General features: G+C 38.3%; 6 protein-coding genes across 8 annotated transcripts; 4 read left to right on the forward strand and 2 right to left on the reverse strand.

Moving 5' to 3' along the window:
* Nucleotides 1-11,778: 11,778 nt before the first annotated feature.
* LOC111569286 (ceramide synthase 2-like) lies at nucleotides 11,779-48,313 on the forward strand. Of its 3 annotated transcripts, none has more exons than XM_035948669.2 (11): nucleotides 11,779-11,862; nucleotides 13,694-13,870; nucleotides 18,555-18,672; nucleotides 24,897-25,015; nucleotides 26,294-26,351; nucleotides 26,564-26,614; nucleotides 31,772-31,864; nucleotides 33,300-33,428; nucleotides 41,446-41,552; nucleotides 45,317-45,473; nucleotides 45,553-48,313. In XM_035948669.2, exons 2-11 carry the CDS (start codon nucleotides 13,695-13,697, stop codon nucleotides 45,757-45,759), a joined length of 1,215 nt encoding a protein of 404 aa, XP_035804562.2. In that variant the 5' UTR covers nucleotides 11,779-11,862; nucleotide 13,694; the 3' UTR covers nucleotides 45,760-48,313. The 3 variants fall into 3 exon arrangements, with proteins under 3 accessions (XP_035804562.2, XP_023127084.2, XP_054873515.1); XM_023271316.3 differs by lacking the exon at nucleotides 11,779-11,862 and adding an exon at nucleotides 11,869-12,046; XM_055017540.1 differs by lacking the exon at nucleotides 11,779-11,862 and adding an exon at nucleotides 11,869-12,016.
* A 1,319-nt stretch (nucleotides 48,314-49,632) lies between these two features.
* Nucleotides 49,633-55,158, reverse strand: LOC111569285 (kelch-like protein 23). Its single transcript, XM_023271315.3, has 3 exons — nucleotides 54,144-55,158; nucleotides 51,657-52,068; nucleotides 49,633-50,441 (listed from the first exon to the last, which is right to left on the reverse strand). Exons 1-3 carry the CDS (start codon nucleotides 55,111-55,113, stop codon nucleotides 50,138-50,140), a joined length of 1,686 nt encoding a protein of 561 aa, XP_023127083.1. The 5' UTR covers nucleotides 55,114-55,158; the 3' UTR covers nucleotides 49,633-50,137.
* A 239-nt stretch (nucleotides 55,159-55,397) lies between these two features.
* lsm7 (LSM7 homolog, U6 small nuclear RNA and mRNA degradation associated) lies at nucleotides 55,398-59,217 on the forward strand. Its single transcript, XM_023271319.3, has 4 exons — nucleotides 55,398-55,448; nucleotides 55,711-55,801; nucleotides 57,737-57,808; nucleotides 58,775-59,217. The coding sequence occupies exons 1-4, from the start codon at nucleotides 55,443-55,445 to the stop codon at nucleotides 58,915-58,917; spliced, it is 312 nt and encodes a 103-aa protein (XP_023127087.1). The 5' UTR covers nucleotides 55,398-55,442; the 3' UTR covers nucleotides 58,918-59,217.
* A 4,979-nt stretch (nucleotides 59,218-64,196) lies between these two features.
* On the forward strand, nucleotides 64,197-90,759 carry tmprss9 (transmembrane serine protease 9). Its single transcript, XM_055017528.1, has 16 exons — nucleotides 64,197-64,539; nucleotides 66,468-66,662; nucleotides 66,742-66,869; nucleotides 69,471-69,538; nucleotides 69,628-69,788; nucleotides 70,444-70,488; nucleotides 70,732-70,845; nucleotides 70,925-71,090; nucleotides 73,815-74,089; nucleotides 75,707-75,849; nucleotides 77,166-77,451; nucleotides 78,509-78,622; nucleotides 80,288-80,456; nucleotides 84,655-84,920; nucleotides 85,778-85,914; nucleotides 86,817-90,759. The coding sequence occupies exons 2-16, from the start codon at nucleotides 66,524-66,526 to the stop codon at nucleotides 86,976-86,978; spliced, it is 2,373 nt and encodes a 790-aa protein (XP_054873503.1). The 5' UTR covers nucleotides 64,197-64,539; nucleotides 66,468-66,523; the 3' UTR covers nucleotides 86,979-90,759.
* Nucleotides 87,395-90,544, reverse strand: timm13 (translocase of inner mitochondrial membrane 13 homolog (yeast)). Its single transcript, XM_023261730.3, has 3 exons — nucleotides 90,408-90,544; nucleotides 89,152-89,220; nucleotides 87,395-88,537 (listed from the first exon to the last, which is right to left on the reverse strand). Exons 1-3 carry the CDS (start codon nucleotides 90,525-90,527, stop codon nucleotides 88,439-88,441), a joined length of 288 nt encoding a protein of 95 aa, XP_023117498.1. The 5' UTR covers nucleotides 90,528-90,544; the 3' UTR covers nucleotides 87,395-88,438.
* Nucleotides 90,760-101,661: 10,902 nt separating the features above from the next.
* enc3 (ectodermal-neural cortex 3) lies at nucleotides 101,662-121,043 on the forward strand. Its single transcript, XM_035944197.2, has 4 exons — nucleotides 101,662-101,912; nucleotides 105,191-106,225; nucleotides 107,193-107,957; nucleotides 119,782-121,043. The coding sequence occupies exons 2-3, from the start codon at nucleotides 105,203-105,205 to the stop codon at nucleotides 107,937-107,939; spliced, it is 1,770 nt and encodes a 589-aa protein (XP_035800090.2). The 5' UTR covers nucleotides 101,662-101,912; nucleotides 105,191-105,202; the 3' UTR covers nucleotides 107,940-107,957; nucleotides 119,782-121,043.
* The last annotated feature ends 7,820 nt before the right edge of the window (nucleotides 121,044-128,863 follow it).

Below are 128,863 nucleotides of genomic sequence, written 5' to 3' on the forward strand. Positions count from 1 at the left end.
TGCAAAAACTAAATGCTAAATCCTACCAAGTCTGTTTGCCTTATTTTTAGTCAGAATGTTTCATCCCACTTGATTTAAGATAAATTCACTTAACAAGAGACATTTCAGCAGATGGAGGGACTTGTTTTAAGACAATGCATCTTAAATACCTTGTTAAGTCAAACAATCTTGAAATTATCTTGCTTTGAGTTGAATTTTACAAGAAAACTCAAAATAAGTTTAACCCTCGTGTCGTCCTGCAGGTCAAAATTAACCTGTTTTAAAGTTTGAAAACATGGAAAAAAAATCTATTTTCACAGTGAAACTTCTGATGTCTACATTTTCAACATTTTTGGGAAATCTTTGAACATTTTTTGGTGGAAAGAAAGAAATGTTAAAAATGTTTAAGAACGTTCACAAAAAAATCAATCAAATTTTTGACTGTTTTTTATGTGAATGTTCTTAAAAAAATATCAGAAGTTTTTCTGATATATATGTAATCATTTTAGATATTTTTAGATTTTTTTTTGAAGATTTTTAGTCATTTTTTTGGAAATATTTACAAGAATTTTCTTGCCAAATTTGGGGGATTTTTTTTTTTTTTTTACTAAAACTTTTCAGGGAAATTTTTACGGAATTATTGGAATTTTTTCCTGAAGGTTTCGCAAATTTTCAGAAATTTGGGGAATTTTTTGCTGAATTTTTGGATCTTTTTCAGACAAGGAAACAGTATTTTTTGGTGCCCGTAAATGAGGACAGCAGGAGGGTTAACATGAAAATTAGGAGGTTACATGAAAGCAGAAATCTATTTCTGAGTGAAAAACTACTATTTTTTAGCATGTCTGGCTTATTTTAAGACACCTAAGCTTGACAGTCCTGGTAAAATAGAGCTTAAAATAAGTTTTCCTAGCTAATTTTAAGATCTCAGTATTCAAAATATCATCATATTTCAAGAAATCTCACCAAGCCATTTTTCACTTGTTCTATTGGCAGATTTTTTCCACTTATTTCAGGGTAAAAGTTGCTTGAAATAAGTTTTTTTTTCTTGTTTTGAGAGGGGCATTTTTTTCCAGTGTGTCACCCTGACATCACCATAAACCAGGAAGTGCTGACCTCCTCCTCCTAAACACTAATCCTACAGGTGAGTCAGAACGAAGAAAGGTAAGTATGAACAAAGGAAGAAACAATTAAACCACATTTGACCTGTAACCTAATACAGGATAACTGCAGCTAATCTTATATTTATTAGCTTTAATCCCCCATAATGACGGATGGAATATAATATCCACACAAACAAGCTCAGGACAGCGTAAGACAGCAATGGTCCAAACTGGGACTCCAATGGATTAGATCATTATGCTGTGACAAAAACGGTGCTTGGACATTTTTAAAATCTATAATGTGTGAAAAGTGAATGTTGTGGACATGAGAACTACACTGCTCAAAAAAATTAAAGGAGCGCTTGGAAACACATCGTATTTCAATGCGGGGAAAAAACAAACTGGATATTTACATTGATATGGACTGGATAATGTGTTAGGAATGAAAAGCTGCCACATTATTTGATGGAAATGAAAATTATCAACCCACAGGAGACCTAAATTCAAGATACCCCAGAAGTCAAAGTGAAGAACTGATGGTGCAGGCTGGTCCATCTTGCTGAAATTCCATGGCAGCAACTCAGAATGGTGCTCAGTAGTTTGTATGGCCTCCATGTGCTTGTATGCAGCCTGACGATGTCAAGACAAGCTCCGAATGAGACGATGGATGGTGTCCTGAGGAATCTCCTCCCAGAACTGGACCAGGGCATCACTGAGCTCCTGGACAGTCTGAGGAGCAACCTGGAGGTGTCGGATGGACCAAAACATAATGTTCCAAAGGTGTTCTATTGGATTCAGGTTACACTGGAAAAAATGCCCCTCTCAAAACAAGAAAAAAAACTTATTTCAAAGAACTTTTACCTTGAAATAAGTGGAAAAAAAACTGCCAATAGAATAAGTGAAAAATGGCTTGGTAAGATTTCTTGACATAAGATATGATATTTAGAATATTGAGGTCTGCAGGTCAAATTGTCCCGTTTTAAAGTTTGAAAATGAGGAAAAAAAATATATTCACAGTGAAACTTCTGATGTCCACATTTTCAACATTTTTGGGAAATTTTTGAACGTTTTTTGGTGGAAAAAAAAGTTACAAATGTTTCTTAAGAACATTCACATAAAAATCAACCAAAATCCAGCAAATTTCCCTGGATTGTGGTTGATTTTTATATGAATGTTCTTAAAGAAAATATTAGAAGTTTTACTGATATATATGGAATCACTTTAGATATTTTTAGGATTTTTTTTGGAAGATTTTTACTCATTTTTTGAAAAATATTTACAAGAATTTTCTTGCCAAATTTGGGGGATTTTTTAAAAAAAATAAAACTTTGAAGGAATTTTTGGAATTTTCTTCCTGAAGGTTTTGCAAATTTTCAGAAATTTGGGGAAATTTTTTTTTTTTTTGCTGAATTTTTGAAATTTTTTCAGACAAAGAAGCAATATTTTTTGGTGCCCATAAATGAGGACAGCAGGAGGGTTAAACTATATTTTTACCAGGATTGTCAAGCTTAGGTGTCCTAAAATAAGCCAGACATGCTTAAAAAAAAACTGCAGTTTTTCACTCAAAAATAGATTTTTGCTTTCATGTAACCTCCTAAACTGAGATGTATTAAACTTGTTTTGAGTTTTCTTGTAAAATTCAACCAAAACAAGATAATTTCAAGATTGTTTGACTTAATAAGATATTTAAGATGCATCGTCTTAAAACAAGTCCCTCCATCTGCTGAAATGTCTCTTGTTAAGTGAATTTATCTTAAATCAAGTGGGATGAGACATTTTGACTAAAAATAAGACAAATAGACTTGGTAAGATTTTGAATTTTTGCAGTGTAAGTTCAGCTAAGTTACCTTTTTCTGCATTAGTGCTCTTTAAAAGTGTTGCAGACATCTTTGCTATATTTAATTAGTGTCTTGTTGTCTCTGTAGGGTGTCTGTTTCAACCAGATTAAATAAATGTAGTGCAAAAAATAAATTTTTTTTTTTTTTTTAAACTGTGAAAATCTGGCAGGACAGTACACACACAAAAAAATTAAACTGTAAAATGATATTTTTAGCAGATTTAAATGCAGTGGGAAAAGTAAATGAATTAATTAAAATAAATTAGAGAAATACAGAAATAAATTAGTCACACATTGCAAAAGGGTGAATGATTATTTCTAAAAAATACAAATTTTTACACCTTTGGTCTGTTTTTTTTTTGTTTTCTATGGTAAACATCATGGCAACTATCTGTAAATAATACTTTTTTCTGATTTGAAGAATGTAGAAAATATTGTAATATTACTACCAAAAATTCTAAAAGAACTGAATACTATTGCCTAGTATTGGTAAAAACATGTACATTATTTACAGGATTGATTTTCTTATAACTAACATGTAAATCAATTATTTTTTTCTGTGATTTACACATCATTATCTGTAATTTACCAAAACAGCAAAAATCTTTGAAATAAACATTTTTGAAAATAATTTTGCATTTTTTTAATCCTTTCATAATTAATTAATTTTCCTTTTTCACTTCCTTTTTTGTAATTTTTCCTTCAAATTATGTCAAATATCTATAAAATGACAGTATTTTTTTCTGATTTAATACAATAATGATAATGTAATTTCACGGTCTAATGCTGTAAAACAAAACTAATTAACATTTACAAAAAAATACAGATTTCTGATGCGGACATTATTTACAGTTTTGGCCTGTTTTCCAACATGCTAACGTTTGAATTATTACTTTATAATAATTGTTTTACTGTTTATTATCTGCAGCCTATTTAATGAAAATTGCAAAAAAAAAAATCTGTAAAATAGGTCTAAGGGTTTGCAGGTCGACAGGTCTACAGGTCTACAGCTTTACAGGTTTACAGGTCTACAGGTCTACAGGTTTACAGGTCTACAGGTGTACAGGTCTACAGGTTTACAGGTTTACAGGTCTACAGGTCTACAGCTTTACAGGTCTACAGGTCTACAGGTTTACAGGTCTACAGGTGTACAGGTCTATAGGTGTACAGGTTTACAGGTCTATAGGTGTACAGGTCTGCAGGTTTACAGGTCTACAGGTGTACAGGTCTACAGGTCTACAGGTTTACAGGTCTATAGGTGTACAGGTTTACAGGTCTATAGGTGTACAGGTCTGCAGGTTTACAGGTCTACAGGTGTACAGGTCTACAGGTTTACAGGTCTACAGGTCTACAGGTCTACAGGTGTACAGGTGTACAGGTTTACAGGTCTATAGGTGTACAGGTCTACAGGTTTACAGATGTACAGATCTACTGGTCTACAGGCCTACAGGTCTACAGGTCTACAGGTTTACAAGTGTACAGGTCTACAGGTCTACAGGTTTACAGGTCTACAGGTTTACAGGTTTACAGGTCTATGGGTTTACGGGTCTACAGGTTTACAGGTCTACAGGTCTACAGGTTTACAGGTTTACAGGTCTACAGGTCTACAGGTCTACAGGTCTACAGGTCTATAGGTCTACAGGTTTACAGGTCTACAGGTCTACAGGTCTACAGGTCTGCAGGTTTACAGGTCTACAGGTGTACAGGTCTACAGGTTTACAGGTTTACAGGTTTACAGGTCTACAGGTGTACAGGTTTACAGGTCTACAGGTTTACAGGTCTACAGATTTACAGGTCTATAGGTCTACAGATTTACAGGTTTACAGGTCTACAGGTTTACAGGTCTACAGGTGTACAGGTCTACAGGTCTACAGGTGTACAGGTCTACAGGTTTACAGGTTTACAGGTCTACAGGTTTACAGGTCTACAGGTCTACAGGTCTATAGGTCTACAGATTTACAGGTGTGCTTGTGTGACCCTGAAAAAATGTCCTTTTCCAGGTATGAAGACATGAAAAGCCATTTTTTCAGGCATGTGAACGAGTCAACAGCTGGTCAACACAACAAGCATGCAGCGATAACAGAACACACCCAGGTGAGAGGAGATGGTATCGCCATGGCAACACATTTACACCTGTCATTGGAAGACCTTATCATTTTACCTGTGGTGCAACTCTAACAGTCAACGCTCAGACTAGTCACAATCCAGGAAGTTTTATTATTTTCTGTGAAGTTACTCTCCAAGGCCGAGGAGCTGAGTCGATCAGTGTGTGAATAAAGTTCATATTTACTACTTCCTGTAACTGGATAGCAGGTAATGGAGCTCACAGGAACCGTGACACATATCTGAGGAATTCCAGACAGAAAAATCTTTTCATCTCTCGCCCGTAACGGCCTCATCAGTCACGTGTTCTGTCGGCATCATGCTTACTTTGACGTGAACAAGTCCGGCAAAAACAACAACTAGAGAACTCACACAGGCATTCTGAGACGTGATTTATTAGAGCAGATGGAACCCTGTCCTCCGGAAACCTGCTCTCATATTTGCATTTACTGTGTGGAATCCTGAAAGCGAGCAGCTCTCATGACTCTGATAGCACCGACAGATCTAAGGTTACCGTGAATATCCTTTTAATTCCCTCCAGGCTTCGCCCTCTCGGCTCCGAGGCAGAAACGCCATCGTTGTCTGAGCAGAGGAGAGCAGGACTTTAGCCTCCAGAGCCTGAAATGACACCTTCCAGTTCACGCCTTTATTACTTAACCCTCCTGTTGTCTTCATTTACAGGCACAAAAAATATTGCTTCCTTGTCTGAAAAAAAATCCTAAAATTCAGCAAAAAATTCGTCAAATTTCTGAAAATTTGCAAAACCTTCAGGAAGAAAATTCCAATAATTCCGTAAAAGTTTCTCTTAAAAGTTCTATCTTTTAAAAAATCCTCCAAATTTGGCAAGAAAATTCTTGCAAATAATTTAAAAAATGAGTAAAAATCTTCAAAAAAAATCCTAAAAATATCTACAGTGATTCCATATATATCAGTAAAACTTCTAATATTTTCTTTAAGAACATTCACATAAAAATCAACCAAAATCCAAGGAAATTCGTTGGATTTTGGTTGATTTTTTGTGAATGTACTTGAGAAGCATTTTTAACATTTCTTTTTTTTCACCAAAAAACGTTCAAAGATTTCCCCAAAATGTTGAAAATGTGGACATCAGAAGTTTCACTGTGAAAATATATTTTTTTCCACACATTTTCAAACTTTAAAATGGGTCAATATTTTTTGATGCCTAAATGAGGACAACAGGAGAGTTAAAAGAGGAATTTTCACATATTTTCTATAAACAACTGCTACAGTGGATATAAAACAGACCCTGTGGGGGAAGGTGGTAAGATGGAACCCCTTTCAAACAGCTAGATTTTGCATGAAAACATATTTGAAGTCTTCCAAAAGTATGTGGAAAAATGTGATGTGGTCTAATGAAACCAAAGTTAAATTTTCTATCCATAATAATGGAAGTTATGTTTGGGGCAAAAATAACACACCACAGTGAAGCACGGTGGTGGCAGCATCATGCTTCGGGGCTGTTTTTCTTCAGCAGGAACTGGGGCTTTGTGGTACTTGTCCACAGGGGCATTTTTTCTGACATGGAAACAAGTCACATCTGAATATTGCTCACTTGTTGGGCATGCATTAGCGAGCCACTAGATGGTCACATGACCTTCAGACACACCTTTAGAAGCGTTGGACCAACATGGCGGCTCAGTCGCAAACTTTCTCTTTTATTACAGAAACATGCAGCAGCACGTCTGATTTTCAACCAGCCAGAAACAGCTCATGTCACTCTGTTCAGATCACTTCACTGGCTTCCAGTCGCTGTCCACATAAAATATACTAATACTAGAATGAAAACAGCTCCTCCTAGTTGAACTCTCTCATTCAGGTCTACACTCCCTCCAGCTAACTACGCTCGGCCAACAAAAGACTCCTGATCCAACCTCCACAACAACAGGGCCGGTCCATAGCTGGACTCTTCTCCTCGGTGGTTCCTGGTGGTGGAACGAGTTACCAAACTCTGTTCCACCTGAAGACTCTCTGTCAGTCTTTAAGAAAAGACTGAAAACCAGTTCTTCTTGAATGCCTTTGCACTTGACAGACTGCAAAAACAAACTCCTATTCCGTCTGCACGGCCGGTAGGCACCACGGTCCTATTATCACACTTCAACTTGTTTTATGACTTTTATCCAGGTTGTTTTCTACTGACTGGATCCTTGCTTGTGTTGCATCTACTCTCAGATGTACGTCGCTTTGGATAAATGAAATTGTAGTATTGTGGAAAACAGTTCGGTGAAAAGTATTTCTGAAAGCATTTTAGTCAAGAAATAAGCTGCTGAATCTGCCCTCATATTAGTTCAATGACTGCTAGTTTAGACGTTTTACAAAAGTTTTGCGAGTTATTGGACCTCCGCTCCCCACACATCATTTGCATAAAGTAGAAATTAAGTCTACTTTATGCAAAAATGAGCTCAGGGGCGATGCAACACAATGCAACCAGCATGCAATGTGGTACATTTCACATAGACAATGCATGAGATGTGAGAAATTGATGTATCCTGTGGACACGAACCATCAGTCAAGGTGAAAGGAATTCAGAACTTTTCAAAATACCATCACTGTTGGCATGAAACCTCCAGGCTTCTGCTAGAAAGCTGAAAATGAAGAGGACCTTCATCTTTCAGCATGACAACGATCCACAGCATACATCCAAATCAACAAAAGAATGGCTTCACCAGAAGAAGATTAAAGGTTTGGAAGACCTGAATCTGATTGAACATGTGTGGGTTGGTCTGAAGAGGGCTGAGCACATTAGACAGCCTTGCGATCTGACGGATTTGGAGCGTTTTTCCAAAGAAGATTGGGCAAATATTGTAAAGTCAAGATGCACTATGCTGATAGACTCCTAATAAAATCAAAAGATGCTTCAACAGAGTATTAGTTTAAGGGTGTGCATGTTTCAGTTTGTTTTTCAGTCTAGTTGTACAGGTTATAAGTCACATTAAAGCTCTTAAATGATTCATCTTGGTCTCATTTTTTTAAATCACAAAAACCCGACATTGTAGCTTCAGTCTTCCCCTGCAGCCTATCTGTCCTCAGTAAGTATTTCTGGAGTATGACTGGTATGAGAGGCAGCGTCATGTGAGCATGCCTGTAAACCTTATCAGCTTCTTACCATGATGGCTGATTGATAAATATCAGTGACAGGATGTCCCCGCATACTGCATTTCTGTTTCTTGAACTTAAGATGTCTTGTTTCCCTTCACATGACAAACAAAAGCAAACTTTAACATCACTTGTGCAAATATATCCTCAGGATATGAGGACTAATAAATCAGCTGGCGATGACAAATGAGTATGTTAACAGCTCAAATTACTCAGGTAGTCACATAAAGGTCTATTGTGGATGTGTAATGACCTACATGCAGCTAAAAATTATAATATTTTAAGCACAATTACACTCGTCTGGATACGTATGCAACCCTGCTGGTGCTTTACAAAGAAATCCATAATGAAAGCTCTGCCTCCTTTTTATTCCTGCACTCTAATGTGTTCATATCCCGTCGCTCACCTTGAGGATTAAACAACAGTAAAGTGGGACGTAATTCAGGCTCCTGTGATTTTCTCCAGAAATTTTCGAGGCATCGCTCATCACCAGCAGCCAAGAATGTGTAAAATGAAATCCTTTTTAAAAAGAAACATACGTACGTACGTGTGTGATTATCTCCAGACATTTTAACAATTTAGGCCTCAAATACTGAGAGAAATATTGACCTCAAAGGGGATGGAGAAGATAAAACCAAATAATCTGCAAACCAGTGGGGTCAAAAGTATACATACAGCAATGTTTTTAATCCATTTTCACCTCAATTAGGCTCTTTTGATTTCCATCCACAAGCTTCTGGTTTATCTTTGACCCTCCTCTTGACAGAATTGGTTCAGTTCAACTAAATTTGTCATCTTTCTGACTCAAACTTGTTTCTTAATCAGTTCACAGGTTCTTGATGGGTCTAAGTCAGGACTTTGAGGAGACCAGTTCAAAACCTTCATTCTAGCCTGATGGAACCATTTCTTTACCACGTCTGATGTGTGTTTGGACTCATTGTCTGGTTGAAACATCCAACTGTGTCCAAGGTCAACCTTCTGCTGATGTTTTTTGATTTTCCCGAAGACCGTGGAGGTAATCCTCTTCCTTCATTTCTTCATTGTTCCATTTACTTTGTGTGAAGCTCCAGTTCCACAGAGCATGATACTGCCACCACCATGCTTGACGGTAGGTTTGGTGTTTTTTGAGTTGAAAATGGTTGAAGACCCACCTAAGACAGTGTGAAACCAGTCCTCAAAAAGTCTAAAACCAGGACCAAAATCAAACCTAAACCAGTCCAAAAAATGTTCAGAACCAATTAGAATACTGTCTGAAGCCAGTCCTAAAAAAGTCAACAACCAGTGCAAAATTGGGACCTAAAACCTACACTACTAAAAAAGTCCAAGACCCACCAAAATAATCTAAAACCAGTCCTAAGCCAGGACCAGAACCACTGTGAAATAAATCCTAAAACAATTTTGGATCACATTCAAAACCAGGAGAACCAAACATAAACCAGTCCCAAGAAAGTCCAAAATCAGTCCAACATTCAGTCTAAACCAGTCCAGAAGCTCTTCTAGACAGCCCCAGAGCATGATACTGCCGCCACCATGCTTGATTGTAGGTCTGGTGTTTTTAGGGTTAAAGGCCTCACCTTCAGTTTTTGTTCCATCTGACCACAAAGCTCTCCTCCAGAAGGCCTTTTCTTTGTCCATGTGATGAGTGGAGCTTTAAGGTTCTGCTTCTAGAGGAAGAACTTCCTTCTTCATGGATCCTCTAGAACCCTGTGGACACTGACAGCTGTGTTCCAGCAGCTTCTCATTCATCCAGACCTGATTCTTGGTTGACTCTTGACCATCCTGACCAATCGTCTCTCAGCAGCAGGTGGTAGTTTGTGCTTTCCTCCTGATGATGGCAGTAACACAACTGGACCATGAACTTTATACTGACAAACAGATGATTTATGGATCTGAAGCTGCTTTGAAATGGCTCAAAGTGGCTTTCTGACTTGCTAAATGCAATGATTTGCTTTTACAGATCTGTAGTGTTTGTGGCTAATGAGTGGATCAAATGGGTTCCATTTAAATTGATGCAGAGGAGTCAGCAACTGTAGTCAACAAGACATTAAGAGGCCAAGAAACTAAGACAATTTGATTAACACAACTGTCTACATCACTAAAACTGATTAAAGTTACTGCATGTATGTTTTTGAACCAGTAGCTTTTTGTTTTGATTTGTCATATTCACAGAAGACTTTTGCATGATTGTTTTTTTGTGACTAAGACACGTGTTTCAATGATTCCTCATAGATAATTCAGAGTTATAGGAGTCATTAAAATTCAACTGTTGTTATAATATACATGGTGTTTATATGTTTATGCAACTGTACATATACATATGTATATGTATATATGTTTGGTACCCAAATCACTGAAAAAAGGGCTTGAAGTCAAGTCAAAGTTCTTTATTTGGCTTGGATTACGAATGGGTACTGCTGCACAAACAATAAAAACATTCAGAGCATAAAATCATAAAAACAATAAGACAAGCACAGAATAAAAATATACAGACAATAAAAACCAACCAAGACAGTAAAAACAAAGTAAACCACAGTCAGTAGTCAATGTGCCAAGAGAAATATTAACTTATAACACAAACTTTGCTCTACTGCGCAGAAATCTTGCATATCTATTTCTATATTTATATATATTTCAACTGAACTGAGATCAAGGACAGACTGTAAATGATTAAATGATTAAGACATGACATATGACACATCATTACTGTCCTGTTATTGTTATTGGTTTGTCTTTGCTGCACGTTTTAAGGGATTTAAAGATGATTATCAGCTCATGGAACCTGTTCTGGCTGAAAGAAATGAAGACCTGCTACAGGGTGTCAGTGATGATGATGATAGTGATGGTAGTGGTGATGATGATGATGATGAAGATGATGGTGATGATGACGATGATGATGATGGTGATGAAGATGATGATGATGATGGTGGTGATGAAGATGATGATGATGGTGATGATGATGATAATGATGGTGGTGGTGGTGGGTGGTGATGATGATGATGATAGTGATGGTGGTGGTGATGATGAAGATGATGGTGATGGTGGTGATGATGATGATGGTGATGATGATGATGGTGGTGATGATGGTGGTGGTGATGATGATGGAGGTGGTGATGATGATGATGGTGGTGGTGGTGGTGGTGATGATGATGATGATGATGATGATGATGATGATGATGGAGGTGGTGATGATGATGATGATGGTGGTGGTGGTGGTGATGATGATGATGGTGGTGGTGGTGGTGGTGATGATGATGATGATGATGATGATGATGATGATGATGATGGAGGTGGTGATGATGATGATGATGGTGGTGGTGGTGGTGATGATGATGATGGTGGTGGTGGTGATGATGATGGTGGTGGTGGTGGTGATGATGATGATGGCGGTGATGATGATGATGAAGGTGATGGTGGTGGTGGTGATGATGATGGTGGTGGTGGTGATGATGATGGTGGTGGTGGTGATGATGATGATGGCGGTGATGATGATGATGAAGGTGATGGTGGTGGTGATGATGATGATGATGATGATGATGATGATGATGGCGGTGAAGATGATGATGATGATGGTGGTGATGAAGATGATGGTGGTGGTGGTGGTGGTGGTGGTAACAGCGCCTCCTTGTCTCCGCCCTCAGCCGGAGCTGGGTGCGTCACACTTGGCTCCTCCTCTCTCCGTCGGCCTCTGCCTGAAGCCACTTCCCATCCCCATCACAGGAGCGCGGACAGGTAAGCAGAATCTCGGCTCTCTGTCCGGTGTGTTGTGGACCGGAGGCGGCTCGGTTCTGTGGATGTTCTGCTGTAGGGAATAAGCCGAGGTGTTGGCAGGGAGGCTGGGTGTTGGAGGCGCTGCTCGGTTCGAGGCTGCAGCGGGATGTGAGAGGTGCGCAGCGAGGATCGACACTGAAAACAGGTCCTAGTCTACATTAAAACTGTGTTTGGTTCTGATGGAACGTGTCTGCAGACAGAACCTCCATGTTGTTGTTGTTGGTCGCTGTGTTGTTGTTGTTTTTCAGTCCTGCAGGCTGATCAATGAGCTGAATAGGAAGCAGCGCTTAAACAGACTGCGGCTGTATGAGAAGACAGGAGATGACAAAATGAAGGAAATACATGTGTGTTGTATGTTTGTGTGTGTGTTTGTGTGTTTGGAGAATACATGTTTTCAGGCTTTGTAGCTCTAGTTGGGTTTGGACTCATGCAAGGCCCACAAGCATGTTTTTTTTATCATGTTTTTTTGCAAGTTAACTGCTATTTATTGCTGTAGTATAGTCATATAAACCCCTAGATGCAGATATAATTGTCATAGCAGGTCTTTTTTTGAATCATAGTGACCTTACAAGCATTTAAATAGCATTAAAATCATTTCTCTCTTCTGAGAAAATGAGATTGAATTTAAAAAATGCCTTTTTGTTTATTAGAATATATAGTGAATACGAATACACACAAACACAAGCCTGTCGTTGTTGTTTACCTGACAGTCATATGGAGGTTTATCCATCAGTTTGAATGAAAAAATAACTACTGTAATATGCAAAACTGTAACATTAGGACTTTGGAGGGATCATAGAAGCTAGCCAGCAATAAAAAATAAGTGTATTATTATTTATCTAAATGGCTAATTAGCAGATTTTATGTTAAATTAATAATGCTATATAATGTTAGGTTGCTGTAGCATGAGCTAGTGAGCTTGATATGTTTGTCGGTGGAGCCTGAGAATCCTTGATGATTGGCGATTTTGACATTATTTTGAATATCAATGTTCATAAAGTTATTGTAGTGGTGGGTGTAATTGCTTGTTCCGACCAATAGCGGGCACTGACATACGCTAAACTACAGACATGCAGCGCATAGAAGAAGATGATCAACCAAAACATGCAGAATAAGAATTTTTGTGTTACAAGTCAATCAGTCCTAAATATTTGGCAATATTTTTTTTTTTTTAACAGTTAAAGTCAAACAACAAAATTTGTAAATAAAGTTAATCTTCTGCATAAGTTTGAATTGATTAAAATGATTTGTTAGCTTCTTCCCAGGGCTGTGGAATAAAACTTGATATTTGATTTTACATTGAGAAACCTGATGTGTTGGCCACAATAATCCCAATCAGAAAGCAATGGACTCCGCAGCTGTGTGCAGAAATGTGGTCTGGTGCAGTGGAAGTAGACAAAAAGAGCATTAAAGATCTTAAAGATACTTCTGTAAGAGAGATCTGTTCTGATTCTCACCTGATGGTTTAAACTAACTGGCTGCTAGTTGTTAGCATAGCCTTAGCCGCTATGAGAGAAGCTAACTTGCTGGTTTCTGATTGAGATTTTGCTGCTTGAGAGACATTTCTGAGACCGCAGAGTGACGACAGACATCGAAATAAAGCCTTCAATTTAATAAAAATACAGATAATTGGAAAAAAATGCCAAATATCAGCCACGATAATCAGCCAAGTCGATAATTGAGCCATCCCTGTGAGAACTTGTGAGATGTTTTGTCTTTTCACGTCAAATCTTGAGGCTCTCGGGTGACGTTTGGTGTAAGTTTGAGACTGATAAGACTGTTTTCTGCTCAGGATGGAGGCCTTGCTGAACGAGTGGCTGTGGCAGGAGGAGTTCTGGCTTCCTCCTGGGATCCGCTGGCGGGACATCGAGATGAAGGAGGACGAGGGTCGGTTCCCTCTTCCCAGAGACCTCATCTACACCTTACCACTGGCCTTCGCCTTCATCGCCCTCAGATACGTCTTCGAGAGGTGAGGCAGGTTCAACATCTGGCGGCAACATTTATGCAGCTGCTTGCATCTTAACCCTCCTGTTGTCCTCATTTACGGGCACCAAAAAATATAGTTTCCTTGTCTGAAAAAAGTCCCAAAATTCAGCAAAAAAATTCCCCAAATTTCTGAAAATCTGCAAAACCTTCAGGAAGAAAATTCCAATAATTCCTTGAAAACTTCCCTTAAGAGTTTTATTTTCTTAAAAAATCACCCAAATTTGGCAAGAAAATTCTTGTAAATATTTTCAAAAATGAGTAAAAATCTTCCCAAAAAATCCTAAAAATATCTAAAGTGATCACATATATATCAGTAAAACTTCTAATATTTTCTATAAGAACATTCACAAAAAAATCAACCAAAATCCAGTGAAATTCGCTGGATTTTGGTAGATTTTTTTGTGAATGTTCTCAAGAAACATTTTTAACATTTCTTTTTTTCCTTCAAAAAATGTTCAAAGATTTCCCCAAAATTTTGAAAATGTGGACATCAGAAGTTTCACTGTGAAATTATTATTTTTTTCCACATCTTCAAACTTTAAACCGGGTTAATTTTGACCCGCAGGACGACACGAGGATTAATTGTGTCGATTGTGTTGAATTAGCAGCGAGGAAACAGTTTTCCCAGCTCTCTTCCTGGCTGCTTTTCAGCCCGTTCAGCTGCTCGGTATAACAGCTCCTCTACAGTTCATCAGTGCTCCTGTATATGCCGGATGCAGATCAGACGTGTGGTGAGAAACAGGCGTCGTGAGTCGACAGTTTCTGCTGCTGACTGTGTGAAAGTCGTCTCCCACGGGATCCGTCCAACCTTTTAAAAATGTGATCTCTGTGTGCTGGAGGAGAAGCTGTGATTGCAGTGATGGAGGCGTTTCCTCTGCAGCTGAACCTGCACATTTCAAACGATTCGCTTCACTAATTACCGAAGAGCTGCAGCGACTGACGAGGAGACGAAAAGAGGCCTAAATGCAAAATTCCCAGCTGGGCTCATTATGAGGATCCGGCCGATGCGTCTGGAGGTTTCTCAGAAAAGGTCACGATGTTCTGGTGACGACAGAAGGGAATTAAATCTGATCTTTGGTGTGAGATTAGAACACTGAGCAAGCCTGACAGCTGTTTGGTTTGTGAATATTTCAGCAGCAGCAGGTGGATTTTACTGCAGTTTAAAAGCACTCAGAGGCTGTTTAACATTTTACATTAAAGTCCAATTAACCCTGGTGTCGTCCTGCGGGTCAAAATTGACCCGTTTTAAAGTTTGAAAATGTGGAAAAAATATATATATTTTCACAGTGAAACTTCAGATGTCCACATTTTCAACATTTTTGGGAAATTTTTTGAACATTTTTTGGTGGGAAAAAAAGAAATATTAAAAATGTTTCTTAAGAACATTCACAAAAAATTAACCAAAATAAAAAAGATTTTGGTTGATGATTTCTTTTTTACACCAAAAAATGTTCAAAGATTTCCCCAAAATGTTGAAAATGTGGACATCAGAAGTTTCACTGTGAAAATATATTTTTTTCCACATTTTCAAACTTTAAAACGGGTCAATTTTGACCCGCAGGACGACACGAGGGTTAAAGTGGAGGACTGTGTTGTGTTTTTTAGTCGTCTGATGTGAGTCTTCATCAGCAGAATCGATTCTTTAAAACGCTGCACTTGAAGCCCTCCAGGACTCTGTTCTCTGTAGATCGTAAATGGAGGCAGGAGAGTAAATGAGTGTTTTCCAGGAGGCGGTTAATATCGCTGAGAGACTCGTTGCTGTAAGTCGATGCTGGAAAACAAAGCGGCTGACAGACAGAGTGACGGAGACGAGATGTCGGCACACGTGATGCTCGAACAGATATGATACCTGGTTTTACACGCTTCCCTCATCAGCTGCTGCTTTATCTGAGCACAGACTGTAAAACTACACCAGCATGTTGGCAGGAGCTGTGGAGGATTAGTAGAATGTCACATGTTCTGCTTTAATGCAGCACAAAGTAGAGGATAGAGATAAACACACTGTAAAAAAAAAAAAAAAAAATACTAAAATGGTAATATTCCAGCAGCTGCAGCACCAAAAACTACAATAATACCCTTTGTCATTAAAAAAACAACAAAAAATCATATTTTACATATTTATGTAGCACTGCTTTTACATAAAGTGTATTTTTTTTTGCCTTTTTAATCTTTAATGAAGGGTATTTATAAGTGTAAAAGTAATGAAATTACCCATAAATGATGTGAATAATGTTATAATAGAAATAATCAGGCTAAAAACTGCAAAAAGTGCAGTGATTCCGTGGATTTATTGTATAATTTTTAGTGTTCAGTTTCAAATTGCATCTACAGTAAATTTTAGATATTTCAAGTGTAGTTTGAGTTTTTACATGTGACATTGCGCCAAAAAGTCTCATATATATTATTAAAAGTATGTCCACTTATAAATTAATGGATTTAAGATGAAAAATGCAAAACTAGCGTTAACAAACACTTTCAATTGATTTATTTATGAATTATCATCATATCAAGTAAATGACAAGTTCCTACTCATCAATTTATGAAAGAATATTGTATAAAATCTTATATGGATCCTGTTTTCTTCGTTATATTTTACATTAAAATGCAAATTTATGTTCAGTTTTTGTAATTTTCTGATATTTAATTATTTAAAAAATGCAGAAAAAATCTGTTAAATAAAAGAGTGCAGTGTTGCCAAAAAAGGACGCCTGTGTTTTTATTAAAAATGGAATTAAACAAATACTTATGATTAGAGTTACTGTTAATTTTAAGACTTATCAATTATATTATGATATATTTAAACCGTAAACTATTGTAAAAATCTTGTCTATACTGTCATATATATCTTGTTTTTTTTTTTTTAATTAATTCTCCATTAGAAATGTAAATTCACTATCTGTTTTTGTAAATTTTTTGATATTTGCATATATTTTTCAAAAACAGAAAAAATCTGTAAAATAAAAAGGGAAACAAATGTAAAATTATACATTTTTTACAGTGCATTATAACAAATAGAAAATGCTTTTTGTTTAAAATGTAATTATAATTATTTTTCACATATAAATTTACACAAAACAGTTAATTCAAATTTATGATTTATTTTTGTAATTTTATTAATATTTTTATGTATTTTAAAATTGCAGAAAAAATGTAGAATTTTTATAATTAAAAATATATTTTTAAATTATTTAATCTTTTGCAGTGAAGCGTAGCCATGTTTTTTGTTAATAATGTAATTAAACAAATACTTAGCTAACAAGTGCAATAATACACTGTTAATTTTAGTTCATATCAAGTTTACTGCATCATCTGTGCTTCATAAATTGTGCTTTTATCTGGTTTTTATTAGCAGATTAGCAGCGTTAGATTGTATTAGTGGTAGTCAGAGATGATGACGTGTTGCAGCTGCTTTTCTCTGATCGTATCTGTCGGCTGTCGGTTGTTGTGGTAAACAAACTGTTGTCTGAGGAGTCGACCAGCTGGAGGGTGTAAAAGTAGTTTCTATTGGATGGTCGGCTGCAGCTGTTTCAGGTGGAGGTGTGTTTTAGATGGAGGTGTGTTTCAGGTGGAGGTGTGTTTCAGGTGGAGGTGTGTTTTAGATGGAGGTGTGTTTCAGGTGGAGGTGTGTTTAGATGGAGGTGTGTTTTAGATAGAGGTGTGTTTCTGTGTTTCAGGTGTTTCTGTGTTTCAGGTGTTTCTGTGTTTCAGGTGTTTCTGTGTTTTAGATGGAGGTGTGTTTTAGATGGAGGTGTGTTTCTGTGTTTCAGGTGTTTCTGTGTTTTAGATGGAGGTGTGTTTTAGATGGAGGTGTGTTTTAGATGGAGGTGTGTTCCTGTGTTTCAGGTGTTCCTGTGTTTTAGATAGAGGTGTGTTTCTGTGTTTCAGGTGTTTCTGTGTTTCAGGTGTTTCTGTGTTTTAGATGGAGGTGTGTTTTAGATGGAGGTGTGTTTTAGATGGAGGTGTGTTTTAGATGGAGGTGTGTTTTAGATAGAGGTGTGTTTCTGTGTTTCAGGTGTTTCTGTGTTTTAGATGGAGGTGTGTTTCAGGTGTTCCTGTGTTTCAGGTGGAGGTGTGTTTCAGGTGGAGGTGTGTTTTAGATGGAGGTGTGTTTTAGATGGAGGTGTGTTTTAGATAGAGGTGTGTTTCTGTGTTTCAGGTGTTTCTGTGTTTTAGATGGAGGTGTGTTTCAGGTGTTCCTGTGTTTCAGGTGGAGGTGTGTTTCAGGTGGAGGTGTGTTTTAGATGGAGGTGTGTTTCTGTGTTTCAGGTGTTTCTGTGTTTCAGGTGTTTCTTTGTCTCTGTAACCAGAAACCAGGAGCGTCTCTGTAAAGCTGCCTTGACCTCCTCGTTCCCTCTAATGTCTCCTCCGTGCCATCGACAGGATTATTCTCCTACAGATCCGGTTACGTGCAGCACATTTATCAGACGGCGCTCCTCGGTCGCCTCCTTCGGTCTCACATGTGCAGATCGAGTGTCTCTTGATGCCGTATCGGCCAAACGTCACAATGAGCTCCTGTCAGCAGAATAATGAGCGATCTGGTTCCATCACGCTGACCAGCTGCTCGTCACCTCTAACCTTCATCTTCTAGAATTATTCATGAAATAATCTGCTGCTATACAACGTAAACTCCTCCTCCTTCTTCTTCTTCTTGTCTTCTTTCCTGTCAGGCTGGTCGCTCTCCCGTTAAGCAGAATTTTAGGTGTGAAGGATCGGATTCGGGTTCGAGCTCCGTCCATCCCGAAGCTGGAGGCGTTCTACAAACAGAACAGTCGGCAGCCGTCGCAGGTTTGTATTTCTGCTCCTCCAGCTCATATCATCAACTCAGAGGGTTGTGTTTAGTCATCTGACACAAGCACAGAAGAATATAGGATTCAAAGCACTAAATTAGCAGCATTATTGCAAGACAGCAATGCAACAACATTTTACATCAAATGTGTGCAAAAACAAAAAGTCCTTGCAAAAACTCCCCCCAAAAAATGTTGCAGAAAGTCAATAAGACGTTTTCCAACAGTTTTTATAAAGACATTGTCAAAAAGTGAACAATAGGGCAGTTCAAGCTTAATAAATACGTGCAAATCTATGCTGAAGTTTACAATTATTGATATAGTTTTATAGTTTTTTATGGATTCCTGATAAATTAAAATTTTTATTTGTAATCTTGCGATGTCCCGCCCACAGCATTATCTGATTGGCTGCACAACACTGAAGGATAAATAAGTAATACTAATAATAAATCAGGATAAGACATTCTTTTTTTTTTTTTATTAAATAAATGTATATATATAAGTGATTTTAGCAAAATTTTGAGTTGAAGTTTAAATTTGGACAGCAAATTATTATTTTTCTGCAAATTCATCGATTTTTGGTCTCCTTGGTAACTAAAAATTGATGTTGACCCTTGGAAAAAACAAAATTTTCCACATTTTTGACTTGTTTTACAAATTAATCACTTACAAAAACTAAATTTTCAGTTGGAGTTTGTGTTATTCTGAATTTATGCAGCAAAATTCAGATTATTTTTTCTGAAAATTCATCGACTTTTGGTCTCCTCGATTACTCTCAAAAAGGACTAATTTTATGTGTAATTTTTAACCCTCGTGTCGTCCTGCGGGTCAAAACTCATCCGTTTTAAAGTTTGAAAATGTGGAGAAAAAAATATATTTTCGCAGTGAAACTTCTGATGTCCACATTTTCAACATTTTTTCAAAATCTTTGAACATTTTTGGTGGAAAAAAGAAATGTTAAAAAAACTGTTTCTTTATAACATTCACAAAAAAATAATTTTTTGATTTTTTTGTGAATGTTCTTAAAGAAAATAGAAGTTTTACTGATATATATGTAATCACTAGATATTTTTAGGATTTCTTTTGGAAGATTTTTACTCATGTTTAAAAAATATTTACAAGAATTTTCTTGCCAAATTTGGGAGATTTTTTAAAAATAAAACTTTTAAGGGAAACTTTGGAAGGAATTATTGGAATTTTCTTCCTGAAGGTTTTGCAAATTTTCAGAAATTTGGGGATTTTTTTCCTGAATTGTTGGATTTTTTTCAGACAAGGAAACAATATTTTTTGGTGCTCGTAAATGAGGACAACAGGAGATCTAATAAATACATCCATAACCTGATAAAGTGCAAATCGTAGCATGCAGAGCAGAGAAAACATCTGAAATTTTTGTTTTCAAACAATCCTTATAGGACTCAAAATCCCAGTTTTAGTGCATTAATATCAAAGCAGGTAAACAGCTTTTCTATAAACATAATGAGCAGCTTCATCGTGAGGTTTTTGTGTGATATAAACGCAGTTTTTCTTGATTTCTCAAGGTAATTTTTTTCCCACGTATCTAGTCTGTCTGTCCGACCAGTCCGTCATATCTCCAGGCGAGATGTAAATGTCCGTGGAAGTTCTCAGCGTGAGCCTCCAGGTGCAGCGAGTTTGTAACAATCAGGATCACTGAAGGCTGAAAATACACAAATCCACCCATGCAAGAATGAGAACGTTTGCATATATTTGCAAATACAACTGCAGAAAGACTGGAGCTTAGTGCTATAAAGGTGTGATCCAGGTGTGGTTTATCATCACTATGTTGTCCTTTTAATCATTTTCTTTGGTGAATCTGCTCAAAAACAATCTAACTACTGTACAATCAGTCAGCTGCTGCTTTATCTGAACATGGGCTGAAAAATGACACCAGCATGTTGGCAGAGGAAGATTAGTAGAAAGTCACATTTTATCCTTTAATGTGCCACAAAGTAGAGGCTAAAGATAACCACACTGTAAAAACAAAGTGCAAAAAATGTATTATTCTGGCAGCTGGGACACCAAAACCTGCAATAAATACCTCTCTCATTTTGAAAAAACAAATAATTTTTCAGATTTTATTTATTTATATTCCATTAATTTTACATAATGGGTATTTTGTCCTTCTAATCTTTAGCAAAGGATATTTATAAGTGTAAAAACAACAAAATTACCCATAAATAATGTTGTATAACGCAAATAATTAGGCTTAAAACTGCAGAAATGTACCGTTATTAGTTATATCATTTTTTCACATTTCAAATTGCAACATTCATACAGTTATTTTTTGAATATATTACTTATAGTAAGAGTTTTTATATGTAACTTTACATTAAAAACTTGTTACAAAAGCATGTCCACCTCTAAAATGAATGGATTTACCTTGTTCAAAACTGCAAAACTGGCCTTAACAAACACATTTGATTGTAATTTTACTAATGAACTGTTCATTTTAGCTCCTATCAAGTAAATTTGTAAAAGAGAAAAAAAAGTGCAAAAAATGTAATATTCTGGCAGCTTGGACACCAATAACTACAACAAAGACTCCTCTCATTAAAAGAAAACAAATCAATTTTCATGTTTTATACATTTTTATTCCATTAATTTTAGTAGTAGTGTAAAAAAAACAAAAATTACCCATAAACAATGTTGTATAATACAATCAGGCTTAAAACTGCAGAAATGTGCCGTTATTAGTTGCATAATTTTTCACGTTTCAAATTGCAACATTCATACGGTTAATTTTAGACTATATTAAGTGTGGTAGGAGTTTTTATTTGTAACTTTACACTAAAAACTTATATATTTGTAATGTTAAAACAGGATGTTGACCTCTGAAATGAATGGATTTACCTTTTAAAAACTGCAAAACTGGCCTCAAGAAACACATTTGATTGTAATTTTAGTAACAAACTGTTCATTTTCAAGCAAATTACAAGTTTCTACTCATAAATTGATGTGAAAAATGAAAGTGTAGATGTGAAAATGCAAGTTCAGGTGTGTTCTGAGTGGATGAGCTGCCTCTGAACAAGGAAGTGTTTTCACCGAACAGGAAGTAGCCAGAAGCTTAGTGTTGCAATGCTGTGATAGTTAGTCAGCAGGGCAGGTGTGGTTTATCTTCAGTCTGTTGGAACCTTTTAACCCTAAGATGCGTCAGTGGGTCAAAGATGACCCGGTGGGGTCGTTTTCTTTCCAACTATTCCTCAAAAAACATGTTTTTGATATCATTCCGTTTAATTTCTTAAGTTACCTTTTATACTTTAAAAAAAATGTAGTATCTGTATCACTACCCCAACCTCTTTATCACTGATAATATCATACAAGAGGTGATGCAAACTTGGAGGAAAAGAGTGGAAAAATGTCAACAGAATGGACGTTGACATTCTTCTGTTGCTGTTCTCTGTAATATTCTTCTGTTTCAATTGTCAAAATGTTTACAATCTGTTATAAAGTTAAAAAAAAAACAAACAGATTTCAAACATGAAATCATTCTTGTTTGGACAAAAATATAATACAAATAATAATACAACTTATTATTCTTAACCAAAATGACAAAAATGGCATAAAAACATTGATTCAGAAAACTTTGTCTGCAGGGGGCAATTAAAAAAAAGGAAGAGTGTAGGGTCCAATTACTGGAGCATCTAAGGGTTAACATTATTACTGCGCCAAGGAATGGCAGAGTTATGTGATGATTGGCGTTGGTTTGTACATCTGTCTGTCTGTCTGTCTGTCTGTCCGTCTGTCTGTCCGTCCGTCCGTCTGTCTGCAACATTACTCAAAAACAGACCAACGGACTTGGATGAAATTTTCCTTGAAGGTCAGAAATGACACAAGGACCAAGTGATTAGATTTTGGCAGTGATGCAGCTTATAGTCTGGATCCAGGGATTTGTTAAAGATTTCTGTATCATTGCCAGATAGCGGCACAGCGTCACTGTAACCATGACGACAAGTGAACACTACGTCAGCTGCCTGCTAATGATCACGATTGTGATCCTACTACAAATCCACAGCTGAGGACCACCAATGTTTATAAAGCTGTACCTGTGAATAATTCCTACTTTTTAAAGAAAATGAAGACATTTTAAAGTCATTTTGGACCCATTTTTAGTCTTTCTTTTTTTTTTTTTTTTTTTTACCCCTTCTCAACTATCTTAGACCATTAACTCATTTTGGACAGGGTTTGAACAGTTTAGGAGGATTATTTGAGCAAATTCTGGACTAATTTGAGTAATTTCTAGCTTGTGAATCTGCTCAAAAATAGCACAAAAACAATGTAACTGCTGTACAATTAGTCTGCTGTTTAACTTTTATTCTTTACTCATAATAATTTAAGAATAACAAGTGCAGACAAGCAGCAGAGGAGCTCAGGTTCTCATGGAAACTCTCCACCCACCTCCTGGTTTCGTTTGGCGTCGCAGCCCAGATGTACCTGTGCAGACAAGCTGGTTGTTCACCTGTCGGAACAAGACATGACTAATTTATCAAGCGCTGCATGTGTACAGGTGAACGTATGTGTTCATGTTGATTTTCTAGACTTATTTGCAAACTGTCCCGTTTCCCTGTGACAGCTGATGTGTGTGTTTGTTCTGACATGTACATCTGAAGCCGCAAACACACAATGAAATACACAAACTAGATTCATTTTCAAGATCCAAGACAGTCTGGGGAAAATGTTACACCCTCGGTATGGAGTCATATTTTATCCTTTATTACAACACCGATAGGAGCTACAAAGAGCTGCACTGTAAAAAACTAGGGGAAATGAAAAAATCTAATTTTTCCAGCTGCTGTGCACCAAAAACTGCAAGGATACCATTTTCCAGACTCAAAATACAGTTTGTAGCCTACATACTTCTACATAATGTGTGTTGTTTTAGCGTTTAATGTCTAATAAAGGATATTTGCACACGTACAAACAATGAAATTACCAATAAATATGGTTGAATACCAGTATAATAAAAGAATAATAATCAGGCTTAATACTGTAGAAAATTCCTATTATTAGTTGGGTTTTCTTGTGTAATTTTATGTAAAATGTCAGTTTGAAATTGCAAAGATCTGAATACTGTTCCTTTATTTAGTATATCAAGTGTAGTATGAATTTTGAGATGTAATTTTACGCAAGAATTTTGTAAATTTGACAGATCTTTATTATGAAATTAATATGTTAAAATATTAAATTAAATAAAGGTTTATAATTATAATATTTAACTGGTAATTTTGGATCATGTCCAAGTAGGTTATGAATTTTTATATGTAGTTTTACATAAAACTCCTGTATATTTAAAAGAAATCTTTATTGATTTAAAAAAATTATGATTTTTCAAACAAATGTAAAACTACCATTATTAATCTACCAATATTAAACAATAGCAAGCTGTTCATTTTAAATTCTATAAAGTACATTGTGAATTTTTACAGGTAAATCAATGTAAAAATTGTGTTTATACTTTTGGATAGAGCTCAGTTTTTATTTTATTTTACACGAGAAATGTAAATTCTTAATATATGTTTAGAATTTTATTGACATTTTGTGTATTTCAAAAATGAAGAAAAATCTGCAAAATAAAAAGAAAAAAAATCTGTCAAATTACAGATTTTACTGACTATACAGTGAAATATTTTACAGAAAGATCTATAAAATTCAGGATTTTTTGCAGAGTAGTGTAGCGTAAGTTCATGCTCAGTTTTTGTAGTTTTGTTGATATTTTTGTGCCTTTTAAAAATGGAGAAAAATCTGCAAATAAGAAGAAAAAAACAATCCCTAAAATTGCAGATTTTACTGACTTTACAGTGAAATATTTTACAGAAACATCTTTAAAATTTGACTTTTTTTTCGTGTTCAGATTTTTTTGCATTGCAGTGTTGCTAAATAAAACAATGCATGTGTTGTTGCTGTGTTGGTCTAACTTTCTTTAACACGACAAGTCGAACTACCCTTGTAATTAATCCTCAGCCTTCACTGAGATCTCCTCAGCAGCCGTATAAAGTATCAGGGTTCAGCAGGGATCATCAGAACATCAGCGCTTCTGTTCCAGACTCATCAGCTCTGAACAAACTGTTGGATTAAACACATTAATGGTGACAGTTTCCACCTTAAACTGAAGCAGTAGAGCTCCTTTAGGGTGAATTACTGCAGCTCAGAGAGAGAAAAAGCAGCGAGTTGCATGAAGAATAAAACCTTTTATCTGTCATCTGTGTCCAGAGTGAGGTGGTGAGTTTGGGGAAGCAGTGTGGACTCTCCCAGAGGAAGATCCACACCTGGTTCAGACACAGGAGGAACCAGGACCGACCGAGCAACACCAAAAAGTTCTGCGAGGCCTCGTGAGTTTTTTTCTTCTTTAGTTTTTTTCTTTCAACTAAACATCAGAGAGATTTGTGCAAACTTTCTACCTGGTTTGCTGCTGCCTCTGTTAAGACTTGAACTCTTCTTGCTGCTTATTTTAACCCTCGTGTCGTCCTGCGGGTAAAAACTGACCTATTTTAAAGGTTGAAAATGTGGAAAAAAATACATTTTCACAGTGAAACTTCTGATGTCCACATTTTCAACATTTTGGGGAAATCTTTGAACATTTTTTGGTGGAAAAAAAGAAATGTTAAAAATGTTTCTTAAGAACATTCACAAAAAAATCAACCAAAATTCAGCAAAATTCGCTGGATTTTGGTTGATTTTTATGTGAATGTTCTTAAGAAAATATTAGAAGTTTTGCTGATATATATGGAATCACTTCAGATATTTTTAGGATTTTTTTTGAAGATTTTTCCAAATTTTTCTTGCCAAATTTGGAGAGTTTTTTTTAAAGTAAAACTTTTAAGGGGAACTTCAAAGGAATTATTGGAATTTTCTTCCTGAAGGTTTTGCAAATTTTCAGAAACTTGGGAATTTTTTTGCTGAATTTTTTTGATTTTTTGTCAGACAAGGAAACAGTATTTTTTGGTGCCTGTAAATGAAGACAACAGGAGGATTAAACCTTTTAACACATTCATACTTGTGCATTTTAAATATTTTGTACATACAACATCAATTTCTCTAGAAATGCAAGAATATATACAAAAATCTATCTGCAATGTCAGTATTTTTCAGTATATAAACATGTGCAATATCTTTGTTTTCCACATTCAGATGAATGTGTCATATCTAAATGGCTGCATATGAAAGTCTGCACAATATCAACAGTACTTACGTATATTTTTCATATATTTTTATTTTCTACTAACATTCCCTGTATTTGATCCCATTTGCTGCTGTAAAGCTGCAAAGTTTCCTGCTATGGAACTAATTAACAACATTTTTTTGTTATGTGTGCTTTATTATGTATTCTTACAAACCAATCACTGCATCAAAAAAGCGCTCTGAGACCTGGAGAATGTATGAAATGTAATGTAATGTGTAACTCCCCAGATTTTATATGCAATAAGAATGATGGACCTGTCTTATCTGGTTTCAAATCTACCACCAATCAAAAATGAATATGCAATCATAGCGCCGGCGCTACACTGGGCTCTGTAGGGTTAAAACTCATCTTATTTTTTAACCCTAATTTTGCCACCAAAATGATGCAATTTTGTACAGATTTAAAGTGTTTCCTTGTGTTCGTGCAGATGGCGGTTTGTGTTCTACGTTGTAGCTTTCACAGCAGGACTCGGCTCTTTAATTAACGTAAGTACGTTAGTCTCTTTTTTAAGATCTTTATAATCTTACGCCTCTATCTTTACACTGTGTAGGAATATAATTCTGCTTTGCTTACTGCTGGTTGTAAGTTTATGTGTCATAGTCCAAAGTGTCTGCGTTATGAATGAGTTTCTGTTTGTTTATGAAGTTTAAATCCAGGTCAGAGTTTATTTCATGAGGATTTCTGCTTGTTCTTCCAGACTCCCTGGTTCTGGGATCATAGAGAGTGTTGGAGGGGTTACCCCAAACAGGTGAGCAGCACAGGAAGGATTTTAGTATTTAATGTCATTTATCTACACCAAGTTATACAAACTGTTTGTTGGATTGAGCCACAGCATTAAAGTAAATATAAAGTACAGTAAAACGGTGATTATCTCACTACAAACCAATGTTCTGCTGAGAATCTTTGGTTTCTGGCATTAACCCTCCTGTTGTCCTCATTTACGGGCACCAAAAAATATTGTTTTCTTGTCTGAAAAAAAACTCAAAATCTGCAAGAAAAATTCCCCAAAGTTCTGAAAATTTGCAAAACTTTCAGGAAGAAAATTCCAATAATTCCTTGAAAGTTTCCCTTAAAAGTTTGAGGAAAAAAATCCCCCTAATTTGGTAACAAAATTCTTGTAAACCTTTTCAAAAAATGAGTAAAAATCTTCAAAAAAAATTCCTAAAAATATCTAAAGTGATTACATATATATCAGTAAAACTTCTAATATTTTCTTTAAGAACATTCATTAAAAAAATCAACCAAAATCCAGCAAATTTCACTGGATTTTGTTTGATTTTTTTATGAATGTTCTTAAAGAAACTTTTTTTTTAAACATTTCTTTTTTTCCACCAAAAAATGTTCAAAGATTTCCCAAAAATGTTAAAAATGTGGACATCAGAAGTTCACAGTGAAAATATATATATATTTTTTCCATATTTTCAACCTTTAAAACGGGTCAGTTTGACCTGCAGGACGACACGAGGGTTATTGTGTTACCTTGACATGTAGCATCCACCTAAACACAGCTGCAGCACTCCTACCCAACACCAGCAGACTCACAACATCACAAAAAACTGCTGAGGAACAAGGTGAGGTGTTGATCCGGCCTCCAAACTTCCAAGATCCCAATCTGATGGAGCATCTTCGAGGTGCACCAGAATCCAAACCCAAAGGACTTAAAGATGCCAGCGACACCTTCAGAGGTTCTGGGTTCTGATTGGTCAGAGAAGCTTTGGCGAACACACAATATTAGAAATTTGGTTCGAATATTGTGGCTGATCAGTGTGTAAAATTACACAAAAATGACCAGTAGATTAATTGAATAGTCAATCAACTCAAAATTAAAGAGGAATTTTGATAATCAGTAAGTTAATCACATCTTTTATCAAGCAAAAGCAGGAAAAAAAAATCATATATTCAAAAACAGTACGGACACGTTGGATTTACTAAAAACAGCTTAAAAAAATAAGAAAAATTAAAGCATTTCAGAGATCAAATGTGCAATAATTTTAATAAAATAATTAATAATTAGAATTTGTAATTATTAAAATGAATTTTAAAACATATATATTACAAAATTTAAAAATTTGGAAAAGCAAAATTTGATTAAAATTAAATGAATAAAGGTGCAGATAAGTTTACTAAAAACTATTTTAATAAATGCCAAAGTTTTGCTGGTTTTAGCTTCTTAAAAAGGAGGATTTCTTGCTTTTTTATGTTTTATATTTATATAAATTACCTGCTCTTGACTTCTAACTCTGAGTGACAACTTAATTTTAAATCTTAATTTAAAATATTTTTTTTTAAATAATATTTGAACCTGACTAATTACTGGCTGAATAAATGATCAGTATGTTAACAACTAAATGTCAAATGCATTAATAAATCATTGTAATCTGCAGGTCAAAAAAGAGACTGAAAATGACAAAAAAATGAGACAAAAAACAACAAAAAGAATAGAAATCATTTCAAAAAATGATACAAAAAACAAAGTGATTGAAAATGAGCTAAAAAAAACAACAGGGAGAGATTGAAAATGACCAAAAAAGAAAAAAACAACAAGAAGAGATTGAAAATGATATGAATGATAAATCATTGTTATCTGCAGGTCTGATGCAAAATCAGCTGCTCCCTTTTACAAAGCAGCATTTGGAAACAATCACCGGAATGAATCCAACTAAACAGAGTCCTCCACCAGCCGCTAGCTTTCATCTCCGCTGCTTCACTTTCTCTGCACTAAACCTGCCTCCTGTATGCTTTGAGTCTTTTCTGCCCTGAGTTTGAAAGCTAATATCTGCTGATGATGTTCGGGTTTGCCTGCAGGTCGGCATTCCTCCCAGGAAACCACTGCAGCCCTGCTCTGTCGGGGTCACGGCCTCCAACAGAAAACAGTAAAAAAACTGAAAAGTGAAACAGCAGCTCTCCTATCTGCAGTCTGACTGATTACGCTGCTGCTGATGGCCTGGTTTCCTTCTCTGAGGCCTCCGGCAGCGAGCAGGAATGTGTTTTCACAGGTTAAATGCCTTCCTGCTATTGTGCCGCAGTAAACTGTGGATGTGGAGTGTTTTCACTGGAGATCAGCTTCCTCTGAATGAAACGCTTCCCCTTTTTCAGAGCACGTTTGTTTCTGCACCACCTAAAAGTTTTCCCACACAGACCGAGCAGACAGGTGAAGCTGTAAAAGCTCAGGACAAAGGGCTCATTGGAGGGTCCCGTTACACCTGAACAACCTGGGAGGAGCCACGGTCAGGCTGCAGGATCAGTTCATCTGCAGAATAATAATCATAATAATAATAATAATAACTTTATTTATACAACACCCTTAAGAACAGCATTCACAAAGTGCTTTGAAGTTAAAACATGCAACACAATCAAACAAGACATAGGAGACAAGTCAGAGCAGTCAATTCAAATAAATAGTAAAAATGGCAATAAATTAAAGGAATAATTAGCTAGATTCATATCACACACGGTAACGAGGCAGTTTAAAAATTAAAGAATAAGATTGAGGGTTAAAAGTTAGAGATTAAAAATCCAAAAAACTAGAAAAGCACTCAGAGAGCGGAGTCCTCCTCCAAGGCTGCTCAGTTGATCTATTATTTCCGATGGATGAAATCTTTAATAAACAATTACCTTGCGCTGAGCACAGGCATATGTTATGCATGTGCATGTTATGTATGGATACTGCGTGTAAATTACTCTTATAAAGGTCTGTTGATCAGTTCATCACTTTTGGCAAGCCCTTGTTTTACTAGTGTTAAAATAACCGTTCCCCTCCATGCTTTTATTTTGAAGGCGCATTTTTTTTAATGTTATGGACTTTTATTTTGTCACCATTTCAGTGGCACAGGAAGTGTTTATTTAAGAAGCGGTTTCTTGACATGACGAAGACGCTGCCAAAAAGTCTGAAAATTCACGTAAAGATGAAAGAAAACGGTTCCATGCTGTTGCTGTCTAGCAAAGGATGTGTCTGAACTTAGAAGCAGCTGGAATGGAGACAAGCTCTGACGGTGTTTCCTGAAGAAAGGAGTGAAGGACAGAAAGGTGAATTTGTGTTCAAAATAAGGCTGACGGCTGAACGTAAATAAAGGCTTTGTGAAACATCAGGAGCTTCACCATTGTCTGGCTGGGATTTGCTACATGCGTGACCTAAATATGTAGCGGGACTCAGAAACAGCCCACAGTTTAATCAGTTGTTCAATCATGTGATCGTCAGCAGGTAACTGGCACAGTGTTCACTTGTTGTCATGGTTACAGTAACGCCATGCCAGCAGCTATATCTGGCAACGGGACATCCTTAACAAATCCATGGATCCAGACTATAAGCCGCATCACTGTGGAAATTTAATGAGGTGGTCCTTGTGTCATTTCTGACCTTCCCTGAAAATTTCATCCAAATCCATTGGTCTGTTTTTGAGTAACGTTTCTGACAGACAGACAGACAAACCAATGCCAGTCGTCACATAACTCCACCATGTTCCGTGGCGGAGTAAATATTCACTGTAAATCATCCGTTCAATCCGTTAGTCTGTTTTTGAGTAATGTTTCACACAGACAGACAGACAGATTCACAGACAAACCAGTCATCACATAACTCCACCATTCCTTGACGGAGTGATTAGAGAATTAAAGAATTAGAGAGTCGACATCACACCAAAGAACCAGGCAGCTAAAAGCATAAAACGATGAACATCTAAAACAAACAGGACAGAATACAGAATAAAACACTAAAACTAAATAAAATGAAAAGAAAACTTCACATAAAAGCAGGTCTATAAAAGTGGGTTTCAGAAGTGATTTAAAAGAACTCTGCAGGCCTGATCTCCCCAGGTAAAGGGGGTCCTGATGGAGAACGCTCAGTCACCCTAAGATTTAAGCCTCGACTTTGGAACGACCTGAAGGGATCCACCTGAGTTTTATATGGGGTCAGCAGATCACAAATATAGCTTGAGGCAAAACCCTGGTGAGCTTTAAAAGTGATCAGTAAAATCTTAAAATCGATACTGAAACAAACAGGGACCACGAGAAGGGAAGCCAAAATAGGAAGGATGTGATGTCGTCCGTTAAAACCGGTAAGAAGCTGAGCTGCTGGAGGAGTTGAAGGCGACAGGGGAGCTTTACGGGAATGCCAGAAAGGAGGGAGTTACAGTAATAGAGATGCGAGAAGATGAGTACAAATTTTTCCAGGTCTGGATATCAGAGCATTGGCTTAATCTTGAAGATTGTTGTGATTTGGAGGAAGCACGACTGGATATTTTTTTTGATGTGGGGAGCGAAACGGAGGTCAGAGTCAAATAAAACGTCATAGTTTCTGGCAATGAGCTTTAGGTTGGTGGATAATGGACTGAGGTTACTGGCGGTGAGACTGCTGTGTAGGTTTGGAGGGTTAAAAGGTAATACTTCATGTTTTGATTTGTTTAGTTCAAGAAGGTTTTTAGCCATCCAAAGGCTATTGTCATTGAGACTCTCAGCGGAAGGTATATCTGTGTGTCATCTGCATAAAAATAAAAGGATATATTGTGGCATTGGATTAAAAGACCAAAGGGGAGTAAATAAATAGAAAAGAAAATTGGGCCTAAAATTGAACCTTGCGGTACACCACAGGTAATGGGGGCTGAAGAGGAGGAATGTTACCATGGTGACCAAGTAGGTTCTGTCTTAGAGATAGGAGTAAAACCAATCAAGTGCAGTATCCCTGATGCCAACCCAAGTTCTAAGACGTTCGTCTGCTCTACAGTGTCGAAACCAAAGAATAAAGTCAAACAATGCATAGTTTTTTTTGTTTTGTTTGCTAGAGTTTATGGAATGTGCTGAGATACGTCTGCCTCCTCGTACAGTGAACGTACTACGATGTGTTTGCTCAGATAAGTTTGAGATATAAATGTTGACCCACGCTTTCTCTCTGTTTTCTGTCATTCTGCAGCCCGTCTCCGAGGCTCACTACTGGTATTATGTCCTGGAAATGAGCTTTTATTTGTCGCTGCTTCTGTGTGTTTCTGTGGACGTCAAGAGGAAAGTGAGTACGAGCTGCCAACGCCCAAAACTCCTGATAGTTTGTGCATCTGCATCTGTTCACTATGACTCAAATGGTCAAAACCAAATGTCCACCACGTTTGTTTTCCTTGCACAGTGTGTAATCCAAATGTTGTTTTTCTCACGCACGATTACTCTTAATACGGATTTTGCTCTGGATTATCTGCTGTTACATCATAACTTGTTGGACTTTGCATTTGCTCTCGTTTTCAAACTGCAGGATTTAAGATCTTCAGGCTGTGAAATTCACTGAAATAAAACAGCAGCAGAGGAGCAAAAACAAACTTCCAAATGTGCTCTAAAGTTATCAGTACTTAGCTGTAATTTAGTGCATAAAATGACAATAACTGGAAAAGCACTCAGAGAGTGCAGTCCTCCTCCAAGGCTGCTCAGTCGTTCTGTCATTTCCGACGGCTGAAATCTTGGAAGATATTGTGGCAGAAATCATGGCACTATAGGATGTGGCCATGTGCACAGGCATATGTATGTACGGATACCGAATCACGTGACCTAAATATGTAGCGGGCGGCAGGAATTAATGGGACTCAGAAACACCCCCACAATTTAATCAGTTGTTCCTTGGATCATTTCTGACAGATAAGTCCTGATAAGTCCTCAGCAGTGGATTTGTAGTAGGATCACAGTCATGTGATCGTCTGCAGGCAGCTGACGTAGCGTTCACTTGTCATGGTTGCAGTGATGCCGTGCCGCAGAAATTTAGCAAAAATAGGCTCTTTACAGAGCCATTTTCAAGATAGTTCTTTGTAAACCCACCTTTTTCTTTTTGATAACGGCACTTAATAAGTAATTTCTGCACGAAAAAAGTCAAATTTGCAGAGTTTCTGGGTTCTTTATCTTAGAATAGATCTAATATTTATGGCTCTGGATTGTTGGTCAGACAGACAACATGTGACAAGATGCCAACTTTGGATTTTTGAAACTTTAATGAGCATTTCTCACTGTTTTCTGCTGTTTTAAAGACCAAATGATTGATTAACAATGAAAATAACTGCAGCTCTAATTTCATGCTGTTATCTCCACCAAACCAAAGAACAAAAAATGACAGAAAAGCACTCAGAGCGCTGTACTCCACCAAGGCTGCTCAGTACTCCACCAAGGCTGCTCAGTACTCCGCCAAGGCTGCTCAGTCATTGTATCATTTCTGACGGATGAAATCTTTAAATAAACAAGTCGTTGTCCTCAGCGGTGGATTTGTAGTAAGATCACAATCATGTGATCATGTAGTGTTCACTTGTTGTCATGGTTACAGTGACGCTGTGCCGCTATCTGGCAATGATACAGAAATCTTTAACAAATCCGTGGATCCAGACTATAAGCTGCATCACTGCCAAAATCTAATCACTTGGTCCTTGTGTCTGTACTTCTTCCTCATGCTGTGTGGCCTGTGTGTGTTCCAGGATTTCAAGGAGCAGGTCATTCATCACATTGCAACCCTCTTCCTCATCGGTTTCTCCTACTGCGGCAACTACGTGAGGGTGGGAACGCTGGTGATGCTGGTGCATGACTCCTCCGACTTCCTCCTGGAGGTAAAATACTAAACCTGAGTGCAGACGCCGGTTCATTCATTCATCACACAGTTTCTTTCCTTCCTCGTTTCGTTGTTGTGAATATACGCTCACTGGCCACTTTATTAGGTACATTGATACACAAATAGCTAATCAGCCAATCACGTGGCAGCAACTCAATGCATTTATTCATGTAGACGTGGTCAAGACAAGAATTTTTCTGCTGAATTTTTGGATTTTTTTTCAGTCAAGGAAACTATTTTTTGGTGCCCATAAATGAAGACAACAGGAGGGTTAAGAGATTCTTGTTGAGTATTTCACAAACTGCTGATCTGCTGGGATTTTCACCAACAACCATCTCTAGGGTTTACAGAGAACGGTCCCAAAAAGAGAAATTATCCAGAGAGCTGTGTGGACCAAAATGCCTTGTTGATGTGAAGGTCAGAGGAGAACGGACAGACTGCTTGGAGATGACAGAAAGACAACAGGAACTCAAATAACCACTGGTTCCAAGGAAGGAATGCATAATGACCACAGTGGACCATCTTCTGATGCTACTTCCAGCAGGATAATGCTCCACGTCACAAAGCTCAGATCATGTCTAACTGGTTTCTAGAACCTGACAATGAGTTCTCTGTCCTCCAACGGCCTCCACAGTCACCAGATCTCCATCCAGTAGAACCTTTAGATGTGGAGGAACTGGGGACTGGATCATGGATGTTCAGCCGACAAATCTGCAGCAGCTGCGTGACGCTATCATGTCAATATGGACCAAAACCTCTGAGGAACGTTTCCAACACCTTGTTGAAAGTAAAGAATTAACCCTCTTGTTGTCTTCATTTACAGGAACCAAAAAATATTGTGTCCTTGTCTGAAAAAATCAAAACATTCAGCAAAAAAAATACACAGAAAAATCCAATAATTTCTGAAAAGTTTCCCTAAAATGTTTTATTTTTTAAAAATCCCCCAAATTTGGCAAGAAAATTCTTGGAAATATTTTCAAAAAATGAGTAAGAATCTTCCAAAAAAATCCTAAAAATATCTAAAGTGATTCCATATATATCAGTAAAACTTCTAATATTTTCTTTAAGAACATTCACAAAAAAATCAACCAAAATCCAGCAAAATTCACTGGATTTTCGTTGATTTTTTTGTGAATGTTCTTAAGCAGCATTTTTAAAATTTCTTTTTTTCCACCAAAAAATGTTCAAAGATTTCCCAAAAATGTTGAAAATGTGGACATCAGAAGTTTCACAGTGAAAATATATATATTTATTTTTTTTCACATTTTCAAACTTTAAAACGGGTCAATTTTGACCCACAGGACGACATGAGGGTTAAAGCAGTTCTCCAAGGAGTCCAACCTTTTACCAGCAAGGTGTTCCTAATAAAGTGGCCGGTGAGTGTTTATGTGCAGGAACAAAGAGGCAGCAGGTTTGGAGTAGAGACAAGAAGGAAACACAGAATGCATCTTTAAAATGCAGGAAAGTGGAGTAAATTTGGCTTAAAGGTCACAGAGAACTTGAATGCAGCCTTTGTTTAGATAGATTTTTGTGCAGAAGTTTCCTGATCCTCCACCTGAACACCTAACCTCATGTTCACTCCACAGTGGGCAAAGAACATTATGGCCTTGGGTGGAAATACAAATTCCCCTTGCAGCTGTAAAGGTTTTCTACCTGCCTGTTCCACGGCGAGACAATAGCTTCATTGTTTTTATGAGGCTGACTTTCCCCGAGTGTCACGTTTCGCTGATAAAATCTGAAAATCAAGATCTGGAAACACGCAGCGTTCGTCACCTGATGTCAGGCGTGACCGGGTGCCGTCTGATAGAGATCATCATGTCGGGCGTTTCTTCAGGTTAGACGGGAAGAAACAGATGAAATACACGTGAAGTTTGACGTGTTTCAGGTGAAAGTCCGAGTAAAGGTTAAATATGAACATTGTGGGAGCTGAGTGACCGTCTGGAAACGACTGATTTTTAATGGAATATCTCCAAACACTGGAAAAAATACCCCTCTCTAAACAAGAAAAAAAAACTTATTTCAAGGAACTTTTACCTTGAAATAAGTGAAAAATCTGCCAATAGAACAAGTGAAAAACAACTTGGTAAGATTTCTTGAAATAAGATATGATATTTAGAATATTGAGATCTTAAAATTAGCTGAGAAAATTTATTTTAAGCTCTATTTTACCAGGATTGTCAAGCTTAGGTGTCTTAAAATAAGTCAGATATGATAAAAAAAAAAAAAAAAAATAATAATAATAATAATAATAATAAGTTTTTCAGTCAAAAATAGATTTTCGGTTTCATGTAACGTCCTAGTTTGAGATGTATTAACCCTCCTGTTGTCTTCATTTACGGGCACCAAAAAATATTGTTTCCTTGAAAAACATCCAAAAATTCAGCAAAAAAATTCCCCAAATTTCAGAAAATTGTCAAAACCTTCAGGAAGAAAATTCCAATAATTCCTTAAAAGTTTCCCTTAAAGTTTTCTTTAAAAAAAAAAAAAAAAAAATCCCCCAATATTGGCAAGAAAATTCTTGTAAATATTTGCAAAAAATGAGTAAAAATCTTCCAAAAAATCCTAAAAATATCTAAAGTGATTCCATATATATCAGGAAAACTTCTAATATTTTAAGAACATTCACAAAATAATCAACCAAAATCCAGCGAAATTCACTGGATTTTGGTTGATTTTTTTGTGAATGTTCTTAAGAAACATTTTTAACATTTCTTTTTTTCCACCAAAAAATGCAATACAATACAATACAATAACTTTATTAATCCATGAAGGGAAATTCAATTGTCTGGTCTCATATGTTTACTTTTGAATTAAATAGTCTGATTGCTGATGGTAAGAAAGATTTTCTGAATCTTTCACTCCTGCAGTGCAGAGAAAGGAGCCGTCCACCGATGTTTTGTTGTTCACTGAGGCAGATGTGAAGTAGATGATCCAGGTTTGTCAGAATGGCCTCCATCTTTCTAAGAGCCTGTCTCTCCACCTCATCCTCCAATGTGTTCAATCTGATTCCAACCACAGAGCCAGCTTTTCTATCTGTTTGTTCAAACGCCTCGCATCCTTGTTTTTTTATACTGCCTCCCCAGCAGACTGCAGCATAAAACAGGACACTTGCCACCACAGACTGATAAAACATCTGCAGCATGTTCAAAGATTTCCCAAAAATGTTGAAAATGTGGACATCAGAAGTTTCACTGTGAAAATATATTTTTCCCACATTTTCAAACTTTAAAACGGGTTAATTTGACCCACAGGACGACACGAGGATTAAACTTATTTTGAGTTTTCTTGTAAAATTCAACTCAAAACAAGATCATTTCAAGATTGTTTGACTTAACAAGATATTTAAGATGCATCATCTAAAACAAGTCCCTCCATCTTGATGAAATGTTTCTTGTTCAGTGAATTTGTCTTAAATCAAGCAGGATGAGACATTTTGACTAAAAATAAGACAAACAGACTTGGTAAGATTTGCAGTTTTTGCAGTGTGAACATACCTCTGCATGCCTGCAGCTGGGTTGTCAGAACCTTCCTGATCTCATTCACCCAAGTGGTTTTTACTTCAGCTGTAGGTGCCTGAAATGCAATGACGAAACATATTCAAGAGCACTGTGTAAAATCTTAATTCTAACCGTTGCTCACATGCTCTTCTTTTATTTACCTGAACAATATAGACCTCTTCTCTGGAGTTACACCAGATTTCAGACTTCTTGTTGTCCCCCTTTGCATTCTCAGTGATCCCCACCGCACTCATCTGTTCAATAAACAGTGAAAGGAGGTATTAATCTGTCTCACTTCATGGATAAAGACATGACAGACGAGTGCAGCGCTGCAGCTGCAGAGGTGCTCACATTCAGAGACTGCTTGAAGCTGTAGGATGGAGCTTTCTCATGGCCCTCGCCGTTCTCCTCCCTCCTCTTGCAGAACAGCAGGGCCTTCTCGTGCAGGAACAGGTGCCTCTGCATGGGCTTGAAACAGACCAGATCCTTCACCTTGGCAGGACCCTTCTTGTGCTCCGTCCACACGCTGAAGGAGCCTTGCATCAGCAACTTACCCAGTTCACTCATATTACCCTGAGAACGGAAGGAGTTAAAGGAAAAGATACAGTCAGGAAGAGTCGATCCGCCACTTCATAGACACGTTCTGAACTAGTATAATTTCTCATTTCAACACCTCAGTCTTTGCTCTGTTTAATGCATCTGTGTCCTCTGAATAATGTGTCTATATATACTTAACCCTCGAGTTTTTACTCCGTCGAGGCTCTGCCTCCTTGGAGGAGGAATAACCTAAACAACAAAAATATCTCTTTTAATAACTTCATTATAAAATGTTTGTTTATAAAAAAATTACATAAATAAAAATTGATATTCCTAAAAAAAGAACCATCAAAATTCCACCATTTATCAGACCCAGAAAAGATGAAAACAGAATGAATCTCTGGATTTTCAACTTTCTGAAGCTCCTTGAACTACTTATGTTGATTTTATGTGCCATACAGTGGAAAAAACAACTAAATTCAGGCTTTAAGTCATCAAAATCACTTTTTTCTATATGTCCCATTTTCCTTTTTTAAAATAAATTTTAAATTATAAACACATATGTCTCTTCATTGATTCAACTGTCAACCACAATTTTATTTGAATTGAAAAACTTCACTTATTGTGTCAAATATTGCTATTTGACAAAACTGCAATTAATTGTGATTAATTAATTGCAAGGCCTGTAATTAATTAGATAATTTTTTAAAATCGTGTCCCACCACTAATTTGAAAACATCACATCTGTGAGATTCCTTTGTGGTCATTTTGTGTTTTTGTTTAGTTGTTTGGTGCCTCATTGTGTGCCTTATTTCAGTGAGAGTGATCACGTTGTGTCTCTGTGGAGCCAGTTTACATGTTTCTTGTTGTTGGCTTGTGACTTTTTATGGTCTTTTGTGTGTCTTTGTGGTTGTTTTGTGTCTGCTTTTAGTTATTTTGTCTCTGTTATTATTTTGGATCTACTTGTGATCGTTTTATGTCTATTTGTGATCATTTTGTGTCATTTTGTGGAATTACATTATTGCACATTCCAGTGGCATTGCATAGATTCTTTCATAAATGGAAATATAGACATGAACATTAAATTATTATCTGTATCACACAGATTTTATTCAAGTAGAAAATGTACCTATGTAGCATAAGATTTAAATACAATACAATATAAATTACAATTCTTGGAACATTTACAAGCGGCAGCACCTGAAAATGATTCAACTTCAGCTTATTTTTCTTCAAAAACATGAAAATCCTAAAATTAAAAATATCATCCACATGTGCAGAAATATGATTGATTTTTTTTTTATTTGATGTTTTTTTTGTTTATTTTTTGATAGCGGGGGAAAGGAAAGGAAAGAAAGAAAGGAAAGGAAAGGAAAGGAAAGGAAAGGAAAGAAAGTAAAAAAGGAAAGGAAAGGAAAGGAAAGAAAGGAAACAAGGAAGGCAAGGCAAGGAAAGTGGGAATAGAGGGTATGAGGGTGAAGAGGAAGGAGGCAGAAGGGGTGAGGAGGTGGAAGAGGTAGAAGGAGCTACACTGTGCTAGCATTAGCTTCCTCCATCTTGTTATCGCTCCTCCTGAACCAGCTCCAGAAGCTCTTTTTTTTCTTCTTCTTCTTCACTGCTGGTTCTTTTATCTCCTCCTCTTCATCAGTCTGTGTTTCTGTGCTCCTTGCATTTCTGAAGCGCTCAAAGAGACTCCTTTTCTTCCTTTTGAGACAGTACGTCACCAGCGCCTTATTATTAGCTCGCACCAGTTTGACAGTCTCCTGGAGGTCGTTGTTCAAGGCCTGCGTCTGTTTTTGTTGCTCCTGCAGCTCCGTAATATTAGCTTGCAGCTGCTGGACTTTCTGCTGCAGGTCGGCGTTCAAGGAGTCTGTCTCTTTTTGATGCTTCGGCACAGTTTGCCGCTCGGCCATCCAGCTTGGTTCTTGCTGCTGGATCTCACCGTTGGTCTGCAGCAGCTGATCCTTGACATCCAAGAGCTTTGCTGAGAGACTCTGGTTGCTGCGTTCAAGTTGACAAATGTCCTGGTCCCTGAAAGATATTTGTCTTTCCAGGAAGTCCAGGCTGTCGAGCGTCTGCTCGTTGATCAAGGATTCTTCTGCCAGCTTTTCCTCCAGACTCCTGATCTGGCTCAAGTTCTTCTCATTCTGGTCTGTCAGCTGCGTCTTCTCTGCCTGGAGCTTTGCCATCTCCTCCTCCATGTGACTGATGCGCTCTTGCAGAGGGTTGATGTTCTCCTCTTGCATCTGTCTCATGTTCTCCTCCAGCTCTCTGTTCTTTGCTGCCAGCTTGCTGTTTTCTAACAGCAGTGTGGCGTTTGAGTTTTGCAGGACTTGCACCTGCTCCTTCAGGGCCTCCTTATCTTCTCCGGCTCGCTCTTTCTCCAGGTTTGTGTAAAAGCGCAGCATGGCAAAGAGGCCTTCGTTCTCTGTTTCAAGTTTCTTCACCTCAGCCTCTCTGCGGCTCAGCTGCTCATGAACGTCACCTTCATCCTCCATGAAGTCGTCGTCCCAATTAATGTCCGGTGAGGAGGCCTCGCAGTCGAGTGTCACCTTGTGTTCAAATTCACTGTTCTCAGCCATTGTTGTGTAATCCGATGTGGTGGTTACAGAAATAGACAAGTGGTAAAAACCACCGGGCTGCTGTGGTTGTCGCTTGTCGTACGTTGCAGGTCGTTGGAAAAAAACCAGTGGCTTCTCTGACTGTTGCAAAGTAATGAAAAATGTTCCAACCTGTCCTAGATTTAAGAACTTTCTGAGATCAACTGTGACATCATAAGTGATCATGAGTGAAATCCTCAGTGACATCACCAGTGTGTGACACACACACACACACACACAAACAGACACACACACACACACACACACACACACACACTCACACACACACAGACACACACACAGACACACTCACACACACACAGTTTCAACCGTCGAGTCGTTTCTTAACAACATTCACAAAAAAAATCGACCAAAATCCAGTGAATTTTGGTTGATTTTTATGTGAATGTTCTTAAAGAAAATATTAGAAGTTATACTGATATATATGGAATCACTTTAGATATTTTTAGGATTTTTTTGGAAGATTTTTACTAATTTTTTGAAAATATTTACAAGAATTTTCTTGCCAAATTTGGGGGATTTTTTTAAATAAAGCTTTTAAGGGAAACTTTTAAGGAACTATTGGAATTTTCTTCCTAAAGGTTTTGCAAATTTTCAGAAATGTAAGGAATTTTTTGGATTTTTTTCAGACGAGGAAACAATATTTTTTGGTGCCCGTAAATGAAGACAACAGGAGGGTTAATACATCTCAAACTGGGAAGTTCATGAAAGCAAAAATCTATTTTTGAGTGAAAAACTGTTTTGTTTTTTTTGGTTTTTTTTAGCATATCTGTCTTATTTTAAGACGCCTCAGTTTGACAATCCTGGTAAATTAGAGCTTAAAACAAGTTTTCCAAGATAATTGTGAGATCTCAAGATTCTAGATATCAGATCTTATTTCAAGAAATCTTACCAGGCCATTTTTCACTTGTTCTATTGGCAGATTTTTTCACTTATTTCAAGGTAAAAGTTCCTTGAAACAAGTTTTTTTTTCTTGTTTTGAGAGGGGCATTTTTTCTGGTGTATAGGGGTACAGAGGAACATTTCCAGCAACCATCACTCCTGTGTTCTAATGCTACATTGTGTTAGCTAATGGTGTTGAAAGGCTCATTGATGATTAGAAAACCCTTGTGCAGTTATGTTAGCACATGGATAAAAGTGGGAGTTTTCATGGAAAACATGGAATTATCTGGGTGACCCCAGACTTTTGAACTTAGTGTATACTTATGGACCATCTTTTTCTGTCTCACTGTAGCAACATCACAAGGTAAAGGTTTTTTTTTTTTTTTTTTTAATTTTCCAGAAATATGATGCACAAATGGTCTATTTTCAGTGTCAGTAATAACTAAAAGTGACTTTTTCCTCCTTTTTCTCGCTAAAGTCTGCGAAGATGTTCCACTACGCCGTGTGGACGAGGACGTGCGACTCGCTGTTCATCGTCTTCGCTCTGGTCTTCCTGGTCACGAGGCTGGTGGTGTTTCCAGGCAGGTGAGACGCTGAGGTGGAAAATAAATCTTTGTGTTCCTGCTCAACTGGTAAATCAGCTGCTTTTGTCTTAATACAGATATATTAATGATAATAGTAAACTTTATTTCTACAGCGCATTTTAAAACCGACTCTACCAGGTGATTTTTAACCCTCCTGTTGTCCTCATTTACGGGCAATAAAAAATATTGTTTCCTTGTCTGGAAAAAATCCAAAAATTCAGAAGAAAAATCCCCAAATCTCTGAAAATTTGGAAAACCTTCAGGAAAAAAAATCCAATAATTCCTTAAAGTTTCCCTTAAAAGTTTTATTTTAAAAAATCCCCCAAATTTGGCAAGAAAATTCTTGTAAATATTTTCAAAAAATGAGTAAAAATCTTCCAAAAAATCCTAAAAATATCTAAAGTGATTCCATATATATCAGTAAAACTTTTAATATTTTCTTTAAGAACATTCACATAAAAATCAACCAAAATCCAGCAAAATTCACTGGATTTTGGTTGATTGTTTTGAAAAATTTTTTTGAAATATTATCTAATATTTTTTGAAAACATTTACTAGAATTTTCTTGCCACATTTGGGGGATTTTTTTTTTTAAATAAAACTTTTAAGGGAAACTTTTAAGGAATTATTGGAATTTTCTTCCTGAACGTTTTTTTTTGCTGAATTTTTGGATTTTTTTCAGACACAGAAACAATGTTTTTTGGTGCCCGGAAATGAAGACAACAGGATGGTTAAACAGCCCCTGATTCTCTGATCTGAAGAGTTGAGGTACAGAATATGATGTTAAAAATTTGGAGATATAGAGAACAGCCACAAAAAGGAGCAATTTAAAGGAAATCAACAGAATGTTAACCTGAATTCTGTACCAGAGAGGAAGTTGGTATCATTCAATCAGGACTGGAGCTCTGAGTTCGTTCTGCTGAGTTTTGAATCATCTGCAAACCAGGGGTTTGTTGCACGTTCAGGCAGGTGAAAAGTGAGTTACAATCACATGAACAGGTGAAAATACAGGTGTGCACAAGTTCAACAATGTTTCTGGGCAGCATCAATTACATTTTGGCAATAGTTCTCATTTTAAGATGGCGGGATTGAACCAGAGTTTAGGTTTTGGTCAGAAACAGTTTCCAGGTTTCTGTCTGTTTTGTTTGCTTGAAATAGGATGGGACATGTGATCCACTCATATCATGTGACCAACATGACACCGGTCATATCAGGCTGAGAGTATGAATCATGGGAGGTTTTGTGGTGTGAAATGACATACGAGAAGCAGAAGATGTGTGGCGATATCAGGCAACAAGACCTAAGAAACTGCTGTGTCATTTATACAGGGTGTCCACAAAGTCTCTTTACAGTTTTAGGGATTTATTGCAAAGGCAGTTGATAAGATATCTTAACCAAATTTGTTTTATTGTAATCAGTGGTTGTCAAAGTTTTTTCTGCCTCATTTAACCCTCGTGTCGTCCTGCGGGTCAAATTGACCTGTTTTAAAGTTTGAAAATGTAGAAAAAATATATTTTCACAGTGAAACTTCTGATGTCCACATTTTCAACATTTTTGGGAAATCTCTGAACATTTTTAGGTGGAAAAAAAGAAATGTTAAAAATGTTTCTCAGCAAAATTCACTGGATTTTGGTTGATTTTTTGTGAATGTTCTTTACGAAAATATTAGAAGTTTTACTGATATATATGGAATCACTTTAGATATTTTTAGGATTTTTTTGGAAGATTTTTATTATTTTTTTGAAAATATTTACTAGAGTTTTCTTGCCAAATTTGGAGGATTTTTTTGAAATAAAATTTTTAAGGGAAACTTTTAAGGAATTGTTGGAATTTTCTTCCTGAAGGTTTTGCACATTTTCAAAAATTTGGAGATTTTTTTGCTGAATTTTTGGATTTTTTTCAGGCAAGGAAACAATATTTTTTGGTGCCTGTGAATGAGGACAGCAGGAGGGTTAAAACATCTCTCTATGGGCACCATTAGTTGCATGAAGCTCATCAAGACAGTACTCGATTTCTTGCCGTGTTCGCTGTAGCGTCGCCTCATCAGTGGTGCCAACGGCATCAGAAATCGTTCGCTTTAAGTCAGTAATGTCCCGTATCTATGTTCGATACACAATATCTTTAACATAACCCCATAGAAAGAAGTCCAAGGGAGTGCTGTCTGGTGAACTTGGTGGCCAAGGAACTGGCCACAAACTGGCCCATCCCCTCCAATTCACCGATCTGAGAAGCAGCCGTCTTTTAGGGTTTCATTTAACAGCACCTCTTTCACCAACAGGATGCCTGAAACACACAATCTCAATGTGATTACAAATTTTAATAAACACTGATTACAGTAAAACAAATCTGGTTAAGATATCTTATCAACTGCATTTGTAATAAATTCTTAAAATTGTAAAGAGACTTTCTGGACACCGTGTACATCATTTATTGGGATCGTGTGTGTGTGTCGGCTAATGAGTGAAGAGAAATCTCAGTGCAGAAATGTCAAACTCGGTTTAACTTTATGAAGCATAAGTATAAAGTACCTGGACTTCTGTTTTGGGTTTTTGAAGATGTTCAACCTCTGAACCAAGAATTAGACTGAGAAACTTGTGACAAATTAAAGGAAAAACCTGAACTCTTGACCGCTAAGTGAGGAGATCTGGTGGTCTGGTTTGGTTCCACTGATCCTGTTAGAGAGTCAGTTCAAAGTAGATCTTGGGGATGGAACATTTCCATCCAGAACGTCTCTTCCAGAATGATAATTCCTCCATCTATAAGGCCTGATGGCTCACTGAATGCATATAAAATCATCCAGGAGCTTTAGTGAAAGTAACTGGACACCTCTTTTTGGTTTTTATCAAATTTCATAGAATTTCCATAACCTAGTTGACTGATGATCTGCACAGACATGGAAAAAATGAGAATATTTGGTCTTCAGAACACACAGGATAGACTGGGGGCACCGTGGTAGATATTCATCTCCACCACCATCATAAAAACAACAATCGAGGGAATATCTTTTAGAAAAATGGTGTTTCATCCCTCTAATAGAGTTCAGAAACTTGTAGAATCAATGTAGTATTGTGTTGAAGCTGTTCTGGCAGCACAAACACCTCCTGAGACACTTTATGTTAGCTTTTCCTTTAATTTGTCACCTGTTCCTCCTCTAGATGGCACTAACAAGGTCATTTTTTAAGTAGAATGTCAGTATATGAACAAAAACTAAATGTTTGGAGCATTGAACCAATAGTCTTGTGTTTTCCAGAGTCATCCACACGACTCTGGTGGTTTCTCTTGAGTTCTTCCAGCCCTTCCTCGGTTACTGCTTCTTCAACGCTCTGCTGTTAGTCCAGGGTTTGGGTTCTTTTACGTTTTGACAGACAGTCCTCGGCCTTTGGAGTCACCAGATCAGAACTTAACTGAACGCATAGGACAAGCTGGGGGCACCGTGGTAGGCATTAGTGTGCACCACCATCATAGAAACAACAACTAAGGGAGTGTCTTTTAGAAAAATGATGTTTGATCCTTTTAAAAGAGTTCATAGACTTCTAGAATCAATGCAGTAGAGCTCTGAAGCTTTTCTGGCAGCATAAACACCTCCTGAGACACTTTATGTTGGCTTTTCCTTTAATTTGTCACCTGTTCGTCCACTAACAAGGTCATTTTTTGATAGTAGAAGGACTTTTTATTGTCCTTACATACCCTTAAATTAAATATTTGTTTGCTTTAAAGCTGTTTTAAGAGTTTGGAGCATTGAACCAACAATCTTGTGTTTTCCAGAGTCGTCCACACGACCCTGGTGGTTTCTCTTGAGTTCTTCCAGCCGTTCCTCGGTTACTACTTCTTCAACGCTCTGCTGTTAGTGCTGCAGGCGCTGCACGTCTTCTGGGCATATCTCATCCTGCGTATGGTCTACAAGTTCGTCTTCCTGGGAAAGGTGAGCGGACCGGATTGTTCATCCAGCAGCAGGTTGAGGAGAAGATGCAGGATTGTTCGTTATGGGGTTGTTTTTGCAGGTTGAACGCGACGAACGAAGCGATGAAGAAAGCAACGTGGACGAGGAGGAGGAGGAGGAGGAGCCTGAGGACGAAGGTGACGAGTGCAGCTGGGAGCAGAGGAAAGGTGCCATCAACTCCAAGCTGGCGTCGCTGGCCAACAACTGCGTCCTGAACAACCTGACCAACCAGAGGAACATCAGCAGCCGACTGCCCAAAGCCAGATAGTGGAGCAGCTTCAACCTTCAGGAGATTAACTGATTTCTGCCACATCCAGCACGGTCCGTCGATGATTTCAGGTCTGCATCCTGCTTCTCTTCAAAATAAGGCAAAAAAAAGCACCGATGATTGTAGATCTTCACAACCAGGTTGAGATGAGGAGGAAACGCCATCACTAATGCTGAAAATAGACATTAATCTGGCAAAACAGGGAGATTTCTCACATCTAATCGTAGTTTGTTTTGCAGATTTTGTTATTTATGCTTTTTTCTTTTCGCTGTATCATAATAACTCGTGTGTAAATAACTCATTTTCACTCATTTTTTGGTGAAAAAAAAGAAAAACTGAAGTTTTTATTCAAAATAATCATGTAATATGTGCTATAATATATTTTAAAGAGAACAAAGTGATGATTTAATTCACCCCCACAGCTTTATACACATGGACGTGCTGTGTTTGATTGTATGTAGAAGATTAATACACTGATTGTAGTGAAATCTGTTGATACAAACCACTTTTTAGACTATTTTTATGAATCGTTTATTTAACATTTTAACGTCGGAATCTGTGGCAGGAAGGAAAAAATCCCATAAAGGCGACAAAGTTGTATTTTTCTGACAGGATTCAGTTATTTGAGAATATTAACGGCGCCCCCCGGTGCATGAAGAACACCATAAACTCCTCACGTCTGACAGAATGGTGGCTTTTACGAACGACGTATTGATCCTGAAAATACACACTTATTTGTGTGTTTTTGTTTCTTTTTTTTCTACTTTAACCCTTGTGTCGTCCTGCGGGTCAAATTGACCGTTTTAAAGTTTGAAAATGTGGGGGGAAAAAAAATTCACGGTGAAACTTCTGATGTCCACATTTTCAACATTTTTAGTGGAAAAAAAGAGGTGTCAAAAGTTAAAAATGTTTCTTAAGTACATTGACAAACACTTTTTTTATGTGTATGTTCTTAAAGAAAATATTAGAAATTTTACTGATATATATGGAATCACTTTAGATATTTTTAGGATTTTTTTGAAGGGTTTTACTCATTTTTTGAAAATATTTACAAGAATTTTCTTGCCAAATTTGGGGGATATTTTTTAAAATAAAACTTTTAAGGGAAACTTTTAAGGAATTATTGGAATTTTCTTCCTGAAGGTTTTGCACATTTTCAGAAATTTGGTGAATTTTTTTTGCTGAATTTTTGGATTTTTTTCAGACAAGGAAACAATATTTTTTGGTGTCTGTAAATGAGGACAACAGGAGGGTTAAGAGATCAAGGCAGCATAATTTCTCAGCGAGGTTTCCTTTGAGGTTTTTCTCCACCGGACTTTTGTTTTGTGCCTTGGCTGTAGTTTTTATACTCGATGTTAGATTTACTTTCACTGGACAAACACTTGGGAAAGGCCTTACTGTGACTTGTGTATATGTTTCTGAATGGATAAGCCATGAAAATGGGCATTAGGGAGAAATTTTAGGTAGATTAGATGGATTATTTACAAATGCTTTATGTCTCAGATGAAGAATAAAGTCTCAGAGAGCAGACGGTGGTGGAATATTTTGATAAAACTGTGCAGAGCTCCAGTGCTTTACTAGGAATACGAGGTAACAGTGAAATACATGCAGGTGTCTGAACTGCTGCTGGACTCCACATGTGTTCAACAATACAAATGTTGTTCAGAAAGCACCACAAAATACACACAATACATAATGACAGGTTAGTACTGGGTGGCTGCTGTGTTCGAAATATAATAATATGATATGTAAAGATGTGTGTGATGTGAGTAGAAACAGGATTTAAAGGCGCTGAGGTGTAAAACATTAACCCTCCTGTTGTCCTCATTTACGGGCACCAAAAAATATTGTTTCCTTGTCTGAAAAAAATCCAAAAATTCAGAAAAAAATTCCCCAAATGTCTGAAAATTTGCAAAACCTTCAGGAAGAAAATTCCAATAATTCCTTAAAAGTTTCCCTTAAAAGCTTTTTTTTTTTTTTTTTTAAATACCCCAAATTTGGCAAGAAAATTCTTGTAAATATTTTCAAAAATGAGTAAAAATCTTCAAAAAAATCCAAAAAATATCTAAAGTGATTCCATATATATCAGTAAAACTTCTAATATTTTCTTTAAGAACATTCACGTAAGAATTTTTTTATGTGAATGTTCTTAAGAAACATTTTTAACATTTCTTTTTTTCCACAAAAAATGTTCAAAGATTTCCCAAAAATATTGAAAATGTAGACATCAGAAGTTTCAGTGTGAAATTATATTTTTTCCCACATTTCCAAACTTTAAAACGGATCAGTTTTGACCCGCAGGACGACACGAGGGTTAAGTGGGATTGAAAGGCGCTGAAGTGTAAAACATTAAGTGGGATTTAAAGTGAAGTTAAAAGGGCTGATCCACTGAGTGACACTTCCAGACCCACTGGAATATAGTTTGTTTTTTAATTAATATAAAAGCAGAGAAATGTTCTGCTTCCACTAAAGTTACTCTTGACTGTTATATTCTGAGTGCACATGGATGCTTTGTTGAAAGGTTTTAATAAATTACTTCTATTGAATAAATTAACACCAATGTCTTGACTATGTGTTAATTCAATCCCCTTATAAAGAACTTTATTTTTTCATTCATTTCGCACAAATTAAGTTCTGTTTAAAGACCCCCATCTGGTGGAACATCAAGTTTTTACCTTGTGTTTTTATATGCAAGAACCTAATGAGTGAAAAACTGTTTTTAAAAAAAAAAAACTTTCAACGGTTTAAAATAGTTTATTTTTTTAACAATTTACTGTTATTTTACAGATTTTCCCTGTTTTGTTAAATAACAGATAATATCAAGGAAACTCAGAGAAAAAAAAATATGAATTTCCCTAAAAAAAAAAAAAAACGGGCAAAAACTATCAATAATGTGCCCATCAGAAATCTGTATTTTATTTTATTTTTTTTACAAACCATGACTTGGTTTTTGTTTTGTTTTTTTTCTCAACATTTGACTTCAAAATTACACTATTTTTAATGATTTTAAATCAGCAAAAACTACTGTAATTTTACTATTATTTGCTGTTTTAAAAAGAATATATTAAAGATTGAAAAATGGTAAATACGTTTTTTTTATTATTATTTTACACGCTTCTCATGTTTTGTTTGAATTACAAATCTTTAGTTTATTCATTTAATATGTTGTCTGGGGTAAAAAAGGGGCCAAAATTGTACATAATGTCCAAAACCGTAGATAATGCCACAACACAAATCTGTAATTTTACCAATAGTCACGCATTTTTTAGCTGTTATTTTTCAGATTTCCCCTGTTTTGTTCAATTCCAAATAATATCTAGTAAAATTACATAAAAAATAATTACATGATAACAGTAAAAGACAAACAAAAATAAAATAAACAAACAAAAAATGGCCAAAACTCTAAATAATGTCCACATCAAAAATCTGTATTTTTACAAATAATAATTAATTCTTTTACAATGTGTGACTATAAAATGACAGCATTTACTGTGTTTAAATCAGCAAAAAAACTACCATAATTTTACTGATATTTGCTGTTGAAAAAATGCATGAATATTAAGGATTCAAAATTGGTATTTTTTGCTTTTGGTGTTTCTGATTTTACAGATTTGTCATGTTTTGTTCAAATTACAGATAATGTGTAGTAAATGTTGTCTTTAAAAATACAGGCCAAAGTTGTAGATAATGTCTACATCACAAATCTGTCATTTTACCAATAGTAATTTGTTTATTAATTTGAAATATGGTAAATAATTTTTTCAGCTGTTATTTTACAAATTTTTCCTATTTTGTTCAATTACAAATAATAAAAAATATTTTAAAAAAAACCAAAAACAACAAACCAGAAAAAATGGTCAAAACTACAGCATGTCCACATCAAAAAAAATGTATTTTTACAAATAATAATTTACTCTTTTACAATGTGTGACCATAAAATGACCCCATTTGCTGTGTTTAAATCAGCAAAAAAAATACAATTATTTCACAGATATTTATGGTTAATTTCACAATTTTTACAGTTTTTTGAACGTAACAGTAATCCAGTGTTCGTAATTTTTATTATTTGTTCTGGCAGACTTAGTGCATTTTATTTCTCCAGATTTTTTTTTCTGTGTAGTTTTACAGTGTTTAAACAGAAACGGTGATGAGCTGCAACGAGCACAGACAGATTCAAAGATCTGGAGGAAGCAACGGTACAGAGTTACCATTTTAAGGCAGGAAGAGATTATTGTCATGAAAAGAAAACCTTCTGAACAGCTTTACTACACAGATGGAAGTTTTTAGGGGTGAAATCAACAACCAGAGAGGAAGTTAAAGGAAAGAAAAACACCTCGAATGCACAAAACTCCAATTATTATCCTCACATGACCCTCCATCATGTGACCATCCTGACGGTGACACAGCCTCTGAGGGGAACAGGACAGGGAATGTTATCGTCCACCTGGATGCAGGTGTCTATGTAGGAGTCCAGCAGCACCATGTTGGGAGAAGCTTTGTTGCTCTTCCTCTCACTGAGCAGGTAAATCTGCCCGGCGACGGTGGAGCAGCCGCAGAAGAACTTACTGTTCAGACAATCTTCATCCAGCTCCGTCCACTCGTCCGTCTCCACGTCCAACCGCAGCGCCTGACCTCCGAACAGGTAGAGGGCGCCGTTCAGCTCAGTGGCGACCAGGTCATATCTGAGGAAGAGTTTTAAAAAGATAATTAACCTTTCTGTTTATCTTTTTACTCCACCAAGGAACGACGGAGTTATGTGACAATCGGTGTACGTCTGTCTGTCAGCAACATTACTGAAAAACGGACCAATGGATTTGGATGAATTTCCAGTGAAGGTCAGACACAACACAAGGACCAAGTGATTAGATTTTAGCAGTGATGCGGCTTATAGTCTGGATCCACGGATTTGTTTAAGATTTCTGTACCATTGCCAGATAGCGGCACGGTGTCAGTGTACCTGTGGAAATGATACAAGGAACAATTGATTCCTGGGGTCCTCGACTTGCGTCAGATTTCTGTTGCTCCGTATCGACGCAAGCTGATTTTTGTCGTAAGTCGGAACTCCGGCAACAATGTCAACAAAGCCACTACGTGAATCATGATATCGATCAGTTCTTCATAAAAGTCATGAATACCACGACTTTCATGCATGAATCATTTTACAAGGTAACAGAATATGTTGCACTGTTTTAACAACTTGATCTAATAATGCCGATGTTCATCGGTGTTTCGCCCTGTTCCGAGTGTTCTACTATATCTAATTTCGCTTCCATGGAGACGGCTTTCCTTTTCGTCCAAGCATCAGAAGAGTCTGACTTACGCTTGGCAGCCATAATGAAGGATAAAAAGTTAGTGAATGTAGCACAATCCAAGGTGGTGTACAACTGGAGAATGTAAACAAAGCCATCTGATAGCGTCACGTGACGACGTATATATTCGCTCCGCTCGCCAACTAGTTCCACGTAACCACTTCCAACTTAACGACGAAACGCCGTAGGACAAGGACGTTGTAAACCAAAGACCTCTGTAATTTGTGGGGGTGTTTCTGAGTCCCATCAATTCCTGCCACCCGCTACATATTTAGGTCACGTGTTTCGGTATCCAGACATAATGTACACATGCAGAACACACGCCTGTGCTCAGGGCAAGGTCATTTTGTTTGTGGGTAAATCTATATTAAATGGACACATTCTGTGGTGCCGGGATTTCTGCCACAAATTTTTTCAAGATTTCACCCGTCAGAAATGACACAACGACTAAGCAGCCTTGCAGGAGGACTGAGCAGCCTTGCAGGAGGACTGAGCAGCCTTGGAGGAGGACTGAGCAGCCTTGGAGGAGTATTGCGCTCTCTGAGTGATTTTCTTGTGTTTCTTGAAAATTGTTGGAAGTTCACTCACCGTGGAAATGGGGAGTAGGACACCACGTCCCACTGGTCCTCCTTCACCACGTACCTCTGGATTCCTGCGTAAACTTCCCCGTTTTCATCCAGGCCACAGGCTACGTAGATGCAGGAGTCCAGAGCAGCAGAGGCAGCCCTCTCCACGGCCCGGACCAGGGGCCTCACCGCCTCCCAGCCCCCCTCGGACCCCAGCACCAGCCTCTCCACGTCGGCCACCAGGCCTTCGTCCATGCTGCCTCCCAGGACGTACAGCGTGGAGTCCAGCCCCACGGAGCAGTGACTGTGTCTGGACTTCTGCAGGGCCGGACCGTCCACCCAGCGCTGGTTCCCGACTTCATAGATCCGGACCCAGTCCACGCTGAACCACAGCACGTCCCGGAAGTAGCCGCCCGTCACAACCACACTGTCACCTGAATAATGAGGACATCAATAAAAGACAATATCACAACAAGTGTCTAATTCTGGGTATAATTTATTAAAAACATTAATTGCAGTAAATCTGTTGATAAACTACTTTTTATACTATTTTTAGGAATGATTTACTCAACAGGTGATCTTATGTTGTAATCTGTGGCAAAATGAACATGGAATGCCTAAAAGCAGTGTTTTTGGCAGAACCATTCCATAGCTATTGATGTAAGAACTTAAGTGATTTTGATTATTATGAAGAAAACCATGGTAAATGGCCAGATATCAGCTCTTAAATTAAACTCTTATGAGCTATTTTTGTTTTTATCATTATATTTGTCCAAATTAATGTACCTTTAGTGGTACCAGACATTAAAATGAACAAGAAATTGAAGAACACAAGGGTGGTCTAGGAATTTTTTCCATGACGGTATATTATAACATCAGGCAATTCTGATACTGTCAAACAATCAAATAAATACATTTATATGTTTTGAATTTGTGTTTTAGGACCCTTGAAAAAATGAATATGAGAGGCTACATCTCAGCAGGCAATCTTTTTCAATAAATCCAATTTAAATTGAATTGGATTTAGTCAGTTATGTTTTAGCCCGGGCTGCACAGTGGCGTAGTGGTTAGCACTTTCGCCTTGCAGCTAGAAGATCCCTGGTTCACGTCCCGGCTTTCCCGGGATCTTTCTGCATGGAGTTTGCATGTTCTCCCTGTGCATGCGTGGGTTTTCTCCGGGTACTCCGGCTTCCTCCCACAGTCCAAAAATATGCTGAGGTTAATTGATTATTCTAAATTGCCCGTAGGTGTGAATGTGAGAGTGATTGTTTGTCTCTGTATGTAGCCCTGTGACAGACTGGTGACCTGTCTAGGGTGTCCCCTGCCTTCACCTGAGTCAGCTGGGATAGACTCCAGCCCCCCATGACCCTAGTGAGGATTAAGCTGTGTATAGATAATGGATGGATGGATGGATGTTTTAGCCCACTCCTTAGAATAGAAACAGCGACACCCAGTGCACAAACAAGAGCATAACCTTATATAGATGAAACTTCCCACATCTGACAGAATGATGCCAATACAAACGATGCACTGATTCTACAGACATGGACTTGAACCATATTTATGTGTTTTTAACACATTAAAATAATATTTTTGCTCAATAATTTGGTAAAAAATATGACAGCTTCAATTCTGCATTTACACCTCATACATAGAAACAAATATGCCTTCATCTCCTCCCTGATTATCAGTTTAACCCTCGTATCGTCCTGCGGGTCAAAATTGACCCATTTTAAAGTTTGAAAATGTGGAGAAAAAAAAATATTTTCACAGTGAAACTTCTGATGTCCACATTTTCAACATTTTTGGGAAATTTTTGAACATTTTTGTTGGAAAAAAAATGTTAAAAATGTTTCTTAAGAACATTCACATAAGTATAAATTTTTTTGTGAATGTTTTATTGTTATTAGAAGTTTTACTGATATATATATGGAATCACTTCAGATATTTTTAGGATTTTTGGAAGATTTTTACTTATTTTTGAAAATATTTACAAGAATTGTCTTGCCAAATTTGGGGGATTTAAAAAAAATGTTTTAGGGAAACTTTAAGGAATTATTGGAATTTTCTTCCTGAACGTTTTGCAAATTTTCAGAAATTTGGTGAATTTTTTGCTGATTTTTTGGATTTTTTTTTAGACAAGAAAACAATATTTTTTGATGCCTGTAAATGTTTTAAAGTTTGAAAATGTGGGAAAAAAAATATTTTCACATTGAATCTTCTGATGTCCACATTTTCAACATGCTTGGGAAATCTTTGAACATTTTTGGTGGAAAAAAAATGTTAAAAATGTTTCTTAAGAACATTGACATAAAAATCAACCAAAATCCAGCGAATTTTGCTGGATTTTGGTTGATTTTTATGTGAAGGTTTGCAAATTTTCAGAAATTTGGGGATGTTTTTTCTGAATTTTTGGATTTTTTTCAGACAAGGAAACAATATTTTTTGGTGCCCGTAAATGAGGACAACAGGAGGGTTAATTCCTGTCCTCCTCCTGGTGCTACTTTACCTGCTGCAGCTACAGAGTACTGAGTGAGGTTCTTCCTCTGCAGAGGTGAACACTTCTGCCATCGTCCACTGAGCGGGTGAAAACGGTACAGCGGCTGTTGCTCCTGATCGTGAGGCCCGCCGAGGACGAACAGAGTCTCCCCGGCCCTGGTCCTCCTCACCGACCTGCCCATTGACCAGGACGCAGGGAAGTATTGGTTCAGCTTGCAGATGAGTTGGGCTCTGTGGTCGGAACTTTTCATCCTGGTCAGAAGTTCGGTGAGAAACGGTAAGGACAGAGACTCGGGCCTCACCAGCTCGATGAGCTCCAGGAAGTGTTCCTCTCGTTTGGGGTCAAACGCCACCCAGCGCAGGACGGCCTCCAGGGCCAGGTCGTCTTTCATGATGGTCAGGTCATCACTGGCGAGCAGATCTGCTATCGACTCCTTGGATAGAGACAGAAAATCCTCCTGGGTGTAGACGGCAGAGAAGTGAGTGAGCACCACCTGTCTGGCTGCAGTGTAGAGCTGAGAACATCCCAGCTGCCAGGCGAAGGCCATCATTCCCACACAGTTGCTGAGGTGCAGCTCACGCTCCAGGAACTTAGAGCAGAGCAGCCTGGCTCCCTCCAGCTGCAAATAATCTGCCGTCCGGAGGATCTCCAGAACATTATTTCTGTCTAAAGCGAGGTTACACGTTCTGCTGTGTTCCATCAAAATCCTGAAATGTTCCACGTTCACACCTTTGATCTCAATCCTCCTCCTGCTGCTCTCCACGCCACAGCCGAAGAACAGAGCTCTGAAGTAGGGGCTCTGGAGAGCCAGTCGTCCTCGGTTCACGTAAAAACTCTCTCCTTCCACCTTCAGAGTAACATCAGGGATCACGTCAGGCTCCACAGCCAGTTGTTCCTCCTCGGTTTGGTTTATTTGTTCAGACAGCAGAGGCGGTTCAAAGCTGGGAGGTTGCAGCTCAGTGTCGGCTCTGCAGGCCATGTCACAATAAACCAGCACCTCAGGGCCTCGCTCTGGTTTCCAACACTTCAGCTGCTGGTATTAATAGACTTTCCCCCTGACGGACTGACACAATACGGAAAAAAGGAGGTCAGCAGCTGAAAACACAATAATAAAATATGTTAATTATAACAACAGGATGCCAAATAGTTAGAATTTAATACATACTATCTTACTGTTAAACTAAATTTAATAGAATTAAACAAAAAAAACCGAAAAAAACTCTAGTGACGTCACGTCCAGGCGCTCGGCGATTTGATTGGCGGAGCATTTCTGAGGTCACAGTTTAACTTCCGTGTCACACAGCAAACATGGCGGTGAGTTCGTAGGATTTTCGCTTCCATTCAAGCAACTCTTCAGCTTTTTATCCATTACTATAGCCACATACATTGTTAGAAAATAACTGAGTTTACTCCGAACACGACCTGAGGTGCAGAGCAGCTATTTTCTCAGAATACGTTGTGTTTTTCTCACGTCTGCTAACTTGGCTAGCCGCGCTAAGCTAACCTCAGGCTAAGTGTCTGTTAGCGGTTAGCTCACATGTGACTTTTAAACACAACCTGCCGGTGTTTTCTGCAGGATAAAGAAAAGAAGAAGAAGGAGAGCATCTTCGACTTGTCCAAATACATCGACAAGCCGATTCGTGTGAAGTTTCAAGGTGGACGAGAAGGTAGGAGGGCTGCTAACAAGCTAAAGCTAACCAGGGGCCTGATTTATAAAACGAGTTTAATAAACCAGGTGTTTTTCTGTTAGTCTGACTTACTTTAAGGTTCAAATTCAGCATAATTCAAGCTCAGCTACTCTGGTAACTGTTGCTGGGAAACTGACTTGGTTCAAAGCAGGTTAGCTGTCAGGTTTAGCTGAATTATTGAAATCCTGCAGCACTGAGCAAAGGTTTTTCCACTGATTTCCTGCTCTGTTACCATATTATTTAACTTTATTAACCAGTTTCAGTCCATAATTTGAAGTTTAGAGGAAAATCTAGTTCAATACATAATAAATGAAATGCATTACTTAAAGATAACCGATAAGATGTTGACTGAGAATTGCTCATTTGTATAGTATGTGCTGGAAAATCTTCTGTTATAGTAAATAAGTCTCAGTATGAATTACCTTAACAGAATGATAATAGCTGCATAAAATAGTTAACAGCACAACTGGAAAAAATTAAACTATATTGACCAGAATTGTCTTATAAATCCACCTGCCTCTAGCCTCTATTTTCCAGTTAGGACGGCGTGTTTAAAAATGTGTTGATATATTTAAAAGAACGTTGAAAAAGTAAACATGGTATGTGTCAAGATATACCCTCAGCATTTTCAGCCTTGAGATTTAATGTAACCCATAAATAGCCTCTGCATTTTTGTATAAAATACTTTTAATAATCTGCAAGTTTTCTGTTTTTACTGTTTGCATAGAAGAACAGATACAGCATTTATCAAGCACCTGATTTATCTTTTATTTAATTGTAAGAATATAACTGTTGAAAAGTTGCTGCATATGTAGAGAATATGTTAAGAAAAAAGCGTTTTGTGATCTTGTACCATCACGCTTAGGTTGGTGAATCATTTTAATGTGCAAATCGTACATCAATGAAGCCTCATTTTATGTAGGATCCATGATAATAAAGATACAGAAATAGATGGCAAACGGCCTTTCTTTCTCTGTTTTTGTTTATGGTGGTTTCTGTGGTTTTTGTTTATACTGAATGTTTTTTTTTTTTTTTTTAAATCACTGAACATTTGAATTCTTCATACATTTCTAATAGTCGCTGTTTAGAGGCTGTAAATATTGCAGTTCTCTCACTGCTGTTTTCCATGTGAACCATTCCGATCCTTGTTAGCTTTCCTAAGAATAGTAAACACACACAATGATACCTAGAATTTACCTTTTAGGAACCGCTTCAGCCCCAACTCATTTGTTAGGTACATTCCAGTCAGGTGTTGGACTTAAATCTCCACTTTTCTTGGTGCACTTTAACCTTCCTGTTGTCCTCGTTTACAGACACCAAAAAATATTGTTTCCTTGTCTGAAAAAAATCCAAAAATTCAGCAAAAAAAATTCCCCAAATTTCTGAAATTTGCAAAACCTTCAGGAAGAAAATTCCCATAATTCCTTAAAAGTTTCCCTTAAAAGTTTTTTTTTTTTTTTTTTTCCTTAAATCCCCCAAATTTGGCAAGAAAATTCTGGTAAATATTTTCAAAAAAATGAGTAAAAATCCTAACAATATCTGAAGTGATCACATAAATATCAGTAAAATTTCTGATATTGATTCACATAAAAATCAACCAAAATCCAGTGAAATTCACTTGTTTTTGGTGGATTTTTTTGAATGTTCTTAAGAAACATTTTTAACATTTCTTTATTTCCACCAAAAAATGTTGAAAGATTTCCCAAAAATGTTGAAAATGTGGACATCAGAAGTTTCACTGTGAAAATATATTTTTTTCCCCCCACATTTTCAAACTTTAAAACGGGTCAATTTTGACCCACAGTACAACATGAGGATTAAGGAACAGTTGAGCCAGTGGAATCAGAACATGTTTGTTTTTTGTTGAATTGATCTTTAATCATGTAAGCTTCATGTTGTGTGTTTCCCTCTCAGCCAGCGGAGTCCTGAAAGGCTTTGATCCTCTACTGAACCTGGTGCTGGACGGCACCATCGAGTACATGCGTGGTAAGTGGACGCAAACTCTCACGATATTCAGAGGTCACATTACTGCAGATAATACTGGGTTGATTTAGCTTTAGGACTGGGTTGACTTGAGACGAAGTGGCATTTTTGTGAAAAGTTTTATTGTGAACATTTTAACACTGAAAAATAACGTTCATCTCTACACAAACCGCACCAACATGCCATGGGCTGCACATCCCTCTCCACTATCGCTGTTTTCAAAGTGCTCTTAACCCGCCTGCTGCCCTCATTTACAGGCACAATTTTGTCCATTTTGTGGTGATTTTGTCCATTTTGTGGTGATTTTGCATCTTTTTTGTAGCGATTTTTCTCTTTGGGGTAATTTTGCCCATATTTGTGTCTTTTTATGATAGTTTGGCATGTTTTTGTTGTTGTTTTGAGTCTTGTCTATTTACGTGGTGATTTTGTGTTTCTTTGGTGTATTTTTGTCCATTTTGTGGTGATTTTGGCCATTTTGTGTTGATTTTGCATCTTTTTTCCAGCAATTTTTACTCTGGGTTAAATTTTTTTGTATTTTTGTGTTGATTTTGTGGCTTCTTATGGTAATTTGGCTTCTTTTTGTGGTTATTTTTGCATTTTTGTGACAATTTTGAGTCTTTGGGAAAGCCTTTTCTATTTTCGTGGTGATTTTGTGTTTCTTTGGGATAATTTTGTCCATTTTATGGTGAGTTTGTATCTTTTTTTGCAGCGATATTTACTCTTTGGGGTAATTTTTCATCTTTGTGTTGATTTTGTGTCTTTATGATAATTTGGCATCTTTTTTTATGTTTTTTTTTTTTGCCAATTATTCGACATGTGTAGTATTTGTGCTAATGCAAAGTTTTGAGTTAAACTTTTGAATTAGGTGGCAAAAAAACTGTCTATGTCTCTGTATGTCAGTTGAAATGAAACACCAGGTGTAAATGATGACAGTGGAACGTTAAACTCTTGTTCCTTCTGCGCCTCCAGATCCAGACGACCAGCTGAAGCTGACAGAAGACACCCGGCAGCTGGGGCTGGTGGTCTGCAGAGGAACCTCCGTGGTGCTGATCTGCCCTCAGGACGGCATGGAGGCCATCCCCAACCCCTTCATCCAGCAGCAGGACGGCTGACGTCACACACAACCATTCACACACTTGAATATTGTATTTTTTGTCCTTTTTTTGTTTCATCCATACCATAAATAATTCAGCAACGGAGCAGTTTTCTTGCGTTAAGTTAATCATCAAAAAAGACATTCGAATGCACTTCACTTTTATTTCTGTCTGTGCAAATTTGCAAAGATTTGTGTTTGTAAAGAGCCCACAAGCTGGGGAAGTGTTGACAGTACAATTTTCTTTTTATCTAGAATGAGTAAACTTTTTACTATTCTTTGTTGTTTTGATAAGAAAATAAAATGAAAATGTAGCGTATCCTGGGTACACTTTGTTTTTCCTTCTATGTTCTTGTGCGACTATTGATGCAGAACTAGATGCCAAAATTAGAAAACAGTAAAAAAAAAAATAAAAAAAATAGTTTTATGTGCAATAACTTTAGTATGTTTAATGAAGCTATGCAAAGTTTTACCTTCATACTATGAATATTTTCAGAGTTACAGGTCCTTGAAGTGCATAGAGGTGGGTGGAAATTTTGCGCTTATAATCCTCCTGTTCTCTTCATTTATGGGCACCAAGAAATATTGTTTCCTTCTCTGAAAAAATCCAAAAATTCAGCAATAAAAATCACCAAATTTCTGAAAATTTGCAAAACCTTCAGGAAGAAAATTCCTTAAAAGTTTCCCGTAAGTTTTATTTAAAAAAAAAAAAAAAAAAAATCCCTCAAATTTGACAAAAAAACTTTTTAAAATATTTTGAAAAAGTAAAAATCTTCCCCAAAAAATCCTAAAAATATCTAATGTGATTCCATATATATCAGTAAAACTTCTAATATTTTTTTAAGAACATTCAGAAAAAAATCAACCAAAATCCAATGAAATTTGTTGGATTTTAGTTGATTTTTTTTTTTGTTTTTTTTTTTTTTGTGGATGTTCTTAACCCTCGTGTCGTCCTGCAGGTTAAATTGACTCGTTTTAAAGTTAGAAAATGTGGGGAAAAAATATATATTTTCACAGTGAAACTTCTGATGGCCACATTTTCAATTTTTGTGGGAAATCTGAACATTTTTTGGTGGAAAAAAATGTTTAAAATGCTTCTTAGAACATTCACAAAAAAATCAACCAAAATTCGCTGGATTTTGGTCCATTTTTTGTGAATGTTCTTTACAAAAATATTAGAAGTTTTACTGATATATATATATATATATATATATATATATGAGAGATAAAATCATAAAAATCAATATTAACTCACCAAAATGTCAGTTTTACATCCACTCCAGGTGTCATAGTCCAAACACTAAATCTGTCTGCAGAAATTTGGAGTAATTCCTACCAGAAAAAACAAAACTACCACAAACATAGACAAGATTGCTCCCAAAGACTCAAAATTGCCATAAAAAAATATGCAAAATAACCACAAAAAGATGCCAATTTGCCATAAAAAGACACAAAATTAACACAGAAATATGCAAAATTGCCCCCAAAGACTAAAAATCGCTGCAAAAAGATGCAAAATCACCACAAAATGGCAGAAATGACCACGAAAAGGGTTGGAACATAAACAGGATTTAGTGTTTAGATTGTGACCTGGAGTGGAGGTACAATCAACCTTTCTTGTGTCAATGTCGGCCGTTTTGTGGTGATTTTGCATCTTTTTTGCAGCAATTTTTACTCTTTGGGGTAATTTTTCTATTTTTGTGTTGATTTTGTGTCTTTTTATGGTAATTTGGCTTCTTTTGTGGTAATTTTGGCATTTTTTGTGACAATTTTGAGTCTTTGGGACAATCTTGTCTATTTTCGTGGTGATTTTGTGTTTCTTTGGGGTAATTTTGTCCATTTTGTGGTGATTTTGCATCTTTTTTGCAGCAATTTTTACTGTTTGGGGTAATTTTTCTTATTTTTGTGTTCAATTTGTGTCTTTTTATGATAATTTGGCATTTTTTTTGTTGTTGTTTTTACATATTTTATGTGGCACTTTTGAGTCTTTGGGGCAATCTTGTCAATTTTCATTGTGATTTTGTGTTTCTTTGTGGTGATTTTATCCATTTTGTGTTGATTTTGCATCTTCTTTTGCAGCGATTTTTACTCTTTGGGGTAATTTTGCCTATTTTTGTGTCTTTTTACAGTAATTTGGCATCTTTTTGTTGTTTTTGTGACAATTTTGATTCTGTGGGATGATCTTGTCTCTTTTTGTGTTGATTTTGCGTCTTTTTATGGTATTTCGGCATCTTTTTATGGTTATTTTGCATTTTTGGGGGGAAATTTTGTCTTTTTGTTGTGATTTTGTTACTTTGCGGTAAAAATTTCTGGAGACAGATTTCATCTTTAGACTGTGACACCTGGAGTGGATGTAAAACTGATCTGGAGGCAGATTTAACAGAAATCAAACATGTTTTCATCCTAAAATTTTATGTGTTTATTTGCTGTACTGATGAAGTTGTGAGGCTCAGAAATGATGGGAAAAGACTCAAAGTATAAAGGTAAAACTTTAGATGGCGATAATAAATAAACTAAGCTCATCATACACTAAAAAAGCAGCTGATTCTGAGGAGGTCAGATGGGATTTTTTTCAGATTTGGCTGATTTTATATGGCTTGACCTGCAGTCCCTCTGTATTTTGTACATCCTGATACGTTCCTCTGCAGCTCAGTTTCATTGCTGTGTAACTGAGTCAACAAAAAAGGAGAATTTCTTGAGCAAATAAAGGACAAAATACCAAAATACCTCCGTTAGCTACAGCTAGTTCACCTCAGCAGGTCGTGGATCATTATGTAGACCAGGGGTGTCCAACATGAGGCCCGCGGGCCAAAAGTGGTCCTCCAGAGGGTCCAGTCCGGCCCTCAAAGTGTAAAAATTCCAGAGAAGACATTAACTGCAGATTGTAAATTAGTAAAACTATAAATGTAAAATAATTTCTAGACCATGACAAGTTGTTTGGATCAGAAAGTAAAATACTAGATTGTTCATTGTTCTTTTGTCATCTTGTGTCTCCTTTTTGTAATATTTTGTCTTGTTTTTGTTGTTTTTTGTCTGACTTGTCTCACGTTTTTGTCGTTTTGTTTCTTGTTTTTGTCGCTTTGCATTTCCTTTTTGTCTCGCTTGTGTTTTTGTCTTATTTTTGTCATTTTGTGTTTTGCTTTATTCGATGTTTTCTATCGTTTTAGTCATTTTGTGTTGTTTTTGTCTCACTTGTGTTGATAGTCTACTTTTTTGTTGTTCTGTTTTTCGCCTTTTGTCATACTTGGTCTTGTTTGTGTCATTTGTGTAATTTTTTTGTCTCGTTTTTGTCGTTTGTCAGTTTTTTTGTCTAATTTTTTGTCTTTTTTGTTTTGTTTGGTGTCGTTTGTCTCGTTTTTTGTCATTTTGTGTCTCGTTTTTGTCGTTTTGCGTCTGATTTTTGTAATATTTTGTCTTGTTTTAGTTGTGTTTTTTTGTCTGACATTCGTCATTTTCATAAAATCATAAAGTAAAATACCACATCATTCAGTTCCAGATAGCTGTGACTAAATGTTTTGTACCTTGGTAGAAACTCTGTGATCTGGAAGCTGTACTGTGTAAATGCAAACTGAGGCTGAATGTTGTTGAAATTTAACTTATTTTTCTTAATAAATTTCAGGTTGTTTGTTATGTTTAGTAAAAAGATAATTCCTTAAATGTGAACATTTTCAGAATGTACTTTTTGCACTACTGCAAGTTAGGATTTGTGGTTATTTCTAGGTTATTAAGCTTAATTTTACTGGTCTGGTCCACTGGAGATCAAACTGGGCTGAATGTGGAACCTGAACTAAGATGAGTTTGACTCTCCTGATGTAGATGACAGAGGATGTCATAGAACATATGTTGATGTTCTGGGTTCAGCTTCATCCTCCGTTTTAATGCAGTAACAGAAGAGTTTGTGATCTTTGGGAGTGTTTAAAGGAATAAATGGAGTGTGTATTATGTCTGTGTGTGTGTGTGTGAAGATAAGCTATTCAAGCCTGTCTGCACACCCACAAAGACACATTTGTGGAATTAAGCGCTTTGAGTGGCGGCGCTTTAAGCAGGGCGGGGGAATAATGTAAGTTTCCTTTGTTTGGATTGTTCCTCCAGGGGTTTGCTGGAGGAACTTTTGTGTGGAGTTTTGGATCAAAGTGCTTTGAAACAAGAAGCTGCTGCTAAAACAGATCAGACACACTGGAGTTACTCCTGAACAACTACACCCTTTACAATGCTATTTAACCCTCATGTCGTCCTGCAGATCAAAATTGACCCGTTTTAAAGTTTGAAAATGTGGAAAAAAATATATTTTCACAGTGAAACTTCTGATGTCCACATTTTCAACATTTTTGGGAAAACTTTGAACATTTTTTGGTGGAAAAAAAGAAATGTTAAAAATGTTTCTTAAGAACATTCACATAAAAATCAACCAAAATCCAACGAATTTCGCTGGATTTTGGTTGATTTTTTTTATAAATGTTCTTAAAGAAAATATTAGAATTTTACTGATATATATGGAATCACTTCAGATATTTTTAGGATTTTTTTTTGGAAGATTTTTACAATTTTTTTTGAAAATATTTACAAGAATTTTCTTGCCAAATTTGGAGGATTTTTTTTAAAATAATACTTTTAAGGGAAACTTTTTTGATCATATATTTTCACAGTGAAAACTTCCACATTTTAAACATTTTTGGAAAATTTCTGAACATTTTTTGGTGTACAAAAAAGAAATGTGAAAAAAATGTTTCTTTAAGAACATTCAGAAAAAAAATCAAAATCGAGCGAATTTTGCAGGATTTTGGTAGATTTTTTTCTGAATGTTCTTAAAGAAAACATCAGAAGTTTTACTGATACATATGTAATCATTTCAGATATTTTAGGATTTTTTGGAAGATTTTTACTCATTTTTAAAATTTTTTTATGATTTTTGTTTTTTTATTTTTAAAATTATTTAAATTTTTATTTCTTGCCAAATTTGGGGGATTTATTGATTTTTTAAAATAAAACTTTTAAGGGAAACTTTTCAGGAATTATTGGAATTTTCTTCCTGAAGGTTTTGCTAATTTTCATAAATTTGGGGAATTTTTTTGCTGAATTTTTGGATTTTTTTCAGACAAGGAAACAATATTTTTTGGTGCCCGTAAATGAGGACAACAGGAGGGTTAAATGAGAGAAAATGCTGAAAATAGCGCTTCTCTGAGCTTAAAAAAGCACCTGGACTCTGATGAATGAAAAGAGGCCCTCATGGTTTCCAGGACTTGAAGCCAGGAATGAAAAGGAGTCTTTGCTCCTCCTCTGCTGCTCAGTCACTGTGTCAATGGAGCAGCCTGACGAGGATCTGAGGAGGAGTTTTCCGCACTTCTGCGTCTTTTACCTGTGCGGTGTTTACTTGCAGCTCTGCGGGGGAACGCCTGTGCACACCGGCGTGTAGCCGCAGGGATCAGGGCGGGAGGAAGGAGGATCTGCGGGGGATTTGTGAGGCAGACTTGTGCAAACAGGCGGAGGAGGTGAGCTACCTGCGGCCCGGCTCGGCTCGGCACGCCCCCCCAGCCAGGTGGAACAAATAGCGGAGCTCTCTTCGCTGTCGCCTCCAACTTCCATCCGAGATTGTGCTGCTGAGAGGAAGAACCGTGGATGTCAGCGATGAGAGCGGGAACAGGTGAGTCCCCTGCCCGGCGCGGTGCGTCTGGAGCCGCCGTGCGTCTTTTCCAGCCTCCGTGAAACTCCCAGCGCCCGTCCAGCCGCTGTCTGTTCAGCTATGGGCGGAAGTTTTCTGGTTTTCACTCTGACCTCTTTCCGCAGCTGATTTGCGGCCGCCAGGCATCATGGCCTCCTCGGTGTGTTTTACGCACAGCCGGAGCTCAGCGCCAGAATGTGAAAGAAGCGTCTGTGGAAACTTTATTCTTGAATTGAAACACACCAAGGTTCTGCTAACATCCCAGCTTTATTCCTTAATCAGTGTCACTGCGGTCAGCAGTAGGATGTTGTCGTTTTGTCTCGTTTTTGTCGTTTTTTTGTCTTGTTTTTGTCGTTTTGTGTCTCGTTTTTGTCTTCTGTCTCGATTCTGTCGTTTTCTGTCTCATTTTTGTTCTGTCTCTTTTTTGTCATTTTGTCTTGTTTTTGTCGTTTTGTGTCTCATTTTTGCCGTTTTTTTGTCTTGTTTTTGTCGTTTTCTGTCTCGATTCTGTTGTTTTGTGTCTCATTTTTGTCATTTTTGTTGTTTTGTCTCATTTTTGTCGTTTTGTGTCTCATTTTTGTTATTCTCTTTTTGGCATTTTGTCTCATTTTTGTTGTTTTGTGTCTCGTTTTTGTTATTTTGTGTCTCTTTTTGGCATTTTGTCTTGTTTTTGTCATTTTGTGTCTCTTTTTTGTCATTTTTTTCTTGTTTTTGTCGTTTTGTGTCTCGTTTTTGTCGTTTTGTCTCGTTTTTGTCGTTTTGTGTCTCATTTTTGTCATTTTGTATCTCATTTTTGTCGTCTTGTGTCTCGTTTTTGTTGTCTTGTGTCTCATTTTTGTCGTTTTTGTTGTTTGTTGTCTCGTGTTTGTCATTTTCTGTCTCATTTTTGTCATTTTGTCTCTTGTCATTTTATGTCTTGATTTTGTTGTTTTGTATCTCGTTTTTGTCATCTTGTGTCTTGATTCTGTCATTTTGTGTCTTGTTTTTGTCGTTTTATGTCTTGTTTTTGTGTCTTATTTTTGTTATTTTGTGTCTTGTTTTTGTCGTTTTGTGTCTGGTTTTGTTGTTTTGTGTCTCGATTCTGTCATTTTGTGTCTCGTTTTTGATGTTTCTATCTTGTTTTTGTCATTTTGTGTCTCGTTTGTCGTTTTTGTTGTTTTGTGTCTCGTTTTTGTCATTTTGTGTCTCGTTTGTCGTTTTTGTTGTTTTGTGTCTCGTTTTTGTCGTTTTGTGTCTCGTTTTTGTCATTTTGTGTCTCGTTTTTGTCGTTTTATGTCTCGTTTTTGTCGTTTTGTGTCTTGTTTTTGTCGTTGTGTCTCGTTTTTGTGTCTCATTTTTGTCATTTTGTGTCTCGTTTTTGTCGTTTTTGTTGTTTTGTGTCTTGTTTTTGTTGTTTTTGTTGTTTTGTGTCTCGTTTTTGTCGCTTTGTGTCTCGTTTTTGTCGTTTTTGTTGTTTTTGTTGTTTTGTGTCTCGTTTTTGTCGTTTTGTGTCTCGGTTTTGTCGTTTTGTGTCTCGTTTTTGTCGTTATATGTCTCGTTTTTGTCGTTTTGTGTCTCGTTTTTGTTGTTTTCTATCTTGGTTTTGTGGTTTTGTGTCTGGTTTTGTCATTTTGTGTCTCGATTGTGTCATTTTGTCTCTTGTTTTTGTTGTTTTAGTCTTTTTTTTCACAGTGCTCCAAGTTTATCCAGTATTTTATTTAATTATTTTAGCTTTTTAAGGTGAAAATGTGCAGCAGTAGTTTGCTGACTCTGGAGGAATCACTTTAAACGCGGTTATTGTGTAAAACAACTCAACCACTTTCACACCCTTTTCAGCCACTGAGTCCAGTTTTTTTTTGTTGTTGTTTTTCTCCAGCTATCACAGTTTTCTCCATCCTGCTCTTCACACTGAGGCGTTTTCTTCCCTCCAGGTCTGGATCTTGTCGTCCGTCAGACTCTATGATGCTGGAGACGCTGTGAATCCAACATGGAGGTGAAGAAGGATGGAGGAGGAGGAGCGTGGTCTTCCTCAGCAGCTCCGCCCAGCTCCGCCTGCTACAGGGGCTCCCTCATAGCCTTCCTCCTCCTCTTCCTCGTCGTCGGCATCTTCGTCGGTCTTGTTATAGGTGAGGAGACATTTAGTGATTTATTTAGACGTGAAGTCAGTTTTTCTGAACATTCATCTTTTCTCTTCCTTCCCTGCAGCCTATCTGGTGCAGGAGCAGCATTACTTCATGGAGACGGTGGAGCTCAAAGGTCTGAAGTACGACGTCGCTCTACAGGATGAGAACTCTGGGTTCTCCATCGTTCTGTCCTCAGTCCTGAAGTCCAAGGTCAGAGCACGGCGTAGCATGAAGCGGCCATGTTTACTGCATTAATACCAGACTTAATCTGCTCTAATATTTTCACAACTTTTACATCCAAACCACAACATCTGGATTCAGTTTGTGGATCTTGTTGCATGGTCAGAGCAAGTGTGAAGATGTTTCAGATCAGTGTTTGTATGCATAAATCTTCACTTTCGAGCTGTTCTGGATGAGATGCAGGTTGAACTACAGTTTTCATGTTCTCCAGACGTTTCTGCTGGTCTCCTGCTGATGTTCAAGGTCTGAAACAATAATCTGAAAGTTGGATTATGTTCATTTGTCATTTATTATTACAGGACAGCGTTACTTTTTAACCGAACACTCAGTAAGAAAGGATGGTTTTACCTTGCCGACAAGTTTCGGCGGCATCTTCAGTCTTCTTCAGAGCTTCATCCAACGTGTGATGACGTGTCCTTTTATCACGTGGCCAATCTGTCAGAATTACTTACTTACTTACTGAGTTTTCGGTTTAAAAGTAACGCTATCCTATAATAAGTTCTTAAAAGTAGAAAAATCCAGGCTGAAATTCAGTTTATATGAAGATATTGTGAAAAATGTGGGATATTTAAAGCCAAAAGTAAGAAAAAGGTAAATCTAGTTTCCTGTGTTGTACTCAGAATAAGGCTGAAGAAGTTCTAGATGAATGTTTGTACCCATAAAATCCTCATTATCAAGCTGCTATGGATGAGATGCACATTGATTCTTACTCTCCAGATGTTTCCTCTGGTCTCCTCCTGATGTTAGAGGTCTGAAACAAGAGTCTAGAAGCTCCAAAAGTGGAACAATCCTGATGAAAATTCAGTTTATGTGCAGATATTGTGAAAGAAGAAAAAAATAAATCTAGTTCCTTGTGTGGCTGCACATTGGTGTAGTGGTTAGCACTTTCGCCTTGCAGCTAGAAGATCCCTGGTTCGCGTCCCGGCTTTCCCGGGATCTTTCTGCATGGAGTTTGCATGTTCTCCCTGTGCATGCGTGGGTTTTCTCCGGGTACTCCGGCTTCCTCCCACAGTCCAAAAATATGCTGAGGTTAATTGATTATTCTAAATTGCCCGTAGGTGTGAATGTGAGAGTGATTGTTTGTCTCTGTATGTAGCCCTGTGACAGACTGGTGACCTGTCTAGGGTGTCCCCTGCCTTCACCTGAGTCAGCTGGGATAGACTCCAGCCCCCCCATGACCCTAGTGAGGATTAAGCAGTGTATAGATAATGGATGGATGGATAGTTCCTTGTGTTATACTCAGAACAAGTATGAACTACAGTTTTCATGTTCTCCAGATGTTTCCTCTGGTCTCCTCTGCTGTCAGACAAGTACTGCAACCACAAATCTAAAAGTTCCCAAAGTACAAAAATCCAGGCTGAAATTTAGTTTATGTACAACTATTGTAAAATATGACATATTTAATATCAAAAGCAGCAAAAAAGTAAATCTAGTTCTTGTGTCGTACTCAGACTAGAAGAAGAAGTTTTAGATTCAGGAATCTAAAACTTCCCAAAAGAAGAAAACTCTGCTTATTTTACTGATTTGTTTCTCATTTCTGCCCTTAATTTACATCTTTTTACATCCAAACCACAACATCTGGCTTCAGTTTGTGGATTCAGTTTGTTAAATTCTCCTTCTTCTTGAGGAATTCTCCTCACCAGACTAGAGCAAATCCACATGACTAATAAGAGCTAATAACTAATGTGTTCTATGGGTTTCATATTATATCAGTGCTGCATGTTGTTCTGTTGCTCATCTGGTGAACGGATGCATCTCATTTGAGATGTTCAGCCTTTTTTTGTCAACATTTACGTGAAAAACATAAATATTTTCTCGTGGTTTTTATGAAATTCTTTACAAAACACCCTGAAAATGAACTGAACAAATTAAATTCATGATCATTGATCTTCTGTTTTTGCTCGTTTTTTACTGATTTGTTTCTCATTTCTGACTCTTGTATTCTTAATTAACTGCATTTACTGTGTTATTTAGTGTTTTTTTATTTTACTGTATGTATTTTATTATTTTATCCTTTTAATCTGTTACTCAACATCATAAAACTATTTGCATTCAGTTTTAGCAACAAACCGTTTTCTTTTACCATGCATTTTTTTTAATTATATCTCTTTTTTTATGGCATTTTAAAAAGTAATTTTGAGCTTTTCAGACATCATTTAGCTGTATTTCTTATTCAGGTTTTATTGGATTGCCTTCTTTTACTATATATCTTTTATTGTATTCCTTTTTGTTCCATCCTTTTAAGACATTTTAAACTTTTATTCAAACTCCATTTAACTGTATTCTATTCAGTCTTATTGGATTGTTTGTTCTTTTACTGTTTTTCTTTTATTATTAAGTCATTTTAAAGTGTTGTTCAGGCTCCATTTAACTGTATTTTTACTCAGGTTCATTTGATTGTTTTCTTTAACTGTTTATCTTTCATTTTATCCTTTTATAATTTGACCTTTTTGAGTCATTTTCAGCTGTTTTAAACTCAACATCATTGAAATGAAGGTTGTTTTTTTGAGCTGAAAGGTCGATATTTCCTTTAAAAAGTGTTAAATTGTGATATTTTTCCTGCTGTTTCAGATTAAGAACGTCTTCACTGCCTCGTCTATATCTCATCACTACGTTGACTGCAGTATTGTTGCCTATGGGTGAGTGGAATCTGAGATAAACGTTCATTGTTTAAACATTTTAAAGCTGAACTAAGCGCTGTCTTCCCCTCTCCTCCCCGTCTCCATAGTAACATCAACGGGGACGTGATGGCCACCTTCCGGCTGGTCTTCAGGGTGTCCAAGGTCCAGCAGTATTCAGACCGCTTTGTTCAGGACGTCCTGAGAGCTGGACTCCGACAGCCGCTGGAGGTTCCTCAGTTTGGACGAATCAACGGCGTCGTCTTACTGGGTGTGAAACCATCAGCAGTCTGCTGCCAAGAAAACTTTCTCTGAGACTTTCTTTCTTTATTTGTCTTCATTTTTGTTCTTTCTTTTTGGATTTTGTCTCTCATTCTTGGTATCTCTCTTTCTTTTTGCATTGTTTCCTTTCTTTCTGACTTGCTGTTTTTATTTTTTTCTCTTTCCTTCTTGCTGTCTTTCCCTTTTTCTGGCTTTCTTGGGGTCTTTGTTTCTTTCTTGGGGTCTTTCTTTTTTGTTATTTTGTCTTTCTTGCTGTCTTCCTTTCTTTTTAAATTCTTCCTTTCTTTCCTTCTGTCTTTCTTTCTGTTTCATTTTTGTTATTTTTTCTTTCTTTCTTTCTTTCTTTCTTTCTTTCTTTCTTTGTTTTTTCTTACTTTCTTTCATTTTTCTTTCTTTTCCTTTTTCTTTTGTTTTCATTTTCCTTTCTATCTTTCTTTCTCTGTGTCTTTCTTACTTTCTTTCATCTTTCTTTCTTTCTCTTTCTTTTTTAAAATTCTTTCTTTCTTTCATCTTTCTTTTTTCTTTTGTTTTCATTTTTTTTCTTTCTTTCTTTTGTTTTCATTTTTCTTCCTATCTTTCTTTCTCTCTGTCTTTCTGTCTTTCTTTCTTTCTTTCTTTCGGTTTTTAACGGTTTTGTTTTCCAGGATCCAGTGGGAAGTCGTTTTATATTATCGGAGACGAGGTGACGGGTGAGTCAAGATTCATCGCTTTTTCTTCACGGTTGCTTAGATACTGGATGAGTTTTTTGATTGATGTGTTTTTTTGAGGGTGAAAACATAAAAATTGAAAGTGTGAAAACATGAAATTCCCAAAATTTGGATAATATTTCCCAAACCTACCAAATAAGTAAAGTGTGGATAAAACCCTTTTCTGTGTGTGATCTGATGGACCTGGTGGACTGACCTCCGTCCGTCCCGTCCTTGTGTCTCCAGCCAGGTGTCCTGAGAAGTCCTTCACCTGTGATGACGGAGAATGTGTCACCAAACTGAACCCAGAGTGTGATTTTATCAGCGACTGTGCAGACGGATCGGACGAGGCTCGCTGTGGTGAATGATTTCACCGTGTTCACAATGATCCTTCGCTCTGCAGCAGCTTTATTCTACTTCCTGTTTCCTGTTTCCTCAGCCTGTGGGACCCGTCCAGCCATGGGCAGCCGGGTGGTGGGCGGGGAGGACGCCCGGCTGGGGGAGCTGCCCTGGCAGGTCAGTCTGAGGCTTCATGGACGGCACTGCTGTGGAGCCTCCATCATCAGTGAACGCTGGCTGGTCAGCGCAGCTCACTGCTTCGAGAGGTGATCACACTTATTATTATTATTATTATTATTATTATTATTATTATTATTATTATTATTATTATTATTATTATTATTATTATTATTATTATTATTATTATTATTATTATTATTATTATTATTATTATTATTATAATAGCTGGTCAGCGCAGCGCACTGCTTCGAGAGGTGATCACACTTATTATTATTATTATTATTATTATTATTATTATTATTATTATTATTATTATAGCTGGTCAGCGCAGCGCACTGCTTCGAGAGGTGATCACACTTATTATTATTATTATTATTATTATTATTATTATTATTATTATTATTATTATTATTATTATTATTATTATTATTATTATTATTAGTATTATTAGTATTATTAGTATTATTATTATTATTATAATAGCTGGTCAGCGCAGTGCACTGCTTCCAGAGGTGATCACACTTATTATTATTATTATTATTATTATTATTATTATTATTATAGCTGGTCAGCGCAGCGCACTGCTTCCAGAGGTGATCACACTTATTATTATTATTATTATTATTATTATTATTATAGCTGGTCAGCGCAGCGCACTGCTTCGAGAGGTGATCACACTTATTATTATTATTATTATTATTATTATTATTGTTATTATTATTATTATTATTATTATTATTATTATTATTATTATTATTATTATTATTATTATTATTATTATTAGTAGTATTATTATTATTATTATTATTATTATAATAGCTGGTCAGCGCAGCGCACTGCTTCCAGAGGTGATCACACTTATTATTATTATTATTATTATTATTATTATTATTATAGCTGGTCAGCGCAGCGCACTGCTTCCAGAGGTGATCACACTTATTATTATTATTATTATTATTATTATTATTATTATTATTATTATTATTATTATTATTATTATTATAGCTGGTCAGCGCAGCGCACTGCTTCGAGAGGTGATCACACTTATTATTATTATTATTATTATTATTATTATTATTATTATTATTATTATTATTATTATTATTATTATTATTATTATTATTATTATTATTATTATTATTATTATTATTATTATTATTATAATAGCTGGTCAGCGCAGCGCACTGCTTCGAGAGGTGATCACACTTATTATTATTATTATTATTATTATTATTATTATTATTATTATTATTATAGCTGGTCAGCGCAGCGCACTGCTTCGAGAGGTGATCACACTTATTATTATTATTATTATTATTATTATTATTATTATTATTATTATTATTATTATTATTATTATTATTATTAGTATTATTAGTATTATTAGTATTATTATTATTATTATAATAGCTGGTCAGCGCAGCGCACTGCTTCCAGAGGTGATCACACTTATTATTATTATTATTATTATTATTATTATTATTATTATAGCTGGTCAGCGCAGCGCACTGCTTCCAGAGGTGATCACACTTATTATTATTATTATTATTATTATTATAGCTGGTCAGCGCAGCGCACTGCTTCGAGAGGTGATCACACTTATTATTATTATTATTATTATTATTATTATTATTATTATTGTTATTATTATTATTATTATTATTATTATTATTATTATTATTATTATTATTATTATTATTAGTATTATTATTATTATTATTATTATTATTATTATAATAGCTGGTCAGCGCAGCGCACTGCTTCCAGAGGTGATCACACTTATTATTATTATTATTATTATTATTATTATTATTATAGCTGGTCAGCGCAGCGCACTGCTTCCAGAGGTGATCACACTTATTATTATTATTATTATTATTATTATTATTATTATTATTATTATTATTATTATTATTATTATAGCTGGTCAGCGCAGCGCACTGCTTCGAGAGGTGATCACACTTATTATTACTATTATTATTATTAATATTATTATTATTGTTATTATTATTATAGCTGGTCAGCACAGCTCACTGCTTCCAGAGGTGGGCAGAAGATCACACTTATCTTACCTTATTTCTGTTTGACATCATCACTGGACCCCCTGTTGAGTCGCCACCTTATCGCGGTGGAGGGTTTGAGTGTCTCTGTGATCCTGGGAGCTGTGTTCTCTGGGGCATTAGCCCCTGGTGGGGCAACGGTAGGCCCACCACCTGCAGGGTAGGAAACCAGGGTCGGGCTATGCCCACCGGGCAGTAGGCAGGAGCAGGCAGCTGGGCACACCGCCCCCCGGTGGCGTAAACTAGCTCTGGGGACGTGGAACGTCACCTCACTGGCAGGAAAGGAACCTGAGCTGGTGCAGGAGGTGGAGCGATAACGGCTAGATGTAGTTGGGCTCACCTCCACGCACAGCAACGGTTCTGGAACCAGAATCCTGGAGAGGAGTGGGACTTGTCCTTTTCAGGAGGTGCCCAGGGTGAGAGGCGCTGGGCAGGTGTGGAGAAACTCTGACTGTTGTCTCTGCTTATGCACCGAACAGCAGCCAGAGTGCACTTTATTTGTTTATTCATTTTTTTGCTGATCTCATTATATTTACATTAAAAGAAGAACTGGAAGTTGACTTTCTAAATCAGTGAAGAGTTCTTTAGAAGTCATCATCTGTAGCTGCACCAGGAGAGTTTCAGAAAAGCAGGAAATTTACAGGTGATTTCATTTGAAATTAAATGCAGCCATTCAGTGGATTAAACTCCTAATAAAAGGTACAAAGAGCTGCAGCAGCACCATGAATGATTTCTGTCCTCTGGTTTCAGGGACAACGACCCCAGGGAGTGGACGGCTCTGGTCGGGGCTCGGCTGGTCAGCGGCGAGGAGTCCGAGTCGAAAATCATCAACATCAAGTCGCTGGTCGTGTCTCCGGACTACAATCCCATGACCACCGACAGCGACGTGACGGTTCTGGAGCTGGAGACGCCGCTCAGCTTCGGCTCCCACATCCAGCCGGTCTGCCTGCCGTCATCGTCTCACGTCTTCAGTCCCGGTCAGAGCTGCCTGGTGTCGGGGTGGGGGGCTCTGAACCAGTTCCAGCGTGAGTCCTAAAGACACACGGCAACAAATCAGAGCTCAAATCAACCCTTACATGGACCCAAACTCTATCATAAGTGGGCCCCGTAGAAGAATCAACGTGTTTTTAGGTCATTTTTGTCATTTTGGTTCAGAATAATCATTTATTGTTTATATTACACTTTTGTCCACACAAGAATGACATATGGGACAACATAGTTAATTGGGAAATTAACTATAGAGAGCAAAATGGTTTCTCGTAGCAGGCTGTAGACATATGTATCTGTACTGTAAAGTTTGACATTTCAACATTAGGGTCTATGGGGATGGACTCGCTTTTGGTGCAGCCTCTAGTGGCCATTCCTGGAACTGCATCAGCTTCGTTTTTTAGATGCTTAACCCTCGTGTCGTCCTGCGGGTCAGATTGACCCGTTTTAAAGTTTGAAAATGTGGAAAAAAATATAAATTTTCACAGTGAAACTTCTGATATCCACATTTTCAACATTTTTTGGTGGAAAAAAAGAAATGTTAAAAATGTTTCTTAAGAACATTCACAAAAAACCAACCAAAATCCAGTGAATTTCACTGGATTTTGGTTGATTTTTATTTGAATGTTCTTAAAGAAAATATTAGAAGTTTTCCTGATATATATGGAATCACTTTAGATATTTTTAGGATTTTTTGGAAGATTTTTATTCTTTTTTAAAAAGTGTTTACAAGAATTTTCTTGCAAAATTTGGGGGATTTTTTTTAAGATAAAACTTTTAAGGAAATTTTCTTTTCAGGAATTATTGAAATTTTCGTCCTGAAGGTTTTGCAAATTTTCAGAAATTTGGGGAATTTTTTGCAGAATTTTTGGATTTTTTTTTGTGTGTGTGTGTGTGTGTGTGTGTGTGTGTGTGTGTGTGTGTGTGTGTGTGTGTGTGTGTGTGTGTGTGTGTGTGTGTGTGTGTGTGTGTGTGTGTGTGTGTGTGTGTGTGTGTGTGTGTGTGTGTGTGTGTGTGTGTGTGTGTGTGTGTGTGTGTGTGTAAAAGTTCGGGTTCATCCAGATAATTCCATGTCTCCCACTTTTTTCCATGTGCTAACATAACTGCACAAGGGTTTTCTAATCATCAATGAGCCTTTCAACACCATTAGCTAACACAATGTAGCATTAGAACACATGAGTGATGGTTGCTGGAAATGTTCCTCTGTACCTCTATGGAGATATTCCATTAAAAATCAGCTGTTTCCAGCTACAATAGTCATTTACCACATTAACAATGTCTACACTGGATTTATTATTCATTTAATGTTATCTTCATTGAAAAAAATGGTTTTCTTTCTAAAATAAGCACATTTCTAAGTGACCCTGACTTTTGAACAGTAGTGTAAATATCAACCAATGAACTCTGGTACAAGAGTTCTTTAAGGAACCATTTATAACTCAGAAGGTTTGTCCTCTTTCTAAGGGTGTACCTCCATGTCTCATATTATTAATGTGAGCGTTGCATTATGTCACACACGCCTGTATGCAGTTATTCTATATTTACAGTCCATGAAGCAGCTCTTTCTACTAATATTGAGTATTTTTGTGGCTGTGCAGCTCGACTGCAGGTTGGAATACGATCATTGGTGGTGATGAGTCTTTATTTGTCCTCAGCCGTGGGCCCGCCCACGCTGCAGAAAGCTGTGGTGAAAATCATCGACTCCAAGGTGTGCAACAAGTCGTCGGTGTACCGAGGAGCCGTGACCAACAACATGATGTGTGCTGGATTCCTGCAGGGGAAGGTGGACTCCTGTCAGGTCGGTGCAGCTCTATGGAAAGATATCCGCTTACGTCTCACTACAATAGTTTCCTAGGAGTCTCCGGCTCATTAACATGGATGATCTGGCTGTAAGCGTTCATTAATACTGTTCCCACCCTGGAAATACAGGCCTGCAGGCTGTTTTTATCTGAGTAACACAGGAAGAAACATAACTTTATCACCAGTTCATTCTGGTTCATGTTCACTTCTGAACACCTGAATGTGGCAAAAACAAACCAAACAGAACAGCATCCTCAATATAAACTGGAAATTAGTACAGGAAAGTGACATTTTCTGTTAGTTTGGAGCATTGTCTTATTGTCCTGTGGTTCTTAAACTTTTCTTCAAAACGTCATCATTAATTAAATTTTGTGTCGTCCTGTGGGTCAAATTGACCCGTTTTAAAGTTTGAAAATGTGGAAAAAAAAATATACCATACAATATACCATTTTTTGAAAATATTTATAAGAGTTTTCTTACCAAATTTGGGGGACTTTTTTCCTAAAACTTTTAAGGGAAACTTTTAAGGAATTATTGGAATTTTCTTCCTGAAGGTTTTGCAGAATTTTTGAATTTTTTTCAGACAAGGAAACAATTTTTTGGTGCCCGTAAATGAGGACAACAGGAGGGTTAATACTTTACTCATCTGTCATAGAGTTAATAAATGGCCAGCTACTCTGTCTATGCTTGTTTTTCAACCTGCATGTAATAATCTGATTTAAAATTTAAAAGTAACATTTAAAAGAACTTCGTTGCTGAACCAGGTGAGTCCGCACAGAACTTTCTTCAAAACACTTCCTTAAAGAATCTATTTGTATTTGCAGAAATGAGTCTTTAAAGAAGTTCCTGTTGCTAAAAGCTTCTTTGTGGAACTAAAAATGGTTATTTTATTGCACCATTGCACAGAACTATTTTTGGTTCCAGATGGTACCTTTGTGTTTTTGTGAGTGTAGAGGTGCTCTGGGGGTTCATATGGGTTCTGTACAGCGTCTTGAGACAATTTGACCTGTAATCGGCGCTTTATAAATAACATTGAATTGAATTGAATGACGCTGCCGCACCAATGTCATTTCCTTTCTCTCTAATGTCGACTGTCTAATGAACACGATATGGACTTAAAGATATCTGGAGACTTGAACGTCCCACTTGTTTGCAGCTTGAACATCATAAACGGGCCTTTAAGTTTTAAAGTTCATCCATAAATCTGTGGAAATTGCCCAGCATCCTGATCAACCATCACCGAAGACCTGATGATTAACTGACCTTCAGTTTCTCCTGGATAAACACCTCAGATCTCCTGTGTCTCCTGTGCAGGGTGACTCTGGGGGTCCTCTGGTGTGTGAAGGGGCCCCGGGGAGGTTCTTCCTGGCCGGGGTGGTGAGCTGGGGGGTCGGCTGTGCTCAGATCAACAAACCCGGAGTTTATTCCCGCGTCACGAAGCTCCGAAACTGGATTCTACGCCACACAGATCCCAGCTTGGTCCATGACGACGTCCAGTTTGTTCCCACTGAGCCGGTTCCTGTGACCGGAGGAACCGCGAACGACCAGCCAGAACCCAGAACCGTCGCCATGGACGAGTCGCCTGCTCCAGTTCTACCTGGTAATGTCACTGAGAAAGCCTCAGATTCCAGAATTAATAGATTGAATACAGCAGGGGTGTTCAACATGTGGCCCGCGGGCCAAAAGCGGTCCTCCAGAGGGTCCAATCCGGCCCTCAAAGTGTAAAAATTCCAGAGAAGAGGTTAACTGCAGACTGTAATTTTTGTAAAACTAAAAATTTAAAATACTTTCTAGACCATGACAAGTTGTTTAGATCACAAAGTAAAATACTACATTGCTCATTGTTCTTTTGTCATTTTGTATCTCGTTTTTGTAATATTTTGTCTTGTTTGAGGTCTTTTTTTGTCTGAATTTGGTCTCACGTTTTTGTCATTTTGTGTTTCCTTCTGGTCTTGCTTCTGGTTTTTGTCTTATTTCTGTCATTTTGTGTTTTGCTTTATTCGTTGTTTTGCGAGCTGTTTTTGTCGCTTTGTAGATTTTTTTTGTCTCATTTTTGTCGTTTGTCCATTTTTTGTTGCTTTGTAACTTTTTGTCAAATTTTGTGTCTTTTTTTGTTTTGTCTGTCAAAATTTTTGTCTTTTTGTCTCGTTTTTGTCATTTTGTGCCTCATTTTTGTAACATTTTGTCTTGTTTTTGTTGTTTGTTCTTTTTTTGTCTGACTTTCATCTCATGTTTTTGTCGTTTTCTCATTTTTGTTGATTTGTGTTTCCTTTTGGTCTCGCTTGTGTTTTTTGTCTTATTTTTGTCATTTTGTTTTGCTTTATTTGTTGTTTTGCGAGCTGTTTTGTCTTTGTCTTGTTTTTGTCATTTAGCCTTTTTTTGCTTTGTAACTTGTTTGTCCAATTGTTTGCCTCTTTTTTTTATTTTGTGTTGTCTCACTTTTTTGATATTTTGTGTCTCATTTTCACAATATTTTGTCTTGTTTTTTTGTCTTTTTTATCAGACTTTTGTTGATCATTTTGATCACATAGTAAAAACTGGTCCAGTCCACTTGAGATCAAACTGGGCTGAATGTGGCCCCTGAACTAAAATGAGTTTGACACCCCTCTAATTCAGTCTCAGTAGTTAGTTTATTGATTTGTGCATCATGTCTTCAGTGTTGAACTGCAGCGGAAGCTTCCAGTGCAGCTCCACTTCCTGCATCAACAAGGTGAACCCAGAGTGTGACGGAGTCTCCGACTGCCCCAACGGAGCCGACGAAAGGAACTGTGGTGAGTTCATGCTGGTTCTAAAGAGCCTTTTTCTGAGATGTGTTTCTGCTCCAGACTGCTGTGAGTTAATATCCACTCACTGGCCACTTTATTAGGAACACCCTGCTGGTTCAAGGTTGGACCCCCTGGGAACTGCTTTAATTCTTTACTTTCAACAAGGTGTTGGAAACGTTCCTCAGAGGTTTTGGTCCATATTGACATGATAGCGTCACGCAGCTGCTGCAGATTTGTCGGCTGAACATCCATGATCCAGTCCCCAGTTCCTCCACATCTAAAGGTTCTACTGGATGGAGATCTGGTGACTGTGGAGGCCGTTGGAGGACAGAGAACTCATTGTCAGGTTCTAGAAACCAGTTAGACATGATCTGAGCTTTGTGACGTGGAGCATTATCCTGCTGGAAGTAGCATCAGAAGATGGTCCACTGTGGTCATTATGCATTCCTTCCTTGGAACCAGTGGTTATTTGAGTTCCTGTTGAGTTTCTGTCATCTCCAACCAGTCTGTCCGTTCTCCTCTGACCTTCACATCAACAAGGCATTTTGGTCCACACAGCTCTCTGGATAATTTCTCTTTTTGGGACCGTTCTCTGTAAACCCTAGAGATGGTTGTTGGTGAAAATCCCAGCAGATCAGCAGTTTGTGAAATACTCAACAAGAATCTCTTAACACTCCTGTTGTCTTCATTTATGGGCACCAAAAAATATTGTTTCCTTGACTGAAAAAAAATCCAAAAATTCAGCAGAAAAATTCCCAAAATTTCTGAAAATTTGCAAAACCTTCAGGAAGAAAATTCCAATAATTCCTTGAAAGTTTCCCTTAAAAGTTTTAGGGAAAAAAATCCCCCTAATTTGGCAAAACAATTCTTGTAAATATTTTCAAAAAATTTGTAAAAATCTTCCAAAAAAAAATCCTAAAAAAATCCCCCAAATTTTGCAAGAAAATTCTTGTAAATACTTTTTAAAAAAGAATAAAAATCTTCCAAAAAATCCTAAAAATATCTAAAGTGATTACATATATATCAGTAAAACTTCTAATATTTTATTTAAGAACATTCACATCAAAATCAACCAAAATCTAGTGAAATTTGCTGGATTTTGGTTGATTTTTTTTTTCCTGAATGTTCTTGAAGAAACTTTTTTTTAACATTTTTTTTCCCCACCAAAAAATTTTCAAAAATTTTCTAAAAATGTGGAAGTTTTCATTGTGAAAATATTTTTTTTTCCACCTTTTCAAACTTTAAAAGGGATCAGTTTGACCCCCAGGACAACATGAGAGTTAAATCCCCTTTCTTTTCCATTCTGATGCTCGGTTTGAACTTCAGCAGCTTGTCTTGACCACGTCTACATGAATAAATGTGTTGAGTTGCTGCCACGTGATTGGCTGATTAGCTATTTGTGTATCGGTGTACCTAATAAAGTGGCCGGCGAGTGTACATAAATGATGATACATGCTGGATTTAAAGGACATAGCTCTGTGGTACTGATGCACTCTGGGGGAACGATGTTTAGGTTTTTGTGTACATAGATGGACAGCAAAATGACAAATAAAGAAATTCTGAACCTTGAATCTTGAGCTGTGTTTGTTTCAGACTGTTGTCAGTTAATATGCATAAATATCAGTGGATGTTGGATTTAAAGGACCTGGTTCTGAGCTGTTTTTGTTCCAGACTGTGGCATTCGTCCTGCTCTGGGCTCCCACAGGATCGTGGGCGGAGTCACGGCTCGGAGGGGGGAGTGGCCTTGGATCGGCAGCCTCCAGTACCAGAGACTTCACCGCTGTGGAGCCACGCTCATCCACAACAAGTGGCTCCTGACTGCAGCTCACTGCTTCAAAAGGTCTGGAACATCTGCTCCAAGCATCACAACCTGAAATACAGTTAACCCTCCTGTTGTCTCCATTTACGGGCACCAAAAAATATTATTTTCTTGTCTGCAAAACATCCAAAAATTCAGCAAAAAAAATTCCTCACATTTTTGAAAATTTGCAAAACCTTCAGGAAGAAAATTCCAATAATTCCTTAAAAGTTTCCCTTAAAAGTTTAATTTTTTTTTAAAAATCTCCCAAATTTGGCAAGAAAATTCTTGTAATTATTTTCCAAAAATTAGTAAAAATCTTCCAAAAAAAAGTCCTAAAAATATCTAAAGTGATTCCATATATATCAGTAAAACTTCTAATATTTTCTTTAAGAACATTCACATAAAAATCAACTAAAATCCAGTGAAATTCGCTGGTTTTTGGTTGATTTTTTTTTGTGAATGTTCTTAAGAAACATTTTTAACATTTCTTTTTTTCCACCAAAAAAAGATTTCCCAAAAATGTTGAAAATGTGGACATCAGAAGTTTCCCTGTGAAAATATTTTTTCCCACATTTTCAAACTTTAAAACGGGTCAATTTTGACCCGCAGGACGACACGAGGGTTAATTAAGAATACAAGATCCAGAAATGAGAAACAAATCAGTAAAAAACATCAGAAACACTCAGAAACAGAAGATAAATTATTCATGAATTTAACTTGATCAATTTTCAGAGTGTTTTGTAAAGAATTTCATAAAAATTAAAGCAGATTTTCAAGTTTTGCCAAGAAAATGTTGACAAAGACTGGCTGAACATCTAAAACAGGGGTGTCCAACATGCGGTCTGCAGGCCAAAAGTAGCCCTCCAGAGGGTCCAATCCGGCCCCCAAAATGTAAAAATTCCAGAGAAGACATTAACTACAGATTGTAAATTAGTAAAACTATAAATTTAAAATAATTTGTAGATCATGACAAGTTGTTTTGATCATAAAGTAAAATACTAGATTGTTCATTGTTTTTGTCATATTTTGTCTTGTTTTTTGTCTTTTTTTGTCTGACTTTTGTCGTTTGTCTCAGGTTTGTCTTTTTTTCTCGTTTTTGTTGTTTTTTTTTTTATCTTGCTTGTTTTGTTGACTTCTCGCTTTTGTCGTTTTTTTGTATTTTGAGTCTTTTGTCCATTTTTTTGTTGCTTTGTAACTTTGTCTAATTTTTTGTCTCTCTTGTTTTGTTCTGTGTCGTTTCTCATTTTTTTGTATCATTTTGTCTTGTTTTTGTTGTTTTTTGCCTTTTTAAGTAAAATTGTCTGTGGTTCATTTCCAGATGACTAAATGTTGTGTTTCTTTGTAGACACTCAACTGAGGCATCAGTCTGTCGTTTGTCTCGTGTTTTTGTTGTTTTGTGTTTCTTTTTTGTCTCACTTGTGTTTTTTGTCTTATTTTTTGTCATTTTGTCGTTTAGTTTCTCGCTTTTGTCATATTTTGTCTTGTTTTTGTCGTTTGTCCATTTTTTTAGTCACTTTATAACTTTTTTGTCTAATTTAGTCTCTTTCTTGTTTTGTTTCGTGTCGTTTGTCTCACTTTTGTTTTGTGTCTCATTTTTGTAATATTTTGTCTTGTTTTTTTTTTTTTTTTTACCTCTTTTAAGTAAAATACTTTCTCATTCAGTTCCAAATGACTAAATGTTGTGTTCCTTTGTCGACACTGATCTGGAAGTTGTAATGTGGGAATAATAAACTGAGGCTGAATGTTGCTGAAACTTATTTTTCTTAAGAAATTTCAGGATGTTCATGAGGTTTTGTAAAAAGATAATTCCTTAAATGTAACAATAATAAGAAATTGTATTTATAAGCGACTGTAATTCCTTAAATGTGAACTTCTTTGCACTACAACAAAGGAAAAATTTGAAGTTGTAGTTATTTATAGGTGAACCTGCTCTAACCGTCTTTATTCCCCTCCACAGTGACCCAACTCCCTCTAACTGGGCTGTTTTATCTCCACAGTGACCCAGCTCCCTCTAACTGGGCCGTTTTATTCCCACAGTGACCCAGCTCCCTCTAACTGGGCCGTTTTATTCCCACAGTGACCCAACTCCCTCTAACTGGGCTGTTTTATTCCCACAGTGACCCAGCTCCCTCTAACTGGGCCGTTTTATTCCCACAGTGACCCAGCTCCCTCTAACTGGGTTGTTTTATTCCCACAGTGACCCAACTCCCTCTAACTGGGTTGTTTTATTCCCACAGTGACCCAACTCCCTCTAACTGGGTTGTTTTATTCCCACAGTGACCCAGCTCCCTCTAACTGGGCTGTTTTATTCCCACAGTGACCCAGCTCCCTCTAACTGGGCCGTTTTATTCCCACAGTGACCCAGCTCCCTCTAACTGGGTTGTTTTATTCCCACAGTGACCCAACTCCCTCTAACTGGGCTGTTTTATTCCCACAGTGACCCAACTCCCTCTAACTGGGTTGTTTTATTCCCACAGTGACCCAACTCCCTCTAACTGGGCTGTTTTATCTCCACAGTGACCCAACTCCCTCTAACTGGGCTGTTTTATTCCCACAGTGACCCAACTCCCTCTAACTGGGCTGTTTTATCCCCACAGTGACCCAGCTCCCTCTAACTGGGCTGTTTTATCTCCACAGTGACCCAGCTCCCTCTAACTGGGCTGTTTTATTCCCACAGTGACCCAGCTCCCTCTAACTGGGCTGTTTTATCCCCACAGTGACCCAGCTCCCTCTAACTGGGCTGTTTTATTCCCACAGTGACCCAGCTCCCTCTAACTGGGCTGTTTTATTCCCACAGTGACCCAGCTCCCTCTAACTGGGCTGTTTTATCCCCACAGTGACCCAACTCCCTCTAACTGGGCTGTTTTATCTCCACAGTGACCCAGCTCCCTCTAACTGGGCCGTTTTATTCCCACAGTGACCCAACTCCCTCTAACTGGGCTGTTTTATCTCCACAGTGACCCAGCTCCCTCTAACTGGGTTGTTTTATTCCCACAGTGACCCAACTCCCTCTAACTGGGCTGTTTTATTCCCACAGTGACCCAACTCCCTCTAACTGGGTTGTTTTATTCCCACAGTGACCCAACTCCCTCTAACTGGGTTGTTTTATTCCCACAGTGACCCAACTCCCTCTAACTGGGTTGTTTTATTCCCACAGTGACCCAACTCCCTCTAACTGGGCTGTTTTATCTCCACAGTGACCCAACTCCCTCTAACTGGGCTGTTTTATTCCCACAGTGACCCAACTCCCTCTAACTGGGCTGTTTTATCCCCACAGTGACCCAACTCCCTCTAACTGGGCTGTTTTATTCCCACAGTGACCCAGCTCCCTCTAACTGGGCTGTTTTATCTCCACAGTGACCCAGCTCCCTCTAACTGGGTTGTTTTATTCCCACAGTGACCCAACTCCCTCTAGCTGGGCTGTTTTATCCCCACAGTGACCCAGCTCCCTCTAACTGGGCTGTTTTATCCCCACAGTGACCCAGCTCCCTCTAACTGGGCTGTTTTATCTCCACAGTGACCCAGCTCCCTCTAACTGGGCTGTTTTATTCCCACAGTGACCCAGCTCCCTCTAACTGGGCTGTTTTATCCCCACAGTGACCCAGCTCCCTCTAACTGGGCTGTTTTATTCCCACAGTGACCCAGCTCCCTCTAACTGGGTTGTTTTATTCCCACAGTGACCCAGCTCCCTCTAACTGGGCTGTTTTATCTCCACAGTGACCCAGCTCCCTCTAACTGGGCTGTTTTATCCCCACAGTGACCCAGCTCCCTCTAACTGGGCTGTTTTATCCCCACAGTGACCCAACTCCCTCTAACTGGGCTGTTTTATCTCCACAGTGACCCAGCTCCCTCTAACTGGGCTGTTTTATCCCCACAGTGACCCAGCTCCCTCTAACTGGGCTGTTTTATCTCCACAGTGACCCAACTCCCTCTAACTGGGCTGTTTTATCCCCACAGTGACCCAGCTCCCTCTAACTGGGCTGTTTTATCCCCACAGTGACCCAGCTCCCTCTAGCTGGGCTGTTTTATTCCCACAGTGACCCAACTCCCTCTAACTGGGCTGTTTTATCCCCACAGTGACCCAGCTCCCTCTAACTGGGCTGTTTTATCCCCACAGTGACCCAACTCCCTCTAACTGGGCTGTTTTATCCCCACAGTGACCCAACTCCCTCTAACTGGGCTGTTTTATCCCCACAGTGACCCAACTCCGTCTAACTGGGCTGTTTTATTCCCACAGTGACCCAGCTCCCTCTAACTGGGCCGTCAGTCTGGGCTCCGTGCTGCGTTCGGGGGTCGGAGCTCTGGTCATCCCCATCCAGAGGGTGATCATCCACCCAGCTTTCAACGGCACCAACATGGACCACGACGTAGCCCTGTTGGAGCTGATGGTTCCAGCCCCCATGTCCTACACCATCCAGTCCGTCTGCCTCCCATCTCCGGTGCATCGATTCCTGAAGAACGCTGAGTGCTACATCACCGGCTGGGGCTCCATGAGGGAAGGAGGTGAGAGGAAAACTGAACACTCCACATCTTAAGCCTCACGTCGTCCTGCAGGTCAAAATTGACCCGTTTTAAAGTTTGAAAGTGTGTGGGGGGCGGAAATTTCATAGTGAAACTTCTGATGTCCACATTTTCTTTGAACATTTTTTGGTGGGGAAAAAAAAAGAAATGTTAAAAATGTTTCTTAAGAACATTCACTAAACAATCAACCAAAATCCAGCGAATTTCACTGGATTTTGGTTGATTTTTTTAATGTGAATGTTCTTAAAGAAAATATCAGAAGTTTTACTGATATATATGGAATCACTTTAGATATTTTTAGGATTTTTTTGGAAGATTTTTAATCATTTTTTGAAAATATTTACAAGAATTTTCTTGCCAAATTTGGGGGATTTTTTTTAAATAAAACTTTTAAGGGAAACTTTTAAGGAATTATTGGAATTTTCTTCCTGAAGGTTTTGCAAATTTTCAGAAATTTGAGGAATTTTTTTTGCTGAATTTTTGGATTTTTGTCAGACAAGGAAACAATATTTTTTGGTGCCCGTAAATGAAGACAACAGGAGGGTTAAAGAAAGATGACTGACTTTCTCTGATTGGGTTTTAGATTTAGTTGAGCCAGTTAAGGCAAAGAAAGTCTGAATATGTCAAACCTGCTTCATAATCAGCCCTCTGACATGTAATTGTGAAGACAGCTTTGCTTTTATCTGCTAAGATTCTAACTTTTCCACCACTGAACCTCCTGCTGCTTCACCTGAACTTTTGAAGTGAACTCAATTTAGTTCACAGCAGCAGAAAATGATTCCAGTATCGGAACTGAAAATGCATAAAACCCACTAATATATACTTGTGTATTTCCACAGGCTCTCTGACCAACCTGCTGCAGAAGGCTGCGGTGAACGTCATCGACCAGGCGGACTGCCAGCAGTCGTATGGAAACGTGTTGACGGCCAGCATGATGTGTGCCGGCTTCATGGAGGGAGGGCGAGACACCTGCCTGGTAAGAAGCTGCTCACAGTCCAGGGCTGGACGGACGTCTGTCTCTGGGAAACACATAAATCTTTCTCTCGTGGATGGTTAACCAGGTCAGAACACAGTAAATGTTGCCCTTTAAAGGTTACCAGAAGGAGCTGCGTTAAAAAACTGAAAGAACAGGAATAAATCAGGGCTTGAAAACTCTCAGCAGATATTATAATAGAGAAAAAAAAAAACAATATGTGATGCAGATTTCAATGAAAGATGCTAATCTGGTGGAAAAGTGCCCTTCTGTCCTAAAAGTCCAGACTCCCTCCCTGTAATCTTCTTATGTAAGGAAACCCTCAAGCATTCCTGTCTCGGTCAGAGCGCCTGGCATCTCAGCAGCGATCCCACTGACATTCTCTTTTCTTACTGTCCTGCTTTCCTGCCCAAACATTTAATCACCGGAGGCCTGAATGCATTCATGTTAACCCTCCTGCTGTCTTCATTTACAGGCACCAAAAATATTATTTCCTTGTCTGAAAAAAATCCAATAATTCAGCAAAAAAATTCCCCAAATTTCTGAAAATTTGCAAAACCTTCGGGAAGAAAATTCCAATAATTCCTTAAAAGTTTCCCTCTTTAAGAACATTCACATAAAAATCAACCAAAATCCAGCGAAATTTCCTGGATTTTGGTTGATTTTTTTGTGAACGTTCTTAAGAAACATTTTTAACATTTCTTTTTTTCCACCAAAAAATGTTCAAAGATTTCCCAAAAATGTTGAAAATGTGGACATCAGAAGTTTCACTGTGAAAATATTTTTTTTCCCACATTTTCAAACTTTAAAACGGGTCAGTTTTGACCCACAGAACAACACGAAGGTTAATTTCTAGTAAAATAACTGCACCATTGAACCTTCTCTTGTTTCTTTCTGTCCTGCAGGGAGACTCTGGAGGGCCGCTGACCTGCCGGCAGCCTTCAGGTCAGTGGTTTATCGCTGGAGTGACCAGCTGGGGACACGGCTGCGGGCGAATCGGTTTCCCGGGGGTTTACACTCGAGTGACGTCCGTCCGGAAATGGATCTCTGAGTACCTGCCTTTCTGAGGAGGACATAACGGACAACTGTGTGGATTTTAAAGCTGCGTCTCCACCAAACTGTACTGTACAAGGACTAAAGTCATGCTAAGAGCCACTCAGTTTACTCACCTGCTGCGGAGCTGCCGGTGCTGTTTCTAATTCTGTGCAATGGGACTTTTCTCTACTGAAGAAACGATCCTGAACTGTGGCTGACGGACCTCCTGCTAACACACGCATGATTGGAAACTATTTATTATAGTTATTTATTTTCCTAACTGGTAAACCTGCGGTACACGGTGGTGTTTTTCAGATTATACGTGGTTCATTTATGGGGTTAATGTAATATTTGTTAGGGAAAGGTGGGTTTCTGGGGAAAATATAGCTGTGATATCGGAATCAGGGAACGCATGACAGTGCTTCATTGGAAGAAACACACAAGAATCTCCCTGATTGAAGAGATTTATTGATTTTACTTTCATGGAAATCGCTCCAGTCACACCGTACAGGATGTTCACAGGCTTCTCTGGCTCTGGGATGGCTGAAGAAAGGATCGAGGTTCCCAGACATCTGACAAACCGCGAACACAAAGCAGAGAAAGGTGCCAGACTCCGAGGAAACAAGCCCACCACTGTGGAGGGCGGCAGATAGAGTGACGACCAGAAAACATGTCGGACAAAACGGTTTTGTTCTCCGGCTGTACTCTGATATACGACTGTTTGGGGGCCTGTGAATGTCAGAGTCAGCAGCGGTGAAAACACCAAGTTGTTCCTCAGTACAGATCTTTTCACTCCGGTCCCTTAAGGGCTCCAGTTGTGCTGCTTATTCTGCAGATGCAAATATTTCGGCTGCGTTCCAAATTGCATACTTACAAACGAGGTGCTGTTTCAGGCAGCTGGACATGCTTCCTCCCCATACAAGACACCTTGACTTAACAGTGCAGAGGACTGTGGGTCCACAAAATCACCCAGATGTGGTAGGACATGCTGGCATTCGATTATAGATTTTGGTAGTATGCAGTCTGGAATGCACCCGTAGCCGCTTGCTGAGCTTCTTCACACAGAAAAAATGCCACAAACAGTGTTTCAGAAGCAGCTGTAGCGACTGGAAGAAGTTCTGTTTCTAATTATTGGTACCGAATGTCCTCAATATAAAGGCACACCAAGAATCAAACGCAGGGCGAGCTCTCTCTCTCTCACAAACATCCATACTGCTGTGTTTAGAGTTTCCAATGGAGCTGGAGGAAACACGTTATATCTAACATACATGATACAAATAATTAAACTAGTCGACGGTTCCTCAGCGTGAAATAAAAATGTCCACAGAGACGCTGTTATGGCTGAAGTCCACAGGCTCTGCCCGCCTGTCCGTGAGGTATAAAGACAGACGATACGTCCGTCCACAGCTCCAGACCTCCGCTGGATTTTTTTTTCACGCCGTCGGTCCTCGCTGTGAGCGGCAGCCTGAAGAAGGGAAGCACGGCGGGATGTTCACATGCGAGCTCGTTCCCTCTGCAGTCTGGAGTTGTACGTTCGGGACACGGTGTTCCAGGCGTCCATGTACCGGTCCATGCACATGGCGATGCATTTCTATGGGGAGAAAGCAGCGAGGTTAGCAGGCGAGAGGAATAAACCTGACAATCAATGCTGATATTAATCTGCCAAGAAGTTTCTGATTGTTTGGTTTACTGAACATAAAAAGGTGAACATATTACCTGCTTTATCTAATAGTCCAGAGATAATATAAGAGGAATTATAAACTTTATTTCTATAGTACTTTTCAAAACTGAGGCTACAAGATGCTTTGGAAAACATTAAATACACAATGCGTTAGAAAGCAACATAACTCTAAAAAAAAACTATAATAAAACACTAGTAAAGATGGTGAAACATTAAATATGACAGGGAGAAAGCATTAGAAAAAGGATAAAATGCTAAACAAATGCCTGTCTGTGCAGTCTGTTAGTACAATAAAGCAGCACATCCTCACATTAAAGAGGTTCAAACGAGTGGATTTTACTTTGAAAAGTGACAAAAAATTAACCAATTGCAAAAAGTAGTTTTAGCTCAAGTGTTTCTGGATTTAGGAGAAAATTGGCTCATCTTGGCCCCAAACTTTAGGATCAGAATCAGCATTTTTGGCCAAATATGTGAACAAACACACAGATGATTCCTGCACAAAAAAGCCCTCAAAAGACGTTTACCTGCTCAGAGTTGTCCAGTGTGCTCCCAGGTTTGCCGATGCACTTCTTGAAGCATTTATCTGTCATTCTCTGAAACACAAAAAAAAACGCAGTTTATTGTGATTTATAACTACAACGGAGGCATTTATTTGATAGGAGTTAAAAACACTCTCAGTTGTCTAGAAATAAACTGGTTTAAAAGAAACACATGTTGGTTAAAGAGTTAAAAGAATAGAACCGTTTGGATTCTCAGTCATCAAAGTCACAGCTTCAATGAAAAACAACTGGACTTTTATTTTGGGTTTTTGAAAATAATTATTCTACCCATGATTGTGATCATTCCTGTTAATATTCTTCTGCCGCTCATGCAACAAAAAGCTGAACAGATAGCAGTATTTTTACTGGGAGCTGGTTGATAAGTCGTCTGTGGTGTTCAAACGGCCACAATGAGCCATACAACCGAACTATCTTTAAACTTTGTTAAAACATTACCTGTGTATTGATCTATATTTTTAACTTTTGCACTATTTGGCTATTGAAACTCTGACCAGATATTATACTGTGACATCAGAAATCACCAGTTTATGCAGGATATTTATGATTAAAAGACACCAGATGCGAACCAAAACAAACAGTATGCAGTAATTAATATTCTCTGGATCCACTCAGGGGTAATAAATACTTCTTTGACTAATTCTAAACACTAATGAAATCTTTGAACTGATTACCAAACACTCTTATTGGCTTAGCTCAGCTCTTAAACTAAACTTTAAAAAAAGGACCTGAAGCAATGCAAAGCGTGTCTGCAGGTGGCATCAACATTTACCACAACAGGCCCATAATGATTATAAATATTGACATAAATGCAATTAAATAAAGCACCACTAACACACGATAAGGCTGATGGGTAACTGGACATTTTGACCTTAAATGAAAAGTCAAAGTCATTGCAGTTCATTCACAATAGCATATAAACATATAAAATAAACAGGCTGCTATAAACAGCTTCCAAAGTTCACATCAGATTCTGCAGTTTTTTATTTGTCTTTCAGTTTCCTCTGACAAACTCATGACTTTCCACAGCAACCTTTATTTGAAGCTTTTGTAAGTCAAAGAACGTATAAACAACGTTTCAGTGAGCTTCTATGAGCTGTATTTCTAACAGAACATTGATTTTATCCGTGTAACACACTAAAAACATGAGTAAATCCCTTACACCTGGCTGCTCTGCTCTCCTAGCTTAGCCCCCGGTGGCTAGCTTAGCCCCAACGGTTTACCTGCAGCAGCTCCTGAGCGTTCGCCACCGCGATCTGGACCTTCACCTGCTCCATGATGGTTCCGGTGTCCACCTTACCGCCGGACCCTCCCGCTGAGAAGTCTGAACCGAACCCGTCCATGTTTTTACCGGAGTCTTTACCGGACACACGTGCTAACAGCTACAGCAAACGTTAGCTTCAGATGCCCTTGACAAAAGCGGAAGACGGCTTACGTTGTCTCCGTGTGAGCGAGTAGGATTATGGGAAATGCATTTTTTTTTAGGGGCGCAACGAATACGTTGCTACGAACCGCATTTTTAAAACATGACGTCACTGACATTAATACAGGTCAAATAAAAATACTTAAAATGTGCGCATGTGCTGTTTCTTTATTTTTCTTTAAGTCCTGCACACTGTAAAAAAAATGCAACCAATTTACAATAATATGAACTAAATAAAACTGGTTGGCATTTATTAAATAAAAATTAAATGAAACTCTTTAAAATTATCCCTTTAATATGAAACAATAAAATATTTAACACTTACTAAAAACACTGGATTGAGATTAAAAAACAAAAATTTCTAAATTTGTAAATAGAGCTGAAATTGTATTTTACATATCAGTGAAACATATGATTTAAAGTCTGTTTAATAAAATAACACAAAAATCACACAACTCAACTCAAAGCACATTGAATAGAAATTTTAAGAAAAAGAATAATAAACTGGCTCATAGAGGATCCGGGCAATTTTTGGATTTGTTGGATTTTCATGTTTACTATAGAATCAAAAGGATCAAAATTTTAGCTCTAAACTAGTTTCTTTAATGTCCAACACACTGACAAAAACATCCACACATAAACATGTTTGCTAATTCTCTAACAAAGGGAATTCTGATTCTGCTGTGGATTTTTTTGAAAATGTGCTCTCAACAAATATTGTAGACATTATTAAATGTTTTATGACACGTGAAGTTAAATTTTTATTTTTAAGAGTTTTATTCAAAGTTGTTCCATAGAAATTCAGGTACAGGTTGTATTTTAAAAGAAATTCTGACTTTAAAACTCTAATTGCATCCGCTGTGTGTTATTTAAAACAAGCTTTTCCAATTTTTCTTTGACTATCACATAATTATTTTGCATTAGAGGAGAGGTGTTACTACAGATAAGGACCTTTGTCACCATGCGTGTATAAATGGAAAACTAAGTCACAACAGTCAGTAAAGACTGAATTTATCGACTAACCCAAAAGATAAAATGCTCAAAAAATAAAGAACTTAGTTCAGACAAACACTCTACAATGACTGATGATTGTTTATGTGTGGATGAAATGTTTTTTTGTAGTATTATTATTTCTCAGCTGCACCCCAGGGTACTTTGTTTCTCTTATATTTTATTCTAGTTTTTAAAATCTTCTTAAAGTCTTTTAACTTTTTTACGACACCTACGGTAGGATTGCACCTTTAATTTCATTGTATATGTACAATGACAATAAAGACATTCTATTCTATTCGACAAAGAACAGGAGTCAACTACAGAAATAAACGTACTAGTTTGTTAAAATAATAATGTTCTTCACTACACTGACAAAAACAGCCACATGTGCACGCATTTGCCACATGGTGGCGATGTCATCCACTAAATGAAACTCACTATAACAGTAAATCTCAAACAAAGCCTCCAATCTAGACTTTTTAGAAATGGCTTACCAGTAAATATTCAAAGAATAGAAATTGATCATATGGACATTGTTGGGGTTTTTATGCACACACAGTTAGATTCTGATTTTGAGATATTTTAAATAAAGTTGATCAGCCTTCATTTAACAGTAATTTAATAAGTATTAGAGTGTTTTCCTGATTCTCCCCAGTAGGTTTAGGTATTTTAAAAGAAATTCATATTTTAATACATTAATAGCATCCTATGTGTGTAATTTAAGGCAAGTTTTTCCATCTTTTTTTCCTCGATCACATCATTATTTACCATTAGAGGTGAGGTGTTACTGTGTCTGCCACCAGAAACTGTTGAATGTCATGAGGGAAATGAGTTTTCCCAATCGTAAAGCTGATCAGTGAACTTTATGAAGACCAGGAGTCAAGCAGAGGTGACACAGTCTGGTTCCAGATTAAGAGAGAGGTCAGACTGGGATGCATCTTTTCTCCACAGCTTTTTAACATCAACACTGAAAAGATCATGAGAGATTTGGAGAATTCCATGGAGGTGTTAAAGTAGGTGGCCAATGGAAAACAGATGTAAGATATGCTGACAACATCACCCTGGTCTGTAGTAGTAAGGAGCTGATGGACCCCGCTACAAACGGGGCTGTTGTCGAACACAAAAAAGACCAAAATCACAGTTGTTAACCATAGCCACGTGATGCAGATGGAATCTTTTCTCTGGACGGTGATGTAATAGAAGCGGTGGAAAGCTTTGAGTTCCTGGGTTTGGTCATCAAAAAGGAACTGAACCCAAGAGACCAAAGCAGAGGAGCAATGGCCTGAAGCATACTGCAAAACATGACCAAGCTATGGAAAAGTATACTTCCTTCTTCCCTAAAGGTCAGACTACTGAGATCAGCAGCCTTTGCAGTGGCATCACATGGCTCCAATCCTGGACTATGAAGTCAGCAGATAAAAAGAGAGGATTCTTTAGAAATGTGGTGCTATCGCAGGATCCTGAGGATACCACAGACAGACAAGAGAAGAACCGCATCAGTACTCAAGGGGCTAAGAGTTGCTAACATCATCGCAAAGAAACTCAGCGACTTCGTTCATCACTGCCTGGAGAAAACAGCGGAAAGAGAAAGAGACCTGCAGCGAGTTGGCTGGACGACCTCAAAGAGATGACAGGAAGTGGAATTGTGGAGGCTACTAGAGCTGCTGCTGACCGTAGACGATGGTGCACCAGCATTTACTGATGCTACGTGATTTTAGAGAGAGAGTTACTGTAAATAAGGACTTTTGTCGACATGCTTGTATAAATGGAAAACTAAGTCACCATGGTCAGTAGTTAGATTCAGCTTTTGAGATATTTTAAATAAAATGTATCAGCCTTTATGTAACAGCTGTTTAACCCTCTTGTTGTCCTCATTTACTGGAACCAAAAAATATTCTTTCCTTGTCTGAAAAAAATCCAAGAATTCTGCAAAAAAATCCCCAAATTTCTAAAAATTTGCAAAACCTTCAGGAGGAAAATTCCAAAAATTCCTTAAAAGTTTCCCTTAAAAGTTATATTCTTAAAAAATTCCCCAAATTTGGTAAGAAAATTCTTGTAAATATTTTTCAAAAAATGAGTAAAAATCTTCCCAAAAAAATCCTAAAAATATCTAAAGTGATTCCATATATATCAGTTAAACTTCTGATATTTTCTTTAAGAACATTCACATAAAAATCTACTAAAATCCAGTGAAATTTGTTGGATTTTAGTAGATTTTTTTGTGAATGTTCTTAAGAAACATTTTTAACATTTCTTTTTTTCCACCAAAAAATGTTCAGAGATTTCCCAAAAATGTTGAAAATGTAGACATCAGAAGTTTCACTGTGAAAATATTTTTTTTTTTCACATTTTCAAACTTTAAAACGGGTCAATTTTGACCTGCAGGACGACACGAGGGTTCATGATGTGAGGGAGCGTTAATATGTGAGAAGAAATTCAGGCTTTAATGTATTAATTAGATCTACTGTGTGTTACGTAAATCAAGTTTTTCCATCTTTTCTTGGTTCATCGCAGTATGATGTTGGATTAATCTCCAGTCTGTCATCCTGAGGTGTTACTGTAAACAGGGAGTGTTATTAACGCGCTTCTATTAATAGAAAACTGAGTTGTAATTCCAGCTAATCTGGTGAAATGGCTGAATAAATAAAACACTTGCTCAGACTGAGGCAGTCCGAGGAGCAAGGCGTCGCCTACAGAAATAGAAAGTCATCAGAGCGTTGTTTGGCGCTGAGGACGACCCCTTTAGAGACCCTCGCCTTCTGCTTCAGACCACCTGCTCTGGAGGAACAAACGGCGTACAGTGAGTCTGCAGCAACAATGGAGCGACGGTTACTGTCATCCAAACACCGCCACGCTGGGGGGCACCGAGGAATTATCACGGGGGGTCTGATTAGTGGCGTGCCTGGCTCAGAGTAATTAATGAGCGGTTACACAATGCTAACACACAAACATACAGACCCCAGACCAGTTTGGCCTCCAGCCAGTGAGAGGAGAGGGGGGAAGGGGAGGGTTAAAGTGCAGCAAAATGAATTAACCCTAGATTACAATCAGGAGTTCATTAATCTAATCTGCTTAAATTCTTAATCTCCTTCAGGCACACTTGTGTGTATGAAAGCATTTGGCCCAGTCTGTGTGGAGTTAAATATTTAGGATGCTAGATGGAAGCATGTAGGAGGATTTAAAGGAGAATTTTTCAAACAAAAAAAGCACTCAGAGAGAGCAGTCCTCCTCCAAGGCTGCTCGGTCCTCCTCCAAGGCTGCTCAGTCGTTGTGTCATTTCAGACGGATGAAGTGTTGAAAAAATTTGTTGCAGAAATCACGGCACCATAGAATGTGTCCATTTAATATAGATGAACCCACAAACTAAATGACCTTACACTGAGCACAGGCATGTGTTCTGCATGTGTACATTATGTATGGATACCGAATCACGTGACCTAAACATGTAGCGGGTGCCGGGAATTGATGGGACTCAGAAACACCCCCACAATTTAATCAGTTGGTCCTTGTATCATTTCTGACAGATAAGTCCTGATAAGTCCTCAGTGGTGGATTTGTAGTAGGATCACAATCATGTGATCGTCAGCAGGCAGCTGATGTAGTGTTCGCTTGTTGTCATGGTTACAGTGATGCTGTGTTGCTATCTGGCAATGGATACAGAAATCTTTAACTAATCTCCACATTTATCCAAAATTATTAGAATTTTTCCAGAACTTGCTCAAAACAATCCTCTTTTCCTGTTCACAATCTGTCCAAAATGGGTTAAACATCTAGGATGGCTTAGAAGGGTTCCAAAATTGACTAAAAACAATAAAAACACATAAAGGAGAAGCTTTCCAATTTTGTTATACACTGTATAATGACAATAAAGCATATTCTATTCTATTCTATTCTATTCTATTCTATTCTATTCTATTCTATTCTATTCTATTTTATTCTATTCTATTCTATTCTATTCTATTTTGTCTGTAAATGTTCCACTGGACTCTAAGATGACACCGCTACATTTATATCTGGTATATATGGTTCAAATCCCAGTAAAAGTGCAGTTGTCCAGTGAAGACTATCTTCATATTGTGCGTATAAATGTTCTTACTTTCACTATTAAACATAGCTGTGAGTTCTACTGTTCATTTCCTATGATCCTCTAAGAGTTTCTTCTGACCACAGTTGTTCCTCGAAGAAAAAAAAGGACATTTGGAGAGCTGAGATGTGAGCAGAGTGGAAACAAAAGGAACTTAAAGAGAAGATGACTCGACAGCACAAACGAACAGCTGACAAACACCAGTAGGTTTTAATCTTCAAAAGCAGCTGCTGAGTGATAAAAAGGGGGAAATCTGAGAAGTCTGGCATCCACTGTGGAAATCCTGCAGCCAGTTTTATCTATTGTTTGTCTAAAAATGAAGAACATCGACATAATTTCATTGTTTCTTCTTCTCTGCTAACAGACATTTCGTCTTGTCTGAGCATGATGAAGCACAGCTGCAGCTAATACAGAGAAGAATAGCTTTTATTCCCTGCAAATGAAAAACCAAACAAACGGATTGCACAACGGCAGAGCTGTGAAACCGGCACGCCTAAATAAAACACAGGCTTTATTAACGCCGTTAATGACACCTGCAGACATGTTGGAGCATGTTCCAGCGCTGAACGTGCTCAGAGAGGAGAATTCACTGTTGAATTTGAATGTATTTCATAAAATAACACAAATAGTCTGTTAAATTAGCAGAATATTGGGGATATTTCAGGAAAACTGCTTGTTTCAGGGGTTTCTGAAGGAATTTTTAAGAGTTTAATTTTGAGAAAAAGTTGCTGAAAGAACCTCTGTTAACTGAAAAGGATTCCTGAGGTTTTGGCATTCAATTATGGAGCTCTTTAGGACAATATTAGTGCATGTTTTAGAGGCTGTTTTGCATGTTAGGACAAATAAAACCCTTCTGCAGACACAATTCTGTGCAAATTAGTCTTAACACTATTACTAACATCCATAAAGGTTGTCTAAATGTGCAAAAAAAAAAAGAAATTTACAATATTTTTCAACATTTTCCTCGTGTTTTAGGGGAAATAAACACTATAATAATACTATAAATGATAATAATGGTAATAAAGAGTTCAACTTAAACCACAAACTCTACAAAATGTTTGTTCAAGGAAGAATTTTAGACTAAGATGTTCCTCCACAGTGCTAATGGTCTCTTCTACTTCTAAGAGTGTATTTTTAATTTCTTAAAAACATTCAATTATGGAATCATGGAGCTATTTTGGACAATAGTGGAGATATTAATGCAAGTTTTAGAGGCTGTTTTTGCAGTTTAAGACTAATTAAAACCTTTCTGCAGACAGAATTTTGTGCAAATTACTCTTGACACTAACACCATACCCTCTTAACATTGTCTAAATGTACAAAAAAAAAAGAAATTTACAATATTTTCTAATATTTTTCTTGTGTTTCAGAGGAAATAAACACTGTAACAATACTATAAATAACATAACATTAACATTCAAATTAAACCACAAACCCCACAAAATGTTTGTTCTAGGAAGCATTTTAGACTCAACATGTTCCTCCACAGTGCTAATAGTCTCTTCTACTTCTAAGAATGTATTTTAATTCCTAAAATACCCACAAACTTTTATCTGTTACTCATAAATTCATAATAAACCTCTAATTTCCATAACTTCTCTGTTGTCACGCTGTCAGCAGTGCAGGCTGACTTGGCTGATTCCTAATTTATCCAGTTCTCGCTCTGATTGGCTGCCTGGAATGAAGGAACATTCTTTATGAATTCCTGTAAACCTCATGAGTATTTAAATCCTGCAGAAAATGTCAGGAATTCAGCTGCAGAAACAACCTCATGGTCGTCACATGGACTGAACCTGCAATCATATGATCATTAAGGCTGCTGCCTGCTGGACACAGAGCGGATATGCTGATCAATATTACGGATATCTGTGTTATCAACATTAATGTCCATGCTAACTTGTGTAAAAATCAAAAGGGAAACGCTCTCACCTACTGAGAGCAGAGATCATAATTTTCTCAATTTCTTCATCATTTTGGGGTACTTTAGCACTTTCTCGTGGTTAGAGCTACATTCAAAAAACGCACAAATAACGAATATTTAATCACCTGATTGCAATGTTTTGAGACAAAATGTTCATTTTTTTTTTTACAATTTCACGCCAATAAAATAATAATGACATGAATGTTTTCACATTTTCTCACCAGATCTTTAATCTGGCCAGCACAGTTAAAGGCTTTGATGCAACATTCAGACCTTCATGCTGCGGTATAAAATTCACAGATGTAATAGATTACTAAATTTTGAAAAAGATATGAGGACTCTGAATAATTCAGACAACATTTCAATGAAGTTTCTGGACTCATGAATTCATAAACCTCTGCTACAGAGACTTTTGAAGATGTTTAATATCTTGTTCAATACTCTGAATATGAGGGGAAATGTTCGGCTGTATTATGTTCGTAGAAGAATCTAAGTTTCTTTCAGCTACATTTTGGAACAAACTTCTAGAAAAGATCAGTTTAACATGTTTTCTGTAGTTTTGTCTTGTTCGTTTGCAGCCTTTCTTAAACTACTCTAAATCTTTTATTCTTGTTTTTGCTCCGTTTGTTTTCCATTTTGTCCAATATACACTAAACCACTTAGTTTCACATCCTGTTTATGTCCACACTGTTAAAATGAGCCCAGTTTGACACCAACACAACGTTGGATTAACTCTGTTTTGTTCCATCTTTAATTTAATATTTCTAATAAAATTTGGTGCTAAATTGAGGCTGTTTTGCAACAAAAGTTTGACTTTAAAGCTGCTCTCAGACAAACAACTACGTGGTTCTTCAAAGTGCCATCTCAAACTGAAGAATGTCCTTGTTTAGAAGAAAGTTCCTCATGCATTTTCTGAGGTTCTTTAACATATTAGAGGTTCTTTGTTTTTATTATTTGGTTTGGTGGCAGTAAAAGGATGAAATTAGAGCTGCAAATAATGATTAGTTTAAATATTGGTGAATGATTTGGTCGATAAAACATCAGAAAACAGTGAGAAATGTCCGTCACAGCTTCCTAAACCTTAAGTTGGTATGATGTAACATGTTCTGTCTGGCAAAGAACCTAAAATATTAAATGTGTTCTAATGGAAGGAACCCAGAAATGGTGCAAACTCTTACATTTGACTTTACTGAAACAATTGTCGAGTCTTGTTATCAAATCAGAAGCAGATGTTTCACAAAGAAGCACCATTTCCGATCCGTAGAGGAGCCATTTTTTGGATGGTTCTTTGAAGCACCTTTGGGGGTTGTATATATGAGTAGATTCTCAGCCATCCAGGTTGTGGTAATCATAGGAGATTCAGTTGAAATCACCTGGACTTCCCTTCCAAGAGAAGTCCAGTTGATTTCTACTGAAGCTCCTATGATTACCTTTGAGGGTTCTTTAAAGAATCTCTAGCTAGAAGATTCTTCTTTGCACAGATGCATTGTTGGTTCTAGTTAGCACCTTTATTTTTCTTAGAGTATGATGTTCAAAACATTAGATCATTTTCAAATTAGCGCTGTTGGACTGAGGTACAACCTGATATATTCAGGTTTTGGCTAAATTATTTTTCAAAATTGGTGTTTTTATAGAAGCAGCACAAACTTTTCTTCCACATGTGAACACCTAAAGCTTGTTTCTAGGACCTACCATTCTAATTCCAGGGAAAGTGGTGATCTATCTATCTATCTATCTATCTATCTATCTATCTATCTATCTATCTATCTATCTATCTATCTATCATCTATCTATCTATCTATCTATCTATCTATCTATCTATCTATCTATCTATCTATCTATCTATCTATCTATCTATCTATCTATCTATGATAGACGATGGATAAATCAGTACTTTTGGACATCTGTTTGTCTTTTCATCTGCATGATGGATGGATATATACCAGTCTATTCTATCCACCATGTATTGGTCTGTCATAGATAAATATTTAAATAAAATGATTGGACCAATGATTGTAGATGGATAGGGTATTTTCGCAATAGATTGTAGATCTTAATGTCAAAAGATACACTACTGTTCAAAAGATTGGGGTCACTTAGAAATGTCCTTATTGTTGAAAGAAAAGCAGTTTTTTCCCAATGTAGATATCCTGAAATGAATGATAAATCCAGTGTAGACATTGTTAATGTGGTAAATGACTATTGTAGCTGGAAACGGTTGAATTTTAATGGAATATCTCCATAGAGGTACAGAGGAACATTTCCAGCAACCATCACTCCTGTGTTCTAATGCTACATTGTGTTAGTTAATGGTGCTGAAAGGCTCATTGATGATTAGAAAACCCTTGTGCAGCTATGTTAGCACATGGATAAAAGTGGGAGTTTTCATGAAATTGCCTGGGTGACCCCAAACTTTTTAACGGTAGTGTACACAATATATGATTTTTTGTCTACAAAGCAGATGGCACACATTAAAATCATGCATTAAAAGCACACTTGTGTTTATCAAAGTATAATAGTGCTTAGCGGATGTGTGGATGTTTCGATATGTGGCGGAAAAAATCCTCTGTAGATAATATAAACAACAGCTTATCTCATCTTATCTCTTATTTACCCGTGTTTACCCTGACTATCTCATCTGACACCAGGATTTAACCCAGTTGTGGTGGTGCAATGGTGATGTTTGTGTCTTTCATCTTGCCGTTTGTGTTTTTCTTACTCTCCCGAGGAACGTAGCGGAGTTATGTGATGATCGGCGTACGTTTGTCTGTGTATCTGTCTGTCAGCAACATCACTCAAAAACAGACGGATTTGGATGAAATTTTCAGGGAAGGTCAGAAATGAAACAAGGACCAAATGATTAGATTTTGGCTTCTGTTTTTGCTGTGTTTTGTTTCCATTTTGGCTCAGATTCACTCAGCCAGACACCAGAACAGTCAGCAGCTCTTGTATAATCTTAAATTTGAGGCCTAATATACACTTTAAACTGCAAGTATTTCTTTAAACATGATTGTTCTAATTAGAAAGTTTTGCAGAAACACTTTTGCCATCACCTCAGACATAAACCTCTGTGCATTTGCATGTTTTGGCTGTTTAATCCAGATGTAGATGATCTGTTTTTATGAGATAATCCATTTAATAAGCAGAATATGTTTATTTCCAACATGTTTAGAGTTTGTCTGTCCGTCCGTACATCCATCTGTCCGTCCGTCTGTCTGTCAGCAACATTACTCAATAGCAGACAAATTGATTTGGATGAAATTTTCAGGGAAGGTCAGAAATGACACAAGGACCAAGTGATTAGATTTTGGCAGTGATGCAGCTTATAGTCTGGATCCATGGATTTGTTAAAGATTTCTGTATCATTGCCATATAGCGGCACGGCATCACTGTAACCATGACAACAAGTGAACACTATGTCAGCTGCCTGCTGACGATCACGATTGTGATCCTAATACAAATCCACCGCTGAGGACTTATCAGGACTTATCCATTGGAAATAATACAAGGGATGACTGATTAAATTGTGGGGGTGTTTCTGAGTCCCATCAATTCCTGCCGCCCGCTACATGTTTAGGTCACGCGATTTGGTACATGCATAACACGTTTGTGCTCAGGAAGGTCACTTTGTTTGTGGGTACATCTATATTAAATGGACACATTCTATGTTGCCATGATTTCTGATCATCAATAACTAATAAACAAATGCTGCATTTCTGACAATGACATATGAGGGAATGAACAGCCTTGGCAGAGTGCTGCATTCTCTGAGTGCTTTCTTTGTTTTATAATGTCTACTTTCTTTTGTCTGACTCTTAAAGATTTTGTATAAATAAACCACCATTTCAGGTGGATTTGGGTTTTTCTTCTGTGCGTAAATTCAGATCATAGTAGACCAGAGCAGTTGGACGCAGTGACAGGTGTCCGTGGATGATTCCTGACAATAATCGTGAACGTTGAATGGAGCTGGACGGAGAATAAAGGGCCGCCGTGCTGCGCTCATTGGCCGGCGGAGGCAGGAGGAGGAGCCTCGGCGCTTGGAGCTTCTGCTCGGCTGCTGCTCTGCGCTCTGCTCGCTGCTCTCCGCAGGCTGCGTGGCTCCGCTCTCTAACTTCACTTTGACTCTTGTTTTTACGCGTAAAGACGCACGGTTTTTGGAACACACCGATGGATCAACCGTTTCCCAGCGGCTCAGGACGTGATTCAGGTCTAAACTGGGAGGGCGGATTTCTATAAATTGAACCGAAACTTCAAAAGAAATCGACGGCGGGACAAGTTGTAACCGACATAAAGGAATCCGGTGTGAGGTAAGAATCCGACGCGTAAAAAAAAGCAGCGATCCCGGAGCTGCTCGGTGTTTGTTTCCTTTGGAGAGAAGCTGCTGGGGGCTTGCGGGCTGCTGCTGCTAACTTGGGAGGAAAGTTGAGCTGAAATGCTGACCAGAGTTTCACGTTTACTGCACAAAACGAATTGGATTTCACGCTGCGTCCCTCCACGGAAACCGACCGTCCCCCTGCAGCCGATTTAAATTTATCTGCCGAGGAACAAAAAGAGGCTGTTGATCCAGAAAGTGGCCGTGTGTGTCGGTTTACCTGCTCTGAGGCTGGATCAGAACCAGTCCAGTTGTTTTAAACGGTTTAAAAAGCTGTAAAAGAGCAGTTCAGCTCATTTAGTGCAGCTTGGTTCAACAAAAAGTAGATGCAGCTCCTAAATTGTGACTGAACTGTCATTAATGCATCAAAATGAGTTGTATTTTAAAGAATATAGCTCATTGGATAATTTTAAAAAGGATTTTTCTATATTTTAGGGGAAAAAAATCACATGTAAAGCATGTTTATTAGAGGTTAAACAGGCAAATTCAACCGATTTTCCTGAACATCTGCAACAGTACTATAATATTCTTCATAATCCTGGGCTTTATTTTCATTTTTGATTATTTTCTGGATTACTCAATTAGTTATTTGATCTATAAAATGTCATAAAATGTTTAAGAATGTCGATTGTGTCTTTGTTTTGTCCACAACCCAAAGATAATCAGTGTACGGTCACAGAGGAGGAATAAAACAGAACGTATTTACATTTAGGAAGCTGAAATCAGAGAAGTTTGACTTTTTTCTTTAAATACCGATGAATAAATTATCAAAATACACTGTGGTTACATCCTTTTATCTATAAGAAGCTGGTCTGAGGTGTTGAATCTTACGTTGGTTGACCAAAACAGCTCTAAAACAGACATTTCCAGCAATGTTTTGAGCATGAAGTTAAATATATATTGCTGTATATGATCCTGTATAGTTTCTGACAACAAAAACAAGTTTTTCAGTTTCTTTAAACTACATTTTTGTACTAAACTTCCAGAAAACCTTTGCAGCTTTCCTTTGATTGCTCTATTTTTGCTGTGTTTTCTTTCCATTTTGGCTCAGGTTCATTTAGCCAGACACCAAAACAGTCGGCAGCTCTTGAATAATCTTAAATTTGAGGCCTAATATACACTTTAAACTGCAAATATTTATTTAATCATGATTATTCTAATTAGAAAGTTTTGCAGAAACACTTTTGCCATCACCTCAGACATAAACCTCTGTGCATTTGCATGTTTTGGCTGATTAATCCAGATGTAGATGATCTGTTTTTATGAGATAATCCATTTAATATGTTTATTTCCAACACGTGTAGTGTTTTTTTTACCCCCTGCATCATAATAGGACACATTTCTTCCTAATGTCTTGTTCTTACATAATCGTATTTGCTCAAATTTGATCGCTAAATCCTGCTAATCACATTACACCGTGTCCTCCCACTCAGAGCAGCACTGTAAAGCCTGTCCAAACCCACTGGAGATGATCAAAAGAAAGATTGGGCGGTTATGTAATTCCCTCCTTGAGGAGCCGGTCGGTCGGAGGTGTCACATCTTATGTGGGCTCTAAAGCTTCGCCGTTGGCACCGTGTTGTAGGGAACCAGCTGGCAGGAATCTGTCGGCTCGGAGTGACTCACGGCCCTGAAATGTTTCTATGGGTGGAAGACGTGAAGCAGGACAGCACGCCCAGGTGATGCTTCCTTTACCCGACATCTAATCGCAGAAGCTTGTCCTGAGAGCCGGTTAATGCGGCTCATTCGCTCTCACAGGGTTGATTTCATGGGTTTTGCCGTGTAAATCTCTGCGGCAAAAAGTGTTCACATCCTTATCTGATCTCCTTTCATCTCGCTGAAAGTCTGAAGTCCATTTCCGCTCGCTGATATGAGAGTTTAACTTCTGGGAAGTTGATTCATCAGCTGCTGGCGTGGTTTTTTATTCGGCCATAAATGGGAGGAGTGTTTATGGTCACATCAAAAGGCAGAATATCTGTCGCCGCTGTCCAGCTGTTATGAAAACAGGATTATAAAGGCAGCTCTTTGCTTCTTTGTGCATTTAGTTCAGCTTTACTCTCAACAAAAGCTGATTACAGCGCCTAAAATGTTCCCGATGCATGAAAATGGGTTATATTTCAAAGAATGTAGTTAAACTTTCGAGTTTAAGTATGCAAATTAAACACATTTTGCCCAAACATCTGAAACAGTACTATAATATTCTTCTAATTTTCATTTTTGATCATTTTCTGGATTAGTCAATAAGTTATTTGGTCTATAAAATATCAAAAACAACAAAGAATGTTGATCAGTGTCTTTGTTTTGTTCACTACCCAAAGATATTCAGTTTATTGTCACAGAGAAGGAAAAAAACACTAAATATTCAGACTTAAAAAGCTGAAATCAGAGGATTTTGACTTTTTTTTCTTACAAAATGACTTAAACCAACTAATTTATTATCAAAATACACCGTGGTTACATCATTTTATCTGCAAGAAGCTGGTCTGAGGTGTTGAATCTTATGTTGACTGATACCAAAGACCACAACAGCTCTAAAACAGACATTCCTACAAATGTTCTGAGGAAGGGGGTATATATTCTGTGTATATGTATGACACCGCCATTGTTTCTGACCACACAACAAAAGTATCGCAGTTACTTTAAACTACATTTTTGGGACAAATTTTCAGAAAATCTTTGCAACTTTGCTCTGTTTTCTTTGCATTTTGGCTCATATTCACTCAGCCAGACTCCAAATAATGTCAAATATCAGGCCTAATATACACTATAAACTGCAAATACTTCCTTAATCATTATTATTCTGTTACAAGAAAGCATGAAGTTTTCCAAAGACACACTTTTGCCATCACATCAGATAGTTTTTAATGTTAAGTCCAGATAAAATCAGCTTCAGATAATCTGTTTTTTTATTAGATAATCCATTTATCAGGCAGAATATGTTAATTTCCAACTTGTGTACAGTGATTTTAACCCACTGCACAGCCAGATGCCAAAACAGTCAGCAGCTGTAATACACGCTCTTGTTCTTCTCTGCTTCGTCTACATCCATGACAATCCATCTGCAGAGTTTACATTGCAGTTTGCACAATACTTGTACATTTACACCTTATTTTCATATTTATGCTTTTTCTTTCTCTACTCTAGCTGTTGTGTCGTGTGAAATTCGCCCCTGGGGAGATGAATAAAGGTCTATCTTATCTCATCCTGTTCTTCCAGGTCGAAGTCAAGATGTCCGTCAGCAACCACGAAAACAGAAAGTCTCGCTCCAGTTCCGGCTCCATGAACATCCAGCTCTTCCACAAGACGTCGCACGCTGACAGCCTGCTGACGCAACTCAACCTGCTGCGCAAACGCAAAGTCTTCACGGATGTCGTGCTGAAGGCCGGCAACCGCTCCTTCCCGTGCCACCGCGCCGTCCTGGCCTCCTGCAGCCGCTACTTCGAGGCCATGTTCAGCAGCGGCCTCAGGGAGAGCCGGGACGCCGACGTCAACTTCCACGACTCGCTCCACCCCGAGGTGCTGGAGCTGCTGCTGGACTACGCCTACTCGGCCAGAGTCATCATCAACGAGGAGAACGCCGAGTCGCTGCTGGAGGCCGGAGACATGCTCCAGTTCCACGACATCAGGGACGCGGCAGCAGAGTTTCTGGAAAAGAACCTGCACCAGTCGAACTGCCTGGGCATGATGCTGCTGTCGGACGCCCACCAGTGCCAGAGACTGTACGAGCTGTCGTGGAGGATGTGCCTCGCCAACTTCGCCACTCTCTTCAGGACGGAGGACTTCCTCAGCCTGCCCAGAGACAAAGTCCAGGAGCTGATCCTGAGCGAGGAGCTGGAGGTGGAGGACGAGAGCCTGGTGTACGAGGCCGTCATCGACTGGGTGAAGGCCGACATGGAGCGGCGGCATGGCGAGCTGCCCGAGCTGCTGCGCTGCGTCCGGCTGGCGCTGCTGCCCGAGTCCTACCTGCTGAAGAACGTCGCCTCCGAGGAGCTTGTGATGTGCCACAAAGTGGGTCGGGAGATCGTGGAGGATGCCGTGCGGTGCAAGATGAGGATCCTGCAGAACGACGGGATCGTCACGGGGTTCTGTGCTCGGCCCAGAAAGGTCAGCCAGGCCCTGCTGCTGCTGGGAGGACAGACGTTCATGTGCGATAAAGTCTACATGATCGACAACAAGACCAAGGAGATCACCCCAAAAACAGACATCCCCAGTCCCAGGAAGGAGTGCAGCGCCTGTGCTATCGGCTGCAAGGTATGTCTGAGCAGTTAGTACATCCAAATACTCATTTCATTTCAGTCATTTTTCTAATTATTGATAAATTGCTGACCGATTGTTGATAGGTTAAATGTGGCCAGATGCAGCCTCCTCTCTCTGTCGTCACTCTGTGGTCTCAGAAATGTCAACGGCAAAAACTGAACAAGAAGCACAGACTGTTGCCACAAACCAGGAAGTTAGCTTCTCTCACAGTGGCTAAGGCTAAGCTAACTGCTAGCAGCTAAGTCTGGAAAGTCATCTATAAAACAATCAACAACAACAACAAAAAATATGAAAAAACAAAGTCTGGAATACATTAATTAAGAGTGCTTCAAGATCTGGACATTAGTGGGAAATAAAACTGCTATAAAACAGTGAAACAGGAAGAAGATATAGAAGAAACTGATTAATCTCAGTTGATCCCACATAAACAGAGCAGGCTTAATATTTGACCAATTCTGTTGCAGTCACCCTCAATCTATATCGATTCCAAATATCGGTTATTGGCCTTTGTTGATCACTAATAATTGGCATCGGTATTGGCCCCCTCCTACTCTGTGCAACATAAATTTGTTCTACATTGTGAAAAATCAATAGAATATGTGCAATGGTGGTATTTTTTATATCAGTATTTTGTACTCAAGGACGAATCTGTGCAATACTAATGTACCCAATCATATAGAGGAATTTGTGCAATATTGAATTTCTACGCATGGAAGAGTCTAGATAATAACAATAACAATTTTTTTTTTTTTTTTTTTAACTAAAGTTGCTGTTTTGTTTTGGGGTTTTTCTTTTTTTTTTTTTTTTTTTTTGCTTTTTCCCTTTGCTCCTGTAAAATTGCAAATTTCCCCGCTGTTGGATCATTTGAGGCTTATCTTCTCTGATGTCTATTTCAACACGTGCACTTTCTTATATGTTTTGAAAATGTTTTCTCATTATGATTTGTGTCCTCGTGTCGCAGGTTTATGTCACCGGAGGGCGTGGCTCTGAGAACGGCGCCTCCAAAGACGTTTGGGTCTACGACACGCTACACGACGAGTGGTCCAAAGCGGCGCCCATGCTGGTGGCCCGGTTCGGTCACGGTTCTGCAGAGCTCGACCACATGCTGTACGTCGTTGGTGGACACACTTCGCTCGCCGGTTCCTTCCCCGCCTCTCCGTCCGTGTCGCTCAAACAGGTGGAACAGTACGACCCTCAGACCAACAAATGGACACTGGTGGCGCCGCTCCGGGAAGGCGTGAGCAACGCTGCCGTCGTCGGTGCCAAAAACAAACTGTTTGCCTTCGGGGGAACCAGCGTGAACAGAGACAAATACCCCAAAGTGCAGTGCTTCGACCCCTGCCAGAACCGGTGGTCGGTGCCGGCTGCGTGTCCTCAGCTGTGGCGCTACACGGCGGCGGCAGTCGTTGGAAACCACGTGGTCGTCATCGGAGGCGATACAGAATTCTCAGCCAGCTCAGCGTACCGGTTCAACAGCGAGACGTACCAGTGGTCCAAGTTTGGAGACGTGACGGCCAAACGGATCAGCTGTCACGCGGTGGCTTCAGGAAACAGACTGTACGTGGTCGGAGGCTACTTCGGGGCTCAGCGGTGCAAAACTCTGGACTGCTACGACCCGTCTTCGGACTCCTGGGACAGCGTGACCAGCGTGCCCTACTCACTCATTCCCACTGCCTTCGTCAGCACTTGGAAGTACCTCTCAGCGTAGAGACTCTGCGGGTTCTCGGTGAGTAATTGCAGCTTCCTTAAACTGACACAAACAAACAAGATGTCAGTTATGTGTGCTATTCATAGAGCGCTCTCCGTACTGTCAGATAATTCACGGGAGCTCGCTTTAAAGAAGCACAACTATCTGAAACTAGATCGGAACATGCTGTTACTCAACCGTCAGGCCCAGGTGGAGGCCTCGGTGAACCGGTGGAAGCCAGTTTGAGGTGTTTTCAGGGTTGCCAGTGGCTACAGCGGTTACACATTATCTAGCTGCAGTGACGGCCGAGTGTTGGATAAACACAGAGTCCTGGTTTAGAGAGAGAGCAGCAGGAATGTCAGCGGCGCTCATAATTACAGAGAGAGCTCCATCTGAAGACCTCTGCCGGTGACAGCAGCGAGGTGGAAAGGCAGCGATCAGGTCTGAGCTTGTAGAGCCACAAAAAGAGCTTCTCTGCAGCTAACCGACGGACTGATGTGAGTCAGAACCTTAAAGCAAATGTAGGTTATAAAAGGTGAGGTGACACATTTAGTGCACGTCAGATAAGATCAGGAACCAACGTTTTATCAGCTCAACCTTCAGCATGATTGAAAAAAAGCTAAATTTCCCCCAAAATCCAATGTACACTTTAGTCTTTTTTACTTTTTTCTCATCTCTTCTGCATTATTCAGTGGTTTACATGATAAAAAGAATGAAAATGAAACTTACTTCAGTGCCAGAGTTTTTAATCTTACCAGGAATTTGGGGTGGCGACCAGGAAGGATCCACCTTGAGGGTATGAAAATATGATTGATTGAGATGTAACATACCAAACCCAGTCTGCCTGCAGGACAGACAGCTTCCTGTCAGACAAGAGGAGATAAGGAGGCTAGTAGCTGAAATGAGAAGCGGAAATGCATTGATATTTTGAGCCATGCAGGTTGTTTTTACATGTGTCCCGTGGTGGTTGGGCTAGTTTTAGATTCCATGACGCGACGCCCGTCCTGTGATCTGATGTTGGTGCCGATGCAATCAATGGTGAAGAGCGGTAGTCGCTGGATTTATTAGACTGCTGTATCACTTTATTGTTGGCTTTGTGGTTTTTATCTTTATTGCAGTAATGAAACTTTAAAGAAAAATCAAGACGGAGTTTTATTACAGTGAGCTTTCACAAGGGACCGGTTGGTTTATTAATAGAATTTGATGATACAGACTCGGTGGTTTACTGTAGTTTGTTTGCATTAAAGCCATTGACTGTATATAAAGATAGATGACATCAGCCATAGGTTTGTTGCTTAGTATGGTAGCTCCAGCTGTCTCCATCTCTGGTGTCTAACTCCCAGCTAATCCAAAAATTGGAGGTGAAGCCAGTGGCCAACTTGTCATACTCCTAATTAAGCATGACTTAAAGCCTCAATACAATTTCAACAAGTGAGTTACATAAAAATTCATCTCCTGTACAGTTGTCTTGAATAGGAAAAGTAGCTACAGAGAGACCAAAAACAGTTTTTGTACCAGGCTGTAAACATGTTTATTTCTGCTGTTAAGTTGCACATTTTAACATAGAGGTCGATGGGGATTGAGTTGCTTTTGGAGCCTCAAGTGGATGTTTGAGGAACTGCAGTTTTTGGTCACACTAGCTTCAACTTTCAGCTTTGGTAGTTGCAACTTGCTTAAAGCTAACGTTTGTTGTAGAAGAAAATAATTGGTCGAATATAAAGCAATTCTTTGCTTATGCAGCATTTACACTTCAACTTAATGCTAAAAACGCAGCAATGTTTTTAATTGTTGCATGTTATTGCAGCCAAATTCACATATTTTTCTGTTTCTGCTGTCAAATAAAAGGACAAGTATGAAATAGTGACTAAAATGCATCTCATTAGGACTAAATGTTAACCAGCAGTCACTTTCAAACGGCTAAATCCGGAGTTTTATTGCAGCAAGATCGTCTAAGAAACTCGTCCAACACAGAAGTTAAAGACAGCAGCTGGAAAACTTTTAGAAAAACATAGCTGAGCTGTATTTTCATAAAATTTAAAGCCACCACTGGAGCAGAAGAACAGTTGCTTTAGCTGCTCTGTGCTGCAAAACATCCTCAGTGTCCATATCTGCAATTTGTTTAATCTTCTGACTTAAATATTGCTCCCTCTTTTTAATTTATTTGTCATGTTGTAGTTTCACATTTAATAACAAAAAGGTTGTCAAGGTAAAATGAGCATAAATGAAGGAATAATCATTTAGATTGACCTGTTAATTGGTAAAGTGGTCAATAAAATAATTGATGGAGTAACAGCTGGTGGTGACACCCTATGAGACTACAGCCTGTTAGCTTAGCTTAGCACAAAGACTAGAAACAGAGGAGGGGTGCACCTCGTTTCAGTGTTGTTTTGGACAGAAGTGTCACTGAAATGAATCCACCAGACATGCAGTTTCCAGTCATTATGCTAAGCTAACTGTTCCCTCAGTCCAGCTTCATATTTGCAGATCTCATCATGTAGCAAGACAGCAAAAATACGCGCAACATGTCCAAGTCTGTTTAAACTAGACTAGACCGACATAGCTTTTGTTTTCCATAACTGCAGCCAGAAATCATCATAAATACATCTTACAGATATGCCGTGCTCTCTTATGTACTGAGGGAATATCTGGCTAGTAAACAGCCGGAGGGAAAACATGATGATAGGATGGAAACATCTGTGGTTTGCTTCCATTTCTGTGCCTCTGGACGGTAGAATTCCATCATTATTATTGATGCCGTGCACATTGAACGACGGATTCAGATGCAGTCTGGGCAAATTTGCTCCTCTGAGCTGCAGAACAGCAGCTCTTTTAGAGGAAAGTGACTCCTTTTAACGCAGCCAAGGAGTTGGAAAGCGAAGCCGAGTGGAAGAAAGTGAGGAGTGGAGGGCTTTGTGTGACTTGTGTCTACAGTAAACAGCTGGAGACGATGGAGCTGGGGGCTCCGGCATTATGAGGCTGGCGGTGTGGGCTGCCGTATCCATGGCAGCGAGGCCTGTTTCTGTTGCCAGGACGGAGACAGACGGGCTGACTGTGAAAGATCAAGGCGCCGCATCTCCATGAAGACTCTCAGTTACGATAGCCGCCGTCCCGCTGCCTTTATGTCCAATTACAGAAGAGATGGAAAAAGCTCTGATTTCCAGCTTGTTAAGCAGACTTCCTGCCCCGACGCCGGTCCACTCGCTTTCTCTGGAGAGGCAAACATGTAGGAAGTGATACAGCGCACACACAGACACACAGACACACACACACACACAGAGAGGTGGAGATAAAGTGGAAAGCTAGTAGCAGAAGCAAAGCTATATTTTGCAGCTCTTGGCAGCCGAGACTAACGCCTCCCTAAAAATACACCGAGGCTCCGGAGGCTGTCAACTTACAGCTGGGGTTAGAGAGAAAAATACTTGTGTGTGTGCACATGTATGTGTGTGTTTTCCATTCCCTTCCCTTTGGTGTTGTTGGTGCTGAAAACCACCAGTCAGCTGTTCAAGTATTCACTAGTAGTATTGTGAGTTTTTACGGTTGTCGTAAAACCAATCGCTTTCCACTCGTACTGCTTTTACACACATACGCACACACACACACACACACACACACACACCCAGCCCTTTAAAAAGCCAGCCGTCCTCGCTCTAATTTGGGAGGAATGAAGGTGTTGCCTGGCGTTCCCATTAGTAAAGATTTAGTCAAAGTCGCTTGGTGTTTTTCCCCATTTTGTCCCCATACAGTTGTTTTTTGGGATCACCGTCCTCTCTGCTCTTTCTGTCGCCGCCTGCTGTTGCATTTCCACCAGATGTGACTAACCGCAGACTCGTCTGGCTGAGCCAGAACCCGCTGTTGATGGAAAAGCATTTGTAGATGTTAACCCTCCTGTTGTCCTCATTTATGGACACCAAAAAATATTGTTTCCTCGTCTGATCAAAATCCCAAAATTCAGCAAAAAATTCCCCAAATTTCTGAAAATTTGCAAAACCTTCAGGAAGAAAATTCCAATAATTCCTTAAAAGTTTCCCTTAAAAGTTTTAAAAACTCCCCCAAATTTGACAAGAAAATTCTTGTAAATATTTTCAAAAAACGAGTAAAAATCTTCCCAAAAAATCCTAAAAATATCTAAAGTGATTCCATATATATCAGTAAAACTTCTAATATTTTCTTTAAGAACATTCACATAAACATCAACCAAAATCTAGCGAAATTCACTCGATTTTGGTTGATTTTTTTTTTGTGAATGTTTTTAAGAAACATTAGCATTTCTTTTTTTCCACCAAAAAATGTTCAAAGATTTCCCAAAAATTTTGAAAATGTGGACATCAGAAGTTTCACTGTGAAAATCTATGTTTTTTTCCATATTTACAAAATTTAAAATGGGTCCGTTTTGACCCACAAGACAACACGAGGGTTAAATATTTGTTCTGGTCCAGGCAACAGTAAAGATCTGGGGTGTGTGTGTGTGTGTGTGTGCGTGTGCGTGTGCGTGTGCATGTGTGGCGTTCGGCTCGGTGTGTGTTTTGGAGATGGTAAGCAGAGCAGCATCAGGGTAGAAACTGTTGGTACGCTCAGACACGATGTAACCGGAGATCCCCGCAAAAAGTCTGCGTCTCCCCTTGAAACCAACGAACCACAACAACCTCCCCTCCGTTCTCCACTTTAACGTCTCCGACCGAAGCTCCTGTGAGGCGGCTCTGTGTGATTGGCTCCACCTGGAGGGGTCAGGGGCCACGGTGGGACTCCTCGGCGGGCCCTCTGCGTCCCCAGACAGCTGCTGTAAAATGAAAAAGGTCACGGTGGGATCAGGGAGGAGGAGTGCGGAGGCCCCAGTCACTCAGTACTAATGTTTTATTAATGCCTCGCTGTGAGGGCCACCAGGAACACAAGCTGAAAGGGGCTTTTATTGGGGCATCTGTGTACAACTACGCCCCCCCTCCCTCGGCTCAGACCCATACATAGACGGTTAGCGTTAGCACGTGCACGCACACTTCGTCTCCGGTCCCTTGAGTAATCAATCTGCCACATTACAGCCCTCAGCTCACATTTGCATAAACCTAATAGAGTTTTTATTGGGCCTTCCTGCGTGCTGAGAGCGACAAAAAGGAAAAGGGAAGACGATGCCTAAAATGGCTGAATAATCACCCAGACTAATTTGATTACAGCCTAAAAAAGAGACGAGCTGTCATACAGTTCCAGGGGCCTCTTCAGAGAGCCAGCTGGGGCCGGACGGAGCATCCACGCCTGGTAATTAATCCGAATTACGTAATATTTGCCAAAGCAGTAGTGAAGTGGTGCTTATTCAGTCATAGGTGCTCTTTGTTCCTGAAGGATTCATCAAGACGCGCCTCATTATACTTTTAGAGCTGCACCGAGACGCCAGCGGCTCTGAGCTCATCCCCGACTCCTTTATGTGCCTGAAAACAATGCAGACTCATGTAAATGAAGTGACTGTGATTCATACGCTGGTCAATACAGTGGAATTCTAGGTGGTCATTAGCAAACATGGCGCAGGCCTTGTTGCACACAGGGGATGGATAAAGAAAGAGGACTCGCCTTTGGTTTGGGTCGTTGTGGCTAATTGGGCTCCGAGAAGACGCAGATGTGATCCAAGGTGCAGAAAAACCGAAGCTCCTTTCAGACCTGGACTCCTTTCTGTTAATCCGACGGGAACGAACATGTCGACTTCACGACCCCCTGCAGTTTTCTGTAAAAGTTGCTACGACAAACTTACAAGGTCGAACCAAAAGACGTTTAAAACTCAACACAATTCTGAACTGCACCCAGCCACAGGAAGGGAAGGACCAGTGGGAGAACTCTGAGTTGCTGGAAACGATTTTGGGGAACATTTCAGCGCCAATATCGGTCCAAAGACCTCACAGAGAGAACAAAAGACACAGTTTGCTGCCAAAATCACAACGCGTCTTTCTTACTGACTTTGGTTTACATTTCACATCCAATACAAACTAAAATGTCCATGAAAATAAAGCTTTACTGCAAAGTAGCTTAGATTAATGATACCTTCAATAGATGGATTTTTTTTCCACAAGTTGTAAGCAGGAACTGAAGTTTAGTTTGTTGCTTCCGGTTGTTTGTCGGACTTTTTCCTCTGAATTTATTAAACACCTGCAGCATCAGACAGCATCAGGATCAAATAAAGCCTCTCCAAAGCAAGAAACCTGCTCGCTTTAAGCCAGAACAACATCTATAACTTCATTAATTAGCTGTAATTATAAATTATCCCATCAGACAGGTGAACTGCTACATGGAGTCACAGTTTAGCTTGTTGCTTCCAGATGTTTGTACAACTTTTTCCTCTGAATTTATTAAATATCTGTAGCATCAAACAGCAGCAAGATCTAGATATTTTCTCAAACTTCATTAATTCTTTGAATTTCTAAATGATCCCTATCACTTGCACTGTCTTGTAAATAAAAAACTCATTCAGCAGCGATTTTAAATATTTCATGTCTGAAAAGGGCTTAAAATAAGATTAATGATGAGATGCACGTGTTTAATAAATGTGTTGTGAACTTAAGGTGTGTTAAATTACACAATATGTAATTGTAAAACCACAGAAAAGCTTGTTTCTTCTTGTGTAACTTGAGTGGAGTTGAGCCTCAGAGTGGCAGATCTAATCTCTTCATCCAGCCTCCTCCCATCTGTTTGCTCTGCTGGACGCTCCAGCTCCTGCAGTGAACCTCTCACACAGGGCACCTGGCTAATTCCTGGGTTACAGCTCGGAGGTGAAGGTGAATTTACTTCTTTTGCACAGTCATTTGCATTTTACCACAAACTCTGAATGCAAATCAGGACTACTGAGTCCGCACTGGTAGCTGGAGTGTGGGTGAAAGGTGCAGCAATGCAGCTCAGCGTTGCATGTAAGTGACCTTGACATGACAGGTAATAATAACGAAGGACTGAGAGCACATTCCTGGTGACAGCGGCTCCCTTGTTGTGGCTGACGGAGCTGAAGTTTGGTCATGTGAGACAGGGGAGGTGCTGTGTGATGGATGCAGTGGTGGTGACAGGACACAGCCTCTGTGGGTCGGATCTCTGCGGAATAGACTTTCACAACATAGTCTGACTTTTTGTCCCCTACTGGAGAAGTCAGATGCTGTTTTTCTTTAATACTTGGTGCACTTCAGGTCCTACTTTTGGCAGGACGGGTTTAAAGCTTTGTGTGAAAGCCTGCTCTCTCTGCAGAAATATAGCTGCAAGAGTGATTTAAGGCCATAGATTGAGCAGCACATTGAAGTTTGAGAGGCTCTTCATCATCTGAGAGAGATTAGAGCAGCAGAACTGTCGGTGCTGGCAGTGACCCGTGGACACGTCCACACAGGGCGAGAATGCAATGGAAACTTACCGTCAGGCCTGCAGTCACGTGTGACGCAGCGACTGTTGCTTCTCTCGGCTTTTGTTAGGAAACACTTTGCTGCAGAGCCTTAAGCTGAAAAAAGCTAAAAGGCATTTAGGTGACAAATTAGGACGATTGTAAAAGCAACAATGAGACTTCAGTCCGCTGACAGGATCACAAAAAAACGCAACAGAGAGGCTTGATTCTGAGCAGAAAAGTGATCTGGCAAGCAGCACCAATCTGCCAATCAACACTCAGGCTCTGATCCAAATCACATACTTCGTCTTTCAGCAGCTGCACTTACAAAGTCTGCACTGTTTCACGCAGCGAACAAACAACCAGGACGGGCTACTCCGCCGTAATAATGCCAGTTAAACTCTGACCGTCGCAACCTGCGGTGTGAAACGAGCCGTCATGCGTCTGCGCTTGTTTATGCAAAAGACACCTTGAGATCTGTGACATAACTGTGCAAAGGGTTGTGAGTCAGAATGGGAAGGAAACCATGCTGCAAAAACTGCAAAATGCGATTGGCTGCAGAAGAACATCTTGGTGTTTTTGACACCCTCTGGGAAAGTATAGATATTTAAATGCACTCTCAGTGACAGATGCTCAAATTCTGCAAGATACCAGCATCTCGACCAGCCCCAAGTGTTCCCTTTCCAGATAAAAACTTGAGCCCATCTTCAAACTTTCTGGCTGTTGACAGTAACTTGATCGTCACAGAGCGTGATGCTGAACATACGTCACTCCCAGGTCACCCACGGCTTAGCATGTAACTCACACTAGAGTTAACTTTAGGCGAAAGGCTTGTTTTACTAGTAACTGAAATAAACACCAACCAGAAATTCTTCAGTTTTGCTCCACAGCATGTTTGTTTTTCTAATGGGTGTGAAAGTTCAAGTCATTACAGCTGCGCACTTCATCAGGTTTTTAAGAGTTTATTTAACTTTATTCAGTAGACACAAGAGTTTGTTGACCTGCAGGCTCCACCTGTTCACAGAAAAATGAGCAGAAAGAAACGCAAAAAAGACAATGTTGACCAACAACAAATACTCGACTAATTTATTTGGCCATTTAAATCATCACCAGAGGTCTGCAAAGTCAATCTCTGAATGCCGTCCAAAGCAAATAAATTCAACTCCTTTGCCAGAGTTATACCAAATGAGAAAGATTACAGCTTTTTTCAGCATTTTTAAAATGTCTTTTTAATCTTGATCCACATGCACTTCCCTGCAGAACCATTCTAAAAGGATTAATGTTTTCCAAATAGTTATTCAGTTCATCTGGTCTATATTCATGTTGCAATACATGTTGCAGAAAAACAAAAGACCAAAATGTCGGTTTTATCCAGTATTGTGCAGCCCAAATTCACATGTTTCCATTAATGTCAGACATGTAATTTGTTGAAATTATTAGGCTTTTGACTAATACTACAGCAAGTGTTTCAGCTATCTTTCACAAAAAACACTTGAAAGAAACTTAAAATATTCTTCAAATAAATTCAACTACCCCTTGAAACTTGGGCAGCACATAAAGCTCTCTGAAAACTAAAAGAAAACCCTGTGATCTGCAGACTAAACCTGACTCCTTTTGTCAGTGTTACAACATCTTAGAATGGTTACAAACAGCGTTTTTCAGTATTTTTAACATTATTTTTTAATTTTGATCCACATGCACTTCCCTACAGGAACATCCTAAAATGATTAATGGTTTCCAAATAGCTGTTCCAGTCATCTGCTGCACATTCTTGGACTTTTTCATACTGCAACATATGTTGCAGAAAAACAAACACCAAAATGTCAGTTTTATCCAGTATTGTGCAGCACAAATCCACATATATTTCCGTTTTTATGGGAAATCAATAGACTGTTGACCATTACGACAACAAGTGTTCCAGCTTTCGTTCACAAAACTTAAAATTTCCTTCAGATAACTTCAGTCGCCCTTTAGAACCAAGATTTCACCTAAACCTTTCTGAAAATTGAAAGAACACCCTCAATCTGCAGCATTTGTTCTGGAACTGTTGCTCTGAGGTGGATTTTCTAACCTTTGAACAGAAGCTGGCGGCTGGTTTGTTGTTTCTAGTCTTTGTGCAGCCTGTAGGTTCCTATTTAACACAGAATTATGTTAATCTTATCATTTCAGGCAGCCAATGGACCAATTTCCCAAAATGTCAACAGCTATTGTATTTCTTAAAGTGGGTATTAAAGAAGCTGATACGCTTTGAGGCTGAAACCCGGTTAAAAGGATAAACAACCCAAACCGGAGGCTTTTCTAAAATAGTTTTGTGCAAATATACTGCAAATAACAATCAACAGTCATTCTTAAAAGTACAAAAAAGTATTTTCCAACTGTTGTTTTTTTTAATCTTAAACCTGTTTTTAGCCTCTTGCTGCCTCCCTGCTGTTGAGTCTTACTGTTACGCTTCAGGCAAAGTCTTCACAACAGTAACAGATGCGTTTGGATCAGCGAAGGCTTCAGCAGAATCAGTCGGCTTTGTCAGCCATGGAGATGAGAGCTCATTAGGTTATCCAAACAAACCCCAGCAGAGCCTGGAAGTTAACTCTTCTCCCGCTGGAGCTCAGCGGAGTTATCAGGAAAAATATGCAAATTAAATGTAAATATTATGTCCAGCTGCCGTCCCCTTCAAACCATATCCAGTGGAACATTCCTTTGTAACAGCAGGAGAGGAAAAATAGAGTTATCTGAAGCTGCAGCCAGAGATGAGAGATTCCAAAGAATTCATCACCGTGTTTGATGTAAAAAAAAATGGTGCTTGCAGATGCAGGAATTTGAAAATTAAACTATAAGAAGGCTTCATGTGGTGTGAATTATATCCGGATAAAGAGGATGAGCAGATGGTTTTGGAATATGTGTTTTATCTGAGTCCAGAGAAGCTTATTTTCGCAGCGGGGTTCTCTCTGCCGCCACCTTCAGATGTTTTTTATTACCTAGCAACAAAAAATGACTCAAGCAGCTTAATTCCACATGCCAGGAGGACTTCGGTTAAATAATTCCCTGTTCTGAGGCGTTATTAATGCTGTGTGGGGGAAAGCCCGATAGAATCGTGATAAGCTGACGTGCAGCCTGGAGAAGCGAGGTCTTCTTTGAGAGCATCCAGAGGGCTGAACTACGAAGCTAGTTTGACACATTCAGGCTTTCTTTGTGTAAATCTGCTCGACAAAAACTGAAGCTCAAGTCAGAGTTGACAGGTATCATGAAGGTGGTTCTCAACTTTCTTTGTTAGCTCAGATTTTCTGCTTTCTGCTACGAAATGAAACCGTCGTGTGCAGCTGCTTCAGTCAACACAATGTGAAGGAATATAAAAATTTTTGACGGTAAAAGTGTTGCTGCTGGAAATGATGCAAGATGGGAATGCTGGTAGAAATCTTAAACACGTGTTAATATATTATGATGTGAAGCATGGTGGTGGCAGCATCATGATGTGAAGCATGGTGGTGGCAGCATCATAATGTGAAGCATGGTGGTGGCAGCGTCATGACGTGAAGCATGGTGGTGGCATCATCATCATGATGTGAGGGTGTTTCTCAGCAGCTGCTTATTTCTAACTCACAGCTGCACATTAAAGCAGTTAAACTTCATATATTTAAACTAAACATAAAATCATATTTATTCCATTTCTGCATCACCAACTGAATACATGCTGGGTTACCACGGCAACGTGATGCATACAGTATGCGATGCTGTAACTAAACGTCTTCATTCAGTGGTTTTAGTAACATACAGGTCAACAGGTTTGCAGATAAAACATGTTCCCTCTTCAGGAAACAATTTGTTTAACCCTCCTGTTGTCCTGTGGGTCAAATTAACCCGTTTTAAAGTTTGAAAATGTGGAAAAAATATATATATTTTCACAGTGAAACTTCTGATGTCCACATTTTCAACAATTTGGGAAATCTTTGAACATATTTTGATGAGAAAAAATAAATGTTAAAAATGTCCTTAAAGAAAATATTAGAAGTTTCACTGACATGTATGTAATCACTTTAGATATTTTTAAGATTTTTTTTTTTTTAAAGATTTTTACCAAATTTTTGAAAATATTTACAAGAATTTTCTTGCCAAATTTGGGGGATTTTTTTAACAATAAAACTTTTCAGAAATTATTGGAATTTTCTTCCTGGAGGTTTAACAAATTTTCAGAAATGTGGGGCTTTTTTTTTGCTGAATTTTTGGATTTTTTCAGACAAGGAAACAATATTTTTTGGTGCCCATAAATGAAGACAACAAGAGGGTTAAAGGGAGGCACTTCTTCCAGCCGATTTAAATCCGAAACCCTCCACAGCATCAGTTACCATGGTGATCTAGCAGCCACCTTCATGATACTGAAAACTCTGACTTTAGGCTCAACACACCTTTCTAACACACTGATGTGTGTTCGTATTTTAGCCCTCAGGTCTTGTGCTTTTACAGAGTCCTTGTACAGAGTCCTAGATCAGATCTACACAGGATCTGAGCATTAATCTTTTTTGTTTTTTTCCCCAGATGAGTGTCTGGAATGCAGGGTGTTCCCTTCGCTGGCTCGGAGGAGGAAGAAGAAGCGGATGAGGACGAGGTCGGGGTTTGAGTTTCCCCCCTCCTGCTCACGTTTTAGCTGCAGAGTGGTGGAAACAGCCCAGAGACTGGAGGTCCACGGCCTCTTCTCCACCCGATCCGTTTAATCCCTGTGTGACTTTCTCATGCAACCCCTTGGACTGGTTGCCATACGGACAGGCGTGAGGCACCTCTGCACAAAAACTCACCGCCTCCGGGGGCTAAATGCGCTACTGTGACTGCACCGTCGTCTCAGCAGCTGAAGCCCTCTGTTGTGGTTTGTCTCCCCTCCTGACTGGGCGTTCACTCAGGTGTAATTTATTTGGACTGCTGATGGACTGAATTGGACCTCTGCTGTGCCGGCTGCGTGGAGAAGACGTTCGGATGAAGTGTATGATTTCGTGCTCAGACACAATCTTCCTGTCTGTATTTTTAGACGTTGGATTTGGGCTTCCCTCAATTTTGGTGAGCTAAATTTGTATCTTCCTCCTCGACTTAAAGTACAAGCTGAAGAAACGAATGAAGGCTGAAGGAGATACTTTTCTGTTTTGAACTTTGTTGTTTTTTTTTTTGTGTGTGTGTCTCAGGGTTATGTACATTTTTGCCTGTATTCGTTCAAAGAAGGGTTACATCTTTGTCTTCTATGTGTTTTTTTTTGTGTGAATGTAATATTTTTGTTTTACAAAACTCTTTTGTTTTTAGAAGCTTTTAGTTAAATCGTTTTGCCAACTGAAAAAATATGATGATGCTTCACAGCAGAGGTCATATTTAAAACTTAAATATTGCCAAAACCCGAATAACTAACCGTAGTGTTACTACAGATTTAAATAACTAAAGCTAAGTGTGTCCTGCGTAGTTATCTTTGTAGCTGTAATATGTTTTTTCATTTTATTTTTTGAATATCTTTAATAATGTGTGTATAGTTTGTATATTTGCTCTGTAATTAATTTGTAGAAGCCTTTGATTTGCACAATTTGTACAAAGAAATGTCTCAACTGTCTTAATTTTGTATCTTTGTCTTAACCCAGCTTGGGTAGTGTGAATAATCAAAGCCTTTTTGTAGCAAACTATCAAGTCGCTTCTCTTTCAACGCTCTAAATCTGGTCTCAAAGCAAACAATCGGATGTCCTGATTCATTCTTACTGATACGCAATCTGTTACTTCTTGTTCTGCGGCTCATAACTGGTCAATAAACGTCAACTTCTTGAGAAAAATGGTTGTTTGTTCTCTGTTTCCCAGGAAAGGAGTGGAACTCAGCAGCTGTCATTAAACAGCCATATAATCAAACAGGTACATGCTTCACATAGTTTCCAAACGCATGTTAGGAGTGGTTTTGGTATTTACCCGAAGCAAACGTCTCCTTCCTGCTGTCTGTTGACTCTGAAGATTCACTGAGATGAGTAGTTTATATTCTCTCTTGTAATGTATCAGGAGGTTTACAGAGCTGAAAAAGTTCTCAATCTTTTCCCCTTTTTACTGCTTTTAAACATGGAATCATGCTCAATTTAATTTGGATTTTAAGACAAGAATTTATAAAATTGTCTCAAAGTAAAAACAGATTTCTACAATGTCAAAACAATACAAGTGACTGCATAAGTTAATCACCTAATTTCACACAGATGCAGTCTGTTGGTGCTATAAGTCCCACAGTTAGTGAAATAAAGATCATCTGAGGTCAGTGAAGGTGTCTCACTGATTGTAGTATAAAGACTCCTGGATCTGGAAGGTCCAGTCACTGCTGGATAGAACTACACCATGAAGACCAAAGAACTCCAAGAAACTCTGAGAAAAGGTTGTTGAAAAGTATAAATCAATCAATGATACAAGAAGATTTTGAAGTCAGTGAATATCTCTTGATCCATTTAAATCCATCATTAAGAAATGGAAGGAAGATGGAACACGAATAAATCTGACTAGAGCAGGACATCCTCAAGACCTGAGAGAATGAGCAAGAAAGAGACTAGAGCGAGAGAGGCCACCAAGACACCTATGACTCCTCTGAAGGAGTTACTAGAAAGAGACTAGTGAGGGAGGCCACCAAGACACCTATGACTCCTCTGAAGGAGTTCCAACTGTTGTCTGTTCTTCATCAGTCAAAACTTCATGGATACAAAGAGAAAGACTCTGTTGGAAAAAGCTCTAATTAAATCTGGACTGGAGTTCACCAGAAGACATGTGGAGACTCTGAAGACCCCTGAAAGAAGGTTCTTTGGTCTGAGAAGACGAGGATGGAGCTTTATGACCATCAGACTAGATGATATGATAAGCATGGTGGTGGCAGCATCATGATGTGAAGCATGGTGGTGGCAGCATCATGATGGGAAACATGGTGGTGGCAGCATCATGATGGGAAACATGGTGGTGGCAGCATCATGATGTCCCTCAGCAGCAGGTCCTGGAAGGATTGTAAAGGTAGAGTGTAAAATGAATGCAGCAAAAATGAGGGGAATCCTGGAGGAAGACCTGGTGCAGTCTGAAGAGAACTAAGACTTGGAGAAGATTAGTTTTCCATCGAGACAATGACCTCAAGTGTAAAGACACTTGTTTTACATTTTTATATTTTTAATTAATTCACATTACTTTGTAGAAATCAGTTTTCACTTTGACATAAATATTTTTTTTGTAAATTCTTGACCGGAACTACCAGAAGAGGTTAATATGTTTTATAGGTACTGTAAGATGCACACACATTAAAACCTCAAACCTTAAATCATGAGGTTCCTCCACACCTCTCACACTGCAGCAGATGTTAACGTAGGAACATAGTGCACTCCAGACTTGATGTTGGGTGGGAAGAAGTGTGGTTGGAACATTAGCATGGAGCAGCAGGGAGGAGAACCGTTGAGGAATGTCCCAACACCTTCAGGGAGGAGGCACTGAATGTGCTGCCTGCAGGCTGCAAGGTTTAAAATGTTTGTGATGAAACACCTGAACCTTCAATGCTGCAATGATCCAACAATGATGTCACGGCTTGTCAGTGCACTGTAAAAAAGTTTTTCAGAGTTTTAACAAATCTTTTGAACAATTAACTGTTAATTTATGGGTTTTCCTGTTTTGCTGAATTAAAGAAAATATGTTGTAAAATGAAATGAAATGTGGGGGGATTAACTTACACATTAACCATGAAAAACTGGCCAAACATCTGCTGTGGATAGCTGTGTTTGCACTGTCCAAGACGTAGTTCACATTTTTGTTATTTGTTATTTGGGACCAAAAACTAAGTACTGTAAAATGCTTTGAAATTTCATATGTTTCCAGACCTGGAAATTTTTGTATTTCTACCCCAAAAAAATAGGTCTGGGAAGCTACATTTAGGGTTCAATATCTCCAGAAGTAAAACTTCCACAGACGTGAAATATGGGAAAGACACAGACAACACTATTAAAATGATAAAATGCCTCCAGCAGAGGTTAAAAATTGTATTACTGGTCAAGACAAGGTTCAAGGTTTCAGCTATTTTGACAAAATGCTGATATGGACTCATTGGTAGGAGACAAAAAGTGGCGTTCATAGGGGTCCATATGTTGTCATTATATGTGCAAAGTTACAAGCTGCCTCTATGTTGTTTTCATGTTGAAGTTAACAGTATACGAGGCTTACCAGTCTTACCGAGTTGCATTTTACACCATCAGTGATGTCCTACTGAAACAAATCCCCTTTCAATACCATCATTATGAAGCCATGTCTATAGAAACCATCAGCATTTTTCAGAAAGGCAGTATAATATATAACATTTCTCATGTAGCGAGAATGGATGTCATTACTAAAGAAAACATCGTTCTACTCCAAAACTTGTGATTGATTATTTTATCTATCTATCTATAGTCTATCTATCTATCTATCTATCTATAGACAGATATATAGATAGATATTGTTGGAAACTAGCCTATTCTGAAATTAAGAACAAGACAAAACAATGTGTAAGGCTGTTTCCTCCCAGTTCTTTGAATGGAAAATAGCAGGAGACTTCTTTCTTCAAATTCAAAAGTATTTATTACAGCAAAGTTGAATGTGCGATACAGAGCTCTGGGTCTCAATGCCTTTCCCTGACAACAACAGAGTGTTCAGTCAGATGCAGAAAAGACTGCTGAACTTCCCTGACCCAGCTTTTTATACTCTAACAACGTTGTGTTACTATTTCGGTTACGTTGTCTGGCCTCGTCCTCCTCGTGGTGTGCAACTTGTCTCAGGTGCTTCCTGTTGCCGTTTTCACTTCTTTCCGGGCGCAGAGGAACTTCTGCAAAACAAGATCAGAAACCGCATGCAACCTATTCCTGCACATCACATTCGGTTACTCAGTCATTGGTCATCTAAATGTCAAGCTGTTCTTCTGCAAGCAAAAATGTCAAGTTTAACTCTAAGCAATGCACAAGGTTATATCAGGCTATATCATATCAAAACTTAATACAGCACAAGCAGGCCCTCAACTAATTCTGGGCTGTTCATCATTGTTTCATTACATTCACATAGTGGTAATGATGTTCTGGACCCTCTTATTTCTCAGAATTAGTACAACTCATTAATTAGCACAGTGAAGCTATAAATCAATTATAAAAATACCACTATATATATATATATATATATATCTTGTGTGTTGTCATTCTTCTTATCGTTTGGTCATGGAAACAAATGGTCAATACATTTCACTGCACGCTATACTGTGTATAGTTGTGTTTGTGACAAATAAAAGTCTTGAACTTCAACTTGAGGTGAATAGACTATTGGGAAAAATGAAAAATGATCAATGGGAAAATAATTAAACATCAGTCAGTGACGGCCCACCATTGCCGAAAACATACAGCAATGAGAACACTAAATAAATCTCATGTTAATTCAAGTCCGTACAAGTCACTGTTGCTCTGTGCATTTCCATTTAATTTTTTTGCAGAAAAAAGTCTTTTCATTGTCTCTATTGGTATTAATGTTTAATTTGTAATGTCTTCTCATCTCCATAGTAGCCTGTTGTTCGCAGTGTGTTTGCAAATTGTGCTCCAAATTAATATTTCATCAAACAGGCTGATTTCTGTACCATCATGTTATAAATATTTGAAGATACGATGCAAAACCCCCCATGTACACCTACTGATTTCCCTTTACATTACGTATTTCTGTGCCGCAAATTACATAAAGTGTTTAAGGGAAGAATTAAAACCAGTGACATAATTCAGCGGCATTGTCGAATCTTTTCAAAGATGGCCGACGGAACTTCAAAGCTCACAGTTAATTGGACGTAAACAAAAGGCGGCACCGAAAACTGTCCGTCTGCAGCCATGACATCATGCCTGTAGCAGCTCTGCCCAGTGGAGCATGTGGACATGTTTGTGCCAGTATGAGTACAGGGATTCATCCGAAGGTTAATTTATGGATTTTTTAAACACAATGCAGACGTAGAGAAAAAGATGAAACGGGCCTGAGTGAAAGGAGACCTGGCACCGGACAGCCGGATGAGCCGCCTGCTCAATGGCTGCTATTGTGATGCAAAATGTGCAAACCGGGCAATTTCAGACAGATCTTGCCGACAACACAATTAAACCACGGCGAATAAATAGACATTTGAAAGTCCGCCGGAGACAAAAGAACCTCAGAGACCGCCAAAACAACAAAAAAAAAAACTAAACCAAAAGAGGCTGGTGGGGGAGGGTGGGGCGTCCAAACTGCCACAACAATCTACATCCTGGGTTGGACCGTGTGTGTGTGTGTGTGTGTGTGTGTGTGTGTGTGTGTGTGTGTGTGTGTGTGTGTGTGTGTGTGTGTGTGTGTGTGTGTGTGTGTGTGTGTGTGTGTGTGTGTGTGTGTGTGTGTGTGTGGGTCCTATGTATTTCTGCCTGCTCTGTGCTTGTGTGTTTTTTTGTGCAGAGGGGGGATGAGCTGCTCCTGTGAAGCCATAAGAAAGGAGGCAGCGAGCCGGAACCGACAGGGACGATGCTCTCCGCCTCCACCCAAATATCGGCGTGTGTCTGCTGGCCTGAGACCTCCAGCTGGGACCCCCGCCTGCTGCTGGAGGACCAGGACAAAGACGGCATCGACCTCCTCTCACCTTCCCCCGGCGGCTGATTCTGGCCCTGAAGGGCAGCTCAGGAAACCCCACGGAGGCCGAGTGGATCGATATGGACCTTCTGGACAACTCCGTCTGATCTGCCAAGAAAACTGCCTTCAATGCTGAATTTAAAACACTGTATGATGAGAAATGCCGTCGGCTAAATCTGTCAAACACACGTTTTGGATTAGAAATACAGTCGCAACAATCTGTCAAAATCACGTTTTTATCCCACTGTACGCAGTAATAAGCTACTGTAAAAATACAGTCAAATTCTAACAGTAGTGTCCTTTTTCCCCCAAAATAAGGCAAAAAAAATGGAATAATCTGAGCAAAATCTGAGCCAAAAACAAGAATGACAATTAACAACAGGTTCCTGTAAGAACTGATTTTGTGAATTCAACAAAAATACAGCATATTATTGAAAAGGAGTCTAACTAATGCGACTATACTGTAAACTACTGTAAAAATACACCCAAATTCTAATATTAGTGTACTTTTTTCCCAAATCAAGGTTATAAACTGCAAAATTTGATGCTTTTCTTGGAGGCAAAAACAAGATTGACAATAATAGGCTCTTGTAAGAACTGATCTTGTAAATTAAAACAAAAACTAGAAAAGCACTCAAAGAGCACAGAACTCCGCCAAGGCTGTTCATTTCCCCATATGTCATTGTCAGAAATGCAGCATATTTTTGGAGAAATGCAGCATTTGTTTATTAGTTATTGATGATCAGAAATCACGGCACCATAGAATGTGTTCATTTAATATAGTTGAACCCACAAACAAAATGACCTTGCGCTGAACACAGGTGTGTGTTCTGCATGTGTACGTTATGTGCGGATACCGAATCACGTGACTTAAATATGTAGCGGCCGGCGGGAATTGATGGGACTCAGAAACACCCCCACAATTTAATCAGTTGCTCCTTGGATCATTTCTGATGGATAAGTCCTGATAAATCCGAAGCAGTTGATTTGTAATAGGACCACAATCATGTGATCATCAGCAGGCAGCTGACATAGTGTTCACTTGTTGTCATGGTTACAGTGACGCCGTGCCGCTATCTCGCAATGATACAGAAATCTTTAACAAATCCGTGGATCCAGACTATAAGCTGCATCACTGCCAAAACCTAATCACTTGGTCCTTGTGTCATTTCTGACGTTCCCTGAAAATTTCATCCAAATGTGTTAGTCTGTTTTTGAGTTATGCTGTGCACAGAAAGACAGACAGACGGACAAACGTATGCCGATCGTCACATAACTCTGCCGGGTTCATTTGTGGAGTAAAAAATCATGAAAATGCATCTCAAATTTAAAGCACTGCTTTAACAAACAGCACGAATCCCTCCAATCATGTTCAAAGATGTGTAAAAATACAGTTTTAATTAGAATTTTATAGAAAAATCCTCAAATCTATATATATACTAATTCATTTTAAAAGATTAGCCTCTGCTTTACACTACATTGCTGGTTTGTGCAGTACAGATTTCAAGTTTTCACATTATACTGGTCAAAGTTGCCTTTTAGATGAGGACTGACTTCTAAACAACCTGTGATGATAGTCACTTAACAACTTGGGTTACTTGTTACGAGACGTTTGCTTCTTTTTCGGATCTTTCATGTTTCTTTATTGTCATTTTGCATCTGTGGAAGTTTTGTGTCTCTTTGTGCGTCTATTTGTTGTAGTTTTGTGTGACTTTTTTTTTTACAGATTTTGGACGACATACTAAACTATGATGTTTTATTGTCATTTTGGACGACATACTAAACTATGACTTTTTTTGACATTTTGGACGACATACTAAACTATGATGTTTTATTGACATTTTGGACAACATACTAAACTATGATGTTTTTGTCACATTTTGGATGACATACTAACCTATGATGTTTTATTGACATTTTGGACGACATACTAAACTATGATGTTTTATTGACATTTTGGACGACATACTAAACTATGATGTTTTATTGTCATTTTGGACGACATACTAAACTATGACTTTTTTTGACATTTTGGACGACATACTAAACTATGATGTTTTATTGACATTTTGGACGACATACTAAACTATGATGTTTTTGTCACATTTTGGATGACATACTAAACTATGATGTTTTATTGACATTTTGGACGACATACTAAACTATGATGTTTTATCGACATTTTGGACGACATACTAAACTATGATGTTTTTGTCATATTTTGGACGACATACTAAACTATGATGTTTTATTGTCATTTTGGACGACATACTAAACTATGATTTTTTTTGACATTTTGGACGACATATTGAACTATGATGTTTTATTGACATTTTGGACGACATACTAAACTATGACGTTTTATTGACATTTTGGACGACATACGAAACTATGATGTTTTATTGACATTTTGGACGACATACTAAACTATGATGTTTTTGTCATATTTTGGACGACATACTAAACTATGATGTTTTATTGTCATTTTGGACGACATACTAAACTATGACGTTTTCTGGACATTTTGGACGACATACTAAACTATGATGTTTTTGTCTTATTTTGGACGACATACTAAACTATGATGTTTTTGTCATATTTTGGACCACATACTAAACTATGATGTTTTATTGACATTTTGGACGACATACTAAACTATGATGTTTTATTGTCATTTTGGACGACATACTAAACTATGACTTTTTTTGACATTTGGGACGACATATTGAACTATGATGTTTTATTGACATTTTGGACGACATACTAAACTATGACGTTTTATTGACATTTTGGACGACATACTAAACTATGATGTTTTCTGGACATTTTGGATGACATACTAAACTATGATGTTTTATTGTCAGTTTGGACGACATACTAAACTATGACTTTTTTTGACATTTTGGACGACATATTGAACTATGATGTTTTATTGACATTTTGGACGACATACTAAACTATGATGTTTTATTGACATTTTGGACGACATACTAAACCATTACGTTTT

The sequence above is a fragment of the Amphiprion ocellaris genome, chromosome 2 (assembly GCF_022539595.1).
Source record: "Amphiprion ocellaris isolate individual 3 ecotype Okinawa chromosome 2, ASM2253959v1, whole genome shotgun sequence".
Classification (NCBI taxonomy): Eukaryota; Metazoa; Chordata; class Actinopteri; family Pomacentridae; genus Amphiprion; species Amphiprion ocellaris.

Bases quoted from the DNA above. Each gene is read 5' to 3' on its own strand.
- timm13 (XM_023261730.3), bottom strand. From the start codon at position 90,527: ATGGACGGGTTCGGTTCAGACTTCTCAGCGGGAGGGTCCGGCGGTAAG. The intron at 89,221-90,407 runs GTAAACCGTTGG...TTTGTGTTTCAG, and splicing joins ACGCTCAGGAGCTGCTGCAG to AGAATGACAGATAAATGCTT. The intron at 88,538-89,151 runs GTAAACGTCTTT...TTCTCCCCATAG, and splicing joins CACTGGACAACTCTGAGCAG to AAATGCATCGCCATGTGCAT.
- LOC111569285 (XM_023271315.3), bottom strand. From the start codon at position 55,113: ATGGCCTGCAGAGCCGACACTGAGCTGCAACCTCCCAGCTTTGAACCG. The intron at 52,069-54,143 runs GTAAAGTAGCAC...CTCATTATTCAG, and splicing joins GTACTCTGTAGCTGCAGCAG to GTGACAGTGTGGTTGTGACG. The intron at 50,442-51,656 runs GTGAGTGAACTT...ACTCTTCCTCAG, and splicing joins TCCTACTCCCCATTTCCACG to ATATGACCTGGTCGCCACTG.
- LOC111569286 (XM_035948669.2), top strand. From the start codon at position 13,695: ATGGAGGCCTTGCTGAACGAGTGGCTGTGGCAGGAGGAGTTCTGGCTT. The intron at 18,673-24,896 runs GTTTGTATTTCT...ATCTGTGTCCAG, and splicing joins ACAGTCGGCAGCCGTCGCAG to AGTGAGGTGGTGAGTTTGGG. The intron at 26,352-26,563 runs GTAAGTACGTTA...TTGTTCTTCCAG, and splicing joins GACTCGGCTCTTTAATTAAC to ACTCCCTGGTTCTGGGATCA.
- enc3 (XM_035944197.2), top strand. From the start codon at position 105,203: ATGTCCGTCAGCAACCACGAAAACAGAAAGTCTCGCTCCAGTTCCGGC. The intron at 106,226-107,192 runs GTATGTCTGAGC...CTCGTGTCGCAG, and splicing joins CCTGTGCTATCGGCTGCAAG to GTTTATGTCACCGGAGGGCG.
- lsm7 (XM_023271319.3), top strand. The intron at 55,802-57,736 runs GTAGGAGGGCTG...TTTCCCTCTCAG, and splicing joins GTTTCAAGGTGGACGAGAAG to CCAGCGGAGTCCTGAAAGGC. The intron at 57,809-58,774 runs GTAAGTGGACGC...CTGCGCCTCCAG, and splicing joins CACCATCGAGTACATGCGTG to ATCCAGACGACCAGCTGAAG.
- tmprss9 (XM_055017528.1), top strand. From the start codon at position 66,524: ATGGAGGTGAAGAAGGATGGAGGAGGAGGAGCGTGGTCTTCCTCAGCA. The intron at 78,623-80,287 runs GTGAGTTCATGC...TTTTTGTTCCAG, and splicing joins AGCCGACGAAAGGAACTGTG to ACTGTGGCATTCGTCCTGCT. The intron at 85,915-86,816 runs GTAAGAAGCTGC...TCTGTCCTGCAG, and splicing joins GAGGGCGAGACACCTGCCTG to GGAGACTCTGGAGGGCCGCT.